The sequence below is a fragment of the Microcaecilia unicolor genome, chromosome 1 (genome assembly GCF_901765095.1).
Source record: "Microcaecilia unicolor chromosome 1, aMicUni1.1, whole genome shotgun sequence".
NCBI classification, from domain to species: domain Eukaryota; kingdom Metazoa; phylum Chordata; class Amphibia; order Gymnophiona; family Siphonopidae; genus Microcaecilia; species Microcaecilia unicolor.
Window position 1 is genome coordinate 656,286,386 of NC_044031.1, and position 144,179 is coordinate 656,430,564.

Below are 144,179 nucleotides of genomic sequence, written 5' to 3' on the forward strand. Positions count from 1 at the left end.
GAGAATACCTTCTACAGGTATGTAGCATTCGCTTTCATTCATGATCAGATTGTCCATTTTAGAGGATTGACACTTAGAAGCTTGGTATTCTTCATGCTCCCTCTGATGTTTTGTAGTTTAGATGTAGCTGGTGTGTTATGACCTCATTTCCTGCCTAGGGAGCATTAAAAAAAACAGTGGCTTTAGTGAGCCGTTCATAATTGTTAAAATTGTGGCGCTTCTTTTGCATTTTGGCTTTTCGAACATTTCAAGATCCTGATGAAGACGCCTCAAAACTCTGCAGTGTTGAACTCATTATGGAAACAGCCACAGAAAAGACATAGTTGGCGATTTATTGAAAGACTCTGAGAGACGCTAAAAAAACGGTGAGATAATCTCATGCCTACGGGGTGCGGTGCACACACCCAGCAGCATTGACATAAGTGTGCCTTTATTATTTTCATTTTTGAGCATGTGTTTCCAAAGTGTAAGAGACTACTAAGTACAGTTAGAGAGCTTTATTCACAGGTTAGGAATGTATACCGTTTGATTGCATTATTGTATTATTGTATCATCATACATTTACAAGACAAATTTCTGAGATATACTGTATATCTTTAAGGGAAATTGTTGTTTTAGTGAAAATATGATATGCTGTTCATAAGGAGATGAGAAAATAAAAATTGTTTGCTTATAGAGAGATAAGATAAAATCCTAGTAACATTGGAGAAGAGAATTAATTTCTAAAATACACACATAGGATACATTCTTAGCATCAGTGTATTAAGTGATTACATGAGAGGGACTTTTATCCCCTTAAGTATTGTGAACATTGGAACATATTAGGTTTATTTGAGTATATGAGTAGATAACTTTGGAGTTTAAATTGTTTATTATTTTGGTGTTTATTCTTTATTGGTGGGAGCACTAGCTTGATTGCTCCCAATTCACAAAAAAATTTGGAGAAGCTCAACGATCGAGAAACTTGTCCACCCTTAGGAGCAGATATTACCTTTGTGTGCTGCTCCGTTTGGGTGAGTTAACACTGTGAGAACCTCTCCTTCAGTTAAAAATTTTTCTTTTAGGTCTTCAAATATTTTTTATTTTTTCTTCTTTTTTTGAATTTATTTAGTGGATATTTGATCCATAAGTCTCCAAAGTTAGTCTTCTCATATTTCTCTTTCAATTTGTACCCTGGTTCGCATTTGTACATTGTAACCCCTACTAGAGAGATAATTGGGAATTATATTGAGCAGTCATGTAACTTAAGGTCAGATTCCAATTACAAAAAATTTTATTTTATTGAAAAAGCCTACTGTGACTCCTGATAATGTGGAATGGGCTGTGATTGCCCTATCTGGGCTCTGATGTGCAGGATGGGGACTTAAAGCACTGGGCTACTCCTTTTTCTATTCCTTTCACCTTGCCTCTCTCTCTTAACTATGGGGCCCTTTTACTAAACCGCTTAAGCATCTGTGCATGTCCAACACTCGCCAAAATGGAGTTACCACCTGGCTCTTGTGGTAATTTCATTTTTGGCGCACGTCCGATACTCGCCAGTGAAAACTCATTTTTATTTTCAGATGCACGTATTGGATGCACGCCAAGTGGCATTTGACGCACGTACGTCATTATGGCCCAGTTACAGTAAGGTCACAGACCCAAAATGGACACACGGCAATTTTGATTTTGCCACCTGTCCATTTTTGGCAAAAATGTTTTTAAAAGGCCTTTTTTACAGGCGCACTGAAAAATGGATTGGCATGTGCCCAAAATCCATGCCTACACTACCGCAAGCCATTTTTCAGCGCACCTTAATAAAAGGACCCCTATATCTACTATATTTTGGTAATTGTATCTCTGATTCTTTCTACTCAACAATTGTAATTTGGTTTCTTCTAAGTTGTTATAAACCATTCTGTCATTTTATCATAAATAAATAAAATTACAAATTGCTCTGTTGGCATGGCCAAAAGGAAACTCAAATTTCTGCTTTTGAATATCAACCACAAAGCTTTTACTTTATGAAATTCATTAAGCAGTTCCATGTGATGCTCTTAAATCTTTGGGTATAGCTATATTAGGAAGAAAAAGATACAGTTTTTTCTCAGCTCTGATTGGTGCTGGCTTGCTGATTGGTTCACTCACACACATGGAATGAACCAATCAGATTACACTTCATTCAAGGTAGTGTATGACATGGTCAAAGCATGTTTTCTATCAGGGATGCATCAGAGCTGCAATGTAATTCAGAACTATAATGTTTGATTTATAAAGGATGAGTATTTCTTTCCAGATGTATCAATAGAAATCAAACAAAATAAAACATGGAAAAGAAAATAAGATGATACCTTTTTTATTGGACATAACTTAATACATTTCTTGATTAGCTTTCGAAGGTTGCCCTTCTTCGTCAGATCGGAAATAAGCAAATGTGCTAGCTGACAGTGTATATAAGTGAAAACATTCAAGCATTACTATGACAGTCTGACAGGGTGGGAGGATGGGGGTGGGTAGGAGGTATGCATGGGGACATCAAAGCATATCATTGATATTCTAACAGGATGGGTGTGGATAGGTGAGGAGTGGGGTGATCAACAGAGACATACAGCTTTATGGTTTATAATGGGCTAGGAACCCCAGATCCTTGTTAAGTCCTTTCTATTGGGTGTTAAAATATTCAATCATTCTGACTTCAAAGGTCTTACGTTCTTGTATGGTTTTAAAGTTACCTTTCAGTATTCTCACTGTGAAATCACTGGTACAGTGTCCTGGTTCTGTGAAGTGCTGTCCCACCGGGGTGGGGGCCCTACTGGCTGTATTGTTCATGTGATGTCTATGTAAATTGAATCTTGTCTTAAGCATCTGGCCTGTTTCTCCAATATAGCATCCTTCGTTACATTTTTTACACTGAATGATATATACCACATTGGAAGATGAGCAAGTGAAAGATCCCTTTATGTTGAATATCTTTCCTTTGTGGATGACTGTGGGGTCCTGTGAAATATTTTGTCATAGTTTGCAACTGGATAAATTACAGGGATGTGTGCCCTTCTGTTCCTTTTCAGTCTGTGACGGAAGTTTACTTCTGATTAGCTTATGTTTTAAGTTGGGTGGCTGTCGGAAGGCCAGTACTGGTGGGGATGGGAATATCTCTTTCAGTAATTCATCCTCCTGGAGTATAGGTTGTAGATCTCTTATGATTTTCCTCAGTTTTTCCAGCTCTGGATTGTATGTCACTACAAGGGGGATTCTGTCTGTGGATTTTTTCTCCTTGTACTGTAGCAGATTCTCCCTGGGTGTTTTGAGGGAGGAGGCAATATTCTTGGAGATTATTTTGGGGTTGTAGCCTTTCTGTTTGAAGGATGCAGTCAGGCTTTTAAGGTGTCTGTCTCTGTCCCCTGGGTCAGAGCAGATACGGTGGTATCTTTCCAGATGTATAACTTGCCTTTCTACAACAATGGTCGAGGTGGGGTAAAACAACCAAAACACATAAAGTTGAAACCAGATGCAATTTTATGATTGTAGTCATACTTAAGTACACTGTATGCAGAGCATACAGCTTTTATTAGATAGTGCCTGACATTCTTTTTCCTTGTGGCCTGTGTAGTCAGTGTCAATTTAGAAGACAAGTTGAATGCCTATTGGGATTTTTTTTTTAACTATAATTAGCTTTGATGGCCCTCAGAAGCACTTATGAGTGTATCACAGTAGTGGTGCCTGGAAATGCAGTTTAATTGAATGCAGTCGGAGGATGTGCTCTGGAGCAGTTCAGGCCTGTTGACCATAGCTGCTTGCATGAGGGCAGGAAATCACATTACTTAATAAGTGCAGTGTCAAGGAGCCAAGTCACAGCTGGAACACATGTATATAAATTAACCATGTGCACTGAAAGGAAGGAACTTCATCATAAACACAGCAAATAATTTTATCTGACACCCTTGCTGAACCTTTTTTAACAAACTTTTAATGAAAGATGATTAATAGTGGCTGCTATTTTATCTATCAATCTAACATCCTGTGTCCATTAGTGGCTATTTCAATTTACCAAGAATAGATCCATTCCTTGTTGCTCCCTGCCAGGGATAAGCCATAGTAAGATTACCTGGATATTAATTGAACTCCCATAAGAACATAAGCATAGTCAGATCGATGGGATGACTTCCCTATGAGGAAAGGTTAAAGAAGCTAAGGCTCTTCAGCTTCGAGAAAAGACAGCTGAGGGGAGATATGATAGAGGTCTATAAAATAATGAATAGAGTGGAATGTGTAGACATGACTCGCTTGTTTACTCTTTCCAAAAATATTAGGACTAGGGGGCATGCAATAAAGCTACAAAGTAGTAAATTTAAAATGAATCTGAGAAAATATTTCTTCACTTGATGTATAATTAAACTCTGGAATTCATTGCCAGAAAATGTAGTAAAAGCAGTTAGCTTAGCGGGGTTTTAAAAAGGTTTGGATAGCTTCCTAAAAGAAATGTCCATAAGCCATTATTAAAATGGGGAAAATCTGCTGCTTATTTCTAGGATAAGCAGCATAAAATGTATTGTACTATTTTGGGATCTTGCCCAGGTACTTGTAATCTGGATTGGCCACTGTTGGAACCAGAATTCTGGGCTTGATGGACCTTTGGTCTGCCCCAGTATGGCAATACTTATGTACTTATGAAGGTCCATTTAGCCCAGTATCTTGTTTCCAACAGTGGCCAATCCAGGTCACAAGTACCTGACAGAATCCCAAATAGCAGCAAGATTCCATGCTACCGATCCCAGGGACAACACACAATGGCTTTCCCCATATCTATCTAATTAGAAGATTATGAACATGTCACCCAGGAACTAGTTTAAACCTTTTTTAAACCCAGTTATGCTAACAGCCTTGACCACATCCTCCAGCAAAAAAAATTCCAAAGCTTAACTATGCATTGATTGAAAAAAACACTTTCTTCCATTTGTTTTAAATGTGCTACCTGTTATTCTCACTCCACATAGCAGACTGAAAACAAATTTGAACCACCTCATCTTTATTTCAAATCCTGAGCCAGTCTCAGCCTGCCATGTAACAATCAAAAGTGCCATGAATCTGGGACACCAAAATCCAAAAGAGCGCAGTCCATGATGGAGGGTGAGATACTATTGTGTGCTATGTAGGACAGAGACTGTGAATTAATCATATCTGGAGATCTCAGGGTAGTAAATATAGTCTGAAAAGGTGGTAGCCAGATCCAGAGGAATTTCTTGTATAAGAGACTAGTAAAAAAAGGTCCGTTTCTGTGAGAAATGAAACGGGCACTAGCAAGGTTTTCTTCGGAGTGTGTATGTTTGAGAGAGTGTGTGTGAGAGTGAGTGTGTGTGAGAGAGAGAGTGAATGTGTGAGAGTTTGTGGGTGACAGAGAGAGAGTGACTCTGGGTGCGAGTGTGTGTGTGAGAGAGAGTGTCCTGTGGTCTCAGGATCCCCTCCCCCCTCTGTGGTCTGAGGAGCGCCTCCTCCTCTCTGTAGCAGAAGGTGGATTTTGAGTGTGGCTTAGTTATTGTTTTGTTGGGGAGTGTGTGAGTTGTATGAGCAATCAGTGCTGCCATTTTGGTGTTGGGGGTTTGTCTGGAGGAGGGTACCGTTATTGCACATAATTGTATGTGTTTGTGTTGTTTGTGGAGGGGTTGGGGGGTCAGAGGGTGTGTGTGGGTGATTGAGGTATATAGGTGTGTGTGTGTGAGAGAGAGAGATGCTGTCTGTGTATGTGTGAATGAGATAGATGCTTTGGGCGGGAGGGAGGGAGTGGAGCTGGGTAACTTGTATTGTCTTCCACAATACCTACATGAATTAGGGGTGTTAAGGCAACTCTGCAATGCCACATAACCTTCTAAAGTTTAAGCTGAGTAAAAATGCAGCCACCTTTCATTTTAACCCAGCAAGCTTTACATCCCGACACCTGCAGTGTTAAGAAAGCACAAAGCCAGAGGCATTTTGAAATGACGGATGTTATGCTAGCACTGTTGAGCATCCTCCCCAAACCCGTTTACAGCATGATAGGTGCGCGCGTGGGGATTGTGCCATGAACTGTGAATCGGGTTGGAAGCGCACTGCGCCCCGTTGCCAGGGCAAGAGAACCGTCGGGCAAAGTGAACAGCGTGGTGCGTGCTCGCCTTCAAATGCAAACTGCCTTCCTTAAAGGGCGCGGGGTTGAGAAAGTAAGGGGGTAGAGGCAAAGGAAAGGGAGTTCAAGCTGGCGTCATTCTCCTGGTGTATGGGGAGAGGTAGAAGCAGGTGAGTTCATCTTGTTTTTTTAATGTGCTGTGCCATATTGGCTATAGGTTCCAATTAGCTCATTGTTGGTTTCTACTTTTACTGCTTACGCCAGGGTTTGGCGTACCTTTGCAGCGTGGCGAAGCAGGCTCATTTTCTTCATTCACTGCTCCAATTTCTTCAGTGTTGGCATTCCTGCAAGAAGGTCTGGAGAAAGGCCTGTCGCTCAGTTCCCTTTAAGTCCAGGTAGCGGCCCTGGCTTGCTTCAGGGACCGCCTGAAGGGTGCTTCCCTGGCTTCGTAGCCAGATGTGGTGCGTTTTCTCAAGGGAGTTAAGCACCTGCGCCCTCCTCTGCACTCAATGGTGCCTGCGTGGAATTTTAACCTGGTGCTCAGAGCATTACAGAAGCCGCCTTTTGAACCCTTGTTGAGGGCATCTCTGAAAGACCTGACGTTGAAAGCAGTCTTTTTGGTGGCTATCCTTCAGCCAGAAGAGTTTCCGAGCTCCAGGCACTCTCATGTCGAGAGTCTTTTCTGCAGTTCACTGAGGCAGGAGTGACTATTCGCACAGTGCCTTCCTTCCTGCCCAAGATTGTTTCTCGCTTCCATGTGAATCAGCAGCTCTGTCTCCCTTCCTTTCGTAGGGAGGACTACCCAGAGGAGTACTCTGCTCTTAAATATCTGGATGTGAGACGAGTCATCATCAGATACTTGGAAGTGACCAATGATTTCCGGAAATCTGATCATCTGTTTGTCCTGTTGGCAGGTCCTCGTAAGGGTCTGCAGGCTGCTAAGCCTCCAGTGGCAAGATGGGTCAAGGAAGTCATTGCCGCGACTTATGTGGCCGCGGGGAAGGTGCCGCCTATCCAGCTGAAGGCTCACTCCACTAGAGCTCAGGCGGCCTCGATGGCAGAGGCCGGGTCCGTCTCCTTGGAAGAGATATGCAAGGCGGCAACTTGGGCATCGGCCCATACATTCTCCAAGCATTACCGCTTGACTGTGGCGGCACGGGCGGAGGCCCGGTGTGGAGCTTCAGTGTTGAGTTCAGGGATTTCTATGTCCCGCCCTGGGTGAGTACTGCTTCGGTACATCCCACCAGTCTATGGATTGATCCAGAAAAACAACCCAATGATCTTGGTAGTTGGAAATAATGGCAAACTCATCTATGACCACTCTAAGTAAGTTGCACATGGAAGGACATGTGAGCTTCCCTCCACAGCACATGGGTACATTTGGCCCACGCACAAATGACACCCTCTGAACTGGTTTGTTTTTTGCAGATTTATTTTTTGCCCTGGTGTATTTTACTTCTTGCTCCTTTTGGCTTCCAGGTGAGTTGAAACTGGCCTCTTATGGGTTAAGGCACCAGGAGCATTCTTTTATACATCAGCAGTTTGCCCCCTTTTGTTAAATCCACTCCCAACTCAATCCATCTTAGTGACGTCCTTTGGCACCTACAAACCATGGCTCTTTTAGGAGTCTGGCTAATATGAACCCTCACTTTGACCCTACATGTTGCCACTGAGCAATGGATGACTCCTTTCCACCTGTCCCAAAGGGCTGTGAACTTTACTCTCCTGTCCCAAAGGGGTGAACTTTACATCCTCACCATCCCCAACCCTGCTCAGCCTGAGAACTGAACTCAGGTTCTCTATACTGCAAGGCAGAGCACTTGTTTCAGAGTCATCCATCAGCCCCATCCACCGCACTTTTGTCCATAAGATGCATACATTTACTGAACATGAGTGTTCATCATTTTTTGAGTTTATATCCATGGTACACTGGAGATAAAAAAAAAAAAAGTTTGCTTTATATTAGGATTGGGAACCTCATCCTCAAATAGAATACAAACCGTAAACCTCAGTGTCCAGGAGGCCATGGATCTTCCTGATTGGCTGTAGCAGTGAGCAATATTGGCCTGGAATGTTCTTGCCAATAATCTAGAACTATACTGTATTTATTTATAATAACATATTTTGCAATAGCATCGTCGTTTCATATTAACCATCGACTAGCATTTTTGAGCCTCTCTGCTCACAGACCAGGCCATGTCCACTTTATTAGTTAACACCGAAAGGAGAAGACGGAAGCTGATATTAAGAGCATCTCGAGGCTCAATCACATGCTTTGAAACACTCCCCATACATTTACTGTTCTTCAGGTAAGCAAGAGAGATATGGATAAGAACATAAGCGTTGCCATACTGGGACAACTGAAGGTCCATTAAGCCTAGTACCCTGTTTCCAACAGTTGACAATCCAGGTCACAAGTACCTGGCAAGATCCCAGAACAGTAAAACAGATTTTATGCTGCTTATTCTAGAAATAAGCAGTGGTTATTCACAAGTCCATCTTAATAATGGTTTATGGACTTTTCTTTTAGGAAATTATCCAAAACCTTTTTTAAACCTTGCTAAGCGAACTGCTTTTACCACATTCTCTGGCAACGAATTCCCAGAGTTTAATTACATGCGGAGTGAAGAAATATTTTCTCCGGTTTGTTTTAAATTTACTACTTACTAGCTTCATTGCGTGCCTCCTAGTCCTAGTATTTTTGAAAAGAGTTACACTTCACTCAGTATTTTATAAACCTCTATCATATCTCCCCTCAATCATCTCTTGTCCAATCTGAAGAGCCCTATCTGCTTTAGCCCTTCCTCATAGGGGTCATCCCATCCCCTTTATCATTTTCATCACCCTTTTCTGTACCTTTTCTAATTCCATTATACCTTTTTTGAGATGCAGTGACCAGAATTGCACACAGTATTCAAGGTGCAGACACACCATGAAGCGATACAAAGGCATTATAACATTTTAATTTTTGTTTTCCATTCCTTTCCTAATAATTCCTTCCTTAATCGCAGAGGGTTCCAATGTATCATTAATGATGCCACCTAGATCCTTTTACTGGGCGGTGACTCCTAATGTGGAACTTTGCATTACAAAGCTATAGTTCGGGTTCCTCTTTCCCACATGCATCACTTCGCACTTGCTCACATTAAAAATCATCTGCCATTTGGATGACCAGTCTCCCAGTCTTGTAAACCTGGGAAGCAATTTTTCTTCCCTCTCCTCCCTTGTGCCCTGAATGTCTGCACAGCCTTCAGCATGGCCCTGACTGATATGCAGGATGCCTACTTCTGTAGAATGGCAATTCTTCTCAGATCCATAAACATATGATTAAATCTGAATTCAAATCTGATTGCTGATTCTCCAGCTAAAAAGCCAGAACTATCATACAAGGGATTTCTTAACTGCCTCCAGTGCAACCACTCTTGAAGCAGGCTGCCTCTCCCTTTCCAATAAGCAAGACTGAGAGCGAAGCCACTGCTGCAGGCTGGTATCAGAAAGGAAATAGGAAATCATTGACCAAACCTAGTCCTGGATGATGTTTGTGAACCAGGTTAACAGCTGCTTAAGTGATACTATCCTTGTTACCTGCCCCGCTCATTGTTTTTTCAGATGTACCTCTTGGTAGATATTGCCCACACTGGTACAGTTTCCAAGTGTTTTTTTATAAATCAGTCGGAACAGGACAATATTCAATATATGCCTTACTTCGTCCAGCCCCCATGATGACAGCTGAATCGCTGCCTGATATCTTAAAAGTGTATCTGACTGCTTCCAGCATCCGACTGTGTGATCAGTTCCAACTGAGTTGGCAGATTGCTTCCCCAGCTGTACATCTCTCCGCTAAACATCCTGCCTCATTACTAGTGCCAGTTGAACTTCCTGCCCTGCACTGGTGACTCTTCCCACTCATTGGCTGAAAATTGGGAGCTCCAGATTGGTGGCTGTTCTCATTAAGGAGTGAAAATCTAACACACATAGATCATCCGTTAGTATAGACCACACTGCAATAAGTACATTTATTTGTTTCCATATTCATTTTTTTTCACATCTAGCTGAATCACTAGAGTTGAGAGTATGGGATGGGGAGAAATATATTCCTGACACTACTCTGAAAACAGCACCTACTAAATCATTCATTTTTGCTTTTTTGTACATGAAAACAAAGGACCTTTCTCATCTGCCCAGACCATACTTGATCTGACTTCACCTTCACTTCCTCATGAGTGGTTATTTTTTTTGGGGGGGGGGGGGGGGAGGAGTGGTACACCCTAGTATTTACCAAGTTCTTTCATTGTGCTCTGCCCCAGCTCTTTGTTACTCTGTTGTTGAGTATTGTATGCCAGTCTGGACTTCATCTTGCCATGCCAACTCAATGTAAAACTGCATAACTTAATGTGACACATCGTTACTTTTCGTCAGACCCCCGTTACGATAGCTTCCTGTTCTATGCAGCATTGAACTTCCTATTCTGTGTCAAAGAACTGTGATGGAGAGACTTATTCAGAAGATATATAATCATCTTGACTGGGCTTGTTCCATGACATCTTATAGCCACTGGCATGCCATCTTACATCATGGCATCCACTATGGAGAAACACGGAATGCTTTGATATGGCAGTTGAGTGGAGAAAGGAATGGAAGTTGGCACCTCTGGCCAACTCAACCCTTGTGGATGACCCTATTATTCATCAGGTAGAATTTAATATCCACAATCATCAATGGACCCTCCTGAACCACTTTCACACTGAAAAGGGTCATTGCAGAGCCTGCCTTTAGAGACGGGGAATGGTGACCCGGCCAGAGGTGTTTTGACAATACTTTGTAGAGCCAATGAGCTTTCCATTGGCTGGCTGAATACAGACAGCACTGTTTGCACATGATAATAATAGCTGTGTCCAAGAAGGGTTAGTTTATGATGCGTTTTGCACTCCCAATCATTTTGAAAAGTTGGTTCCTATGGATAGGGAAGAGGTGTAGACTGAGCAATGTAAGGGAGGAGTGTTATTTTTTACAGGAGGAATCTTTATAGTTGTGTGAGGAAAGGCAGAGCTATAATAACTCCAGTGTCTTCAGGGGTTAGGGCCATGATTTTTGCACAACCACAGTCAGGTTGCTACTTCACTCCAGCTCAGAGAAATGGGCTGATACAGGCCTGATCTAGACCTGTTATGCTAATTCTCCCATTTATTTGCACAGGAAAACCAGAACTGCAGATCCATAGATAATACCCAGTGTACCTGAATGTAACCTACCTTGAGCTACTCCTGAAAAAGATATGAGCAAAATCTAAATAAAATAGAAGCAATCTGGTGGCAATCCTTATTTATCTGCATGAGAGATTTATTGATCTTATTTTGTCTATATTTATTGTTATGGATTTGCATGCATTTTAAATTAAACAAGTCATTTGGATCAGTGGAATATAAGTATTTTAAATAAAATAACTAAGGCACACATCTAAGGGGTTTTCAGTAGTAGTCTCATTGCAGATAAAGCAATTTCTAGAGCATAGATTGGCAAATGCTTTGGGCTAAATGTCCCAAAAAGGACCACATCAAGGCAAGGGAGTCATTACCATTAATCAGTCACCCAGAGGGGGTCTCCCAATGAGAACTGTGTGTACCCACACTCAAACTCACTCCTTCCCAACATGCAAGATTAGTACAGCTGGTTTTACAAGTGTTCATATTACCAGTATTTGAGAAGGAGTAGCCAAGAGGGCTTCACATTTTGCACCGCCAGTTTTAAAAACAACTTCTTCCCTCTTCATTGACCACTTTCAGCTCCTCCTTGGCTTACCTGTGATGGCAATCATGCATTTGCTCAGTTGCCAATTCTGAGGAATTCAGACATCATGGGTAAGGTAAGGGAGAAGGTCTATGTGGGGTGAGAAAAACAAACTTCCAAACTAGGTCCTCTCAATAAACTAATACACAGCACAAATTTCAATACAAAAGGAGGAAAAGACCTCAGGGTACAGTCACTGAACTAATACCCTGAGTATCTGAATGTAACTCACCTGGAGCTACTACTGAAAAAAGTGTGAGGAAAATCCAAATAATTATTGTAAGTTTGTATTTCTTAAAATATCCATTTTGTAGAAATATTTTTATAAATATTAACTTAAGATTTGTTTCTGTGCTGGTTAATGTGCCATTGTGTACTCTATTGGGGGAGGGGGGAGAATTCTGTATAGGTCATTCAAAGTTAGATGCTCAGTTTTGCAAAGTACTTGGTTGTTTCCTCACAGTCCTGTAACCTTGTCCCTGACAGGTTCCACACTTCAGTATACATGCTTTCCTTCTTGACTCAGGCTTCCTGCACCTTGTCCCTGACACAGGTTCCACAGGATGAATATACAGTCACATATACAATCACTTCTCACTCTAATGTTCAAGGACACTTCTACCTCCTTGAAGCTTGACCAACTGACAATTGCATGATTCTGGGAATCCTCTGCACTCAGGTTCCCGCTCACTCACTCACTAGCTCTCTCAGAAACCTCTGTATCGGGGGCCTCCCTCAACTGTTCTGCCTCAGGGCTTTTAGCTCCTGCCTGATCTGGGCCCCACCTCTCTGACTCAGCATTTTCCTCAGCTTCTGACTCGGCAGATTAGCACCACCTGCTGCAAGGTGGCTGAACTGTATCAGCCTCGGCAGACTAACGCCACACTGCAAAGGGGCTGAACTACACCTGTGAGGGAGTGTTTCCTGCCCCTACGTCACTCACTCCCTCACATGTCCTTCATAGAATTCACAAAATATTTAGAGATACATTTTGGGTGCATAAAGTGGACTAATTATTAGCGATTGTTTTTTGCTTAATATAGAATTTGTCCTGAAGCAGCCCTGGTGGGTGAAACAGTAGCCATTGTTGGCATATAGGACTAGATTCTATAAACGTTGCCTAAAAAAATCGGCGCCAAAAATTTACGCTTAACGCTAATCTATAAACCACGTTACTGTTAGGCATGGTTAATAGAATAGCACTTAGCGCTGGGAATTATGACTACATTTAGGCATGACGATTTACACCAATGAAAACCTGGTATAAATCCCCACATGTAAATTAGGTGCGGATCCCCCTAATTCTTAACAAAGCATATACATTTTAGGAATGTACCAAACCACCCTTGCTCCACCCATAGCCTTACCTCCTTTTTGACCCACACACTAGAATTTACATGCACCTCTTTATAGAATATGCATAAAAAGAAGCGTGTGTAAATTCTAATTATTGCCAACTAGTGCTGATAATTGCTTGTTAATTGCCCAATTATCAGAGCTGATTGACTCACTATTCATTTAAGTTTTGTGTGCAACTTGGACACATGTACAAATTTGCGCACGCAACTCAAAGCACCATATATAGAATCCGGAAGCTAGACTGCACAAAGGTACAGTAACCAGCACAGAAACATATCTAAGTTAAGTTAATATTTATAGAACTATTTTTGCAAAAATGGATTAAATGGAGGTTTTTATGACAGTCTTAAGAAATCCAAACTTACAATATTTCAATGACTGTACACTGAGGTCTTTTCCTCCTTTAATATTTGAATTTGTGCTGTGTATTAGTTTACAGTTTGGAAGTTTGTGTTGTGAAATTGGTGGTTCCCACTTTCTCTGTTGAATTGCTGTATAGGGTGAGAGAAAGTCCACAGATAGCGAGGGTTTGGTTTTTGTTTGTGCTATTGGAAAGTAGTACACATCAAACAAAAACAAAACATGCTTTTATGTTTCAACATTTTTTATTGATGACATCTCAAAAACATAAATACTTTACATCTTTTGATATACAAACTCAGTATTAAAACAAGGAACAGTGAAAACTATTTGCTTCATTTAGTCATCAAACAAAACATGCTTTTAAATGAAATGAAACCCCTATGCCATCAAAATGAAATGGGAAAAAAACATATCAATCAGGACAGGAATAGCGGGCGAGGGGGAAGACAGGAGAAGGTAAAGAGATAATAGAAAGAAGAGAGGTCAACAGACAAGAAAAGGAAAATGAGGAAGGAACAAAAATTCAAGGTGAGAAGGAGAAGGTTATTCAGCATTTCCTGGTATCTGTGAAAGTGATGGAAAATGCTGTGACGTTGTTGCTTATTCGCTATCATAAGAGCCATCATTTCAAAATGATGATGCCAAACATAAATTACCCCTCCCTGATCAAAACGAAGGAGTTTGCTCAATACTGGCAGTGGTCATCACCCAATGACATGACATCCACAGCTTCTATGATAGTTAAGAACAAGGTCAACTGAAGAAATCAGGGCTAAGTGAAACAGATCTGCAGTGCTTTGAAACAACTTACCCCATTGGTGGCATCTATCTGCAACAAAAAGCACTGACACGTGTCTGGCAGTTTCTGAACACTACTATGTATGTCCTATAAATGTTACACGAACTCCCCTCCCACAACCTTGCTCTTCTCAGAGTCAGTTAACTCCATGGCCTGCAGGGTGTGCTGAGGAGCTGGGGAAAGCGTTGGTGCTACCACTGGTGAGTGCTGGACATGCCAACTTTAATTAGATGCCAAAGGGATCCTTGGAAGAAAATAATGTATTACTTGTACTACTACTACTACTTATCATTTCTATAGCGCTACTAGACGTACACAGCGCTGTACACTTGAACATGAAGAGACAGTCCCTGTTTGACAGAGCTTACAATTTAATCAGGACAGACAAATAAGAGATAAGGGAATTTGAGAATCACTGTTTCATAGATACCAAGGCTGAGTAAGAACAGGATGATGGGAAGAAGGGAATGCTGCTGAGAGTACAAGCCTTCTGTGCTTTCTACCACTGGGTGTCTCTCATGGTCTGTAATGGAGAAGCAGCAGTGCCCTTAAAGCTCAGAATTACTTCCTGAAATGATAACATAGAGAAAAGTGGCAGAATCAGCACAGCTGGCTTTCTGTGTGTGCTAACATGCATCTGCTCCACAAATGTATAGACAAATAAGCCTCACTATTTAATTTTTAAATTCATAATAGAATACAAATTGCAACGGATATGGACTACGTTTTTTAAAGTTCTGCTTCTGAGATTTAACGCTTCCCAGATTAGCACAACCCATTTTTCTGTGTGTACGTTATTCTCAAACGTCGCTTCTGCTTGGAGAAACGGACTGAGCTAAATCCCTGAAACACAACTTCTGAAATATGGCCCAAGTCCACATGAGTATGTTGTCCATTTCAGATTAAGAAATGGCACAGTGAGAGCTATTAAAATCTTCCATGTCAAGGCATTGTGGATCAGTAGCATTAATCTTGCTACACTTTGGCATTCTGTCAGAAGCAGGATAGTGGACTAGATGGACCATTGGTCTGACACGGTATGACTATTATTATGTTCTTATATTCTAAAGTCCTACCTAAACTGCTATTCAAACAGGCCCAGAGAGCCTTGAAAAACAAGCAAAATAGGTATTGGAAGCACTCCCCTTATTACAAATGGAACTGATCATTAAGGGGACTCAGCGCTTGGTAATGTGGGATTTTTCTTTAACATAGCACGTTTTATGGCATGTTTATTTTTTTTCAGGTCATGTGCTAATGTTCCCATTAATGCACAGAACCTGCAAAAAGTTAATGCAGGATCACTTACCACCTACTATTTGGGTTGCGCTAAGGAGGGATTCTATAATGGGTGCCGGAAAAGTTTGGGTGCCAGATTTACACTTACTGGCACCTGGTGTGAATTCCGGCACCCAACCATGAAGACCCATTATTCTATAACACTGCACGTAACTTTTTCAAAATCCCCTTGCCCTGCCCATGCCCCTCCCATGGCCATACCCCCTTTTGGGTTGCACACAACACGGGATTTATAGTGTTATAGATTAGCGCACAGCCAGATGCATGCACAAATTATAATTGATGCCAATTAATGTTATTTATTGGTTAGCATCCAAGTATTGATGGTTAACAACTTGCTAGCTAATTAATTTGTACATGCATCTTGGCAGGACATCTAAATCTTGTTCCCATTTATAGATCTGCATTTGGCCCCTCAGCTATATGGTAATCTGTACTGTAGAAAAGCATTAGTGTCCTAGCTGCTGTTGTGAAGGGGTTTTAGGCCTTATTAAGCAATAATGGAGATTTCAAAATGAAATCCTTAGAGTCCTTGAATGTTCCTAGATTGACGGGACCAGAACGAAACACTGGCTGCTCAGACAGAGAGTCATGAGACTGAAGGCAGAGGAAGAGAGACAGGTGACATGCAATAGAGTTTAATAGGACTGGTGGGAGAGAGAGATGAGTGGCCTAGAGTAGGCAGTTGTGGGACCAGAGGAAGCCAGAAAGATCAGTGGCCTGGAGCAGGGAGTTATGGATCTAGAGCAGAGCTGCCAAATTATCCAGTTCCATGACAATCATTTATTAACATTTAGGGCCCTGTTTACTAAGCTGCACTACGGCATTCTGTAGCCCAGAGTTCTTCGTTTTTTTTCATTTTACGGAAGCCATATAGCTATATCTCTCTGGTTAAGCCACCAGCCACAACATAAGAGACTCATTTGACCCCTGATGCAGGCCTTGGTGCCGAAACGCGGCCATGTCGGGTCGATTTAAGACATTCATATTAAAGACTTCCTGATATCTTTTTTGAGCTGTCCTCACTTTTTTGTCCATTGCTTTTGTTGTACGTGAGGATTCTTCTTCCTTTTTGATTTCCTTCTGAAGTTCATCACATGCCAGCTAGTCATTTACTAATGTAATGTTAAAAACTATATACTTATTTTTTTTAAATAACTCTAATTAGCATGTGATTACTTTTAATTGGACAATTTGTTAATATTTCCTACTACCAACTGCTTATTTTTTCTGTAGGATCTGTATTGTGCAGCTGAGATGCCAGTCTGTGTTCTGTAGTCTGTGGCATTGTGCCCAGGATATACATTACTCTCTCCACTCTGGCTAATGTAATACTTATATATCAGAAACCTCAAAACGTTTTTGTCAGGTTTCCACAATAATAAATTTAAAAGACCTCAGCAGTGTCATGTGCTCATAGCTGGTGAGATTTATGCTCCACCCTCGTCATTGGTCAATTCCTTTGCTTCTTTAACTTAAGTTTAAGCTTTAATATAAATTCAAATCTATATTTTTTTTTAGCATAACAGTCATCATAATTTTAGTTTGTCGGCTCGGGGACCACTTCCATGTTTCGCCCACTGGCTGTTTCAAGGAATGCCCCCTTCAAAAAACTAGATATCAATGAAATATCAAAGAAACAGATATTAAAACCAAATTATTTTCTTTGTATATACTGGGCCCAATATTCAGCGCTATTTAATTGGCCAGGAACGGCTTCTGGCTGGTGAAATGGCACTTAGCTAGCTATCCGTGAATATTCAAGCGTTGGCCGGCTAAATTTAGCGGGCAAATCAGATCACATAAATAGCAATCCTATCTTTGCCCACTATTAACAGGCCAGCGCTAAATATTCACGTAGCCAGTTAAGTAATATAAGTAATATTCAAGCTCCTTTAGTTCAACACTGGTTAGAAAAGAATCATTCCATTTCTGACTTAAAATGGAGAATTAATGCTCAGGTTATAGTAGGGTGGGAGGGAAGCCGTTATGAAATAATTCTAAATTATAAAGCACAGAATTGGATTTTTAATTTGAATTCAGTACACCCATGTGGGTTAAAAGCTGAGATAGAATGGATGATGTTGGTTTACATCAGGGGATGCTGTGCTATGATTGGTGAGATAGGTCATGTGATCTGGGTCACTTGACATATAAAAAGAGTGAAGGAAAATGCTGCAGCCGCCATCTTTGATGAATAAGTTATTGAGTCAGAGAGAAGGGACCAGCTTTTATAAGGCTGGTAGAAAAACAGGATATACATAGAGGAAATAATTTGGTTTTAATACCTGTTTCTTTGATATTTCATCGATAATATCTATTTTATGTAGGGGACAATCCTTGAAACAGCCAGTGGGCGAAACATGAGTCATGTCGGAAGTGGTCCCCGAGCAGACTTAAATTAAAATTAAGATGAGTATTATGCTAAAAACATTTAGTAGCTTAGTGGTAGTTCCAGATTGGTGCACGGGAAGCTCGCGGTGGGCTTACTGCAGCTTAGCAAAAGGGCCCCTAAGAGTGCATTAACAATTTTTAAAAAATATTTTTAGAGGGGGCGTGTCATGGGCAGAGATTAATGCGCACAAACCAGACAACACAGTGTTGAAGCCGGAGTACTTAGTGCCTCCTAAACAGGAAGTGGTATGTGCTCGAGCGTTATTTTTGCAGGTCTTGAGCACTCAAAACATTTGTGGATGACCTGCAAATTAAAAAATAATAATAATAAAAAGCTTTAAAAAGTGTCATGTTAAATCTGGGCTTATCACATGAGAAAGTCCCAAATTAGAACACATTAAGCCCAGATTTCAGCTCACTTTAATAAAAGGACCCCTATGGGTTAGATTCTATATATGGTACCAAAACAATTGGCGCCAAAAAACACAATTCTATAAGTTGTACTTAAAGCTTATGTCCGGGAATCGCACCTACATTAGGCATACATCCCCCTTAATCTATAGCAACGTGTGTTAATTTCAGGAAAGCCCCATCACACATATGACCCTCCCATTTCTACATCCTCTTTTTCAGATCATGTGATAATGCCAATTAAATTTAATTAGTGCCAATAATTGCTTGTTAAAAAACCAATTATTGGTGCTAATTAGCTCATTATTCAATTAAATTGCAAGCAGAAAGTGGGCGCACACCAAAATTTCTGTGAGCAATTTTTGGCAACTTTTATAGAGTTAGGGAGTAAGTTTTTACTTGAGGAAATACAGGGTCAAGTGACTTGCCCAAGGCCACGTGGAGTGTCAGTGGGTTCAAACCCTGGTCTCTCTGGTTCACAGCCTGCTTCTGTATGACAGTTCTACACTACAGCATGTTAAACCTGCTCACAAGTTTAGACTAAGTTTAAATGTGCTAAATGATACAGGATGACTGTCCTTGGCTGGGAGTTGTTTTTCACTTGGCAGCTCTGATGCCCAATTAATTGTGTTTTTGTTTGTGTAGAAAAGAGAGGTGAGTAGGAGTCAGATGGTGGTACATGATAGGGGATATGACTGCAAAGTGGGTCAGAGCGTTTGGGAAGACCAGGCTCATTGTGTTCCTATGTAGAGATTTCATACATTGCCACATGGCAGATCTGGCAGCCAGCCACCCACACATATATGCCCACTTAGGAAAGCCTGGATTCAGAAACTCTTCCTGCAGGCTCAGGGAGTTTTTGAAACATTGGCTTCTGCAACTTAAAATCCTGGAGCTCTGACCTGCATTTGAAATGTGTACAGGCCAGGGGCATAGCCAGACCTCGCGGTGGGAGGGGGCCAGAGCCCAAGGTAGGGGGGCACATTTTGCTCTGCCACCCCCCCCCCTGCCCTGGCGCTCCCCACCCACTGCTGCAGGAAATACCTTGGCTGGCGGGGGTCCACCAGCTGAAGTCTTCTCCAGCACTGGTCTCCGACGCTGCCGCATTGCCTGCCCTGCCATCTCTTCCCTCTCACGTCCTGCATGCTCCTTTTAGTGAAACTGAGCATGATCAATTTCACTAAAAGGAGCGTGCAGGACGTGAGGGGGAAGAGAGAGCAGGGCAGGCAACATGGCGGCACCAGAGACCAGCGCTGGACAAGGCTTCAGCTGGAGGGGGTTGGGGACCCCTGCCAGCAAAACCAGGGGCCCAGAGGAAATTTGGGGGCGCCCAGGCCACCGTGGTCCCCATGTAGCTACACCACTGGTACAGGCACTGTATTTTCCTTTGCTATCGGGGGTGCATTGGGCCTGGACTTCATTCTTTGTATGCACCCAACCTTGAGAACTCCATCTCTGCTCCAGGTTGCTCCAGCTCCTAATGACTTGCTTTGAAGGTTGAGTCTTAGTCACTGATCCCTCTAAGATGACGAGAGTCCTCCAACTGCATTGCCGCCAGTAGGGGGTGATGCTTCAATATTGTGTTTTCAATCGCTGGAGACAGGTAGGTTCCCTAGAGTCCTGCAGAGTTTGTCTGTCCCTCACTATTGAAAATGTGGTAGTGAAACAGCACCCTCTGCTGGCAGAACTGTAGGTGGAGCACTCCCACTTAGCTTTGCTTCTGCATTATTTGAGGGATTACCATGGTTTTCTGTATTTGACTTTTCAACGGGTCAATCCAATTTAGGCCAGGTAATTGAGACTTTACTGTACCAGGATATGGTCCCACCTCCTTCCCTTCCCTGTCTAAGCCGCTTCCCCGCCTCTACAGAGGCTCTAATAGAAATGTGTACATCAGCCAGCAGTATCATATCTTATTTGTATTCTCTTTCTAGGTGGTCGTTACATAGACTTCCACACTATTTAAAGAGGAGGTTACTTTTCAAAGGCTGATGTAAAGCACAACAGAAATGGACCTGGAGAAGGACCGCGATGGACTGCAAAAAGTACAAATGAGATTGAAGTGGATAGAGCACCGTTCACGGAAGAGAGTGTGTATGAACAACTTGAAAAGCTAAAGGTGGACAAAGCCATGGGACCGGATGGGATCCACCCTAGGATATTGAGGGAGCTCCGAGAGGTTCTGGCGGGTCCTCTTAAAGATTTGTTTAATAAATCCTTGGAGACGGGAGAGGTTCCGAGGGATTGGAGATCGGCGGATGTGGTCCCTCTTCACAAAAGTGGTGATAGGGAAGAAGCTGGAAACTACAGGCCGGTAAGCCTCACTTCGGTTATTGGAAAAGTAATGGAAGCGATGCTGAAGGAAAGGATAGTGAATTTCCTGGAAGCCAATAAGTTGCAAGATCCGAGACAACATGGATTTACCAAAGGGAAATCGTGCCAAACGAACCTCATTGAGTTCTTTGATTGGGTGACAGGAGAATTGAATCAGGGACGAGCTATGGACGTAATCTACTTAGATTTCAGCAAAGCTTTTGACACGGTTCCCCACAGGAGGCTCTTAAATAAACTGGATGGGCTGAAGATAGGACCCGAAGTGGTGAACTGGATTAGGAACTGGTTGACGGACAGACACCAGAGGGTGGTGGTGAATGGAATTCGCTCGGAGGAGCGAAAGGTAAGTAGTGGAGTGCCTCAAGAATCGGTGCTGGGGCCGATTCTGTTCAATATATTTGTGAGTGACATAGCTGAAGGGTTAGAAGGTAAAGTTTGCCTATTTGCGGATGATACTAAGATCTGTAACAGAGTGGACACCCCGGAGGGAGTGGAAAACATGAAAAAGGACCTACGGAAGCTAGAAGAATGGTCTAAGGTTTGGCAATTAAAATTCAATGCAAAGAAATGCAAAGTGATGCACTTAGGAAGTAGAAATCCACGGGAGACGTATGTGTTAGGCGGGGAAAGTCTGATAGGTACGGGCGGAGAGAGGGATCTTGGGGTGATAGTATCTGAGGATATGAAGGCGACGAAACAGTGTGACAAGGCGGTGGCCGTAGCTAGAAGGTTGTTAGGCTGTATAGAGAGAGGTGTGACCAGCAGAAGAAAGGGGGTGTTGATGCCCCTGTATAAGTCGTTGGTGAGGCCCCACCTGGAGTATTGTGTTCAGTTTTGGAGGCCGTATCTTGTTAAGGATGTAAAAAGAATTGAAGCGGTGCAAAGAAAAGCTACGAGAATGGTATGGGATTTGCATTACAAGACGTATGAGGAGAGACTTGCTGAACTAAACATGTATACTCTGGAGGAAAGGAGAAACAGGGGTGATATGATACAGACGTTCAAATATTTGAAAGGTATTAATCCGCAAACGAACCTTTTCCGGAGATGGGAAGGTGGTAGAACGAGAGGACATGAAATGAGATTGAAGGGGGGCAGACTCAAGAAAAATGTCAGGAAGTATTTTTTCATGGAGAGAGTAGTGGATGCTTGGAATGCCCTCCCGCGGGAGGTGGTGGAAATGAAAACGGTAACGGAATTCAAACATGCGTGGGATAAGCATAAAGGAATCCTGTGCCGAAGGAATGGATCCTCAGGAGCTTAGTCAAGATCGGGAGGCGGGGCTGGTGGTTGGGAGGCGGGGATAGTGCTGGGCAGACTTATACGGTCTGTGCCAGAGCCGGTGGTTGGGAGGTGGGGCTGGTGGTTGGGAGGCGGGGATAGTGCGGGGCAGACTTATACGGTCTGTGCCCTGAAGAGCACAGGTACAAATCAAAGTAGGGTATACACAAAAAGCAGCAAATATGAGTTATCTTGTTGGGCAGACTGGATGGACCGTGCAGGTCTTTTTCTGCTGTCATCTACTATGTTACTATGTAGAGGGAACAGCGGTCTTAGCTACATACACACTCATATTGAGCAGAGATGTGCACTTCTACACACGTGCACACTTATTAGGGACATGTTATGTGCATATGTTAGAGAGACAAATAGGGGCCCTTTTACTAAACTGCGTAGGTGCCTATGCGCGTCCTACGCGCATCAATTTTGAACTACCATGTGGCCCGGGTGGTAATGTCAATTTTTACGCGCGTCCACTAAGCGCGCCGGAAAATTTCCAGCCCGCGGCACTAACAGGGCTGTAATTGGCATTGTATGCGCGTAGACCGTTACCACCCGGTTAACCCGTGAGACCTTACCACTAGGTCAATGGGTGGCGGTAAGGTCTCAGGCCCAAAATGGACGCATGCCAATTTTTATTTTGCTGCACGTCTATTTTCAGCCAAAAAAAGGCCTTTTTTGGAGGTGCACTGAAAAATGGACCTGTGCGAGTCCAATACATGCGTTTACACCAGCACAGGTCATTTCTTGGTGCACCTTAGTAAAAGGACCCCACAAACACATTAAGTAACTAAATGACAGCCTGCTGCTATTTAACTTATTATTCCTCTTGTCTCCTGCAGCGATGGAGCTTCTCAAACATTGGGATCCTGCATCCGCAATTTCCGGAACACCCCCCACCCCTTCAGAGCCAGGATCACTTATTATAAAAGAACCCTCAAAGTAAGAAGATTTCGAATGGTTTAGAATGAAAAATCTGACTGGGTGAAAGCACTGAGATTCCATTACACTTGGAAGCTGATGTTTTGATCAGCCTGCCTGTCTTTCATGTGCAGAGAGAGGGAGGTTAAAAGAAATTCTAGTCTTCCTACAGGTACAAGTGTAGCAGAAGCTCTTAGCACTGTTCCAGGGCTAGGCCAATCATTAGGCAAGACTATTAAGTTGCCTAGGGCACAGTGGCGTTCCTTGGTCAGCTGCCACCTGGGGCAGTTCGCTGCTGTGCACCCCCAGGTACAGCATCGTCCATCCCCCCCCTGGGTGCAGCACGGCACCCCCCCCCCCCCCCGGAAGCAGCATCCCCCCTGGTGCATCACTGTCCCCGCCCCCATGTTGCATCACCTCCACCCCCTTAGGTGCATTCTTCTTACCTGTTGGGGTGCTGGGAGCAGCTGCATGGCTGTCGGCTCCGCCAGTTCCCTGCTCCCTCTGCCCTGGAACAGGAAGTAACAGCAGAGGGAGCAGGGAATTTGTGGAGCCAACAGCCACACAGCTGCTCCATGCACCCCTCCTGCAGCGTGCATCCGGGTGGACCGCCCCACGCTCGGTACGCCACTGCTAGGGCAGCAGCTTCAGGGGGAGGGAGTGCAACAAAGAACAGTTGCATTCAAAGCAAAATAATAGAGTGTAACAGTCACACAAACTCAACCTAAATATGTCTTCACTCAATGTGTAATTAAACTCTTGAATTCTTTGCCAGAGAATATAGTAAAAGCAGTTAGTGTAGCAGGGTTTAAAAAAGGTTTGGCTATCTTCCTAAAAGAAAAGTCTATAAGCTGTTATTGAGATGGACTTGGGGAAAATCCACTGCTTATTTCTAGGATAAATTTTCATGAAGGCTGGGCACTTTTCAAATAGCCGTTTTTTCCATTTATTTAAAAGCATGATGTTATATTAGGGGCCTGAGGGGGAGTAGGGCTGAAGGATTGCCTAGGGTGCCCAATATTTTGCATTTACCCTGCACCCTTCATAAAGCAAAGATTGTGAACTACAAACAAACCTATAAACTAGGGATGTGCACAGGCCAAAGAATATTGTTCATTTTCAGAATTTTTGGAAATTTGCTCTATTTTCAGCTGTGTTTTGGTTCATTTCACACATTTGGTTGAACCATCATTTTTTAATGCACATTAGAACTGCAGATCTACCAAGTATCCCACATTCAAGGCTCCCGCTTTCGTGGGTTATCTCCCACATTCCCGCTGAGGAGTAAAGATCTCTCGCTTATCAGCCTCCCAACTCTATGCTGGAGAGGCTGAGTACAGACTCACAATCAGCTGCCCTCTGATTCTCCTCACTGCACACTGCACACCCCACCAGCAGCAAGAGATAATGGCTAGGCCAGCGTCCTTCTTTTTCTCTTTTCCTTTCCCCACACTCTTCTCCTGAGTCCAGCACTTCTCTCCCTTGACCCTCCCCGGCAAGTCCTGTCTATCGATCATTCCCCCAGGTCCTCCCTCCTGGCTTGACCACTTGCAATGGCTGTGATTATAGCAGATTACCTCTGCCAGTGTCAGAGCTTTCCTTATGCGGTGCCCTGCCTTCTATGACGCAACTTCCTGTTTCAATGCAGGCGGAAAACCTTACAGGGAAAACCACGATGTTGGCAAAAGGCAGTCTATCGTAATCTCAGCCGCTGCCAGTGATCAAACCAGGTGGGAGGACCCAGAGGAGTGACAGATAGATTGGACTCGCGGAGGAGGTTTGGAGGAGACAAGCACTGGACTTGGGGGGGGGGGGGGGAGAGGTGCTGGATTCATTTGTGTGGTTAGGGAGAGGGAGAGATGCTGGTATTGTGGAGGGGTAAGTGAGTGGGAGGGAGAGATATGCTGGATATGGGGTAAGGGGGTAGGGAGATGGAGATGGGGGGGGGGGGCTAGAGAGATGGGTATGTGCTGGCCCTAGAGGGGGGCTAGGCAGATGGAGATGTGCTGGAAATGGAGGGGATGAGGGAGATGGAGATATGCTAGACCTGCTAGGAAGGCGGGGACAAGAGGAGAGAGAGAGATTGGAGGAGGGAAAGAGATGTTAGATCTTGGGAGGAGGGACAGGAGGGAAGAGACAGAGACCTGATTTGATTGGGGGGGGGGGGGGGAGAAATAGAGGAGAAGAGACACAGGACCCATGGAGGGAAAGAGAGAGATATGCTGGACTGTGGGTGGAGGGGGGACAGGAGACAGAGAAGGGGAGAAATGCCAGTCCCAGGATGGTTGATGCAGGAGGAAGGGAAAAAGAAAAGGCACAGACAGGGCACGGAGAAGAGAGGCTGGGCATGGGACAGAATACAGCTGCTAGATTAATATTTGGAGCAGGTAGGTTTGATAGTGTAACACTTATTCTTAATGAACTACATTGGCTACCAATGTGTGAACACATCAGATTTAAGATGTTATATTTAGTTTTTATATCGCTTTTTAGATTAAATGCAGAAGGATTGGTGGATTTATTGGTTATCCCCTCTTCTAAGAAAAATCTCTGCTTTCACCGTACTCTTACAATAGGTTTTCCTACAATTAAAAATGTCAGGTTAAAATCAATTCTTGAGAATTCTGTCCCTGTTCAGGGGGCATGTGATTAGAATGTTTTGTCTGTCAATTTGAAATTTCTACCTTCATATTTAGCTTTTAGGAAGACACTAAAGACTTATTTATATGAATTTTAGTTTATGAGTTTATTTTAGTAAGCTATACTGTTTTATGATTTTTGTCATTCTAACATAGAGATTTCTTGATTTGTGAACTGCTATGAATCCTTTTATTTTGGAATAACACAGTCAATGCTCAAGACTCAGATAAAATAGAACAATGATGGAAATGGGGTTACATTTCTTTGAAGGGGTGAACAAACATGTGGTTAAAAGTGAGCTGGTCGATATTGTGTATCTGGATTTTCAAAAGGCATTTGACAAAGTACCTCATGAAACACTTCAGAGTCATGGGATAGGAGGTAACATAGTAACATAGTAGATGACGGCAGAAAAAGACCTGCACGGTCCATCCAGTCTGCCCAAGAAGATAAATTCATATGTGCTACTTTTTTTATTTGTACTGTCCTCTTCAGTGCACAGACCATATAAGTCTGGCCAGCCCTATCCCCGCCTCCCAACCACCAGCTCTGGCACAGACCGTATAAGTCTGCCCAGCACTATCCCTGCCACCCACCACCGGCTCTGGCACAGACCGTATAAGTCTGCCCAGCACTATCCCCGCCTCCCAACCACCAGCTCTGGCACAGACCGTATAAGTCTGCCCAGCACTATCCCTGCCACCCACCACTGGCTCTGGCACAGACCGTATAAGTCTGCCCAGCACTAGTCCCCCCTCCCAACCACCAGCCCCAGCACAGACCGTATATGTCTGCCCACACTAGCTCCGCCTCCCAACCACCAGCTCTGCCACCCATTCTAGGCTAAGCTCCTGAGGATCCCTTTCTTCTGCAAAGGATTCCTTTATGTTTATCCCACGCATGTTTGAATTCCGTTACCATTTTCATCTCCACCACCTCCCGCGGGAGGGCATTCCAAGCATCCACCACCCTCTCCGTGAAAAAATTCTTCCTGACATCTTTCCTGAGTCTGCCCCCCTTCAATCTCATTTCATGTCCTCTCGTTCTACCACCTTCCCATCTCCGGAAAAGATTCGTTTGCGGATTAATACCTTTCAAATATTTGAACGTCTGTATCATATCACCCCTGTTCCTCCTTTCCTCCAGGGTGTACATGTTCAGGTCAGCAAGCCTCTCTTCATACGTCTTGGAACGTAAATCCCATACCATCCTTGTAGCTTTTCTTTGCACCGCTTCCATTTTTTTAACATCCTTCACAAGATACAGCCTCCAAAACTGAACACAATACTCCAGGTGGGGCCTCACCAACGTCTTATACAGGGGCATTAAAACCTCCTTTCTTCTGCTGGTCACTCCTCTCTCTATACAGCCTAGCAATCTTCTAGCTACTGCCACTGCCTTGTCGCAGTGTTTCGTCGCCTTCAGGTCCTCAGATACTATCACCCCAAGATCCCTCTCCCCGTCCGTGCCTATCAGACTCTCCCCGCCTAACACATACGTCTCCCCTGGATTTCTACTCCCTAAGTGCATCACTTTGCATTTCTTCGCATTGAATTTTAATTGCCAAACGTTAGACCATTCTTCTAGCTTCTTCAGATCTTTTTCATGTTTTCCACACCCTCCGGGGTGTCCACTCTGTTGGAAATCTTGGTGTCATCCACACTACCTCATTCTCAATGAGGTAGTGTTTTATTGTGGATTAAAAACTGGTTAAAAGATAGAAAACAGAGAATAAGGTTAAATGGTCAGTATTCTCAATGAGGAAGGGTAGATAGTGGGATTTCTCAGGGTTCTGTGCTGGGACCGCTGCTGTTTAACATATTTATAAATGATCTAGAGATGGGAGTAACTAGTGAGGTAATTAAATTTGCTGATTCAAAGTTGTTAAATCGTGAGAGGATTGTGAAAAATTACAAGAGGACCTTATGAGACTGGGAAACTGGGCATCCAAATGACAGATGACATTTAATGTGAGCAAGTGCAAAGTGAAGCATGTGGGAAAGAGGAACCTGAACTATAGTTACATGATGCGAGGTTCTACATTAGGAGTCTCCGACCAGGAAAGGGATCTAGGTGTCATCATCGATCATACATTGAAACCCTCTGCTCGGTGTGTGGCGGCAGCTAAGAAAGCAAATAGAATGTTAGGTATTATTAGGAAAGGAATGGAAAACAAAAATGGGGACATTATAATGCCTTTGTATCGCTCTATAGTGCGACCACACCTCGAATATTGTGTTCAATTCTGGTCACCACATCTCAAAAAAGATATAGTGGAATTAGAAAAGGTACAGAGAAGGGTGACGAAAATGATAAAGGGGATGAGACAACTTCCCTTTGAGGAAAGGCTGAAGCAGCTAGGGCTCTTCAGCTTGGAGAAAAGATGGCTGAGGGGAGATATGATAGAGGTCTATAAAATAAAGAGTAGAGTGGAATTGGTAGACATGAATTGCTTGTTTACTCTTTCCAAAAATATTAGGACTAGGGGGCACCCAATGAAGCTACAAAGTAGTACATCTAAAACAGATAGGAAAAAATATGTCTTCACTCAATGTGTAATTAAACTCTTGAATTCTTTGCCAGAGAATGTAGTAAAAGCAGTTAGCGTAGCAGGGTTTAAAAAAGGTTTGGCTATCTTCCTAAAAGAAAAGTCCATAAGCTGTTATTGAGATGGACTTTGGGAAAATCCACTGCTTATTTCTAGGATAAATATCATATATATTTTGTCCCAAACAACAATATATTCTACCAATCAATTAATTTCAATTCCTTTAACCATTATTAATCTCTCACATTGGCAATGATCTCGCACTTTGTAGTAATCTCACATTTTATAATAGTCACTTTGATGTACTATTTGCATTAAACTGTACTGTACTGTTTAGATACTTGTAACCTGGATTGGGCACTGTTGGAAACAGGATGCTGGGCTTGATGGACCTTTGGTCTGTCCTAGTATGGCAATACTTATGTACTTATGGGATGGGGGAGAGAAAGGGGTGATGCTGAATATAAATTGAGGAAAAGGACACTAAGAGGTCAGATGCTGAACATGTGGGGAGGATAAGAACAGGGACAGAAATCCTAGATAGGACAGGTAGGGACACAGAGTAAAAATAGAGAGTGAACCTGGAGAAAGAAGAAATGTCAAATGTACAGGAGATTTGGAAAGACAAGAAGAAGAGAAAAGCAAAATATATACTTGGACCAAATCGAATGGAAAAATAAAATGCTTGGACTAGCAAAGGTAGAAAATAGTATTTTATTTTGAATGTATTAATTCCAATATCAATACCAACATTCTCTTATATTCTGCAAAAGCCGTTCAGGTTCAGTACAGATTACAAAATAAGAAAACCAGACAATCTCTGGAGAAAACCAAACATTTCATCAAATAAAATCTAAGTTAAAAATTTGTTCAAAAGAAAGCTCTTAAGTGTTTTCTAACTAGGTCATATTTTGTAATTGTTTTTATTTGAACGACAAGGGCATTCCATAATGTGTGCAGCAAGATAAGCAAAGCTAGCTGAAAACTGGAATATGTCAGCTTTGGGAAATGAGTCTCTCTGATATCCATAGGAGCCAACCTTGCAAAATGATTGGGGGTGCTGAACACAACCCAATATTCTCCCTTTTCCTGCCACCATGAATATGCATGAGATGGATTTACATACAATGGATTTACATACATACGTTTATCTCCTGCATATTCATTGTGGATAACCTGAAAACCTGACTGGATTGAGAACTGCTGATTTAAAAAGTCATGTATTTATTAACCAGAGATAGGCCCATTTGTGCTGAGGGGCACTATCACTGCAGACAGGCTAGCATCCTGCTTTGTGCAGCTCTCACTGGCCTTTACTCTTTCTTTGTGCTTTAATTGCAGGTTTATGTGAATAGTGGATTCTCCCCTGAAGATGATTTTTATGAGTTGTGCACTGAAGTGAAAGATATGATTATTCCTCCTCTGGGCTTTTTCGGAGTCTCCGCAGCAACAGGCGGTCTGGCAGGTAAGAACTTGTATTGTGCTAGATTTACACCAGTTTGGTTTTAGAAGGAATCATGATACTGAGACTCTTTTGATTTCCTTGTTAGATTCAGTGAAGACAGGATTTGATAGAGGTAGTCGATGTCTACTTTTTACTTTAGATGTATCTGCTGTGTTCGACTCAGTTAATCATCAGACCGTAATTAACCGACTGAGATCTGTTGGATTGAGTGGTCAGGTTTTGGGTTGATTTCAGTCCTTGGGTAAAGTGGTAGGGTAGCCGTGCTAGTCCACTTTTAAGGGTAATAAATAGAAATAAAACAAGACAAAGAAAAGAAAATAAGATGATACCTTTTTTATAGGACTAACAATACATACTTCTCTCTATATGCTACTATATATTCGTCCCAGAGTTGTATTCTCTTTTCCGGAACCTTATCAGCTTCCTTGCACCTACTGTTACTCTATTTTCCACTCTGTATATATTCCCGGAGTTGGTACTCTCCTCTCCGGAACCTGTAAGCCACATTGAGCCTACTGCTATGCGGGAAAATGTGGGATACGAATGTAATAAATAAAAATAAAATAAATACATATTTTTGATGAGCTTTTGAAGGCAACCCTTCTTCTTTGGATCAGAAATTCAGATAAATCCTTAGAAAATAGAACAGTTTGTGTAACGAAGGTTGATGTAAAATCCAGTGATCTATATTGTACCACTGGGATTCCTCAAGGAAGTGCTCTATCTACTGTTTTGTTTAATATATTTTTATTACCCCTGTCGACTGTTGAATTGTTTAGACTTACAATATAAATTATATGTTGATATTCAGTTTCTTATTCAGATTGAACAGGGAGTAGATTCTGCTTTTAATAAGCTTTCTTTGTGTCCGAATGCTATTCAATAGTGGGATAATCAACTACAATTAAATATGAATAAAACACCAATTTTCTTATTGTCAAGTTATCCATCTGAATGCTTTAAGATGGGTGATCCCTCAATTCCAATTGTGAATAAAATTTGTAACCTCTGAGTTAGACTCCTCATTAAGCAGAAGGAATGGATCCTCAGAAGCTTAGCTGAAATTGGGTGGCGGAGCAGGTGGGGGAAAGAGGGGGTGGTGGTTGGGAAGCGAGGATAGGGGAGGGCAGACTTATACGGTCTGTACCAGAGCCGGTGCTGGGAGGCGGGACTGGTGGTTGGGAGGCGGGAAATACTGCTGGGCAGACTTATATGGTCTGTGCCCTGAAAAGGACAGGTACAAATTCAATTCAAGGTAAGGTATACACATATGAGTTTGTCTTGGGCAGACTGGATGGACCATGCAGGTCTTTTTCTGCCGTCATCTACTATGTTACTATGTTACTATGTAGCATGGATTTTCAAGTTTTGAAAATTATCCAAGTGGCTTCTTGTAAATTGAGAAGAGTTCATAAAATGAAAGAGCTACTTATTGCTTCTAATTTTCACACTGTGATTCAAAGCTTGATCATTCCTTATTTTGACTACTGCAATAGATTATACCAAAATGTACTTTGAGGGCCTTAAAAGTTAAACAGAATTCAGTGGCTAGAGTACTTTCAGGCTGTCCATGATACAATCACATTTCACCGATTTTACATTTGGTTACCCATTGAACAACAGGTTAAGTATAAAGTTTAACTGTTGATGTTTAAAGCTGTTACTGATTCTGTCTCACCATTGATTGCTACCATGCTGAAAATATCTAAACCATCTAGGATGTTGAGATCATCTTCTCAGATTTTGTTAAAAATTTCCTCTTTTCGAGATATGAGACTGGAAGAATATTGTAAAACGACCTTCAGGGTGATGGGTCCATTTCTGTGGAATTGTTTACCAGTGTGTTTAAGAGCGGCTCAGAGTATCAGTGGTGTACCAAGGGCCAGGCAGTGACTGCGGTCTGCCCTGGGTACAGACAGCAAGGGGGTGCATTGAGCAGTTGTGCAACTTGTCTGCTGTGCTGGTCTCCTGCCCCGGAACAGGAAGTTGATGTCAGAGGGGGCAGGAGACGGCAGAGCCAACCATCACGCAATTGCTAAGTGCACCCTCTTGCTTGGAGGAGGGAGGATGGGGGGTAATGAGCCTGGTGCAGAGGGGGGGGGGGGGTGCTCCTCCCCGGGTTGCAACCAAGCTAGATATGCCAATGCAGAGTATATTTACTTTTAGGAAAGAACTCAAGACCTTCTTGTTTCAACAAGCATAAGGTACAGAATGAGAAATGTTTATCTGCCAACCTATGTCTTTAAGGGTAGCTCAGAGTACGTTTATTTTTAAGGAAGGGTTTAAAATTTTCTTGTTATAACATGTAGCATGAGAGAACTTTGATAGGGAGGCTTTGGTTATGTACCAGTTTTTATGTTTGTATTGTTTTTTCATTTTATGTTTGAGTTAATTGTATATATTACTTTTGTAAACCGCCAAGAATATTTGGCATTGAGCAGGTTATTAAGTGCTGTAAATAAATAAATAAATAAAATTTGTAAAAAAACTAAAGGATTATGGGTAGAAACGGAACCCCAAAGTGCAGCATTATTTTAGAGGGTGACACTTCTGGGATCTTATTGACTATGAAAGGAAAGGAAATTGACCTGGCTGAACAATAGGTATTAGACCCAAATGGGCTATGAGCTAACCTACCTTCAGAAGGACTTTCTGCTGCTGCTGATAGTATCTATTTTATGACCACAGCAGCAGACTTAGCAGTAATTTTACCATTCCCCCACCCCTCGCTTTCCACAATAAGTTGGCTTATAGACATCACAGGTCTACTGCTGCAACACACAGAGAGCACACCCAGTATCTGCTGTTAAGTCCTTTTAAGATAAATTAACCCTAGACTAATCCACTTGGCTCAGAAAGCAAGAATAAGGAGTTCTCCTTGGTCTTTCAAATTGTTTAAAGTTATTTTTTTTTTTTTGCATTAAAGAAACTCCCAGAATACTGCACACAAGGCCGGCTCAAGGGGTTGGGGCACTCTGAACCAATATTTGCACCCCATATTGAGGACAGTTTTGCAGTATGAACTGTGCAAATCTAGGTGTTCATACCACCAGAACGGCCCCAATCCAGAAGGTAGTTGTGTTTTTTAATCATTTTGTTTGTCCAATTGAATTTGTTCCAGTTTCTCCAGGATCTCACTTCCATTTTCTGTTTCTTCCTGCTCGCTGCCTTCTCCCCTTCCACTCCTACAGCTGTCTCTGACATTGATCCTTTTGTTTCATCTCTTTTTCTGCATTTCTCACTTCTGTTTTTTTATTACCCTGTAACTAGATTTCATTCCTCCTTGTCCCTCTTCCACTCTCCCTCGTTTCCCCTGCACCTACCTACCAGCTTTCCATTTCCTACTCTTACTTCCCTAGTCTTTCTATTCCCCACTTCTTATTCCTTCTTCAGTTCCCTATTTCTCCTCCCCCCCAAACTTCACGCACTGTACTCATCCCCAGCCTTATCTATCTTCCTTGTCTGTCATCCCTTTACCAGCCCCAGCTCTTTCCTTGCCACTCATCCCCTCTCTGCCTTCCCCATTGTACATTTTCTCACCTCCTTCAAAGAGCTGTTCCCTTCCTTTTTCTCTCACCCTCTCTGCAGATCTCTAGCCCTTGCAACTCCTCCCAACTCCTCCGCAAACTCTCCAGGTCCTTCAAACTGTCTTTCCTCCTCATTTTTCAACACTCAGTCTCCCAGTCCTACTTATACTCTTCACTCAATCATCTAGTCCCCATTATCCTCCCTAATTCCTGCTCAGTATCTTAGTCCCCACTATACCCTACCTAATTTTCAAGTGCCCACTGTTCCATCCTATCCAGTCCCTGAGTCCTTAATTACATTCCCACTCAATCTCTGAGTCTCCACCTACAATACCCAATCAGTCTTAGAGTCTTCTGATCTTCCTCTAGGTCTGAGTCCCTGATGTCCCCCCCCCCTCCACCCCTTGTCCTCAATATCCATCCCTTACCCCTGCCTTTTCCCCATACCTATTTCTCTCCTTCCCCAGCATCTTTCCTTGTATATATCCTTGCTTCCTCACTCTCACAGTATCTATCCTCCTCTCAGTTCTCCTGGGCAGGGCCGCAAAGAATGGGGGGCGGGGGGAAAAATGCCCTGGGTCTGGCCTCTAAGGAGAGGCCTGGGCCCAGCACCAGCAAGCTTCTTTATGCCTGCCTGCTTCTGGATCCGTCTCTCCTGCTGCGTCCTGCCCAGAACCCAGATGAATGCATTAACATGATATTGCATTAATGCAATTATCCAGGTCCTGACTCCCAGCACACAGGAGCAGGAGAGGACAGCATCAGTCACAGGAAGGGAAGGGGGTGGGGGGCAATGGCGGCAGTATGAGTGGGGGGGCGGCGTAGAAGTGGCCTGAGTGGGGGGCGACAGCGCTCCAGGTGGGGGCGGGCTCGATGGTCCAGTCCTGCCCCAGGCCCAGCTGGTTCTCTCAGCGGTCCTGCTCCTAGGATCAGCCTCCATTTCCAGCCCCATCATCAGCCTCTAGTCCCCTTCTCCCAGCCTCCAACCCCCATCATCAGCTCTCAGTCCCCTTTTCCCAGCCTCTAGCCCTCAACTTCGGCCCCCTGGCTCGCCCTTTAAGCCATCCCTAGCTTTGTAAAATGTAACAGAGAAGCAGGAATGACTTGCTTATTCTTGATACCCTGAGTCCAGGAGTACAACTGGCCAACCCAGGGCCCACTTGGTCTGAACCCTTTTGTGCAGCCGCTGGATACTTTCATTTATGACCCTCTGAAATTCTGAGCATGAGAGGTACCAACTTATAAATCCGGAGCCTAAGAGCAGTGTTACTCTGCTAGAGATTGAATGAAAGCTGTATTTCTGCAGGACTAAGAAGAAACTACCTGTGTTTAAAAAAAAATAAATTACTATTATTTATTTTTATGATCCTTTTCCAGATGACCACGATGTCTTGTCTTTCCTGACCTTTAGTCTGAGTGAAGCAATAAAAGAGGTAATTGGTGACACTTAACACAGAGATGGCTAGTGGAGCTGCCATTCCCACTTTGTAGCTCTCTTGGTCTATTACACTCTAATATAAATAACTGAAGGGCTAAGAAGCACAACAGCAGGAGCCTTCTTGAGAAAATCCCTCAGGGTCTGGATCAGGATAAAATTCTGGAATCATAGGATGAAGAGGGTACAAAGGATGTATAGAGTTGATATGTCTCCTGCCTCCCATGAGAGAAAGGAGTTAATAATTGATCGGTAAACATCATGGGTAGTGAACTTTGTGCCATGAAGTCTCTATTAGTCCTGCATCTCACGATGTGGTTCTGTGTAGGAAGAGAGGTTCTATTGGATCTTGTTGAAAGAATCTGGTTCTAATGAGCTTCTGTTGGTCTGCATGAAAGGACTGACCTATTAACTTTTTATATGTTTGTGTCAGATGACCAGTCCCGTTTGGTCTCTGATAGCTCTCAGTATGACAGACTATAATCTTGAGTCTCTCTTTGTCCTGTTTAGGAATTACTGCTTTCATTGGTCTTTTAAAATTCTTTTTATTTTCCACACATTTTGTTGGGAGAATCACAGGTTGTACCTTGCCTTGGGGAAAGGGGAAGTGGAAGGTGTCTATTTTATTTGCATAAGAAGGACTGGATATAGTGTGCCTGCCTCATATGTGTAGTAGCATGCCTCCCTCCCCCTCCCCCCCCAAAAAAAGAAATCTAGCATGACCTTGAGAAAGTCATTTAAACTTGTTAAACGGGGATAACCTGGTCATACAGGTGGTTAAGTGTTGTTCACTGCTAAGCAGAAGTTCTTCAGTTTTTTTCCTCAGATTGGATCTTTTGCTGTCTGGTCAGCTGGCGGTTGAGGTGGGGCTGCTGCAGAGGCTGTATTGACAGCCCTCAAAAGGGAGGAAATCATGATTATTGCTTAGGGTGACATCTGGTGGCAGAGCCCAAGATTGCAGATGGAGCCCAGGTATATGGCCACTAGCTCAGGACTGTCCAGTGGTGTGCTGGAGCAGGCTCTCACGCCATTTGTTAAGTTTTTAAGAATTTTGGGAGCCGGTTGTTAAAGTAGCCCCCCCCCCCCCCATACACACACACCATGGCTACTTTAACAACAGGCTCCCTCCTGAATTTTTTACTTTGCTGGTGGGGATGCTGAGCCCCACCAGCCAAGTAAATAGACTGCTGCTGCTCCCCACTCCTTGTTTCCAGCTCTGAGCAGCAGGCTGGGACTTCTCTTGTATGCCAGAAACAAGAAGCAGGGAGTGGTGGGAGTCCATTTATTGGCTGGTAAGGCTCATCATCCCTGCCAGCAAAGGTATGCCTAGCATGCCCGCATTAAGGAGAGAGAGAGAGAGAGAGAGAGAGAAAGAGGCATACGTTCCCCCTTCCCAGTCCACCCCTGTCCCCCCCCCCCCTCCCAAATTGCAGGGCTGGCTATGCGAGAGAGCCCATTGTTAAAAATTTACCAGCACATCCCTGGGACTACACTGGCTTGGCTAAGTGTACATTGGAAGGAGGTTTAAAATAGGAGGAAAAATTCCTCAGGTAGTTTCCAGTTCTAATTAGTCTTATATTTAATTACCCACCTTTCATCATAAATGAAATAGCATCAGGTCCCAGCCCTGGTTCTGATTGAGCTGGAGGTAGAGAGGAATAGGAGGAAACTGCCAAAAACAACCCCATCTTGAACTCTTTGAGTAAGGGAAGGTCATGGCCCATAGTGACCATCTGCTTAATTTCTCTTTAGGATCCTGATGGGCAGATTTCTGATTCTGAGAAGGGCAAGTTTGAGAAGGAGTTTGAACATTTTCAGAAGGAATTTGAGAAGCAGAAAGAAGAATTTCAGAAGGAGCACCCGTCTGTCCCAACCACAGGTGGATCTGAAATTCAGAACCAGATGTGTCTCTACCACCTTGGCACTGGCTTGGTTATAACATTCCCTTTATTCATGTACTGTGTATTATAGCAGATGTGAAAATGAATGGTGCTAGGGCACTGCTGGTACAAAGGTACATGCTACGAGAGAAATATGATGACCTCACAAGATGCCATTGCAGTGCTGCCCTGAGCTGCTGCCTCTCTACAGAGCAGCAAAACAAGTTCATCTCTGCTTATACATTGAGGCCTGGATTTTATATTTGGTGACTAAAGTTGTGTGTGAAAATTTGGCAGTGTGGCCAAATTGCGTGCACCCCTTAATTGATTGACAAGCCAATTGGCCAATAATAAGCAATTATCAACACTAATTGGCTCTAATTATAATTTACGTGTGCGACTTTCTAAGCATATGCTGTAAAGTAGTGTGTGTAAATTCTAATTTGTGGCTCTCAAAAGGGGGCGTGGCCATGGGAGGGGAATGGGCGGGTCATGGGCATTCCTTGAAACTACATGCACTGTTATAGAATATGACCGTTAGGCGTGGGCATTTATACTAGGTTTTAGTTGGCGTAAGTGGTCGTGCCTAAATTTTAGTTGCAGGGATGGGCACTACACATCTAATATAATAAAACGCACCCTCAACGTTCTGAGGACAACGTTCTGTGAAGCCATGAAGCCACCTGACGTCACTCCCAGGCTGAAGGGTTCGTGGATTCGTGGTGTGAAGCCTTCAAGCCAGCCAGCCGTCTCTGCCCCGCCCTCACGTCAAACCAAACAAATCCGGAAGCGAAGCGTCAGGGAAGGAGGCGGTGCTCCCGACGTCTAGCCTTCCCTTCGCTGTGTTACGCCTTCCAAAGAAGGCGGAACACAGCGAAGGGAAAGCTAGACGTCGGGAGCGCCGCCTCCTTCCCTGACGCTTCGCTGCACGAACCGCCACGGAGGTAAAGTTAAAAAGAAGAAGAAAAAAAAAAGGGATGCATGGATGCGAAGGGGGGGGGGGGGGGAGAAGATGGCGGGCCAGGCTGGGACATGGGAGAGAGAGGAGCATGGATGCGAGGGGGGGTCATGGAAGGGAGAGAGGGGACTTGCTGGAAAAGGATGAATGGAGGCGGCAGGGGACAGAGGAGCATGGATTGTGAGGGCAGGGCTCAGGGAGAGAGGGGAATTACTGGAAATGGATGAATGGAGGGGGCAGGGGACAGAGAAACATGGATGGCCATGGATTGGGAGGGCAGGGCTCAGGTAGAGAGGGGAATTGCTGGAAAAGGATGAATGGAAGGGGCAGGGGACAGATGGCCATGGATTGGGAGGGCACGGCTCACACTCTCTCTCTCATATACAATGTCTTTCTGACTCTCACTCTCACACACTCTGTCTCACACTGTATCACATTCACTCTCTATGTGCCACACAGTCACTCACACACTCGCTTGGTCTCATACACTCACTCTCACAGAGAATCTGTGTCTCACACACACTCTCTCTCTTGCCCACACACACACACTCTCTCTCACACTGTGTCTCACATACACACTTGCACACACTCTCATTCTCACACACACACTCTCTCACAAACACACTCACACCCAGACTCACTCTCTCTCTCACACACTCACACTTTAACTCTGACTCTCAAACAGTCACTCTCACATACACTCTCCCAAACATACACACTCCGAGGAAAACCTTGCTAGCGCCCGTTTCATTTGAGTCAGAAACGGGCCTTTTTTACTAGTATTTTATAATCCACGCCTAACTTTAGGAGAGGTTTATAGAACAGCACTAAGTGTATTTTTATTCTGCACCAATTTATATAGAATATATAGAGAGAATCTGGTCCTGAAGGGGTAATTCTCAAAAGGTCAACTGAAGTTAGGTGCTGGGACGGTGTATGCTAAGTACAAATTCTATATTGGCAATTACACAGTTACGCGCCTAACTTTATGTGCAAGCAGTTAACGGCAGCTGAATGGCTGGTGTAAATGCTCGTGCCTTACCGCTTTCAGGTGCATAACTGATAATATTGTATAACCTGGTAGCAGGGCCATGCCTAGGGTCTCTGGCGCCCCCCTGCAGACTATCAGTTGACGCCCCCCCCCCCCCCCCCCGTGAAAATGATCACCCCCCCCCATGAAAATGATCGCTCACCACTTGCCACACTGAAAGGAATTGTCAGCAATATTCTTAGAAACAAATTGCTATACATTGCAAAATAAGATAGCAGATGTAAATTCTCAAAGTGGACATATTCCAAACACTAAAATGAAAATAAAATGATTTTTTTCTACCTTTGTTGTCTGGTGACTTTCTTTTTCTGATCATGCTGGCCCAGTATCTGATTCTGCTGCTATCTGTCCTCTTAACTCCGTTTCCAGGGCTTCCTTTCCATTTATTTCTTTACTTTTCTCCTTTCTTCTTCATTTCTTGCTCTATATCCATTTCCAGCAATTTCTCCTCTCTCCCTGGGTCCTGCCCTCCCATCCATGTCCATTCTTGTCCCTCTCTGCCCTTCCCTCCTCCATCCATAGCCAGCAATCCTCCTCTCTCCCCTCCCCTCCATTTCCAGCAATTTGTCCTCTCCCTGGGCCCCCATGTCCATCCTTGTCCCTCTCTGCCCTTCCCTCCTCCATCCATAGCCAGCAATCCTCTCTCCCCTCCCCTTCCAGCAATTTGTCCTCTCCCTGGGCCCTGCCCTCCCATCCATACCTCTCTGCCCTCCCATCCATTCAGGGTCTGCCCTCCCTCTCACTCCCCATTCCATCCAGGATCTATCCCCCCTCTCTCACTGCCCCCTCTTTTCGGCTCCCAGTTCCCACCTGCGGCTGCCCCTAGTTCCAGATCCATCTGTCTCCCACCCAGTCCCTTCTGCCCATCCGAGTCCCCCTCACCCCATCTGTCTCCCACCCAGTCCCTTCTGCCCATCCGAGTCCCCCTCACCCCATCTGGCTCCCACCCAGTCCCTTCTGCCCATCCGAGTCCCCCTCACCCCATCTGTCTCCCACCCAGTCCCTTCTGCTATCCGAGTCCCCCCCCCCACCTTCACGGTCACCCCATCTGTCCCCCACCCTCACCCTGCCTCGTCTTCTCCCTGCCACCCGTCTTTAAAAAGAAATTGCCGACGCGATAGCGAGCGCAGCACCTCGTGTGCAAGTAAAAGAAGCGAATCCGATCATCTCATTGGGCCTTCCTTCACTGTCCCGCCCTAGAGGAAATAGGAAGTTGCGTCAGAGGAGGGTGGGACAGTGAGGGAAGGCCCAATGAGATGATCGGATCCACTTCTTTTACTTGCACATGAGGTGCTGCGCTCGCTCGGCAAATAAATTTAAAGGGCTGGTGCGGGAGGGGGGGTGCCAGGATGAAGAGCAGCGGGAGCGGCGGCACCCCCCTCTCTGGTGCCAAAAGATTTAAAGTCCTCGGCGGGGCGAGGGTAAGCACCGCGGCGGTGCCCTCCAGAGGTGGGCGCCCCCCTGCGGCGCTTACCTCGCTTACCGCATCGGCACGGCCCTGCCTGGTAGATGTGAATCGCTTGTTTACAGTTTCCAAAAATACTAGGACTAGAGGGCATGCAATGAAGCTACAAAGTAGTAAATTTACAATGAATCAGAGAAAATATTCCTTCACTTAACATGTAATTAAACTCTGGAATTCGTTGCCAGATAATATAGTAAAAGCAGTTAGCTTTGTGGAGTTTAAAAAAAGTTTGGATGGAATCCTAATGAAAAGTCCATAGACCATTATTAAAATGGACTTGGGGGAAAATACACTTTTTATTTCTAGGATAAGCACCATAAAATGTATTGTACTGTTCTGGGATCTTGCCAGGTACTTGTGACCTGGATTGGCCACTGTTGGAAACAGGATACTAGGCTTGATGGACCTTCGGTCTGTCCCAGTATGGCAATAGTTATGTACTTATGTACTGCATATGTAAGTGCCAAGCACGCCCCTGACCCCTCCATGCCCCTCCCGTGTACACATCCCTCTAGCAGTTGTGCGCCAACAGAATTACACACTAAGATTAAAGAATACATACTAAGAGCATTTATGCATGTAACTGCAAATTAGGGGCAGTTAGCTCCAATTATGACCAATAATTGATTATTACTGCCCATTAGCAACTAATTAAACAATTAACTTACACATGTACCTGACACTAATCTATGATTCTTGCACACAAATTTGCAAGCTAAGGGGTGAATTCTAAATACAGTGCCAAAAAAAGTGCAATTCTATAAGCTGCGATTAAAGTTAGGCGTGATTTATAGAATAGTACTTATGCCTGGGACTCGTGCCTAATTTTAGACATGACCATTTGCACCAACTGAAACGTGGTACAAGTGAACGCACCTAAATTGGGCACATATCCCTGTTATTCTATTACAATGGGCAAACCAAGAAGTAGGGGTGAACCAATAAATCTTCACAGCCAAGGATCAATAAGAACACCTTTTATTCAGCACAACACTAGTGTGTAACCCGACATGGGGCCATGTTTCGACAGAACATCTGTCTGCATCAGGGTTCTGACACATGCTGTAGAAAATCACAAATTGTGGGTGCAGAATGGTACAGTCGATAATCAATAATCAATCTCACAGCTTCTCTTTTCCAGAGGGGAGTGGACGGGGCACCAGAGAAGAGAAGCTATGAGATTGTTGGTGGGTGACCCCCCGGGTTATTGATCATCGATTGTACCATTCTGCACCCGCAATTTCTGATTTTCTACAGCAAGTGTCAGACCCCTGATGCAGAAAGTTGTTCTGTTGAAACACAGCCCCATGTCGGGTCACGCACTAGTGTTGTGCTGAATAAAAGGTGTTTTTATTGATCCCTGGCTGTGAAGATTTTTTGGTCCACCCCTACTTCTTGGTTTGCTGTTTGGACTACATATAGGGTTTGGTATTCTATTACAATGCACATAAATGCTGGGAATGCCCCCATTCTGCCCATGACCCTTCCATTTTTTAAACCCCCTTTTTTTTTTACTCGCGCATAAAATTTAGGTGTGGATCCAATACCTAAATTCATGCGTGTGAATTCCAATTAAATCTAATTAGTGCCAACAATTGCTTGTTAAGAAGCAAATTACTGGCACTAATTAACTCATTCAATTAAATTGGATGCAGGACCAAATTTGTGTGCACAATTTTTGGCAACTTTTATAAAATTAGGGGGTAAGCGTGAAGTTGTGTGCACAAGGTTATAGAATCAGGTGGTGAATGTTTGTGGCAGCTCAAAGAGTAACACACCACAACTGTAATGCCGTTGACTAAAATGGTGTTATTGTCAATTTCTTGATTTACCCCAACATCTCTGTGTAATAGCAGATTAACTTTATCACATCACATCACATCAGTACATTGTGCACATCTCTGTGTAGGTAGGAGGCCCCAGCAGCCACTAATAATCTTTGTCTGAGCAGCCACCAGAGACCTATCTATTAAGCATGTCAATGTGCAGTGGCGTACCGAGGGCGGGGCGGTAGGTGCGGTCCACCCCGGGTGCACACTGTTGGAGGGGTGCAGGGAGCAGCCATGCGGCTGTCAGCTCCGCTGGTTCCCTGCTCCCTCTGCTGTTACTTCCTGTTCTGGGGCAGAGGGAGCAGGAAACCAGCAGAGCCGACAGCTGCACAGCTGCTCCCTGCACCACCCCAGCAGGTAAGAATGCACCCTGGGGGGGGCTTGGAGGTGATATGCCTGGGGGGGGATGCTGATACGTGGGGGAGTGACGCTGATGCGCCGGGGGGGGGGGGGGGTCGTGCTGCACCCTGGGGCAGCTGACCAAGGAACGCCACTGTCAATGTGCCATTTTAATGTGAGTCATTAACTGGAAGATTGCCAAAGGTCAGTGCACCGTTTAGTAAATCCCATAGTAACTCCAGGTAAGTATGTGAATTCCCAGCTGCAGCAACACACATTCCCTTAATCTTTTCCAGCTCTGCTATACCTTTTTAAGATGGCTGTAGCAGAAATGCACACAAGATACAGTCACACCCTGGATCTATATGGTGTCCGGGGAAAAAAAAAAGGACCGCCAAGATTTTTCCAAGTAACTCAAAACAAATGTTCTATTATTAAAAAATTATTATTACTATTGGAAGGTGTTACTGCAAGAGGGCGTTTAGTGAAGAAGGTAAAAAAGTTGCAATTAAATTTTTCCAACAAAATAAGACATATGAATCATTGAAAAACACAAAACGACTAACAGATCTAGGAGTCTGCCCATAAAGGGATCTGAAAACCAAAGAACAAACCTTAAAATAAATACATGTTTGCATTGGGAGCCAGTGCAACTTCTTTAATAAAGGAGTGGCACTATCAAATCTTTTGGAATGAGAGATCTATCTAGTTGTACTATTCTGCAGTCTATAGCCGCCGAGCTAATTTCATAGAAGAACCAGCAAAACGTGAGATTACAGTTTGCGCCTGTTGATATTGCTATACTGGGGAACCAGACATCCCAATAGCAGAGCAAATGGAAAGTGATGCATACAGAGAACAGTAATCCGGTTTATAAGGAATGGTTCCGTGGAATCTTGGCGGAGATCAGGTGGCGACGCCGGTAATTGGGGAAACAAAACGGGAGCTGGGCAGACTTCTACGGTCTGTGCCCTGATCGTGACTGAATAGATAGGGGTGGGCTGGAGTGTAAATTTTAAGGGGCTTGACGTTAGCTTCAGAACTTAATACAAGAACACTGCTGGGCAGACTTCTACGGTCTGAGGCAAGGACAAATCAAACTCGGGTATACATATAAAGTAGCACATACCATGTAAAATGAGTTTATCTTGTTGAGCAGACTGGATGGACCGTACATGTCTTTATCTGCCGTCATTTACTATGTTACTATGTGTACCCAGTGCTGGCTTCACCAGAGATACTACTCAGGAAAAAGATCCTGGACTCATTGTAGGTGATACCTTGACATCCTCAGTTCGGTGTGTTCCAACAAACAACAAGCAAATAGAATATTAGGAGTTTATTCAGAAAGGAATAGAAAATCAAATGGGGAGTATCACAGTGCCTCTGTATTGAACCATGGTGTGACTGTACAGTGTGCAGTTCTGGTCTCCACTAGGGATGGGCAGTTGTTTACAATGACAGAAGAAATGTCAATGAATGGCAAATGAAACTGGGCATGGTTTAATTTGCCAACAGGTTTGCAATCAATAGTCCCCCCCCCCCCCCATCCCCGCAATCCAAAGCCCCTCTGTGCCCCCTGCAATCCAAGGGCTCCTCCTCCCCTAGCCTCAGGCCTACCTCCCTGATGGTCTATCAGGGTTCATTGGAGCAGGAGCCATGTTGCTTTGCTCCTGCCCATGGCCTAGTCTGTGTATTGGCAGGGCCAGCCCTGTTGCAGAAGGTGGATTTTCACTCACAAACTGCTGATTCTTGCTCTTTAACTAGAGCAGGCTCTTCTAGTAGCTGTTAGTTTCAGTTTTTGCTCTCAGAAGTGGTTAGCATAGCTTCCTTTGTCTTCTATAGTAGCCTGTATGTACACATGAAATTTTGCCCTGTGTTGTAGATGTAGTACATAATCTCATTGCACACATTATCAGCTGGACAGACATGGGGATCACCGTCTCTTAATTCTGGGGCAACAGGGAATGGATTTTCCAAAGAAGATATGCCAGTTATTTCCAAGTGACACAGACTGTTCACTGTTTAGGATGTTGGGCTTGATGGACTCTTGGTCTGACGCAGCCTGGCACTTCTGATACATATGTTCATTAATATGAGTTGAATGTGATTTTTGGCTTCTGGCATAGTGCTCTTTTTCTGGTGTGGAGGAGTGGCCTAATGGTTAGTACAGCAGGTTGTGGACCTGGGGAACCGGGCATGATTCCCACTGCTGCCTAACAGTCAGCAGTGGGTTGAAATCCTGGAGAACCAGAGGCCATGGGGGCCTGGGCCTCCCCAAATTTGCTCTGGGCCCCTGGTTTGGCTGGCAGAGGTCCTTAATCCCTGCCAGCTGAATCCTTCATCCAGTACTGGTCCCCAGCGCCACTTCATTGCCTGCCCTGCTCTTTCTTTCCCTCACATCCGCCAGCCAAGATGTACAGCGGCGGCAGTGGGTGGGGAGCAGTGGGGTGTTGGAGGGGGGCTGGCGGAGGGGACGGACCAAAATGTGCCCCTCACCTTGGGCTCTGGCCCCATCCCACCTCGAATTGAACTGGGTTCAATTCCCTCTACAGCTCTCTGTGACCCTGGGCAGGTCACTTAGCCCTCCATTGCCCAAGGTACAATATACTACTTAGATTGTGAGCCCATTAGGGACAGTGCAAGTACAATTGTATGCAAACAGCCTTGACTCGTGCTCAAAAGAGGCAGTTTATCAAATTAATAAATGATATCTGAATAAATTACGAAAATGCTCATCCTGAAGATTTGGCTTCTCATGTTCTCAAAGATAAATTGATGTAAATTCTTTGCTTCTTCTCAGGGGAAGAGCTATTTGAGTCAGAAAGCCAAAGGGAGCTGGACATGGTCTTGCAAGGGCAGAGGCGCGTCCTGGAAGCTCTGAACCTCTTTTTGAAGAGACTAATGATGGTGTCTGAGGAGCAGAAGAGGAACTCGGATCTGATGAATCACACAGGCAGGAATGAGAGCAAGACCACTGTGAGAGGTGAGAAGGTGAGTTTCCAGGACAGAGCAGGGAAATCTGTACTGCAGTGAGGCAAATCTGAGGGAGTTGGTTCTCGAGATGGGGAACAGGGAAGTCTGCTGGGCAACCTCACCATGGACTCAGTTCCACCATTTCAAGCAGTTTGTATGAGGCTAACAAGGCCATAGCTAGCTATGTATGACCAATGCAGCTGTGCAGGGCGCAAGAGAAACTGGGATGCCAAAATTGGGATGCCCCATCCATTGGCTTCCCTTGCTGATATCATGCAAGTGGGCGAGGCAGGAACATGACAGGAATGCACAGGATGTTTTTGTGACTTGCAACACTCCTGGAGGCTAATATAGCCAGATCATTAAACCAGTCCTTATTACAGCATACTGCACATCTTTAGCAATCTCACCGTACAAGACTGACGTATTGAGGAGCTCATTTTCAAAATAGAAAAACGTCCAAAAAGTGGCATAAATCTACATTTGAACGTTTTTCTTATAAAAATATCCACATTGGTATTTTCAAAACCAATTGAAGTCCGTCACAAGAAGGTATGTCAGGGGCGTGTTAAGAGTGGAATCTGGGATTTCTAACACTTGGATATTTTTCAGCCATAATGGAACAAAACAAAACTGTCCAGGACTAAAACTAAGACGGGCTAGACCTGTTTTTATGATGAATAAGGCACAAAAAGGTACCCTAAATGACCAGATGACTCCTGGAGGGAATCAGGGATGACCTGTTCTTACTCCCCCAGTGGTCACTAACCCCCTCCCACCCCCCCAACCCCAAAACATTACTTTCCAGGTTCTATGCCAGCCTCAGATGTTATACTCGGGTCCATTAGATCAGCATGCAGGTCCCTACAGTAGTCTTGTGGTGGGTGGGTGCAGTGCACTGCAGACAGGTGGGAGCAATAGTGAGATGTGTACCTGGGAGAATTTTATGAAGTCCACTGCAGTGCCCCCTAGGGTGCCCTATTGCTTTTCTGGGATGTCTGTGTGGCCAGTCTACTAAGAATGCTGGCTCCTCCTACATCCTAATGGCTTGATTTTGTGCGTTTTGCAGTTGGATGGTTTTTTTTTTTCTGAAAATGGACCAAAAACCAAAATGTACAAATCACAAAACCTTGTTCAAAACAGTATTTTCAGAAAAAAAAAAGATAGGCATTTTTATTTTTTGAAAATGACCTTCTTTCCTATTCAGATTTTGAATGTTTTTTGCAAAACTGCCCCTCCACATCAACCTGTTGGATTATTATGGTAAATACTTATCAGAGCATTTTTCAGATTTACACACACACAGCTTCAGCGTTAGCAAAAATAAGTATAAGTTCCCTTTTATGGTAACAGCAATTAATATTAACTTCTTATCTTCATCTCTCTCTCTCTCTTACACACCCCAGAATAACCACAGCTCAGTCTCTTTTAAAAATGAAGTAAAAACATCTCTTTACTCACAGTTTGTGGTTAGAAAGAGAAAATACATCTTACCTGTATATGCAGGTAGGCTTAGAAAAACATATAACAGTATATTTAGTTTATCAACTTTTTACATGTGCTCAGATGACAATGGATTCTATCAAGCATGTCCTCTCAGGTTAAGGAAAAAGAAAAACAAGAAGAGCTCATGTGTGCAGGGTTGCCAAATAAAAAAAAAAATTCCCACACAAAACAGCCCAAAACCCGCCCAAAAACCGCACACACCCCACCCCCGCCGTCATCAACCCCGCCCCTTCCATCATCACCCCACCCCCGCTGTCATCAACCCCGCCCCTTCCGTCATTACCCCCGCCCCCGCCGTCATCAGCCCCACCCCTTCCGTCATCACCCCCGCCCCCGCCGTCATCAGCCCCACCCCTTCCGTCATCACCCCCGCCCCCACCGTCATCAGCCCCGCCCCCACCGTCACCGCTCCGCCCAATACATCAGCAAACCCCGCCCAAAATGTCACAAACCCCACCTCTATTGCCATTAGCCCCACCCCCGCCGGCCGAAAAACTGCCCCAAAACCCGCACAAAAAAAACAAAACGAACCCAAAAAACCGCAACCCACCGCGAGCAAAAGTTTCCCGCGGCGGGTTACGGAAAACCGCCCATCTGGCAACCGTGCATGTGTGGCCAAAAGGCATTATACAATCCTTAACCACACCCTCAGGAAACACCCAGCCAGTCAAGTTTTGAGGACATTCACAACCAATATGCATGAGATAAATTTGCATGCACTTCCTCCATTCTATGCAAAAGCGAATGCTACATACCTGTAGAAGGTATTCTCCGAGGACAGCAGGCTGATTGTTCTCACTGATGGGTTGACGTCCTCGGCAGCCCCTTCCATCGGAAAGTTTACTAGCAAAGGCCTTTGCTAGTCCTCGCGCGCCCATGCGCACCGCGCATGCGCGGCCGTCTTCCCGCCCGAAACCGGCTCGAGCCGGCCAGTCCAGTATGTAGCAAGACAATACACTTCAAGGGAAGACACAACTCCAAAGGGGAGGCGGGCGGGTTTGTGAGAACAATCAGCCTGCTGTCCTCGGAGAATACCTTCTACAGGTATGTAGCATTCGCTTTCTCCGAGGACAAGCAGGCTGCTTGTTCTCACTGATGGGGTATCCCTAGCCCCCAGGCTCACTCAAAACAACAACCATGGTCAATTGGGCCTCGCAACGGCGAGGACATAACTGAGATTGACCTAAAAAATTTACCAACTAACTGAGAGTGCAGCCTGGAACAGAACAAACAGGGCCCTCGGGGGGTGGAGTTGGATCCTAAAGCCCAAACAGGTTCTGAAGAACTGACTGCCCGAACCGACTGTCGCGTCGGGTATCCTGCTGCAGGCAGTAATGAGATGTGAATGTGTGGACAGATGACCACGTCGCAGCTTTGCAAATTTCTTCAATAGAGGCTGACTTCAAGTGGGCTACCGACGCAGCCATGGCTCTAACATTATGAGCCGTGACATGACCCTCAAGAGCCAGCCCCGCCTGGGCGTAAGTGAAGGAAATGCAATCTGCTAGCCAATTGGATATGGTGCGTTTCCCTACAGCCACTCCCCTCCTATTGGGATCAAAAGAAACAAACAATTGGGCGGACTGTCTGTGGGGCTGTGTCCGCTCCAGGTAGAAGGCCAATGCTCTCTTGCAGTCCAATGTGTGCAGCTGACGTTCAGCAGGGCAGGAATGAGGACGGGGAAAGAATGTTGGCAAGACAATTGACTGGTTCAGATGGAACTCCGACACGACCTTTGGCAAGAACTTAGGGTGAGTGCGGAGGACTACTCTGTTATGATGAAATTTGGTGTAAGGGGCCTGGGCTACCAGGGCCTGAAGCTCACTGACTCTACGAGCTGAAGTAACTGCCACCAAGAAAATGACCTTCCAAGTCAAGTACTTCAGATGGCAGGAATTCAGTGGCTCGAAAGGAGGTTTCATCAGCTGGGTGAGAACGACATTGAGATCCCATGACACTGTAGGAGGCTTGACAGGGGGCTTTGACAAAAGCAAACCTCTCATGAAGCGAACAACTAAAGGCTGTCCTGAGATCGGCTTACCTTCCACATGGTAATGGTATGCACTGATTGCACTAAGGTGAACCCTTACAGAGTTGGTCTTGAGACCAGACTCAGACAAGTGCAAAAGGTATTCAAGCAGGGTCTGTGTAGGACAAGAGCGAGGATCTAGGGCCTTGCTGTCACACCAGACGGCAAACCTCCTCCATTGGAAGAAGTAACTCCTCTTAGTGGAATCTTTCCTGGAAGCAAGCAAGATGCGGGAGACACCCTCTGACAGACCCAAAGAGGCAAAGTCTACGCCCTCAACATCCAGGCCGCAAGAGCCAGCGACTGGAGGCTGGGATGCAGAAGCGCCCCTTCGTCCTGTGTGATGAGGGTCGGAAAACACTCCAATCTCCACGGTTCTTCGGAGGACAACTCCAGAAGAAGAGGGAACCAGATCTGACGCGGCCAAAAAGGAGCAATCAGAATCATGGTGCCTCGGTCTTGTTTGAGTTTCAACAAAGTCTTCCCCACCAGAGGTATGGGAGGATAAGCATACAGCAGACCCTCCCCCCAGTCCAGGAGGAAGGCATCCGATGCCAGTCTGCCGTGGGCCTGAAGCCTGGAACAGAACTGAGGGACTTTGTGGTTCACTCGAGATGCGAAGAGATCTACCAAGGGGGTGCCCCACACCTGGAAGATCTGTCGTACCACACGGGAATTGAGCGACCACTCGTGAGGTTGCATAATCCTGCTCAACCTGTCGGCCAGACTGTTGTTTACGCCTGCCAGATATGTGGCTTGGAGCACCATGCCGTGACGGCGAGCCCAGAGCCACATGCTGACGGCTTCCTGACACAGGGGGCGAGATCCGGTGCCCCCCTGCTTGTTGACATAGTACATGGCAACCTGGTTGTCTGTCTGAATTTGGATAATTTGGTGGGACAGCCGATCTCTGAAAGCCTTCAGAGCGTTCCAGATCGCTCGTAACTCCAGAAGATTGATCTGCAGATCGCGTTCCTGGAGGGACCAGCTTCCTTGGGTGTGAAGCCCATCGACATGAGCTCCCCATCCCAGGAGGGACGCATCCGTGGTCAGCACCTTTTGTGGCTGAGGAATTTGGAAGGGACGTCCCAGAGTCAAATTGGAGCAAATCGTCCACCAATATAGGGATTTGAGAAATCTCGTGGACAGGTGGATCACGTCCTCTAGACCCCCAGCGGCCTGATACCACTGGGAGGCTAGGGTCCATTGAGCAGATCTCATGTGAAGGCGGGCCATGGGAGTCACATGAACTGTGGAGGCCATGTGGCCCAGCAATCTCAACATCTGCCGAGCTGTGATCTGCTGGGACGCTCGCACCCGCGAGACGAGGGACAACAAGTTGTTGGCCCTCGTCTCTGGGAGATAGGCGCGAGCCGTCCGAGAATCCAGCAGAGCTCCTATGAATTCGAGTCTCTGCATTGGGAGAAGATGGGACTTTGGATAATTTATCACAAACCCCAGTAGCTCCAGTAGGCGAATAGTCATCTGCATGGACTGCAGGGCTCCTGCCTCGGATGTGTTCTTCACCAGCCAATCGTCGAGATATGGGAACACATGCACCCCCAGCCTGCGAAGTGCCGCTGCTACCACAGCTAGGCACTTTGTGAACACCCTGGGCGCAGAGGCGAGCCCAAAGGGTAGCACACAGTACTGGAAGTGGCGTGTGCCCAGCTGAAATCGCAGATACTGTCTGTGAGCTGGCAGTATCGGGATGTGAGTGTAGGCATCCTTCAAGTCCAGACAGCATAGCCAATCGTTTTGCTGAATCATGGGGAGGAGGGTGCCCAGGGAAAGCATCCTGAACTTTTCTTTTACGAGATATTTGTTCAGGGCCCTTAGGTCTAGGATGGGACGCATCCCCCCTGTTTTCTTTTCCACAAGGAAGTACCTGGAATAGAATCCCAGCCCTTCCTGCCCGGATGGCACGGGCTCGACCGCATTGGCGCTGAGAAGGGCGGAGAGTTCCTCTGCAAGTACCTGCTTGTGCTGGAAGCTGTAAGACTGAGCTCCCGGTGGACAATTTGGAGGTTTTGAGGCCAAATTGAGGGTGTATCCTTGCCGGACTATTTGCAGAACCCACTGATCGGAGGTTATGAGAGGCCACCTTTGGTGAAAAGCTATCAACCTCCCCCCGACCGGCAGGTCGCCCGGCACTGACACTGGGATGTCGGCTATGCTCTGCTGGAGCCAGTCAAAAGCTCGCCCCTTGCTTTTGCTGGGGAGCCGCGGGGCCTTGCTGAGGCGCACGCTGCTGACGAGAGCGAGCGCGCTGGGGCTTAGCCTGGGCCGCAGGCTGTCGGGAAGGAGGATTGTACCTACGCTTACCAGAAGCATAGGGACCAGTCTTCCTTCCCCCGAAAAATCTTCTACCTGTAGAGGTAGATGCTGAAGGCTGCCGGCGGGAGAACTTGTCGAATGCGGTGTCCCGCTGGTGGAGAGACTCTACCACCTGCTCGACTTTTTCCCCAAAAATGTTGTCCGCACGGCAAGGCGAGTCCGCAATCCGCTGCTGGAGTCTATTCTCCAGGTCGGCGGCACGCAGCCATGAGAGCCTGCGCATCACCACACCTTGAGCAGCGGCCCTGGACGCAACATCAAAAGTGTCATAAACTCCTCTGGCCAGGAATTTTCTGCACGCCTTCAGCTGCCTGACCACCTCCTGAAAAGGCTTGGCTTGCTCAGGGGGAAGAGCATCAACCAAGCCCGCCAACTGCCGCACATTGTTCCGCATGTGTATGCTCGTGTAGAGCTGGTAAGACTGGATCTTGGCCACGAGCATAGAAGAATGGTAGGCCTTCCTCCCAAAGGAGTCTAAGGTTCTAGGGTCTTTGCCCGGGTGCGCCGAAGCATGCTCCCTAGAACTCTTAGCCTTCTTTAGGGCCAAATCCACAACTCCAGAGTCATGAGGCAACTGCGTGCGCATCAGCTCTGGGTCCCCATGGATCCGGTACTGGGACTCGATCTTCTTGGGAATGTGGGGATTACTTAATGGCTTGGTCCAGTTCGCAAGCAATGTCTTTTCAGGACATGGTGCAAGGGAACAGTGGACGCTTCCTTAGGTGGAGAAGGATAGTCCAGGAGCTCAAACATTTCAGCCCTGGGCTCGTCCTCCACAACCACCGGGAAGGGGATGGCCGTAGACATCTCCCGGACAAAGGAAGCGAAAGACAGACTCTCAGGAGGAGAAAGCTGCCTTTCAGGAGAGGGAGTGGGATCAGAAGGAAGACCCTCAGACTCCTCATCAGAGAAATATCTGGGGTCTTCTTCGTCCTCCCACGAGGCCTCACCCTCGGTGTCAGACACAAGTTCACGGACCTGTGTCTGCAACCTCGCCCGGCTCGACTCTGTGGAGCCACGTCCACGATGGGGGCGTCGAGAGGTAGACTCCCTCGCCCGCATCGGCGAAGCTCCCTCCGCCGATGTAGTCGGGGAGCCTTCCTGGGAGGTGGCCGCGGTCGGCACCGCACGCGGTACCGACGTCGGGGACCTCAACCTGGGCGATGGACCAGCCGGCGCCACGCTCGACGGTACCGGAGGCGCAGGCACCGCCGGTACCGGAGGGGTAGGGCGCAACAGCTCTCCCAGAATCTCTGGGAGAACGGCCCGGAGGCTCTCGTTCAGAGTGGCTGCAGAAAAAGGCTGAGAGGTTGATGCAGGCGTCGACGTCAGAACCTGTTCCGGGCGAGGAGGCTGTTCCGGGCTGTCCAGAGTGGAGCGCATCGACACCTCCTGAACAGAGGGTGAGCGGTCCTCTCGGTGCCGATGCCTGCTGGGTGCCGAATCCCTCGGCGACCCAGAGCTCTCGGTGCCGACACGGGGAGGAGACCGGTGTCGATGCTTCTTCGACTTCTTCCGAAGCATGTCACCGGAGCTCCCCGGCACCGACGAGGAGGACGTAGAATCCATCCGTCGCTTCCTCGGGGCCGAGACCGAAGAGGGTCGATCCCGGGGGGGCTGTACCGCAGGAGCCCTCAGGGTAGGAGGAGACCCACCCGAAGGCTCACCGCCACCAGCAGGGGAATGGACAGCCCTCACCTGCACTCCTGACGATGCACCTCCGTCCGACGACATCAGCAGACGAAGTCTCGGTACCACCGACGTCGATGCAGTCGCCCGATACCTCGGCGCCGATGCAGAGGTCCGATGCAGTCGATGGAGCGGCAGCCAAGGAAGATGGTCCGGACGCTGACGACGTCGATGCACTCGATGCCTCCGGTGCCGATGTCGACGAAGAGCCCGAGAACAAAACGTTCCACTGGGCTAATCTCGCTACCTGAGTCCGCCTTTGTAACAGGGAACACAGACTGAAGTTCTGAGGGCGGTGCTGGGCCCCTAGACACTGAAGACACGCAGAGTGCCTATCAGTGAGCGAGATTACCCGGGCGCACTGGGTGCACTTCTTGAAGCCGCTGGAAGGCTTCGATGTCATGGGCGGAAAAATCACGCCGGCGAAATCAAAGGCCGAAATGGCGAAAATTGAAGCACCAAAATTTAAAGGGAGAAAAATCTCGACCGAGGCCAAACTAGGCCTACCCCGACAACGAAAGAAAACTTACGGGGCAAAAGTTGAGAAAATTACGGGAAGGGCAGAAAACCCGAAAGGGTCTTCCGGAACACTTCCGGAGCGCTTCCCGAACTTTTTGAAAGAAAAACAAGGAAAAAACACGTCGAAAAGGACGCGCGAGGTCGACTCTCTGGGGCACGAACGGCGTAACACAACCGTACCGAGCGCGGACGAAAGAAGACTGGCCGGCTCGAGCCGGTTTCGGGCGGGAAGACGGCCGCGCATGCGCGGTGCGCATGGGCGCGCGAGGACTAGCAAAGGCCTTTGCTAGTAAACTTTCCGATGGAAGGGGCTGCCGAGGACGTCAACCCATCAGTGAGAACAAGCAGCCTGCTTGTCCTCGGAGAATCTATCTTATGCATATTCACTGTAGATATCCTGAAAACCTGACTGACTGGATGTGTCCCAAGGACTGGGGTGAGGACTTGTGATCCAGAGGTGCACTTAAGAGCCTGTTGGAAAGGCAGGTACACAAGCTGAGGACAACCCCCCTTCCAATCCATCCCCCCCCCCCCCCCCCCCCCCGTGCATCAAAAAAGCATCCATTCCCCTCCCCAACATAAACAACCCTTCTGATCCCCCCTCCAAAATACTTTCAATCCCCCCCAAACAAGGCTCTCCCACCACCCCCCTCTCAGTCACATTTCTCTCTCTTACTGGGAGTCCCTGATGTCTAGTGGGGAGAAGGAGTGAATCCCAGTCAAATTCCTGGGTTCAAAATAGTTCCTGTAACCCCTAATAATAGTTTTCTGGTACTATCACTAGGACATTAAGCTGCCTTCATATGCAGTTTTGATGTGTGGGGGGATCAGAAGGGAGAATAATTGATGTCTCTGGGTGGGCGTCAGGCTGAGGGCATGGGTCCAATAGGAGCAGCAATTTAAAAAATCTGCTCCCAAATATAAGTGGGATTTAAAAGTACTGTACATTTTCCCCTAAGCACAACTTTTTAACACCACTGCTCCCACGGGAGATAGAGAGACATGAATGTGCACTCCTGCATGTCCTTTAGAGACTGACCAAATTTTGATTTCAGCTTCAGCGCTGAAACTGGCTCAAAATCTGTGTTTGGCCTTGTTTTGGTTTCAGCCAAAAATGCCCGTGCATTTTCAAATAGAACCAAACCTATGCTTCTCAGCCCCCACTCCCTCCCACCTCCACCCTGACCAAAAAGAGCCTGCTCCTGGACCCACCCACTGGCAGCAGCTCCCTCTCCTGACCCCCCCCCCCCACCCCACGCAGCAGCCCCCTCCTAGGCCTACCATATTCAGACTCGTTGGTGGCTAGTGGGAACAGGAGCAATCCCTACTCGGTGCTGTCCATTTTTGGCTCTTGCCTCAAAATAGCGTCCAGGACTTCCAGTCGCTCCTGCCTCTGCCGGTTCCAATCTCAAAATGGCTGCTGCGAACTCCAGCAATAGTCTTAGAAGCCACTTTGAGGCAGGAGCAGGCATGGGCAGGAATGAGTGATCATCGCTAGCCACCAACTAGTCTTACATAGTAGGCCCAGGAAGAGGCTGCTGTCAGGGGTGGGTTTGGGAGGTGGCTGCAGCCAGTGGGTAGGTCCATGAGGAGGGCTCTTTTTTGTCAGATGGAGAAGTTTTATTTTTGGCTTTGGTTTCTGCCGAAACGGAGCAACCAATTTTGGTTGCAGATTCGGTTTCGGCAGAAACTGAAGATCCTGGTTTCTATCAAGCTCTAATATTCTTGCACATATTTTACAAGAGGCTTTGTATCTGTCAGAGCCTTTGTAAAATACTGTGGGAGTTTTCCCCATCCCAGTTTAGACATCTTAATTGCCCTCTCCACATCCTTTCTAAAATAGAGCTCATAATTGATCTGGATTATGGCTGAAAATCACTGTTATACAGATAATTTGAAAGCCTACCCTCATTCCACTCCAAACTAATCAGATGCTATTGGGCCATTTACACAGATTTTCAGCCTGACACCATCCATGTGAAGGGTAAATTCTACAACAGCGGCCTACTAAAGCACTAATTAAGGTACCTGTTTTATAATTTTCTTTATAAAATAGTAGTATTAGAATTGGCCAAAAACATGCCTCAATTTAAATGTATGTGCCTAGAAATTGTCAAGAACACACATAAGTTATACTATTTTATAATGTATATAAGTATTTGTAGGATCCAGCCATACACGTGCAGACGCCCACTGTCAAAGTGCGTGCCATGCGAATATTGAATGGTCAGAATTTTATGGGTAATTTCTGTGTTTAAATAACTAAAATGCCGACCCCTTACAGAATTACCCCCAAAGAAGCTGAGACTCTACACAGGGGCAAGTTAGACATTCACTGGCTCACAATCAGAGTGGGTACGTGCGGGAGATCAAGGTGACATGCGCAAGGTCATAAAGAATGCTAGAAGCAGGATTTGAACTTGCCTTTCCTTGTTCTCAGCCTATCACTCTAACCACTAGGCTACTTCCACTCCAGTACATGAAGGCTCTTGTTTCTCTGGCTGACATATGACATCATTAGAAGCATTCAAGACAGCACCTCAGATATCAGTACAGTGAAAAAGAATAACATGCATTAGCAATTGCTCTAAGCTAACTCCCTTCTTCCCTCCACCCCCTTCTGCCTTTAGTGGTGGCAGCCCCAGCACAACACCCTCCTTTGATAACAATGTCACCATGGATGATAACACCACACTGAGTATTTGAGGCCTGCTGGTTGGAAGAGCCTTCCTTTGTCAGACCCAAAAGCTCAGCCTGGCTTTCCTGCAGAAATCAGATGCAGAAATAAAGCTTACCCAGGTCACAACCACTAAAAAAGGGGAACAAGCTCTGAGACAAATGTGCACTGCTCTGAAAGGAAGAAGAGGGTACCCTGCACACTGACATATTTAGTTTTCCATTCCCTACCCTTATTCTCTCCATTCTCACTTTCACCCAACCAGACCATCATTCTCCCCATCTTTGCTCTCCATAACTCTGATACCATGCTCTTTTCTGGTTTGTCCATTTCCCCTCTCATTCTTCCTTCTGTCCACCCTCATCACTGTTGTTATGTCGTTATTCCCCTTGCCAACTTCTCCATCTTCTAATAAACAGGAAACTGTCCTCTCCATCTGTCCCTTCAGATCTTTCCATCCTCCCCCATATCCAATTCATTCAACACAGAGACTGTGGTAGACATAAACTGCTTTATAGTAATTTACAAACCACAGAATAGAAGTGAGGCATTTAAATGTTTAAAATACAAAATATTCACTTCCACTCTTGCTACGGACATAAAATAAAATCAGTTCAGCAGTTTTATCTTCATTGGTTTCACAGTCACTCCTGATCTTTCTCTCTGTAATCATTTCTTCTTTGATTTTCTCTACTACATTTTTAGGTTTTCTCTCTTTCTGTCTCTCAATTTGTCATCATAGATCTTAGTTTTACCCTCTTTATCTACACTGACAACTCTACACTCCTATATATAAATATTTCAATCTTCAATTTTCAGTATCTTGCCACAACTTGTCTTCACATCTTCCTGAAATGTAATAGATATAAGTAGTATCTATCTCTAGTAATATGACCCAGCTCTTTTTAGTCAACTGTTCAGATCTTCAGGCTGAAAGGAGGAACTACTCCTGATGTAATGGTATATTTAAAGACCTAGATAGAAAAAATAGGAATGAGATGAACATTGAATGGAGCTTATCAGGACGTGACAATTTATCTTTTTTTCCCCTTTCTTTCTGTGTACAAACTATACCTACTATTCTTGATGAAGAAACTGAGTGATTGCTCTTGGGTGTTTAATGAACTACTAAAGAGTTTTGAAATTCATCCGATGCGACTGCTTGATTTGGTTAAAGCATTGAACTTCAGAGAGCAGGGTGGGGATACCCTCCAGCCTAGCAGGGTTATCCCGGCCCCAGCCTATGTCCTAACCAACCAGATTTGATTGTTTTGTGAATCCTGGTCCAGGTACCTATCCCAAAGAGCTTAGCTAGTTTCCTCCCATCTTCTTTACAAATAAGGGATCTTTTTATAAGGGACTTGAACACGTAGAACAGTATTTACACACTAAAATAGTGCTTTGAAAATTGCCTCATGTATACATGCTTAAAAATAGATGATAGGAAAACATAGGGGGCAACATTCAGACCATGAGAGGCAGCCCAGCTAACTCCCGTGGTCGGTAGCAATGCCGGATATTCAATGCCTGGCCATTTCTGGTGACCGTCACAGAATATCCAGTTTATTTTTGGCCAATATGAACATAGCTGGCCAAGTCAACATTCAGCACTGGCAGACTAAGTTCATAGCAGTCAAAGTTAGGCCTGTTATTCACATGGTCCAATATGGCCACCAAACTTAGCCAGCCAACTGCTGAATATTGGTGCTGACCAGCTATGTCACGTGACTGCATACAGATCTATTCATAAATATTCATTGTGGATATCTTGAAAACCTGATGGGACTAGGTGTACACTGAGGAATAAGTTGGGAATGGCTGTTCTAGAACATCTTTGTCTTTTATTAGTCTTGATATACTATCTTTCAAGACTCACCATCAAAGCAGTTTACAATATTAAACCTTAATTAAAAAAAAGAAATGCCAATATAATTGATAGGAAAGAAAAAAGAAGGGAAAAATGAGGGTGGAAAATGCAGATGACACTGTGCCCTCAGGTAGGGTGAACTAGCCACAGCAAAAGTGCTGCCTGAAATTTAGGCCAGGCTCCTTCAGCGTGCAAGTTAAATGGAAGAACATACCAGAGTGAGGGAGCAGTATGAGAAAAGACAATATGACCTGGAGTCTAGACTCAGCCTAACAGCTGAAGTGATGGTAAGACAAAAATCATTGATACTGCGTAAAGGGTGAGGAGTGTGTAAAGTTTTGAGTGGCATAAGATAGAAAGGCATGATCTAAAACAGAATATTGAATGCAAGCATTAATATTTTAAATGTATTCAAAATAAAATAGGAAGCCAAGAATGTCCCATCAGAAGTGGGGTAGCTTGGCCCCAACTGTAGCTTACTGTATGTCTGGAGCTGCTGCCTTCTGATCTCTTGTTGTTTGCCCTGCAGGCTGCCAGGCCTCTAAATGATTTGCATAATGGACAGCCAGAGGTGCTGCAGAAATTGCAGGAAATGAGGTAGGGGCAACCTCTCTTATCTCTTGTCCCCATCTTTCATTCTTATTTTTTTTTTGTTACATTTGTATCCCATGCTTTCCCACTCATAACAGGCTCAATGTGGCTTACATGGGGCAATGGAGGGTTAAGTGACTTGCCCAGAGTCACAAGGAGCTGCCTGTGCCTGAAGTGGGAATTGAACTCAGTTCCTCAGGACCAAAGTCCACCACTCTAACCACTAGGCCACTCCTCCACTTGTTCCCACATGTATATAAGTAATTACAGTAAAATTGCACAGCTGGCTTCTGCTTAGAAGCCCATATCAGAGGAAAGGGAGGAGGGGGGGTGATGACAGCATGAGAGGTAGGGGTGTAGAAATGCTGAAAAAGAGGGATGTGAAAAGCCATTTTTCTAGAGGTGCATCAGTACAAACTTTTGATGTACATATGCCCACCTAGACCCCACCTTCCTTTCTCTGTGAGGTACTCGGTTATTCTCATTACACCGCAATTCCTGTTTAGAGCAATGACTCTCAACCTAATCCTTTTGGCTCTAATAGCCTCTTAGGAAAGGGATAGAAAATAAGATAAAGAATATTATAATGCCTCTGTACTGCTCCATGGTGTGACCTCACCTTGAGTATTGTGTGCAATTCTTGTCACCATATCTCAAAACAGGTATAGCGGAATTAGAGAAAGTATAGAGAAGGGCAACCATACTGACTAAAGGAACAGAACTCCTCTCATACAAGGAAAGGCTTAAGAAGTTAGGGTTCTTCAGCTTAGAAAAGAGACGGCTGAGAGAGGATAGTGAATCAATTGTTTATTCTTTCAAAAAGTACAAAGACTAGAGGAGACTCTATGAAGTTACATGATAATACTTTTAAAACTAGTGGAAGAAAATATTTTTTCACTCAACAAATAGTTAAGCTCTGGAACACGATATCAGAGGATGTGGTAACAACAGTTACCATATCTGGATTTTAAAAAGATTTGGACAAGTTCCTGGCTTGAGGAAAGCCACTACATAGCCCTGAGTAGCATGGAATCTTGCTTCTGTTTGGGATCCTGCCATGTACTTGTGACCTGGATTGGCCACTGTTGGAAGCAGGATACTAGGCTGGATGAACCCAGTGTGGCTATAGTGGAAGAGTAGCCTAGTGGTTAGTGCAGTGGACTTTGATCGTGGGGAACTGAGTGCAATTCCCACTGCAGCTCCTTGTGACTCTGGGCAAGTCACTAAACCCTCCATTGCCCCTGGTACAAAATAAGTATCTGAATATATGTAAACCACTTTGAATGTAGTTGCAAAAACCTCAGAAAGGCGGTATATCAAGTCCCATTTCCCTTTCCCTATTTGAGATTCTACATGGAATGTTGCTACTATTGGAGTTTCTAGATAGAATGTTGCTACTATTGAGATTCTGTTGCTACAATTTGAGATTCTACATGGAATGTTGTTACTATTTGAGATTCTACATGGAATGTTGCTATTCCACTAGCAACATTCCATATAGAAGCCTGCCCTTGCAGATCAGCAACACGGCCGCACAGGCTTCTGTTTCTGTGAGTCTGACGTCCTGCACGTACCCGCATTGCTGATCTGCAAGGGCAGGCTTCTACATGGAATGTTGCTAGTGGAAGAGTAGCCTAGTGATTAGTGCAGTGGACTTTGATCCTGGGGAACTGAGTTCAGTTCCCACTGCAGCTCCTTGTGACCCTGGGCAAGTCACTTAACCCTCCATTGCCCCTGGTACAAAATAAGTACCTGAATATATGTAAACCGCTTTGAGTGTAGTTGCAAAAACCTCAGAAAGGCAGTATATCAAGTCCCATTTCCCTTTCCCTATTTGAGATTCTAAATGGAATGTTGCTACTATTTAAGATTCTACATGGAATGTTGCTGCTATTAGAGATTCTGTTGCTACTATTTGAGATTCTACATGGAATGTTGCTATTCCACTAGCAACATTCCATGTAGAAGCCTGCCCTTGCAGATCACTAACACGACCGCGCAGGCTTCTGTTTCTGTGAGTCTGACGTCCTGCATGTACTTGCAGGAAGTCAGACTCACAGAAACAGAAGCCTGCGCAGCCGCATTGCTGATCTGCAAGGGCAGGCATCTACATGGAATGTTGCTAGTGGAGGAGTAGCCTAGTGGTTACTGCAGTGGACTTTGATCCTGGGGAACTGAGGTCAATTCCCACTGCAGCTCCTTGTGACTCTGGGCAAGTCACTTAATCCTCCATTGCCCCTGGTACAAAATAAGTACCTGAATATATGTAAACCGCTTTGAATGTAGTTGCAAAAACCTCAGAAAGGTGGTATATCAAGTCCCATTTCCCTTTCCCTATTCTTATGTACCTGCTGAAACACAATGCATCTAGCCACATAATAGCCTTGCACACACGAACCCACACAGAGCCCAGCTACACACTTGTGGACAAGCTCCACTACCCACACCCACTCAAACACACTTTATCTAGTCACACCAGCCAATCCACTTAGACACATACACATATCCTTGTACTCACTCAGACAGAGACTTGCACATACACATCACCTCACTCACTCAAACACAACACACTGTCACTCAATATCGGTACAGTCACACATATCCACCCACATGCATACTAGGGATATATAGCAGCCCTGCTTGTTTGGCTTTCTCAATAGGAGGTATATTGGTGTTCTAGGACCAATCTGTAATATTTGTAGTTCCATCTTTCTATAGGAAGGAGTGGTGCTTTTTGAGTTCCATTAATTCTGTTAGAGTACTGCAGGTTTGCTATACTCTGCATGTGCCATTTTTACCGGGTTTTCTGTGTCTTCATAATGTGCCTGGAAGTGGAGAGATATAATGCTGCTATTACTGATGTGACACCAAAACTACTATTAATTTAACATTTTTAATATTTAAGAGTACAATGTTCAATTATATGGGATTTTAAAAATTGGACTTTATTGTATTTGTTTAACATCAAAATACAATTCATGCATTTCTTGGCAAACCACATCTTATTTTTTACTTTTTTTTTACTTGTCGTAGTAGAAGGGATCTCACATAACCATCTTTTTGTTTCTAATTATTGTTGATAACCATCTTATTTTAACAAGGATAACAGAGGAACCCAGTCCCATCCCTTCTCTAGGTCAACCTCCCTTCTCAGCAGAGTTGCCTACACCATCTTTCAGATAGTTCCTATAGTTTTACAAGTAGACCCGTATTCTGATGTTGAATATTATACATTTCCCAGTTATTACAGGGATCCATTGTGTAAGTTGGATCGGTAGGGTATGCCTTTTTAAACAGGTGAGTTTTTAGTGATTTCCTGAAGTTTAGGTGGTCATAAGTCATTTTCACGGTTTTTGGTAATGCGTTCCACAGTTTGGTGCATATGTAGGAAAAACTGGATGCTTAAGTTGATTTGTATTTAAGTCATTTGCAGGTTGGACAGTGTAGGTTTAGGTATCTGAGGTATCTGAGGAAGGCAAGAGGTGGTTTAGGGAAAGGCAATCAAAATGGTGATGGGTCTGCACAAAAATAAATTAGATAAGACTGAAGGGTTTCAGAATATACACCCTATAGCAGTGTTTCTCTAACCACTCCTGGCATATCCTCTAGCCAGTCTAGTTTTTAGGATATCCACATGCATTACCTTCATTGTATGCAAATTTATTTCAAGTATATTCACTGTCGATATCCTGAAAACAAACTTCGTAGGAGATCAGCTGGAGAAACTCTGCCCTAGAGGAAAGGAGGGACAAGGGCAATATGATAAATCATTTAAATACCTGAAAGATATTAATACACAAGACCTTCTTCAGTAGAAAGAAAGTTGTAGAATTAGACGTCAGGATAAGAAGCTCCAAGGAGGAAGACTCGGAAACAATGTCGGGAAATGTTTTTTGACAGAAAGGGCAGTGGATGTTTGGAATGCACCTTATGGAGGTAGATGGTGAAGAAAACAACAGTAATATAATTCAAAAAAAGGTGTGATAAACAGATACAACCTGTTATCTCTGGGATACTTTGTACCCTACATTGTAAGCCGCACTGAACCTGCTATCGAGCGGGAAAGAGCGGGGTATAAATGCTACAAATAAATAAATAAATAAGAGCCATTGTGGTGAGAATATGAAAATGAAGTCCATTGAGGGGTACAGTCCTAAACAGCAATGTTACAATTGCATCAGGGTTCCAAAAAGTGCAAGGGTATCTGCACAAAGCAGAAGTTACAACCTGTAATGGCAATGGTGCAATTGACTCAAGAAAATATGGGGGTTAGCTATACTGTACATTCTGATAGCCTGCTATCCTTCAAAATACTCACTACCCAGGTTCTATAATAAATCATTCAATCAACCAAAAAAAACAAAAAATAACAAAAATTTGTAAATTATGTTCAGAAATCAAATGTGACCAAAACCCAAAATGTAACTGGTCACTATTAATCTATCATCGCACAATATTCCTGTTATAATATAACAGTCTATACACAGTCCATAGAAATAAGATACCATATGATTTAATCAACAGAAGCAAGCTGGTACTTATCTCAAAGTTTTAATTTCTTGAATTTCTCAATCATCACAAAATCTTCATCTGTGGCATTTATTATATCATCATGGTATCTCCAACTGCAGCAATAGATCCAGCACCAGAATCAGCTCAATGTTCAAAATCAAAAAAATCCTCATTCCCTGACTAGGATCCAAGTTTTGACCCACTGGGCTTCTTCAGGGTGGATCTAAAAACCAAAAAAGCAAAGTCAATATCACAAAAATATATAGAAATTTCAAACTCAAGCTATACAGTCAATGGCTCACTAGCTGAATCAAACACTCCTGCTTCCAAGATGGACACCAACACTATTTTAAATCAACGTTGACCAATCAACTTCTTTATTAAGACCATGTGACTGAACAGTGACCCATTTAAAGATCAATTGCTGTGCTTTCTGCAGCAGCAGTTACGAGACCTCTCTCCCAACTGTAAAACTACAAATTTAAAATCCTTTATTTGATGACCAATTTCTGCCCAGTGCTGCACTAACAGAGCTTCTTGGTGATGTAAATGCAAATTATTTAGATATTCAGTGATTCAAATTTTAATTTTCCTCTTAGTCTGTCTGATATAATATTTGAAGCATGAGCATCATATACAATAAATTACTTGTGCAGAATTGCAATCATTATATCTTTGTCTTAAATAATAGTCTGTTTGTTTATTAGGAATCAGGACTTGAGCTGTCACCCACACGTACTGACAATATATACAACCTAAACAACAGATATATGATTGCATCAAGACTAAAAAAAAAAAGCCATTCAGAGGCCAACACTGGGACAGAGTTTGGTCATATTTAGGACAGATATGAGAAAGGACTGAGAGGTTGGGCAAGAGGGGAGTGGGTGTTGGATTTCATCTGGAGATTTTATATGTACATCTACCAAGAGTATGAACCTAAACTGGCCAGATTAGATTGATCATTTCAGTCTTTATCTGCCATCATATCCTATGTAGGATATGATGCAAGTAACTAAGAAACAAAACGATGATGATCCAACTGGTGATTGCTTGAGGTCAGGCTTATTCCGGCATGTCTTCACTCACTTAAGACAGCTACTATAATTAAGTTAATTTATTCACATTGAAAAGGGTAAGATTTGTCAACATGGGTTGGTGATCATGCTCTTAGCTACAATTGGCATTACCATGGCATCTGCTTGATAAATGACCTTTACAGACAGTGTCATTGTATTCCTTAGTTCACTGTCTTGAATTTTCTGTTTTCGAAAAAGACATTCTGCCTGACTGCATTCTTTGTGATGCTCTGTCACTGCAGCACAATTCATTCTCTCTCTCTCTCTCTTTCTCTCTCTCTCTCTCTCTCTCTCTCTCTCGCTCTCTCTCTGACTAATTCTAATTTGTTACTCCTTGGCATAGCTCTGAAGGCTTCACCAAGGGTCATCTACAATGACCTAAAAAGAAACACTAAAATGATCATCTCTGTCCAAAGTCTATCTTAAAGTGTCTGCCTCTGTTTTCTGTCCTATAGTATCTGCCTAAAGAAGCAGTGATAGGGGAGAAGGAGAACACATTGGATGATAAGAAAAGAGAGGGTGTGCATCACTGAACAGAAGAGGTACCAGCAGGCTGGCACTCATCTATGGACTTCCTCAGTGGATTATGAATTGTGCAGCTTTGAGATGAGAATTAGAGATGGGGAGGGAATAAGTGTTGGCATGTACTGCAGTAAATATTGCCAAATCTCCCATTTCTGGGCTTTCTGTAACCTTAGCTTGGGCATTAAGTTACCAGGTCAATCAAAGATTGAGGGTAAATATCTCTCCCGTCCCTTGTGTTAATACGTCAGCCTAAGGTAGGTGAACTCTGTCACAATGGCTGAACTATAAGAGAGAAACCCCTCTTAAGCTAGCCCAGCAGCAGCCTGACAGACTGACTCACTGCCTGAGTGTCTTTATTTGCCATCTGCTGTTTTCTAAAGCAAAACTGCTGTGCAGACTTATTCTGAGAACAGGTTTCTCTTGCTCTCTCCTCTCCCCACTTTTCGGAAAAATCAATCCCCTCTCTCTTTTTTACTGAAGCCTGTGCTTTTAATTATTTCTCTTCCACTGTAAATCTTCTCATCTTTCTCTCATTATATAGAAGAGGTTTAGGAAAACATGATAGGCACAGGGAGGTATAAAGTTGATAGGCTTTGACTTGCAGTTTTGCCGTCAACTATTTGATTCTGATGTCAATATATGTATTTTATTACTAACATTGCTAGGTATTGATTCATTTACTTTTCTACCCTGTCATCCATCATTGATCTTTTGATCTAGAAATCTCCTTGTTTGTACTATATACTCACACACCCTATATACACTCTATCCTCGAAGCAATGGACTATATATATATATTTTTTTTAATTACATTTGTACCCCACGCTTTCCCACTTATGGCAGGCTCAATGCTTATTTCCGATCTGACGAAGAAGGGCAACCTTCGAAAGCTAATCAAGAAATGTATTAAGTTATGTCCAATAAAAAAGGTATCATCTTATTTTCTATGTTTTATTTTGTTTGGTTTCTATTGATAACCTTTAAGAGTGGACTAATACACCTCTCTATATTATATACAGGTACTTATTTGTTCCTGGGGCAATGGAGAGTTAAGTGACTTGCCCAGAGTTACAAGGAGCTGCCTGTGCCTGCAGTGGGAATCAAACCCAGTTCCCCAGGACCAAAGTCCACCATTCTAATCACTAGGCCACTCCTCCACTGGGAAAAGACAGAGTCTGTTGCTCTGAAAATTTATTGTTCCTGAATTTTCTTTCATTTTTTGGCCACTGTCCACTGTTCCTGATATCTGTTGTTCTGCTGTCCATTGCTCCAAGGATGGGCTTGTATTACCTATCTCTCATCCTGAAACTACAGTTACATCTTCACTGGAATTAAAGCCACTTTCTTATGACTTGACATTTCATTGACCTGTAGGTCAGGAATGCAAGAAACACCATTCTGCTTCTAGACCTGAAAATGCCCAAAGTTAGTAGATGTGACTTCTTACCTTTTTTTGTCCCCTTGCCATTTACAGGGCATATATGTTGAAAGTTGCATCCAAAGCAAAAGAGTTCTATCCATCCACTGGAACTGTCACTGATTCCCAAAGCAGCATTAAGGAGATCAAGGAAAATATTGACAAGATGAAGAGGGGTCTCCAGAGCTTGGTCAAGAATATGGTGAGCCAGAAATAGAATCTGTATTGGGTTTATCTTTCTGTTCTGTTGATGGATAAATCAGCTCCAGTAAAATAAGTTAGTCTCTGAATTAATCAAATGTATAGCAATTCTATAAATTAGACAGTAACACATACGAATGCATTATCCCTGGATTCTATATAGTGTAATTTGAGTTGCGCGGGCAAATCCGGTCATATTCTGGATTTGTGCATGCAACAATTAGCTTAACAAGCCAATCAGCACCAATAATTGAATGTAACAAACAATTATTTTTTTGTTACATTTGTACCCCACGCTTTCCCACTCATGGTAGGCTCAATGTGGCAAGGGAGGGTTAAGTGACTTGCCCAGAGTCATAAGGAGTGGTCTGTGCCTGAAGTGGGAATTGAACTCAGTTCCTTAGGACCAAAGTCCACCACCCTAACCACTAGACCACTCCTGTCTAAGTTTAGTTTACAAAGTGATGCATGTAAATTCTAAGATGCGGATGTGAAAAGGGGGCATGTCCAAGGGAGGGGCATGGGCCTTCCTAGAATTTAAGTGCAGTGTTACAGAATATGCCCATTCCACGTGTAATTTAGACGTCGGCATTTACACCAGGTTTTCATTGGTGTAAATGTCCATGGCTAAATATAGTCATAGAAAACGGGTGTAGGGCATATTCTATAAACCACGCCTAGATGTAGGCATAATCTATAAACCACACCTAAATTTAAGCATGGTTTATAGACTACGCCTAGGCATACTTTTTTTCAGTACTGATTTTTTAGGTGTGATATATAGAATCAAGCCCTATATGTGTAATTATTTAGAAAGTGAGCATATATGCATGTATGTGTACATGTTTGCACACATGTATGCTAATATTATAGCCCAAACCAGGGAGAGAGTAATAAATAAATCTACAATATTATACAAATTACTCTATTCAATTCTTGTGCTTCTTAAAGAGAGGATAACGGGAAGGAAAAAGCCTCAGAGACCTTTATGGAAACAATACCAAAGTTCAATTTCAGTCACTGGCATTAAAAAAATCTTCCAGTACAGTGTACTGCTTTTGTACTGCATTGAGCAAAAAACACATACTTCAATCAATAAACTAGAAAAAAGAAAAAAAAGAAGAAAAACAACTTCTAATTTAATGGGTCTTGCCCCAGTGGTGGTCAGCATTTCACTGTATCCAATTTAAAAAACGCTACTTCAGGGAATAAGCTAAACCCTAACTAACAAATATTTATTTAGGAAAGATCAGAAACAAATATACAAAATGTGCAAATACAGAGTATTTTACTCACTCACTCACTAATTCATGACCCACAAGAAAACCAAAATGACGTTTGCTTGTAAAAAGATGTTCTCGGTCAATCACTGTTGGAGCAAGACCCATAAAATTAGAAGTAAAGTTTTTCTTCTTTTTTCTAGTTTATTAACATTGTACAGTAAGGTTATTTTTTATTCCAGTGACTGAAATTTGACTTTGGAATTGTTTCCATAAAGGTCTCTGAGGCTTTTCCCTTCCTGTTATCTTCTCTTTAAGATGCACAAGAATTAAATAGAGTAATTTGTATAACATTGTAGGAATATATACCAAAATGCCACCTCAGTGCTATTCTGCAAATAACCTGCTTAACTTACATGTCACATATTTGCAAAGGGGGCATCCACGGCGGCATAACATGAACAGTACATATGCGGGCTCTCACGCACCCTCTGGATGCCTAATTGTAGTGAAGATATGATAACATGATGAAAGCTATGAATTCTATATTATGGTTTCTTGATACAAATAAAAAGTGAACTTCCAGGTAAAGTGACCTTCTCTTACAGGATGTAGTGAGAAAAGATAAGATTCTCATATTAGATCAGTTAGAAGAGATGCTTCTTTAGCTCAGGGGCAGAGACCCTGATTTGAAACCACACATCTGTAAGCACAAATCCCAAGTTCCCCAACTTAATAGATTCACCCATATGAACTGCTCTCTAATTTCATTGATGTTCAATACTTACAAAACATTAAGAATTCCTGAAGGCTGTAAATAATCTGAGTCTCCTTGAAGCATTTGTTGAACTTAATATTTTTTTTCATATATTTTTATAGGACCGTGGTCAAAAAGTCATATGTCCACTAGACCCTATGACTGCTTCCTGTGTTTCTAGTTCCAGTGTCTTGTTTGTTCTCTTAATTGAAGTAATGTGTGCTGTAGGTTACATTGTATACAGGTAAGTGACAAGTTCTGTGACAACTTATCACAAACTAAAAACAAATCTCCTAGATTTGTAGAATTTGGAGACACTTGCAGGTATAAGAAAGACAATTGGTCAGCAGATTTCAAAATGCCATAGTTTATTAATACTATAACATTGTCTGGGTACCTAAAGAATTATGACAATACGGAGACATTTTGGAACATATAGCATAGTATATGATGTTAGATAAAGACCCATAAGGCACCCAGAGACGCACAGCAATGCACAATCATGGAATTTACAGTGATTTTATAAATTCGATGCAATTTTGGGAATGGCTATTTCCTCTAAGTCAAAGTGGGGAAACTACAGCCCATGGGCTAATCTGACCTGGGTAGGCTTTTCTTCTGGTGACTGCATATGTTTTAGCTCTCCCATCTCCCCTATATCTTGCCTTGGTGCCTCCTACCTCTTACTACAATCAGTTCTTCATGTAAACAGCTGACCTTACTTTTTTTTTTAATCTCTGCAAACTAAGAACCCAATAGTTGAACCCAGGATGATTAGGGGGGGAAATAAGATCAGTTGTTTGCAAGAAACAGCTGATCACAGCTAGGAGGGAGAAGGCACATGAGGACAGCTAGACATGTCATCATACAGCCTTTATCTGCCTCCCTCCCACTCCCCCCCCCCCCCCCCACCAATGGGAGCAGTGAACTCCAGGGACCAAAACAGCTGATCCGGTTGTGGTCTTAAAATATACATTGGGCTAAGCGAAATGCTGGACTGTCGTCCCCCCCCCCCCCAACTCCTTTTTAGGCAACCCAAAAAAACAGCTGCTGGCATTTGCAGACCAAGAGGTTGCCAATGAATATCAGCCATCAATGTAAGTTTAAAAGAAATATATACAGCTATGGATAGTGTGGGGACAGCTATCCAGAAAGGAGGCTAGGGAGTGGGCTGGGGAATGTGGAAGGAGCTTTCAGAAGGTTCCAGGTTGAGGGAATGTGTAGAAGGCCATTGGGGAAATTTGGTGAAAGCTTTCAGTGCTCTTAGGGAGATCCTCTGCTTCTGAACTAGTGTTCTGAGTGGGCAGTCCCCTTGCTTCTCAGTTGGAGATTTGAGGAAGATCCCCTGGTCCCTAGGGCAGGCAAGAGCCATTAATGTAGTCCACTGTAAAATAGGTTTTGCCTAGTCCTGCTCTAAGTCATCAGCATATTGGTCCAGTGCCTAAGATGGGGGTGGTAAACCTTTTATACATGACAGGCTGCATCAGGAAGAACTTCTCGTTGTGAGACCAAATATCAACCTAGGCAAGGAGTATCCTTGGATTGTTGTAGCCTACCAGAAGGATCTCCTCCAGCACCGTGGCCTGCTAGGAGGGGAAGCCCCCACTTATGATGGAATGAGGTGAGTGGGCCACAAACCCTGAAGCAGTAGCAGGAAGGAGCATAGCAGGAGCTCCTGTTGTGAAGGAGAGCGAGGAGGTCTTGCTGTGGACCAGATAAGATTGAACCATGGGCTAGATGCTCCCTACCCCTGGTCTAAGGGAATGCTTGCTAGAGCACATGCATACCCCCCCTCTTGTACCACCCTTGTCTACTTCGGATGGCCAAAGAGATACTCACTATAGCAGAGCTAACCTTTTGTCAGCTTTGAGTTGTGTACTGCATTACCACACTTTCATATATGGCCTATGGTTATAATCTCTGGAGATTTTCTACAAAATAAGTACCACCAGATTTACCTCAAACCAAATGTTGCTGTTATGAGTACATTGATTTTTGCCGAGATAGGGGAATATTTCAAGGAAGAGTTAGTTGGATGGATACAGCTGAAGGAAGTAGAACAGCAGTGGGCAAAACTGAAAGGAGCTCTTTTAAAGGCAACAAACCTTCATGTTAGAAAAGTATGTAAAAGAGGAAAAAACAGCTGCTTTGGTTCTCAAATGTAGTAGCTGAAAAGGTAAGAGAAAAAAGGTTAGCTTTCCTAAGTTACAAGACAATGCAGGAAGAGGAAGACAGGCAAAAATATCTGGAAAAACTAAGAGAAGGTTGAAAAGCTGTCAGGAAATCAAAGATTCAAATGGAAGAAAATATAGCCAGTATGGTAAAGCTGGGGGAAAAGACATTTATAAAATATGTAAGTGATAGGAGGAAGTGCTAGAATGGCATAGTGAGGCTCAAGGGTGAAGGGGAGGAATATGTAGAAGCTGATAAGGATAATGCTTAACAATTATTTCTGTTCTATATTCATGGATGAAAAGCTGGGAGTAGGACCCAGATGCGTGGCCTGACTCGGTATTTTGAATGGGCCCAGGGGTAAATTGGATGGGCCCTTCCATGTGCATATGCTGCTGCTCCCACCACACCACACAGCACATACCTTCCTAGAGATATTTTCTAAGAACATAGATTTTTTTTTTCTTCACCTACCTCACATCTCCTCCCTCTCCTCTGTGGCATCCCGGCATCTGCGTTCCTGACTCTGAACCCCATCCCTTCCCGGTGTACTGTACAGGCGTCCTCGGTGCCTGCAGCGATTCATTCTTACTGCTTGCACTGGCCCTGCATTGCACTGGCAGTGTCCCGCCCTCACTGACATCATTTGCCTGCTTCCTGTCTGATGGAATGTGGCAGATGGAAGCCTGAAAGGCCGGCACAAGCAGCAAGAATAAATCGCTGCAGGCGCTGAGGATGCCTGTACTGACACCGGAGAAGATATTTGCTGTGTGGTGTTGGGGGTGATTGTGTCTGATGATCTCAAGGCGGCCAAACAGGTAGAAAAGGAGATGGTCAAAGCACTGGTGAGGCCCCATTTAGAATTCTGGAGACCGCACCTACAAAAAGATATAAACAGCAAAGAGTCAGTCCAGGGGGCAGCTACAAAACTGGTCAGTGGTCTCTTTCACAAAGTATATGGGGACAGACTTAAGACTGTCAATATGTATACTTTGGAAGAAAGGTGGGAGAGAGGGGATATGATAGAGACACTTAAATATCTCTGTGGCATTAATGTACAGGAGGTGAGCCTCTTTCAAATGAAGGAAAACTGTGGAATGAGAGGGCATAGGATAAAGTTAAGAGATTATAGGCTCAGGAGTAATCTGAGGAAATTCTTTTTCATAGAAAGGGTGGTGGATGTGTGGAATCGCCTCCCAGTGGAGGTGGCGGAGACGAGGACTGCGCCTGAATTTAAGAAAGCGTGGGACAGGCATGTGGGATCTTGTAGGGAAAGGAGGGATAGTGGTTGCTGTGAATGGGCCACTTGGCTCTTATTTGCCATCATGTTTCTATGATTTTAGTTTTGAAAGAAAGATCTGTATGCTTGTCCACATGATTTTTACTGACAATAGTTATACATTGACCATGTTTCCCCATTATCCTATTACCATCCCATATCCATTCCTTTCCATCTTTCTACGCCTACCTCCCAACGCTTATTTCCTTCCTAACTCAATTCCTTCTACGTTACCCCATCAGTTCTGCTTGTACCACAAACTGTATATTCTTTTCACGACTTTGTAATTCTTTATATTGTTACCTTATATTGTTACTATGTATGCCGCATTGAGCCTGCCATGCATGGGAAAGCGCGGGGTACAAATGTAATAAATAAATAAACAAATATGCTGGAAGCAGGTGCATTTAATCAGCATTAGAAATAAACTGTCCCCAGCATCTGGGATACAACAGCACTGAAATCAACAGAACTTTGGATGGAGCAGGATATAAATGTGTTAAATAAATAAATAGAACTAAGTATATTCATGAGAATATCTGCTCTCATGGCATCGTCCCTCCTTTTACTGATAGTATTTGTCATTCTGTCTATTTCTACACTATTGTCTGGTGAGAAAGGAAAATATACATCTATATAATATGTGCTGGTGCTCCTGTTTATTAAAAAAAACAACAATTTCCTTTCTCCCCCAGTGGTGTTGCTTCAGTTAGAAGTGTTAGAGGGATAGTCCCCTCAAGCATACACATTTACTTAAATGTGCAAAAGTGGACCTGGCTGAGTAGGGGGACCTTTCATACAGTAGGTTTCTTTTTAAAGATATTTCACTTAAGTCTTCAGTGATATATTGCTGTGAATATCTGCTGTCTCTTGAGCAAGGCTTCAATAAGTCAAAAACACTTATGTTTTTCTTTCAGATCATGGTCAAGGAGATAAGGTTTCTGAATTTCTAGTAGCCCATCCTGAGGAGGGGAAGGTGTGTGATGGGGAGAGGGCTCCAATAGGAAGCAGCTTTTTAAACCTCATAAAATATTGGGGGTTGTTGTTGATCGGCACTTAACCTTTGAATCTCAGGTGTCCTCCGTAGTCACTAAGAGACCCTTTTACAGATTGGCGGTAAGCCCAATGCGGTCATACTGTTCACTCTTCCGGGACTACCAGCGGCCCAGTGTGGCTGCCGGCGGTAGTCCCGCCCCAAGAGCAAGACATTTCTGGGGGGAAAAGAAAACCCCCGGAAATGGCTTGCACGGTGATAACCCAGCCGTAATCGGGCATCATCGTGCGTTGCTCAGTTACCACCTGGCAGTGGCGTACCAAGGGCAGGGCGGTGGGGGCGGTCCACCCCAGGTGCAGGCTGCTGGAGGGTGCAGCGAGCAGCCGCGTGCCTCTCAGCTCCGCTGGTTCCCTGCTCCCTCTGCCCTGGAGCCGACAGGCACGCGGCTGCTCTCTGCACTCTCCAGCAGCCAAGAATGCACCCGGGGGGGGCGCCATTGCGCCGGGGGGTGTCATTGTGCCGGGGGTGCTTGATGCGCCGGGGAGAGGGGTGTCATTGCGTGGGGGGGGGGGTGTCGTGCTGCACCCTTGGGGGACGGACACCGCTGCACCTGTGGGGGGGGGGGTGCAGCGGCGATCTGCCCCGGGTAGCAGCTGACCTAGGACCGCCACTGCCACCAGGTTAGTGCAGGAGCACTTATCGCCACCTCAATGGGTGGTGGTAAGGGCTCCCTACCGCATGGCCATGCGGTAAGAGTTATCTCACTATGTGGCTATTTTTTTTGGGGGGGGGGGGTTTACCAGCTTCAGAAAACAATGGCCCTGGCACATGGGAAAAATGGCCCCTGCTGCTAGTGCAGAGCCCTTTTCCCACAGCTTAGTAAAAGGACCTCTTTAACTTTTAAGGTCCTCTGGAAGCTGAAGTGAATTAGGCCCTATTTTTTCAATAGATATTTTCAGGCTACTTAATCAGTCTCTAGTCTTGACCAAATTTGATTATTGTAATTCTATTTACACTGGTCACAAAGAATGTGTTTTAAGGAAGCGTCAAACTGCGTCGAATACTGTGGCCAGTTTAGTCCTGCACATGTCACACTTTGGAAGGTCTAATCCACTGCTGATACAATTGCTCCGACTTCCTATTAAAGCCAGTGTTGTTTTCAATCTCTGTGCTCTCATATTTCAGACTTTATATGATACTGCCCCTGATTATATGTTGCCCCTTGTTACTTTGTCTTTTTGCAATGCAACCTTCGGTGCAAGAGACCACCTGCATCTTCATCTTTCTACCTGTAAGAAAGTAGTCTACAGGTCAGCTACGTCTTCTTACCAAGGTACTAAGTGGTGGAACTCCTTGCCGAAATACGTCAGGTCCCAGCATGATTACTTAGCTTTTTTTGCAAGTTTTTGAAAGTCTTCTTTTTTAAAATATTTCTGTTAATGGATGCATCCAGCTTTTCCTACATAAGCACACAACTATGGAACGCATTACCAAAAGCCATGAAAACAACTTATGATCACCTAAACTTCCGGAAATCATTAAAAACTAACCTGTTCAAAAAGGCATAACCTTCCGACCCAACTTTAATGCCTGTACCCTGCAACACAACGAAACCAAAGCTTGTAATGGACATATAATAACTCTTCCTCTCTACGATTCTCTTCCTTTCTATGATTCCCTAATGTGTCTGTTCACACGAACCTTATTCTACCACAACATTACTTATTTGTCCATGCCGGAATTGGCGAACGCCTTTATGGTACTATGTAAGCCACATTGAGCCTGCAAATAGGTGGGAAAATGTGGGATACAAATGTAACAAATAAAATATATAAATAAATGCCTAATCCCCCCCACCACCTTCCCTTATATCTGTATTTATGATTCTTTCCTTTACTGATATGTGTGGGATTATGGATTTTGTATAATATTTTGTAATGTCTCTTTGTAGCTTATTAGCCACATTGAACTCGAAATTGTGTGGGAAAATGTGTGATATAAATGTCATAAATAGCTAAATAAATAAATAAACAGCACTGTTAACTATAGTGAGAGGCTCCTGCCTAGTGAAATCCCGCTGAGCTAGCCGGATTTCAGCGGCACTTAACTGGGTAGCTAAATTCTACGACCACGTTTCACCACTTTTGAAACAGTATCACTGGCTTCCAGTTGACTTTAGAATACAATTTAGAATGCATACCTCAATACATAAGATTTTTCACAGTCACATTCCGTCATATCTTTCTTCACATGTCATCCTTTATACGCCTGCTCATGCTCTCCGTTCTTTGGACAAATGCCCTTCTGTCTTCAGCTCATCTTAACGTCACATGAAAGTCTGCATTTTTCTATCTAGCACCATCCCTCTGGAACCCTCTACCAAAACATCTTTGTCTTGAGTTATCCTTCCCTAGGTTTAAGGCTGGCCTGAAAACACAGCTTTTCTCAAGTGCATTTCGGCTTTGATTTTCATTTCCACCCCTTCCCAGTTAATTGCCAATGGGATCAGCAGTCTGTCTACTTTTGCCTCTCTCTATTTTCTTTCACTTTCATTATACCTTTCCTATCATGATTTTGTAGTTCCTTTCCTATTTCTGATTTGATTTTGTAAACTGCCTTGACGTTATTTTTCGAAGGGCGGTATATTAAACCCAATAAACCATAATCCATGGTTTTGCTGAATATCACCACTAACCAGTCATCCCATAACAAGTTAGGATAGAGGTGGGCTGGGGTACAGTCAGGTCAGAGCAGCAACTTAGGTGGTTAGCGGTGATATTCAGTCCACTAACCGTCTAAAAATGTACATAAAGGTGCCCTTTTACTAAGATAGACTAAGAAATGAGCTTAAAGTGTACTAACATGCGTGGGATAAACATAAAGGAATCCTGTGCAGAAGGAAGGGATCCTCAGGAGCTTAGCCTGGAATGGGTGGCAGAGCTGGTGGTTGGGAGGCGGGGCTAGTGCTGGGCAGACTTATATGGTCTGTGCCGGGGTTGGTAGTTGGGAGGCGGAACTACTGCTGGGCAGACTTATACGGTCTATGCCAGAGCCGGTGGTGGGAGGCAGGGATAGTGCTGGGCAGACTTATACGGTCTGTGCCAGAGCTGGTGTTGGGAGGTGGAGTTGGTGGTTGGGAGGCGGGGATAGGGCTGGCCAGACTTATACGGTCTGTGCCCTGAAGAGGACAGTACAAATAAAAAAGTAGCACATATGAATTTATCTTCTTGGGCAGACTGGATGGACCGTGCAGATCTTTTTCTGCCGTCATCTACTATGTTTACTATGTATGTAACACAGGACTTTCCCATGCAATAAGCCCATTTCTAGTGCATCCCTGAAAAAGCCTTTTTTTATTTTTTATTTTTGCAGGTCCTGTGCTAATCTTTCCATTAGCATATGGAAGTTGAAAATAAATTTGACGCTGGAGCACATACTGCCTCCTAGTTTGGAGATGCTAAGGGCTTCTGTGCTAACTCAGCATTAGCTAGCCAGTATACGCTAAAGTGAACGTGCTAGCTGATTAACACTTCCATGCCCATTCCCCACCCCACCTCCTGAAAAACAATTTCTAAAAATGAATAGTGTGTGATTAGCATGCCCTGACAGGCAGATTACCACAAAATGCTTTAGTGTGTTCCATGGTAAGTCTTTTTTCCTGTATCAATCAAGCATTAGTGCTTAACAGGGTTTAGTAAAAGTGCCCCAAAGTTAGGACACAAAAAAGGCTGTCCTGACCTTATGTGCCAAGCTAACCAAGCACCAGTCTGAATATCAGCAGGTGTCTGGTCCACTTCTGGGTCAGTGGACCTACTCGGATGTACAATGCCAGGAGCCGCAAATGCCCCAGCATTGAAAATCTGGGGTTAGGTCAACCCACGGCTAAAAGCGGCTTATAATATAGAAAACAGGCAATAAGGAAAATGTTAATACGAGCATGCTATATTAGAGGAGAAATTGTTCACTGATGGGTCAGTCACTGCGGAAATGTGATGTACCGGTGAATTTTATAATCTTTGGCAATGTGAAGGCATGTATTGTATTGATGTTAATAAAAATAAATTAAAAAAAAAATAAGCCAATTACCATTACGAGCTAAATATTAACCTCAATGAGGCCAATTTTCAGACTGTGCGACTTAGACCAACTAACTCCTGTGATCGGCACTGAGAAAGGATATTCAATGCCGGGTTGTTTCCGGTGACTGGAATTGAATATATGGTTCATTTTTGGCTGGTCTAACTTTGATCAGCCAAGCCAATGTTCAGAGCTAGCCTGTTAAAGTCAGACTGACCAAAGATATACCAGGGTTGCACGCAGCCAAATGTGACTGGTCAGACTTGTAATTAACCTCTGGAATTCATTGCCAGAGAATGTACTAAAAGTGGTTAGCTTAGCGGGGTTTTAAAAAAAGTTTGGATGGCTTCCTAAAGGAAAAGTCCATAGACCATGGACTTAGGGAAAATCCTCTGCTTATTTCTAGTATAAGCAACATAAAATGTATTGTACTGTTTTGGGATCTTGCCAGGTACTTGTAACCCGGATTGGCCACTGTTGGAAACAGGATACTGGGCTTGATGGACCTTCGGTCTGTCCCAATATGACAATACATATGTACTTATGACTTTAAAAATCAGCAGCTAGCCAGTTATATCGCCCAATATAACTGGCTAGCCATTAGCTGCTGACCAGAAAAATACCGATGAATATTGGCAGATAGTCGGTTAGCGGGCATTTAACTGGCCAAGTGCCAATCCTGGCCAGTTAGATGCCTCTGATTATCAGGGGAAATGTGTTTAAGAAGTCGGGACTAGTCATTGTAGGGCTCGTCAGGGTTGATTTGTATCACTTCTGACTACTGTAGGTTAACCATAACTCTTGTATTTCTGTTCTTTCACTACAGGAATAAAAAGAGAGAAGGCACAAAGAAATTTTTCTGAAGAAGAAACTTAGCTAGAAGACCCTAAAGCTAATAAACTGAGATCATATTGGACATGAGTCAATATTCATGTTATCTTCAGAATAAACTATTGCCTAACGGTTTTACTGCATCATTTTCAGTAGAACTATATTTGAAAAAAGACTGTTATGTTTTATATTGTTTTGACAGTGGTCAAGGAGCATTTTTAGCTGTGACAAAAATAATATGTTTATTATTCTGTGTTTATTTGTAATGTAACTTTTTACTTATGTAAGTAAGCCACATTGAACTGACATTACTTTTTAGCAAAGGTGAGATATAAACAGGGGCAGCCCAAGGCAATCTGCCACCCAAGGCAGGGATGAGATTATGCGTCCATGCCTGGTCTGGCATCTCTCCCTTCACTCCTCAACCCTCTTCCCCATGTTTACCTTATTTTTTCTTTTCTAAAAGGCAGCAGTGGCATCGGCTCCCAAAGGCTCCCCTGCTGAGGTACTGCCAGCACCGGCCTCTTCCCTCTACTGCATTCCACCTCTGAGGAAACAGGAAGTTATGTCAAGAGGCGGGCCACAGTAGGGAGAAGAGGCCGGTGGCAGCGGCAGGGCAGCCTATGGGAGTCACTGCCACTTCCACTGCCACCTTTTAGAAATGAAAAGAATGAGGTAAACGTGTGGAAGGTGGTTGAGGAGGGAAGGGGAAAATGCTGCTCCGGAGCATGCCACCTGAGACCCCCACCCCAGTTGGCCTAATGGTAGGGCCACTGGCCATAAATATCAATAAATAAATAAATAATAATAAAAATCACACCACCTGATATTCAGCAGTCAATGGTCAGCACTTTTTTAAACACTGACTGTCGCTGGCCAGTTTAGCCCCCAGTATGCAGTGCTAGGCCATGTTTGGGTACCAACGCTGAGTATCCAGGGCTAGCAGATAGGACTCTGGCCACCGGAGCTTATGTGGGTCCTGGCCAATATTCAGCTGGTGTCCACATAAGAAAGTTACGTGGGCCCTGGCTGAATATCATAACTTTTTTTTTTCATTTTAGTGACATAACACCCTTCTGACACCTCAGAAAGCCCCTTTCCTCCCTCCCAGCCCCCACCCATACCCTTTATAGCCCCCCCCCCCCCCCACCAGCAATTCAGGTAGGCCTCCCTAGGCCTACCTCTGCTTCCTGGCAATCCAGTGGGATTTTAGGGGTGGGAGATCAGCCTCTTCACTCCTGCCCATTTCTGCTGACTTGAGGAAATGGGAGGCTGCTGCCAGAGCTCACAGCAGCCATTTCCTCAGGCCAGCAAGGAGAGGGATCCTGGAACTAAAACAACAATACCAAAAAAGGTTATGTGGGTGCCGGTCAGTATTCAAAGCTTTTGAGCTGTCCTAAATTCAGTGCTGGCACTAAATATTGCTGGCACTCACATAACCCTGGGCTCCTCACTACCGCTGCCCCCTGTAACACCCCTGACCTGCCCTTCTTCTTCTGGCGTCAGTCAGAAGAGATACTCAGCAACCCTGCCCACTTTAGTGATGCTGACTCTCAGGGGTTAGGTGGCAACAGGCAATTTAAGTGAGGCCTCTCCTGCCCGCTTGAATCACTTTGAATATTAGCCAGACAGTCTTTTGGACAAATAGCACCATAATGACCATGAATCTACCCAAAATCAGTGGAAACAAATTGTCTGTGAGCAGATTTTGGAAGTGTATCATTGGATTATAATTGTCCATGAGGAAGGAATAGCCAAAACAAGGTACTCTGTTGGACAATTCCAAGGTTTGTGAGCAAAAGATACATTTTTATGTTCAGATTTGGAAAAACTCTAAATATGAACTTGTCTGGCTCTGTTGAAATCAGTGGTTAACATATCAGATGGTGAAAAGGAGACCCACCATGATGGTTATTTGCAGATAGCACTCGATAACACAAGATTCACTGTCATTAGGAGGGAACAAATGATGTTTGTTATGAGGAGCCATAATTAACAGTTGGTTCATAAATTAAGCTCTCAAGTCTTTGGGGAAAGATTAACTGAAAATCCCCTCATTCGCTAATTCAGTCTCCCTTTTCTCTAATTTAGATATTGAGTGAAGATCGGTTTTTTACAATATATATGAAATTCAAGAGGACATATTGTTGACATCATCGGGTGAATTCTATAAATGATGCCTAAAGTTTGGCATTAATACCACACCCAGTGTTTGGCATGGAAACACATTCTAATGGATGCCAGGCACCGAAACAGGGCTTAAACAGCAGATCAATATGGAAATATACCTACACATCCAGTTATAGGATACCACCTAAGTGTATCTGTACACAACTGCAAAGGGGGTGTTCCCATGGGAGGGGCTTGGGTGGGTCAGGCCCATTCCAGAAAATTGCACGCTGTATTATGGCATACCGTGGATGTGCATCGAACTTGCATGCCAGGATTTACCCCTGGCTTCAGTTGGTGTAAGTCCATGCAGCCAAAGTTGGCCACGGAATTTGGCATCCAATGCTATTCTATAATGAGCACTCATCCTGGAGTGTCCTTTATAGAATAGTACTGGACACTGATTTTTTCTTGGCACTCATATTTGGGTGCCTTTTCCTGAATCCAGCCCCATATTGGAATTAATGAGATGGAACCCACACTTCTGTAAGTCAAAAGATAAGTGAGGAAGCTACTCTTGCCAATCTTCTGGATGAATGTGCAACAGGTCAGCTAATCTGTACATGACCAATGCAGGAATTGTACCTGGTGGTCTATAATCCTCAGGCTGAGCATAGTACTCTGGTAAACCTTACATCCTATGATCTTGGGAAGGTTTGCTCTTTTCTAGGTGGAAGGTTGACTTGAATCCTAGAAGTTTTAGATTTGTTTAGAGCTACTTCTGCTATAGGTGAGGGAATTGTAAGTGTATATGATCGTCTCCAGCAGAAACTGAACAATGGCAGGCTACAGGGCATGAGCCAGTCCATATTCAAATTGTCATTGAGAGGTTTCTGCTTGTGTGGATGCTGACACTGTGTTTGGTCAGCAGAGGTGGTTGACCTCTTTGTTGATTTATGTTGTTCTTTATGGGGGTGTACTGTCCTTTTAAGAAAATCAGGCTTGTGCTTTCTTGTGTTCGGGTGCAGTATCGCTTTAAGGAAGTGGTCCTCAACCCAGTCCTCTGGACAGACCTAGCCAGTTAGGTTTTCAGGATTCCCACAATGAATATTCATGAGAGAGATTTGCACACAATGGAGGAAGTGCATGCAAATTTATCTCATGCATATTCATTGTAGATATCCTGAAAACCTGTCTGGCTAGGTGTGTCCCAAGAACTGAGTTGAGAACCTCTGCTTTAAGGGCAGCTTCCCCATTTTTGAACTGTTGGTGGTCCTGTGCTCTGCCAAAGTCTGGGCAGCTTTGGAAGCAGGAGTGATATGAGAAGCAGCAATGCAGGGGAATTTGTCACCTGTGTTTCTTTGCATTGTTTCTGGCACAGGGGCACAGTAGCAGCTGGCACCAAGAGAGAGAGGTGTTGCTCAGAGTGGTGTCAGCACTGAAGAGTTGCTGTGGCCAAGTGGACTTGAGCTGCTTTTCAGTTCTCTAGCACCAAAAGCTAGTATGGATTTAGCATCTGATATACCTTGCTTACGGGATAGCTGGCAGAGGAATTCACTCCTACAGGTGCCAGTATCAGGTCTGTTGGAAGGGGAGAGGATCTGGAAACATATGGCTGGGAGCCTACCTGATTGGGCCCTGGCACAGTTTAGGGGTCACATATCCTGGCTGGAGCACCACTGCTTTCCTTGTCCTGATTTAGCATCTTTTTTTTTTGTTAGGTAAGAGGAAGGATGGGAGAGCTAACTGTCATACATTAAGAGCAGAAAAATTGGATTGAAGAGCTGGGATTATCAAACAAATGCCCATGTATGCTCAGGGTCGCCTTTTCAAAGGCTTTTGTAGGCTATGGAAGAGCACTGCCACAAGGAGTGGCCAGAATGAAATCACCCATCAATCCCCACATTGATTTCAAAAATAGGCCAGATCAGACTAGGAGTTCTAGAGAAATAAGCCTCCATTACAGAATTTAAAAAAGAAGAAAAAAAGACCCAATGCACCTGTGAGAGGAGTTCCTGCTTCTCTAACATAGAAACATATCAGTCAGGGAATTCCTCCTCTCCTTATGCTCTACTCTCCCAGCCCCAAACTGTTCCCACTCCCCCAAAAAACTACTTCAGCTGGACAATGAACCTCCAAACTGCCCCAACCCAAATCTACCACCCTGTAACTACCCCGTCACTCCACAAACTGCCTCACCTCCAAAAATTACCTCTGCATCTGCCCCACCAACCCTCACCCTGTTCACCACTCCAGAAACTGCCCTGGTCCCCAAAAATAATCCCCACAAATGCCCCACCACCTCACACACACATGCCCCACCGCTTGAGAAACTCACACACACCACCTCACAAACACACACATGCCCCACCACCTCAGAAACACACCACCTCAGAAACACACACACACACACACACACACACACACACATGCCCCACCACCTCAGACACTCACACACCACCTCACAAACACACACACACATGCCCCACCACCTCAGAAACTCACACACCACCTCACAAACACACACACACATGCCCCACCACCTCAGAAACTCACACACCACCTCACAAACATACACATGCCCCACCACCTCAGAAACTCACACACACATGCCCCACCACCTCACAAACACACACAAACATGCCCCACCACCTCACAAACTGACACACCACCTCACAAACACACACACACACACACACACAACTGTGAGCTATGATCTCTATGGTTTTTTTCCCCACTTATTTGATATACTCTAATATGGCATTTTATTCAATTGATGAAGCTTTCCCAAGGAACAGTATTATTAATTGTCAGGTCTGTTGCTGCTGGTATGTTCAACAGTTAACCACCAAGAATGAAGGCAGGCCTCTGAATAGGTTTCCAACACATTAAACACAAACACCCAGGGAGCTGGCAAATAATTGTAATCTTTGCAGTTTGTAAGTTTGCAGCTCTTCTGCTGTTTAACTTAAAAGACATTTTGCAAAGAGGATCCGACACTTACAAGTGAATTCATTAGTTGTTTAGCTGAGTTCTTCAGGCTTCACTGTAAAGATGCTAAATTGAGAATGAGCAGTTAGTCGGATTTAACAGACTAAAGTAATAATTTGGTGTGGAGAGATTTACCACATCATGTGCCTAAAATAGCAGTTACACTCTGGACAGCATAAACGACATGCCGCTATTTGATGCTGTACTATTAGTCTTTCCTGCTGTTGACACATTTCAGAGCTTCTTTTCAGGTTCATGTAATGTTTGTTATTTTAACCTTAAACAAAAATGAGGTCGAGATCTTGAAACCCTAAGAGGATTTCACTTTCGGGCAATGCTTTATTTTCACCACGAAACTCTAGCTAAGCTGTATGTTAACACTTCCACACGTTGGCATGTCTTTCCGCCATCACCCTACACCGGCTGTGAAAATAACCCTATTAAAATGTTTAATCTCTTTGCAAGCCATCTGTGTTCCAGTTAACAGAGAATCCTAAGTGGTGTCGATACTTGTAAATTGAGATTCAGTGAGAATATGTGGCCTTGTTGCGTCATACCCAGTAAATAAATTAAGCTATATATATAAATATACAGAGAGAGAGAGAGAGAGAGAGAGAGCTTAGTTTATTTACTGGTATGGTATATGGCAAAGAAAAGAGGATAAGAAAGGACAAGTTTAAAGTCTTCACAAGTGAGTTGGTCAGTACTACAGGGTGTTTCCTAAAATTTCTCAAGGTCGAACCTGAGGTTAGTTTATGTTTTTTCTTCAGTCTGCTACTCGGTCGCTGTAAGAGCCACGGGTGGGATAGCAGGGACATATGATGAGAGAAAGGAGAGCCTAGAACTTCGGTAACTCCCACCAGAAGGAGGCGGAGCTGTCCATAGGCAGTGGTGCTGAACTCCAGACGCATACTTGAATGCAAGGAGCTGCACATTAGGCTCAAACACTAGAGTGCTCTAGGAGTTGTCTCTTCTACTCTGCCATACTTATACCAGAGAAAAGGCAAAGAACGGTTCATTGAATGTGGTGCTGAGCGTCTGAGAAACTCGAAGGGGCTTCGGTTGCTGTCCTGCCGCGTTGGTTCTCTGAAACTCCATATATTACCCGAGACTGCATTTTGGATTTGTCCAGCAGTTCCACGCCTTGAACTGAGATACACGGGAGAAAAAGCTTTGCCCTTGTGCCAGAAACTCCCTACTTAGCCAAGCTTGGGAGTTAACTGGGACACTCTAGGGTTATTGACGAAGGTAGTGCTGAACTGATCCAAATACAAGGAGCAGAATCGGAGGGCTCCTGGAACAGTCGAGAAAGGGAGCTGAAATCCCATCGGGAGCTACAGGAGAATTCATTACTTGGCTTTTAGACTATAGCCACAGGGGTCCTGAATTGAGCCAAGAAGTACCCCAACTCCGCGCCCAACAGCTCTGCATTTATTTACTGAAAAGCCTGGTTGCTCTGTTATTACTTTGATAGAGAAGTTACCCCTTCGCTTCTAGAGGAAGTCATGGCATTTATGGTGAAAACTATGGTCGGTGGCCAACTGAAAAATCTGACTGGGGGTCTGGGAGGAGAAGAAAAAAGAGAAGGGGAGAAATCCCCAGCGGAAGCGCAAGGGATGACCAAAGAAGAGTATGAGGAATACCAGAAGCAGCTTGTGGAAGAAAAGTAAGTGCTATACTCTCGGACCGCCCTTACCATCTCCTCTTTTGTTAGTCTGTTTCACTGTGCTGTAATTCTTGTCCTATTTATTTTCGTATAAGCGTTTATACCCAGGGCAAAAAAAAAATCTGTAAGCTAATAATCCCCATGCAATCAGGTGCAAACAGAAACAAAATGTTGACAGCCTGACTTGTTTTATCCCCTTTGTTTGAGATAACAGTGACAGAAACTAAATCTTGTTGCCGAACGGCTGTGATATTTTGTAAGGTTTAAAAATATCAAAATAAGAAAATAAGATACTCAAAGTTTTTAATCTATACTATCTCTCTAATTGCTAGAATTCTCTATTCTCTCCTTTTTCTATTATTTTACGTTTTAAAATACGGCAATTCTACTAGAGGCTTAATATCAAGGGGTCTAAAGGCCTCATTTGAAAGGCTAAAAGATTTCGGTATAATTAGACAACGGTATAGGCTGATTTGATATCGCATATAGTTTAGGATAAAGAATGACATATATAATAATAACAGCTTTTTGGAGTTGAGTCACAAGCCTGTAAATCTAGCTTAAGATGTAACATGCAACACAGGAGAGTCTAAACTTTGCCATGTTGGACCGAGGTGCCTACCGTGAGACTGTTTCAAGCAGTTTCTCATCGGGTGCCCTTTCATGCAGTTTGACCTTTTCTGTTTGCTTTGAAACGTGAGTTGAATGACAGTTTAATTCTGGTAGACAAAAAAGCAAAAACAACAAGAATAAAAAACAGAGTTTGCCCTCCAAACAGATTAGAAACAAATTATGAAAAGGAAGTTAACGCTTAAGAATAATGTAAAGCTGGTTCTGTGGCCCCAGCATTATTATTTTAATTGATTCCTAAGGAACTATTTTGGTTTTTTGTAAGTAGATAGTCACATGGCGCCTGTGAGCTCTTTAACTTCAGGGAATCTACCTGGGAAATTGTGATTAGGGTATAATAAGCTTTTTATTTTTCTCCAGTTTAAATGTATTTTTATTTATTTTTATTTTTTTATGTGAGGACCTGTTAGATACCAGGGATCATCTTTTCCCTTCTGTCCATAAAGTTGGTTTCCCATAAGTGGGCAATTGGATTAATCTACAAGATGAGGAGAATGGAAAAGCTCTCCCAATTGTTCCCCTCACCTGTCAGCAAGGTGCAGAAGCATCAACTCACACCACTAGTCTAAGGTAGAAAAGGATCTTTTCTCAACTTTCTCTTTTTTTCAAAATTGCAGACATCCAGTAGTGCAGTGGATTCAGGTTCTGAAACAGTTCAAATTAGTTTGTGGAAATGTGGTAGGTGATGGGTATCTTGGTGGCTGTAGAGCAGTTATAGGGGATAGTTTTGGGGCTTGGGCACTTTGGGGTGTTGTGGGACAGTTATAGGGGACAGTTTTTAGGGTGGGGTAATTTGGAGGGTTGGGAACATGGAAAATGGGAAGAGGCAGTTTAAAGGTAAATCCCGTAACTGCTTTGTTTCACAATATGCAAGTTTCTATGCTCCAAAAGGTGGAACTCCATCTTCCATAGAAATGCGTCGGGATATTTTCAGAAGTTGTGCTGCATGGTGGGTGGATGAAAGGGAGGAGAGAGAGAGAAACAAGGTAAGACAGGATGGGAGAGGCAGTGGGTCCAGGGAAGGTTGCGGTTGGGGCTGAGGAGTTTTAGCCTACCAAAACCTCTTATATGGGGCACCTATCGGGAAGGTCTTATTTCTCTGGAAAACTTAGTCTTATCTGGCCCCTTTTTAAGCTCAATGTGCTTTTCACTAGTTTTCCCCTTATACCAAGTTTTCATCCAATTCCGTTAAAACTTCAATGCATTATTTTGCCTTCAAACAGACAGATATTTCTCAACTACTTTTGTATAATTCTTTCCTACTTCCTTTGGGGTGGAAAGAATAAGAAGGATTGTAAGGAATCATATTACAATCCCTTTGATGGAAGAGGTTAGCTGGATTGCTCCTGGCACTACAAGACTGAAATAGTTCTTCAGGTAAACTCTACACACCCTACCGAACTGCAAATGATTTGTTTATGGTGAATCACTCGCTAACAAAAATACACTATGGTGACAAATCCAGTAATTGGGAAGTAATGTTAGAGTCCTGCAAACTACTATGTCCCTGTTATAACTAGATAGATGTGGTTGGGCTAGGGCAGGCTTCGGCAACTCCAGTAGTTGAAAATTAAGCCAATGATGGGCACACTTCTACTCTCTATGTCCTGAAAATGGCAGGGACAGCTCAAGATTAAGTATGCATATTTTGGGCAGACTGGATGGACCATGCAGGTCTTTATCTGCCATCATCTACTGTGTTACACACTCCTCAACCACTGTCAATGAATTGCTGCTTGCTAAACGTAAGGGCAGTGATTGATATAACTTTGTGTTACCTAGCCAGTATGCTATGACATGCAAGAATGCTTCAGAATTATTTTTTTTGGGGGGGGAAGGCACGAGGACAGTTTTTCTCCTGCTCCTTTGACTTTCAAGCTTAGTAGTAGCAACACTGGAGCACCATGGGGTTAATTATATAAAGAGGGTGTACAATAAATGACCAGAATACTGGTATATAGGTACACATGTGTGTGCATAGACACATAAATACCAACATTCTGGCTAGACATTATTCTATAATATAATGCCTGCATGCGATGGCACATAGTTTGAAGGTGGGAATACACAAAGGAGGAGTCTGGGCAGAGTATGGGCATGGTGAACATTTGCAAACATAAATTATAAAATACTATCATTTACATGTTCTTTTTTTTAAAGCAATCTAAGTATGAGCATTTACACCAATTCTATGGCTGGTATAAGTGGTCATACTCTATTTGCCCTGCTATACAATAGGCTCCAACTACTTGTGCCTCTTTATAGTATTGCCTTGCTTTCATTTGCAACTACTTTTGGATTGTCCCTCTTTTATGCTCCCCGATATTTGTGCCAGAGCCCTCAGTCAGGGGCCGTGAACCAAGGCTCATTCTGAAACACACTGCAATCATAGACTCTAAAACTGATTTCTAGGTGTCATGTTTGTGCAGTGACTGGGCTAGAAATGTTCCCTCCACAGTGTCCCCAACTCCAACCAGCCCTGGGGCATGGAAGGCCTGAGCTGAAAAATCCAGATCTCCACATGGCAGTGTGTACTGAGCTACCGGGCCAGCCCTACCTCAGAATTTTTGAAAAGTTGTAACTGTGGTAAAACTTTCAGAGGATTCTTTGCTAATTTGTCGGCTCTCTATCATTCACTTTAATTCCCTCACTGTCTCTCTCTCCATCTCAATTATCTCATTTCTATGATCCTCTGATCTTCTCTCATCCCTTCTAGTCGCCTTCAATCTCATCATCCTACATTCTAACTTGTAACCCTCACATTTGTCCTCTTATATTCTCTCATCACCATCTCTCTGATTCTCTGTCATCCTCACTCATCTCCCCTTCTTCCCAATACCCTGTCTAGTTTTATGTCAAACAACACAAAAACCTGCCCAAATGGTTCTATCTCATACACATACACACACCTTCACCCCCCCCCCCTCTCTTTCTTTCTCTCTCTCTCTCTCTCTCTCTCTCACTATTCCTGGCACACTCTCACACAATCATTTTTCCCACTTCCATAATTACCTCTGTTCCAGCCCTGACACTCTCATTGGCTCTTTTGTCCACCTTCATCACTACATTTGGCTTTCTTTGATTAATTCTCCCATTCCATTCCTTTTACACCTGTTTCCCCTGACTCTCTTACACCTCCTCTAAGTTCTTTGCTTCAGGTTTCTTACTCTTTTCCTACCCCTTTCCACTTCTCTTACATTTTCAGACTGCCTCCAACCAGCTTGATTTGATTTGTTTGATTTATTAACTTAATATACTGTTTAGCATAGCCAAGGTTTTAAAGTGGTTTACGATAAAAAAAAAAATCAATACAACATACAATAAAACAAACAAGTAATGTAAATAAAACAGAATCAATACAACACAACAAACTGGTCTGAACAAACCATCAGCAATGAATCTAATTTTTCATTCAACTTGCAGGTTTTCTTGAACAACCAAGTCTTTCCAAAAGGACAAATAACCAGAGGTTAGGGTGATTTTCAAGCTCTGTGCCCTAACTTTCCAAATAATTTATGGTGTAGCACTAGATTATATGCAGCCTTTGATAAGGCTTCCTCTGCATAATGTTCGCTTTGGCACTAGAAATTTTCTCAGACTTCATCTCCCCAATTACAGGAAAATCACCTATAAATTAATTCTTTCTGCTGATTTCTCTTTTCAAGGTACCAAATGTTGGAACTTTCTACCAAATACCATCAAATATCAAGATAATTACTTACTAGTCCACAAATTATTGATTTCTCTTTTGGAAATTTCTTTCCACAGGGGAACTTCACCAGGCTTAGTTGAGGATTACAGTTTTACACAAGTTTGTGTTATCTTGGCTGTGCTTATCTTTGGAATGGTCTTGTACTTTTGTTGTTAAGTGTAATGCATTATACAATGTTTTCCTTAAATGCTTGTTTTCACTGTGCTTTGTAAGCCATATTGAATCTGAGGTTGCTTGGGATAATATGGGGTATAAATGTCATAAATAAATAAATACTCAGCTGGTAGGTAGCGAGTTCCACAATGAAGATGTGGCATAAACAAAATTCTCTATTCCTTGTAGTGGTTAGCCTGACAAGATTTAAAAATGGCACTTTTGGGAAGAACGTGATGCACGTTGAGACATGTATTTCTGTAGCTTACTAGAAAGATACTCTGGAACCCCTTTGAGAAAAGCCATGTAAACAAGGCAAAGCAGTTTAGTTGAAATCCATGCCTCAATGGGCAACCAATGCAACTCTACCAGAATTGGTGTTACAGAATTAAATTTCTTTTTCTCTGTATTTTGTATGAATTGTAGCTCTTATGAATCCCCTACCTCCCACCTGGGTTGTCTCGTGCTCTCTGTTCTCCCCTACCCTTGGTTCTCTCATTCCTGCTGTGGAATAAACATGGATTGTGGGGATTAAACTAATACAGAGACCCAAGTTTACTTTGCTGACAAGACAGAGGGCATTCACCTCCTTCATACCTTGTCATAGCCACTTCCTCACTTCCTCTACCATTTACCCCTCCCTCATCTTCCCCACTGTTATTTACCCCTTCCTCACCTCACTCTCCAACAGCAAGCAATCCCTCCTTGCATGAGCCCCTCTCCAGCATTCAGTCTTTCAATGCTTCAGCCTAAGACAGGTTTTCTCATGCTAGTCCTGAGGCAGCCCATAGCCAGCCTGGATTTTAGGATATCTCCTATGTACATGCATGAAATAGTTTTTGTATGCAATGGGGGCACTTCATGCAAATCTACTTCATGCATCATCTTTGCATTTAGATATTTAGGAATGATCATTGACTCAGCTCTTTCCTTCGGACCACACGTTTCCAAAATCACGAAGACAGGCTTCTTTTTCCTGCTTCATTTGAGATTAATCAGAAATCTGATTGACCAAGACTCTCTATCCATGCTTTTTTATGCGTATGTTAATACCAAGTATGATTATTGTAATACAACCTATGCAGGAATGACCAAGGTACACCTGAAAAGGCTACAGACACTACAGAACACAGCGGCTCACGTCATTTCTAGGGCAAGTAGATACGATAGGTCTACTTCACTTCTTAAATGCTTTCATTGGTTACCAGCTGAATACAGGATTGTTTAAAATTCTTACTTTAACACATAGAACTCTTCATACGACCATTCCTTCATACTTAACTTCTCTAACTGTACCCTATACTCCAGCTCATCCTTTTCGATCTTTCGTTGACAACAGGTTAGTTCTGCCATCTCCATCAAGAGCGATGTAGGAACCTACACTAAACTCTGCATTCTATTTTCTGTCTCCTTCATTATGGAATTTGCTTCCTCGACACATGAGGTTGGAAATCTCTTTTAGTCGATCTTTACTTGACAACAGGTTAGTTCTGCCATCTCTATCAAGAGCGATGTGGGAACCTACACTAAACTCTGCATTCTATTTTCTTCTCCTTCATTATGGAATTTGCTTCCTCGACACATGCGGTTGGAAAGCTCTTTTAGTCTGCTCCGCAAGGCTTTGAAAACACACTTCTTTCAGCTAGATTTCAGACTCTAACTTTTCTAGGCAATTTTAGTAAGGTCTGCAGTGTAAAATACTAGAGCTCATCCTCATTTGGATGAACTTTATGTGAGACTGGTTGCTGCACTATGTCCCATCTTGTATCCCTCCTGCAGCAGAATATTTGAGTCTTTTTACCCTACAGGGTTATGAATGCTATGTAAGTATGTGTATGATTTTGTTTTATACAGGTCCTGTGCTTACTTTTCGTAATTTGATTCTCTCGTCTTATGTGCTGGTCTTTTGTCCTTTCCTTTATTTTAATGGAGTTCTTTTATGTTGCTTGTTTTCTGTTTTTAATTAATTTTTATATTGTACATTGCAAACCGATTAGACTCGCCATGTAATATTGTCTATACAGGAAAATTACTAAATGATAACAATATCCTGAAAACCAGACTGGCTAAGGGGTACCCCAGGATGGGCTTCAGAAACACTGCTCTAGCATTCTCCCTTTTCTGACCTCCCTTATTTTCAGAATTAAAATGCTTTCCTACATCATTTATGCTCGCCTGCTGGCTTCCTCCTCCTCCACTGCTGGCAGCCAGCATGGCATTCAAAGTCTCAGGATTGGAGCAGAACAGCTGCTCTCCCCAATCCAGTTCCTCCTCTTCCTGGCCCTGTAACAACAGGAAGAGAGAAACATTTTTCTAAAAATAGTTTCCTTCATTGATTGTATTTTTTGATGTGCTAACAGTGGTGAAATTCAGCTGTGTTTAAAGGAAATGTAAGTTAGCTCCCACTCTCAAGAGTTTTAGGGGGTTTTTGACTAAAGCTTAGCTCAAGTTATCTGCAGCAGGGCCCATTTTATTCCTATGGGCCCTGCTACAGATAACTCGAGCTAAGCTTTAGTAAAAGACCCCCTTAGTGTAGCTTTGGCGGCTGCTGTATCAATACAGCACGAGAGACACATATTTACTTACCTCAGAGTATATTGTGAGGCACTAAGCTGAAGGTCCTGTCACTTCAGCCCCCTGAGAATTATAATTATAGAACAGTAACCCTGGACTCTCTGCTTCTTTTCTACTTTACTGATCAATCTCTACAGTGTAGGTGTGTTTCGTATCTCAGCCTCTCTCTAAACTTTTCCAGAAAAATAGAGGGCTATTTTCTAAAGGGTAGGGGATTTGATATACCACTTTTCTGTGGTACAATCAATGTGGTTGACATGTACTTTACCACAGAAAAAAAGGCAAAGCAACCTTACAGATGAACGTGTAACACAAGAGAGTGGGTATGGACAAATAGCCCTCCAGAAAAGGACCCGTACTGGTTCACACTGGCAGTTCAGAGTGCAGACGTACGGCGAGGTTCTGAGGATATAGTTGCTGACATTCTCCATTGCTGCGACTGGAGCTACTTAATCCATGTTTTTTACAATACACAGTGACACAGTAGGATTTTTATAAGATCAAATGACTCCTGATGCAGGTGCCGAAACACAGGTCCATTTGCATGCAGTATTCTGACACAATTGTTGATATCAATAAAGTTGATCCTATATCTGCTTCCAAGGTTGTCCTCTTCTGGAGGGCTATTTGTCCATCCCTACTCTCTTGGGTGACATTAATTATATATATAGATGTATATATATATTTGTACCTGGGGCAATCGAGGGTTAAGTGACTTATCAGCCTGTAGTTTCCCACTTCTCTGTCACCACTTATTTGAACAGGGACCACATCTACTCTTCTCCAGTCCTGCAGAATCTCTCTTGTCACCATGGATTTATTAAACAAATCTTTAAGAGGACCCGCCAGAAATTCTATAAAGTCCCTCAATATCCTGGGATGGATCCCTTCCAGTCCCATGGCTTTGTCCACCTTCAATTTTCCAAGTTATTCATAAACACTTTCTTCCGTGAATGGTGTAATATCCATTCCATTCTCATATGCACCTTTACCAGCCGATCATGGTCCTTCTCCAGTATTTTCTTCTGTGAACACAGAACAGAAGTATTTGTTTAGCATGTTTGCTTTTTCCCAGGGGCGTATCTGCATGGGGCCACAGGGGTCTGGGCCCCCGCAGATTTCGCCCTGGACCCCCCTACCGCCATCAATCCTCCCCCGCCTAACGCCATCACCTACCCCCACCGAGGTCCGCTTCCTCCGGTCCGGTGCCTTTAAAAATGTTACTTCAGCTGGCGGGGGACCCCCAACCCCCACCAGCCCAGCCGAGGTCTTGTTTTAAGTTCTTCTTCCATCCTCGTGCTATTGAAAACTGCCTGCCTGCATCCCTTCCAGTTTCGGACTGAGTCTGACGTCACAGCACGTTGACGTCCTGCACGTACAATGTGCTGCGACGTCAGACTCAGTCCGAAACTGGAAGGGATGCAGGCAAGCAGTTTTCAATAGCACGAGGATGGAAGAAGAACTTAAAACAAGACCTCGGCTGGGCTGGCGGGGGTTGGGGGTCCCCCGCCAGCTGAAGTAACATTTTTAAAGGCACCGGACCGGAGGAAGCGGACCTCGGCGGGGGTAGGTGACGGCGGTAGGCGGGGGAGAGTTGACGGCGGTAGGTGGGGCGGTGGCCGGGGGGCCTATAATGTGCCCCCTCTCTCTAGCCCCTGCCCCCCTACTGCCGAACCTCAGATACGCCCCTGCTTTTTCCTCATCGCTCTCCACATATCTGTCCATAGCATCTTTCAGTTTCACAATTCCATTTTTAGCCTTCCCCCTTTCACTAATATACCTGAAAAAATTCTTGTCTCTCCTCCTTACATTTGTTGCCATTTGTTCTTCCACCTCTGCTTTCGCCAGACATATCTTCCTCTTGACTTCTTTAAGTTTTATCCGGTATTCTTTTTTGTGTTCCTCTTCTTGAATGTTCCTGTATTTCATGAATACCACCTCTTTCGCCTTTATTTTCTCAGGCACTTGTTTGGAGAACCATTTCGGTTTCCTTTTTTTCTTGCTTTTATTTACTTAAGTACATAAGTACATAAGTACATAAGTAGTGCCATACTGGGAAAGACCAAAGGTCCATCTAGCCCAGCATCCTGTCACCGACAGTGGCCAATCCAGGTCAAGGGCACCTGGCACGCTCCCCAAACGTAAAAACATTCCAGACAAGTTATACCTAAAAATGCGGAATTTTTCCAAGTCCATTTAATAGCGGTCTATGGACTTGTCCTTTAGGAATCTATCTAACCCATTTTTAAACTCCGTCAAGCTAACCGCCCGTACCACGTTCTCCGGCAACGAATTCCAGAGTCTAATTACACGTTGGGTGAAGAAAAATTTTCTCCGATTCGTTTTAAATTTACCACACTGTAGCTTCAACTCATGCCCTCTAGTCCTAGTATTTTTGGATAGCGTGAACAGTCGCTTCACATCCACCCGATCCATTCCACTCATTATTTTATACACTTCTATCATATCTCCCCTCAGCCGTCTCTTCTCCAAGCTGAAAAGCCCTAGCCTTCTCAGCCTCTCTTCATAGGAAAGTCGTCCCATCCCCACTATCATTTTCGTCGCCCTTCGCTGTACCTTTTCCAATTCTACTATATCTTTTTTGAGATACGGAGACCAGTACTGAACACAATACTCCAGGTGCGGTCGCACCATGGAGCGATACAACGGCATTATAACATCCGCACACCTGGACTCCATACCCTTCCTAATAACACCCAACATTCTATTCGCTTTCCTAGCCGCAGCAGCACACTGAGCAGAAGGTTTCAGCGTATCATCGACGACGACACCCAGATCCCTTTCTTGATCCGTAACTCCTAACGCGGAACCTTGCAAGACGTAGCTATAATTCGGGTTCCTCTTACCCACATGCATCACTTTGCACTTGTCAACATTGAACTTCATCTGCCACTTGCACGCCCATTCTCCCAGTCTCGCAAGGTCCTCCTGTAATCGTTCACATTCCTCCTGCGACTTGACGACCCTGAATAATTTTGTGTCATCGGCGAATTTAATTACCTCACTAGTTATTCCCATCTCTAGGTCATTTATAAATACATTAAAAAGCAACGGACCCAGCACAGACCCCTGCGGGACCCCACTAACTACCCTCCTCCACTGAGAATACTGGCCACGCAATCCTACTCTCTGCTTCCTATCTTTCAACCAGTTCTTAATCCATAATAATACCCTACCTTCGATTCCATGACTCTGCAATTTCTTCAGGAGTCTTTCGTGCGGCACTTTGTCAAACGCCTTCTGAAAATCCAGATATACAATATCAACCGGCTCCCCATTGTCCACATGTTTGCTTACCCCCTCAAAAAAATGCATTAGATTGGTGAGGCAAGACTTCCCTTCACTAAATCCGTGCTGACTTTGTCTCATCAGTCCATGTTTTTGTATATGCTCTGCAATTTTATTCTTAATAATAGCCTCCACCATCTTGCCCGGCACCGACGTCAGACTCACCGGTCTATAATTTCCCGGATCTCCTCTGGAACCCTTCTTAAAAATCGGAGTAACATTGGCTACCCTCCAGTCTTCCGGTACTACACTCGATTTTAGGGACAGATTGCATATTTCTAACAGTAGCTCCGCAAGTTCATTTTTTAGTTCTATTAATACTCTGGGATGAATACCATCAGGTCCCGGTGATTTACTACTCTTCAGCTTGCTGAACTGACCCATTACATCCTCCAAGGTTACAGAGAATTTGTTTAGTTTCTCCGACTCCCCCGCTTCAAATATTCTTTCCGGCACCGGTGTCCCCCCCAAATCCTCCTCGGTGAAGACCGAAGCAAAGAATTCATTTAATTTCTCCGCTACGGCTTTGTCCTCCTTGATCGCCCCTTTAACACCATTTTCGTCCAGCGGCCCAACCGACTCTTTGGCCGGTTTCCTGCTTTTAATGTATCTAAAAAAATTTTTACTATGTATTTTTGCTTCCAACGCTAATTTCTTCTCAAAGTCCTTTTTTGCCCTCCTTATCTCCGCTTTGCATTTGGCTTGGCATTCCTTATGATCTATCCTGTTACTTTCAGTTGGTTCTCTTCTCCACTTTCTGAAGGATTGTTTTTTGGCTCTAATGATTTCCTTTATCTTACTGTTTAGCCACGCCGGCTGACGTTTAGTCTTTTTTCCCTTTTTTCTAATACGTGGAATATATTTGTCCTGAACCTCCAGGATGGTGTTTTTAAACAGCATCCACGCCTGATGCAAGTTTTTTACTCTGCGAGCTGCTCCTTTCAGTCTTTTTTTCACCATTTTTCTCATTTTGTCGTAATCACCTTTTCTATAGTTAAACACTAGCGTACTTGATTTCCTAGTTTCACTTCCTTCAATGCCAATATCAAAACCGATCATATTATGATCACTGTTATCAAGCGGCCCTCGTATCGTTACCCCCTGCACTAGATCATGAGCACCACTAAGGATTAAGTCTAGTATTTTTCCTTCTCTTGTCGGCTCCTGAACTAGCTGTTCCATGAAGCTGTCCTTGATTTCATCAAGAAATCTTATGTCCCTTGCGTGTACAGATGTTACATTAACCCAGTCTATATGCGGGTAATTGAAATCCCCCATTATTATTGTGTTGCCCAGTTTGTTTGCGTCCCTGATTTCCTTTAACATTTCCGCATCCGTCTGTTCGTCCTGGCCAGGCGGACGGTAGTACACTCCTATCACTATCCTTTTCCCCTTTGCACATGGAATTTCAATCCACAGTGATTCCAAGGAGTGTTTTGTTTCCTGCAGAATTTTCAATCTATTTGATTCAAGGCTCTCGTTAATATACAATGCTACCCCTCCACCAATCCGATTCACCCTATCACTACGATATAATTTGTACCCCGGTATGACAGTGTCCCACTGGTTATCCTCCTTCCACCAGGTCTCAGAGATGCCTATTATATCTAATTTTTCATTTAGTGCAATATATTCCAACTCCCCCATCTTATTTCTTAGGCTCCTGGCATTCGCATATAGACATTTCAAACTATGTTTGTTGTTCCTAAGTACATCATGCTTAGTACTTGACAGTATTAATTGGCAATCTTTTGTCTGATTTTTATTGTTATTTAAAGATACCCGATCTACTACAATCTCTTTTGCAACCTCACTATCAGGATACTCTATCTTCCCTGTTATGGTGATATCTTTGAAAGATACCTTATCCCGAACCATGCTCTTTTGAGCGACTGTCGGCCTTCCCCCCATTTCTCCTCAAATAAAGGTCAGTAGCCATTTTAATAGCTTCTTTTAGCCTGGACCACTGTCTTTCCACTTCTCGTATATCTTCCCATCCCATCAGCTCTTTCTTCAGGTATGCCCCCATTTTACTAAAGTCAGCTTGTTTGAAATCCAGGACTTTGAGTTTTGAGTGACTGCCCTCCGCTCTAGCTGTTATATCAAACCAAACTGTATATTTTGCCATGTTGGGTCTGTTGATATTCTAGGCATTGATACTTGTAAAATGGGTGCCTGCCACTGCACATAGCTGAAACACTTCACGTGGTCAAACAAAGTCACAGGATCTCAAAAAAAAAGCCAATATAACAAATATAGAAGAGATCTCTATATTAAAAAACATTTTTCAAAATATTTTTGTAGACCATCAGAAGGTGGTCTACTCCAATTTTCTCCTATGAATGCAAACAAACGCACACATAGATTTATCCTCATCGGTCCTTTTTTTCATCCATGCTCTATATAAAACAAATTTTCTCTTACAAATACTTTTTAATAACAGTATCCATCATTTGTGCAAAATTTCAATAAGTACTTATCTTAGGCAGATGAAATCTTCAATTTCAACTTCAGCTACTTATAGATTCAATAGTTTTTATTCATTGGGTAGCCATGCTGCACAGAAATTATTCCACTGACATAGCGCCACGTTTTGTCATCCCGGTTGCATCAGGGAATAATGAATTTTTCTTTTATCAGTTGATTGGCACTTCTGATATTCTCAAGCCGCCCCTCAAGGACTGCACATAGCTGACATATACAAGACCATGTATTTTAGGGAAAGGCTCTACATTGGCAGGTTCTTTTCTAAGTGGAGGAGTGGCCTAGTGGCTAGAGCACCAGTCTTGTAATCCAGAGGTGGCCAGTTCAAATCCCACTGCTGCTCCTTGTTATCTTGGGCAAGTCACTTAACCCTCCATTACCTCAGGTACAAACCAAGATTGTGAGCTCTCCTGGGACAGAGAAATATCCAATGTACCTGAATATAACTCACCTTGAGCTACTACTGAAAAAGGTGTAAGCAAAATGGAAATTAAAAAAAATACTACTAGAATTTGACACATCTCAATTCTGATTTGTACATTCTTTCTAAAATCTGCCTTTGTAGCTCACACAACTTCTGCCAAAGTAACTTTCCCAGGCTCTAATTGAGCTCCCCAGGGTCTTCTGATTACAGGACTGACCCTTACAGCCAAGTTCTCTATAACTTGGGAAACATTCACCTGTCAGCGATCTCAGTTAAAACCCCAACTGTAGAGGCAGAAGGAGCCATTGCCACTGAAGAAAACCTACTGTGGATTCCATGCTTGGAACGTGTTTGGCATCCATCTTAGTATCAAAGGCTTCAATGACCACTACACATCTGGATTTTGGATAATCTTGTGACACTCTGGCCTGAAGGAGAATTCAAAATTCTCACAAGAAGTAGCCTGTCCAGCACCTAGCTCTTTCTCTGGAGCACCTCTTTCAAGCACAAGCAACACAAAAGAGTCCAGGGATTTCAAACATGCAGACAAGAAAGTCCTGATCTCAGTGGGGAGGAAAAGATTCTTCCCCTGTGCTTTCTCTCAGTAGGTTGCAAACACACCCAGAACTCAGAAATCAAAACTTTGCATCATTCCCTTATGTCATCTTGGTTTCTCCCTACTCCTTTATGTATTTTCTTTTGATGTGATTGCCTGATTATTTTATGTTTTTTTTTAGTATTACCTGTACTTTGCTGCTTCTCATGAATGGCCATTGAACAATTCAATAACCATTAAACCTTATCCTACTACTGGTAAATTCATCAGGTACAAATAGATTATATGCCTTTCACGGATAGAAAAATACCCATGGAACCTGAATGTGCATGACTTTAAGAACATAAGAATAGCTATACTGGGTCAGACCAATGGTCCATCTAGTCCAGTATCCTGTCCCCAGCAGTCACCAATCCAGGTCACAAGTACCTGGCAGAAACCCAAATAGCAGCAACATTCCATGGTACCAATTCCAGAACAAACAGTGGCTTCCCAAGGTCTGTCTGAATAGCAAACTAACAGACTATGGATTTTTTTCTCCAGGAACTTGTCCAAACTTTTTTTAAGCCCAGATACATTAATCCTGTTACCACATCCTCCGGCAGCAAATTCAAGAGCTTAACTATTCAGTGAATGAAAAAATATTTCCTCCTATTTGTTTTAAAAGTATTTCCGTGTAACTTCCTTGAGTGTCCCCTAGTCTTTGTACTTTTTGAAAGAGTGAAAAATCGATTCATTTTTACCCGTTCTACACCACTCAGGATTTTGTAGACCTCAATCTTATCCCCCCTCAGCCATCACTTTGATAGCTTTGGGGCTTGCAGATGGCTAAGAAGAAAATAAATAAATGCCCAATAACATACTGGAATGCAATGTGTTAACAGCTATGATGCAATGGGCAAATGAAAGCAAGACAGTCCGCTGCTGAGCAGTGCGGTATCAATATTCAAAAAGGACATGTATACATATATGAGTAATTCCTCTACCCATGAATTTTTATTGGCATTATACAGATAGTTAACAAATCAAGTGTAGCGATCTCTACTGTAGAAACTTCAATGCGGTATAACAATTAGTTTTTAGGAGGAAAAGCCTCAAACACAGGCGGATACTCCTTTGTTGAATCCAACTTAAGGGAGCACCACCCAATCATCACTGGCTAAAAAACCTCCTCTGATGTTTTTGTGACCCTCAACTGATTTGATTTCATATACTGATGTATTAATAAAGAGAGGATCACTTATCTTGTTATGTATATGTATATCAGTCTTCCTAATCCTGTCCACGTCCCGACTTTGGCCCAAGTTTCGCCTCCTGCATCAGGGTCCGTGGGATACTTTTGGCTGATGTATATTCAAAGCTTTGCTGTCCATCTTCTGATGGCAGTCCATATACTGCCACTGAAAATTCCCTCTAAATCCTCTGTTATTATCTGGATAGTACTGGGGCGGAGCAAGGGCATTTTGTCCAGTTACACATATAGCAGCAATATTCACTCATTCTGTACGTAGCTAAGTAGTTTAATTTAGGACAGAAAAAGCTGTACCAAGTTAAACTGTTCAGCTATATGGATGGTATAGTGGCTGAATATCAATGTTACAGTTGCTGCTGGTGATGAGCACTTTCCATGTATATGCAAAGCTGTTGCCTATCTGGATAGCAGCATTAAATATATGTATCTTTTTAAATGCCTTGGCATAAAAAACATGATCACACTATGGCTAGATATTGGGCCATATATGTTTAATCCAAAGTTTCAGTCTGTATCAGCTCAACCATTTTCAGGTTCCCATTTTACCACATCTGACACTGAGAAGAGCCTTCAGTTCCAGCAACCATGTCAGAATCTCACCTGTGGTGTTTAATAAGTTTTTCTTGTCAGGTGCATTGCTGTGTGTATTTGTGAAATCACATTTCTGCTCTATAAGAGAATAAATATCAGACACCAAGAGAGAAATTTAGTCATTCACACATTCTGAAACCTGAACTGTGAATAATCTTTCAAAATGCTGTTTGCAGGATGGAGAGAGACGCTCACTTTGCTCAACGCAAGGCCGAGAGAGCCACCATGAGAAGCCACTTTCGAGAGAAGTATCGCCTGCCAAAGGTAGGAGACTTTCAGCTTCTTTCCATGCTTATGCTCTGTGACTTCATCATCACATTCTCAAGTTATAGCAAAAGTGAAACCTACAGAAAGGATAGTATCCTGACCAACGTGGCTGGGTTGAGTCGCTACGGGATGGCACTTCCACCACACGCCCACTGGTTCCCAGAAGAAGATGGGTTGTCGGGGGCAGGGATGGTTCTGAAAGGTCTGTGGCAGTGGATAACCTCCCTATATTCACTCAGCATCCTTCTCTTGGTGCTTATGTCATCAGTGACCCTGTGCAGGTGTGGGAGAAGCAGAGGAGCACTGATTTGATTTGATTTGTTTTTTATTTTATTATTTGTATCCCATCCTTATCCAGGGCAGCAAACAAAGTAACATACATAAAATCACATAAATAGAAACAGTCAATAGACAAAATTCTTCAATAATAACAAACAAAACAATGATAATCATATACCACTAAGGTCCAAACTTCTCAGGCAGTCAAGAAGATCCAGTAGGAACATGGTAGGCCAGATATAATAAATGAGCTTTCAGATGAGCTTCCAGTGCCATGGGTGTCCCACTCTCTCAGAGCAGAGCGAGGTCATGGTGCCAGAAATACGGAGGCAGCAGAAGTCCAAAGGATTCCATAGGTGCAGAATGTGGCACTAGTTGAGGGCAGGACGATGGTAGCATGCAGGGATGAAATGATATTGTTCTGGGCCCTCAGGCAATAAGGGCCATGGGCACCTAATCACCTATTACAAGTGATTGAAGTAGATGAAAACTAGGGGAGCATGGGTCCCCTACTGCTGTTGGCCCTCAGGCACTGCCCTATTGTTCCATTGGTCAGTCTGCCCCTGGTGGCACGTGGAGCGGAGAAAGGGGAAGAAGAATGATAGATATCTGCAGGGAGTGAGGGGAGCACAGTGATGGCGAGCTGCATGGGAGGGAGGGTGGAACAGAGTGACAGACAAATGCAGGTGGAGAAGAATGACAGATAAAAGGGGAAAGAGAATGGGTGGGGAGGAGAGAAGTAGAATGAGAGTGGAAGGGCATGCTGGAGGAAAAGAGGGTAAACAGAGTGGTGGAGAGCTGGAGGGATTGAGGATTTAAGTAAAAAAGTGGAAGAACATGGGACTGGATGGGACAGTGAGTGGGTAATGGGGACTGGGTAGGGAGGAGAATGGGAACTGAGAGAGATTCAAGTGAGTATCCTGGCATTTAGCATTTAGGTGAAGGGTATCATCAAGAGTGGGTTAAATGTGTTGGATGGTGTGAGACTGGGAGGAGAAGGATGGGGACGGGTAGAGAGATGGTGTTAAGGTCCTGGACGGTTTGATAGGCAATGGAAAGAGGCAGGTGAATATGACCGGGGGGGGGGGGGGTGAAAGAGAGTGGAAATGGGAAAATTGGAGACAAGATGAAAGAAGGGGAATAGGAATGTAGTTAGAAAAGGGATCTGAGGTCAGAATGGAGCTGGGGTTGGTAAGAGAATTATGGGAATGAAGAGCAGAGGAAGGTAAATGAGGCTAAAAGAGAAAGGGAGAATGGTGAGGCTGGGGAACAGGTGAGAGTAGGAGATGGAAAGGTGGGTGAGAGGTGAATAGGGGGAGACTGGGAACTGGAGGGTGAGTGGGGTAGGAGGAGGGATGGAATCTGATGGAAAGGCAAAGGAGAAAATGGAGAAAAGGAGATGAGGGAAAGATCTACACAAGAAACAGAGGTAAGGAATGAAAAGAACAAAGCAGAGAAAAAATAGGGTGGAGACCCTAGAAAAGAGCTTAAAAGATCAACAAAAGGAAAGTGAAAACGAGAGATTGGGACCAACTCAAGAAGAAAAAATTGCCCAGACAACAAATGTAGAAACCGATGTTTCATTTTCAGTTTTTTAGTGATTGGAATATGCCAACTGTGTGGAAGTGCACTTCATATATCTTTGTATTTTGCACTGATTGGGCAGAAAAGTATTTCTGATACTACTTTTCCAGTGTTGGATTGCATGCAGAGCCTGGCTTCTCACTGTTTCTGTTTCAGTTTGTCAGCATGAGTTTTAATTTCTATTCTGTTATTCTGTATTAGGTGAGGGCTGGTTTGTGTGCTGCATGTGTGGCTCATACAGGATATTTCACTGGTCCTCTGGGCAGTAAGGGTGATCTGGGCCCCTGCTGCCAGCTTCTGCCCCCCCCCACCACCACTGCACTGCCGCCACCCCACTCTCATTCACTACCACCCTACCACCACCACAGCTGTTGCCCCCTCCCCCTCCCACACACTACAGTCGTCCGAGCCTTAGTGGCACTTCCCAGTCCTATCTTGAAGGGGCCTGGTGGTCTAGAGGGTTCTTCGAGGGCAGGAAAGAGTCCCACTCTTTCCTGCCCACTACTGCTATTCTGCCTGGTGCCGCCATCTGTTTTCAAAATGGGTGCCAAGACTTCCCACGGTAGTCTTGTCAGTCTGGACAGTCTCACGAGACTGGTGAAGGGAGTCTCAGCAGTCATTTTTAAAACACGGCGGCACCAGGTAGAGTAGCGGCACCGGACAGGAAGTTGTTCTTTCTTACTCCCACAGAGGCCACTAGACCACCAGGGCCCTTCAAGGTAGGACCGGGGAGGGCCCACTGAGACTTGGGGGCTGTAGTGTGTTGCCGTGGCGGGCAGCCAGGCAGCCTCTGAGCCCTCAAACACTGCCCAGTTGCCTGAATGATCAGTTTCCCCTTCCTGATGTTGATCTTTTTGGACATAGGTGTTTAATCCCCTTGTGGAGGAGTAGCCTAGTGGTTAGTGCAGTGGACCTTGATCCTGGGGACCTGAGTTCGATTCCCACTGCAGCTCCTTGTGACTCTGGGCAAGTCACTTAATCCTCCATTGCCCCTGGTGCAAAATAAGTACCTGAATAGATGTAAATCGCTTTGAATGTAGTTGCAAAAAACCTCAGAAAGGCGGTATATCAAGTCCCATTTCCCTTCCCCTATTTGAGATTCTAAATGGAATGTTGCTACTGTTGGAGATTCTAGATGGAATGTTGCTACTATTGAGATTCTGTTGCTACTATTTGAGATTCTACATGGAATGTTGCTACTGTTGGAGATGCTAGATGGAATGTTGCTACTATTGAGTTTCTGTTGCTATTATTTGAGATTCTACAAGGAATGTTGCTATTCCACTAGCAACATTCCATGTAGAAGCCTGCCCTTGCAGATCAGCAATGTGGCCGCGCAGGCTTCTGTTTCTGTGAGTCTGATGTCCTGCACGTACATGCAGGACGTCAGACTCACAGAAACAGAAGCCTGCGCGCCCGCACTGCTGATCTGCAAGGGCAGGCTTCTACATGGAATGCCACTAGTGGAGGAGTAGCCTAGTGGTTAGTGCAGTGGACCTTGATCCTGGGGACCTGAGTTCGATTCCCACTGCAGCTCCTTGTGACTCTGGGCAAGTCACTTAATCCTCCATTGCCCCTGGTGCAAAATAAGTACCTGAATAGATGTAAATCGCTTTGAATGTAGTTGCAAAAAACCTCAGAAAGGCGGTATATCAAGTCCCATTTCCCTTCCCCTATTTGAGATTCTAAATGGAATGTTGCTACTGTTGGAGATTCTAGATGGAATGTTGCTACTATTGAGATTCTGTTGCTACTATTTGAGATTCTACATGGAATGTTGCTACTGTTGGAGATGCTAGATGGAATGTTGCTACTATTGAGTTTCTGTTGCTATTATTTGAGATTCTACAAGGAATGTTGCTATTCCACTAGCAACATTCCATGTAGAAGCCTGCCCTTGCAGATCAGCAATGTGGCCGCGCAGGCTTCTGTTTCTGTGAGTCTGATGTCCTGCACGTACATGCAGGACGTCAGACTCACAGAAACAGAAGCCTGCGCGCCCGCACTGCTGATCTGCAAGGGCAGGCTTCTACATGGAATGCCACTAGTGGAGGAGTAGCCTAGTGGTTAGTGCAGTGGACCTTGATCCTGGGGAATTGAGTTCAATTCCCACTGCAGTTCCTTGTGACTGGGCAAGTCACTTAACCCTCCATTGCCCCTGGTACAAAATAAGTACCTGAACATATGTAAACCGCTTTGAATGTAGTTGCAAAAAACCTCAGAAAGGCAGTATATCAAGTCCCCTTTCCCTTTCCCCTTTCTGAAATGGGAAATAAATATCTATCAACTTTGCAATGCACATGCCCAGACCACACCCCTTGCCATCTGCATACATTTGGGTTTGATATGTGCATATCCCAGGCTTTGTAAAATGAGGACTTACACGTTTATACAAGACAACATTTAAGTGCCAGTTTATGCACATCTCAAAAGCAAATAAGGCTGGTAAAATGAGGGCCAAAATCTTCCTGACATTAAGGCCTGATTCGCTAAATGTTTGTTCTTTCCATGTACACAGAATTAGAGAACAGTATTAATGAGTCAAGCAGTAATACATAAGTACATAAGTAATGCCACACTGGGAAAAGACCAAGGGTCCATCGAGCCCAGCATCCTATCTACAACAGCGGCCAATCCAGGCCAAGGGCACCTGGCAAGCTTCCCAAATGTACAAACATTCTATACATGTTATTCCCGGAATTGTGGATTTTTCCCAAGTCCATTTAGTAGCGGTTTATGGACTTGTCCTTTAGGAAACCATCTAACCCCTTTTTAAACTCTGCCAAGCTAACTGCCGTCACCACATTCTCCGGCAACAAATTCCAGAGTTTAATTACACGTTGGGTGAAGAAAAATTTTCTCCGATTTGTTTTAAATTTACTACACTGTAGTTTCATCGCATGCCCCCTAATCCTAGTATTTTTGGAAAGCGTGAACAGACGCTTGGCATCCCCCTGTTCCACTCCACTCATTATTTTGTATACCTCTATCATGTCTCCCCTCAGCCGTCTCTTCTCCAAGCTGAAAAGCCCTAGCCTCCTTAGTCTTTCTTCATAGGGAAGTCGTCCCATCCCCGCTATCATTTTAGTCGCCCTTCGCTGCACCTTTTCCAGTTCCACTATATCTTTCTTGAGATGCGGCGACCAAAATTGAACACAATACTCAAGGTGCGGTCGCACCATGGAGCGATATAACGGCATTATAACATCCTCACACCTGTTTTCCATACCTTTCCTAATAATACCCAACATTCTATTCGCTTTCTGAGCCGCAGCAGCACACTGAGCAGAAGATTTCAGTGTATTATCGACGACGACACCCAGATCTCTTTCTTGGTCCGTAACTCCTAACATGGAACCTTGCATGACATATCTATAATTTGGGTTCTTTTTTCCCAAATGCATCACCTTGCACTTGCTCACATTAAACGTCATCTGCCATCTAGCTGCCCAGTCTCCTAGTCTCGTAAGGTCCTTCTGTAATTTTTCACAATTCTGTCGCGAGTATCTGATTCAGTCTCAGGGATGGTGCTAAGGCAGGAAACATTCTGACTGGGATGCAGGAGATTTTCACTCATATAAACATAGGAACATGAAAATATTAATTTATTTATTTATTAGGATTTATTGACCACCTTTATGAAGAGATTCACACAAGGTGGTGTACAACAGGTACAGTTTAACATAGAACTTACAATTTTGTTAACAGCATAACAATAGTAAAATAAACAAGAATAGACATAAATACAAAAAATGAGGTAAACTTGAAAACAGTAAATTGAAACCTAATAACAGAACTACCGTGAAACAGTATTCAAAAATATACACATTTAACAGCACTGAAATTCAAATACCAGAGATATAATACCTAATAAGCGTGCATTAGAACATTCAACTAACATAGATATGATGCTAAACATTTTCTACAATACGGTTTACCATATAGCTGAGGAACCAATAGCAGATATATGATGGGAACAATATGCATGGTACAGTCAGTTGAGATAATTTGGTGGTTAGCTAAACTCTGGTAAGCAAGACGTCATTCAGGAGCGTAGATAGACAACAGATTTTGGGTGAGACTAAGCCGCTGCCAGTTAAGTAATTCAATCCAAGTCATAATTTTGGAATGTATAAGTCACAATTTTTGAAGTAGCTACACTGGATCACCTTTAAATATTGCATGCTCTTAAGAAACTAAAACAAAAATACTGGATCGATGACGATTTGCACCTTACTGCCTGAAAATTGTTAATTAAGCAGTGCGGTTGCAATACATTCTGAAAATCCTAAACAAAATAATAAGTTTTATTATTGAAGTGAGTTTGTGCTTGGGAGGATCTGGGGCACCTAAAGTTAGGCACGGTTTATGCCTTAAGCGCTATTCTATAAAGAACATGTACTTTTTATAGAATAGCGCTCAGTGCGTAAAATTTTTGGCTCTGATTTTTAGGCTCCACTTATAGAATTTACCCATTTGTGTGTATACATGAACTCATAATGACAGCAATTTCCAAAAGATATTTACACGAGTAAATGGGCAGATTTGAAGATCATTCCACACCCCCATACATGGGTAAAAGTATATGGTGATGATATTGTCTGTGTTATTGTCAGGATTTATCATTTTGCTTTGATGGCAGCTACCCTTTGCCCTACTCTAAGCCCTCCAGGTATATGGGAATGTCTAGTGTACCTGAATGTAACTTGCCTTGAGCTACTACTGAAAAAACCTGAATTAAATACAAATAACTAAATATATTCATCTAATACTTCTTTGACCCCAGTTATGCTATTTACCTCCAAAACGTCCTGTTACAATGAGTTTTACAGGTTAATTCTGTATTATGTAGAGAAGCATAGCCGCCGAGAGGGGGGTCGGGGGGGGGGGGGGGAATTCCCCAGGCCCAGGCCTCAAGGGGGGGCCGGCGCAGGGGTCTATCTCTCTCTCTCTCCTGTTCCTGACGGGACCCGGGTGATTGCATCCCAACAGGAGCAGAAAAGAGAAACTCCGGCGCCGGGCCCCCCTTGCATTGCCTGCCTAACAGCTGCTGGGTCCTCAGGCTGAGACTAAGCATATGCGACCTGAGGAAAGCAGCCGCAGGGGCAGGCAATGCTGGGTGGAGGAAGGAACTGCGCTGCCTGCAGCTGGTGGGGCCATCCAAGGTACTTCAGGCGGGCGGGCAGGCGGCAGCCGTAGCGATGATGATTTATGGGGGAACGGCAGCGGCAAGGATGATTCTGCCCCGGGCCTGGCTCAGTCTCTCGGTGGCCCTGTGAAGAAGTATCTCCTTTTGTTTGTCTCTCTTTGACTTTCTCTTGCTGTGAATTTATTCTTCTCGTTCTCCATCTCCTTCACTTCCCCCATGCTTTCTTCATTTCTTATATTATCTTCTCTCCTTCCTTCTTTCTTGATCTCTCTCCCTCTTTTCATCCTTTATCTTCTCTTTTTTTCTTCATTGTCCTTGGTTTTCTCTTTTCCCCTATCTCATTCTCTCCTCTATTCTCTTCTTCTTATTCTCATTCATTATCTCTCCTATTTATCAGGGACTTCTCTTCTGTTGCTGCTATCCTCCACTTCAGAACAGTACTGACTTAAGAATCTTTGTATTACTGTCATCCCATAGAGTGAAGTGGATGAGACACAGATTCAGCAGGCTGGAGGGGATGTGGAACTCCCAAAAGAACTGGCTAAAATGATTGAGGAAGACAACGAGGATGAGCAGGAGAAGAATTCTGTCATTGGACAGCTGACCAACATCCAGAACCTGGACCTGGATTCCCTGAAAGGCAAAGCCCACTCCACTTTGGAAGATCTGAAACAGTCAGCTGAAAAGTGTGATGTCATGTGACCTAGCAAATAGCTGATAATATATTACCGTGTCACCCAACTATCCTCCGACATGCAGGTTGCTATGTGACAGCCATGAGCTGACACATTGGTTATCACTTGACCCAGTCAAGTCTTGAGTCTTGTGACCCACTTAGTAGCTGAATTGAGTGATGGGCTGTGATTCAACTCTTTTCCCTAATCCCAATACCCTGATCTTATTCTAGTGGGGCACAGAATGAAAGACTTAGTGGGTTCGTAGTTTAAAAACTCTATCTCATGATAAAAGTACAAAGTCTGGCATCCTCCTGGCCAGCATTGCCAAGTTACTTGCTCTGAACCACGGCCAGTCCCCGTCAACTCCAAACCTCTCATATTATCAAAACTCTTAGAAAGAGTAACATACCAGAGAACATGAAGGAAAAGCCCAATATAGGTTTCATACTATTGTAAAGCTGTCTAGAATTTGTAGTGCCCTATTTCCTTGATAAGACAGCAGGGCTATAAATCCCCAATTATTTCTAATAGCACTTACAAAAGAACAGGACCAGATATTTCATGCAATCTCAGAAATTTGATTTCCAAAGTATTCTGCAGTTTGTGATCAGACGGGGTTAATGTTATAATCCACATAAAGCAATGTCCTACATGCAAAAATATGTTATATGCATAGGTGTTCTTGAGCGTGGCGGTTGGACAGAGTTTCAAGATACACACATATGTCATATGTCATATGTTATAAAATACCTCCATATCCACACAAACGTTGATGGGTCATTTGCCCCTACAATACGCATTTACATCTGCTCTACCTTAACTTTCCCTGAGGTAACTTTATAAAGGCAGACAGGCACATATGTAGCCTTTATAAACTAGAAGCAAAATATGTGCCTATCTTTCTTTCCTGCAAAAACGTCTTATTATAAAACTACCCTCACTATGATCATGTGCTCACTACACAAGATTTCAAAATTTAAAGAAGGAAGCGAACCCAAAATGTCTCAGGGCCCCTGCTTTCATTTGGTCACTAAGCTCTCCTTGTAGTGATGGTGTACTTTAAAGCACCAGTTCGCATGTTAAGTTCCACCAGTACTTGAGGTACCAGGTGCTATGGCCTGCCTCTGGACCTTTCCACCCTCTCTCCAACCACCAAGAGCACTTCACTGCCCTATAGGCCAAAAGTAGAAAACAAACGACATCAAGCCATGTCCAGATCTGTTTCAACAGGGTCCAAGTTTAGGAGGAGCTGTGCCATACGGTTGGAAAACAAAAGTCAGGAGATGAGTTGGCATTACTGCTCTCCCAGAGTCTCTTTTGTGGCCTTCAGCAAGACATTTTCTCTTTATGTACATCAGTTTAGACAATCGTGATTTTCTATGTTTCTATAGCATTGAATATTATGGTAGAATACAAAATATTTGCTTTAACCATATCTTTGGATTCTTTGTGCATGAATTTGTTTTCACTAGTGCACAGTGTTTTATTCTGCTTTATAGGGGCTTCATCTCCTGGAAACCACTATTCTGTTGCAGTGGCCACTGCCCCAAAACGGACTTCTGCCGGCGCTGGCGCCTATTTTTTATGTGATCCGTTGCATTTAAAACATGCGCTGTCGCCGTCGGAAGTCCGCTTTCTGCTCCCCCAGTGCCTTCAACCTGGCTATGCTTCTGCTCTGTTATGCTGATACAGACAAGTGCACCAAACATGTGTTACACTAACATATGACAGAGTAATGCATGCAACAGAAATGTGCTGCCAGGCTACTCACCCCTGAGGGGCTGTATATATGTTTCTGAAGCAGTATAATTCAGTGGCATAGCCACAGGTGGGCCTGGGTGGGCCAGGGCCCACCCACTTAGGGTTCAGGCCCACCCAACAGTAGCACACGTTCAGTGGTAGCTGGTGGAGATCCCAAGCTTATCTGCTGAAGACTTCCCCCTCATGGTAAGCCAAGGTGGAAAGATATTTTTGTGTGTGTGGGGGTGGGGGGGGGTGGGGAGAACACTTGGTGCCCACCCACTTCTTGCCTAGGCCCACCCAAAATCTGTTGGCTGGCTACACCCCTGATATAATTATAAAGCATAGTCCAAAAATAGGGTTTCAGTGGTTTCCAGCTTGTAAGACGTGACATCATACTTCTTCATAGAAAGGGTGGTGAATTTGTAGAATGGCCTCCTGGTGGAGGTGGTGGAGATGAAGACTGTATCTGAATTCAAGAAAGTTTGAGCATGTACATAAGATCTCTAGGAGAGAGGAAAGAATAGTAGATGGTATGGATGGGCAGACTGGATAGGCCACGTGGTCTTTATCTGCCTTCATTTTTCTCTTATGTCTCCGTGTTTCATATAGAGGGAAGATTCTATCAGGTCACAATATTGCATCAAGAAAGTGCACACAAAAGTTATACCATTTATCTACCTCACTGCAGTTTGCAGGAGGCTGCTTTGTGTGCACCTGCTTAACTTAAGTGAATTTTTATGATGCCTTGGTGCAGGTTCTGCTGAAACACTGACTGGTGATTGGGGATTCTTTTCACACCAGAGAAAATCTACCCCTGTCTTTTGACGTAAGAATATTCCCTCTGTGATAGAGCATCCATTTTAGCCGTTCATTCATACAAAATACTTCTAAGCTTGTTTACACCATGTGAATCACCATTGTTGGATTTCCAGACTCTTTCCTTTATGTAGCCAGCATGCTGTCATTAAAAGGGCCAATGAAAAAAGAAGAGGATGACTGAACAATGAAAACCAATTGGAGGAGACCAATGTAATTCCAACCAAGGGAAATAATTTATTGATAATACTAAAAATATGTAAGATACAAAGACTGATAAGTCCAAAATATCAAGAAGACTGAGTAGACTCTAAAAAAGGGCACCTTGAAAATAGATAGTGCTTATTTTCTAAAGACAAGCTATGCGTGTCGGGGTCTTTATACAATAGGCTCTCATGACTCATCAGTGTAGATTGTCTGCTTTCTTTGCAGGAGGGCAAGGGGGTAAGGAAGTCATATTAGCATGGAGGAAGGGGGACAATTCTGTAATATCACCTCTACAACATTTGGGGGGGACAGTGCTCGCCAATGGCTTCCCCAAACAACACTTATACCATTACTGCCACTTAATACTTTAATTCAAACCCGTTAATTTGCATGTGCATACATCACTGCTTTGCCCAAGCTGCATCTCTGGGAAGGTACACAAGTACATACATTAGCTAAGTAGATCTCAAAATGATAGTGCTCGTCTCTGGGAGGGAAATGCAAGAATCTGCAGAGTACCAGGGTCTTCCAGAGGGAAGGTGGCAGGGCCTCACACAGATAAAGGGCTTCTATTTGGAAAAAAAAAAGTTTATTTAATGTTTTTTAAACTGAACACAAAAGGGTAATTCTCTACAGGCTGCCTAAAGTTAGGTGCTTTTTCTTCTCTCGATGCCCTGCTCGGTTCTCAGTCACACTGTGCACACTTGTTTTAATGAAACTGAGCATGTGCAGCACTTTGCACATGCTCAGTTTCACTAAAATGGAGTGCACGGCATGGCTGAGAAGAGCAGGATAGGCCATGCAGCGAGACCAGTGTAGGACAAACACTTCAGCTGGCGGGGGTTGGTGACCCCTGCCAACCAAACTAGGGGCCCCAGAGCCAATTTTGGGGGGGCCCAAGCCCCCGTGGCCCCCTGTAGCTACACCACTGATAAAGAAAGCTCAGCATAGACATTTTTATGGCATTTCAGCAAATCAATATCTGCCTGCTTCCGTAGTTCCCTTGATTGTCCTTCAGATCGGCATACATCTAAAACTAAAAACAAACTTTAAGGTCAAGAAAATGTTTGTAGAAAAACTGTTTTCACTATCAAATTCTTCACAAACTTACACATAACCCAACACGGGTCTATTCCTCCTGAAGATTCATAGCAAGCAAAGCACCAACAAGGGGACCAAAATGGCGTCTATATATAAATGATGCCCAAGGATGTCATACATCTAAATATATCACATCACCACACACATTTGAGTTAAACCAGGAAGTTCAATACCCATACCAATGTCTATGCCGAGCTTTCCATATGTGAATGTCAAGAGAAGAAAGACCATTGACTTGGCAGCTGCTGTATGATATCAGCTAAGCACTTGTGATCACTTTTTGTGGTGGTAGATAGGTGTGGTAGCCACTTTTTGTGGTGGTAGATGAATGTATTGGTCTGCAAAGATTGTTAAAAATGATAAATTATAAAATTCAGAAGAGTAAATGATTGAGTGGTCTGAGACTTAAGGTTGGGTCTTGGAATGGGACGCCCATAAGAAGCCTGATAACCTTGATAAAGTCCACAGAGTTCTGATACTTTTCTTGAAATAATAATTTAGTCTTTTTGACATTCAAAAGATAGCAATGATAAATGAATCGGGGTTTTAGCCTTACTGCTCTTCTGGTTTAATTTCTTTTATTGGTTTTCAATACAAAACAAATAGAAGCAAGAGCTCGTAACAAAACACCAAACAACACTTTACAAATTATGACAATACTGGAGCTCACACTCAAAAGGCAACTATCCATATCCAGAATCGAATGAAAAGAAAAAAGAAAGAAAAGGAAAAGGGGGAGGACTGGAGTATACAAAGCAAAGCATAAAGCATGCACATGCTCTTTATTGTTTTTGTGCTTTTTAAAAATCCTACATTAAGAAAATGTGCATTGATTTTCAGTGCATTTTCTTAATGTGCAGCTTATTATATCAGCCTCTCATTTGCAACTTAAATGCAGAGCCTGCTCAACCAGGGTGGCAGTTTCTGGGGAAGGCAAAGAGCAACTGAAGTTAAAGCAAAATAATAGGTTCTGACACTCATAAAACCTTCAGTGCATACTTTTATCTGAATGGAGGGAGGGTAATTTTCAAATAGTTCATATGTCCCTCTTATCCTTCCTATATAATAATTCTCACCTCCAACGTTCTGACTTGCCTGGGACCGTGGCTCATTCCAAGTTGGTCTGCTAGGCTCCGTAGATCAGGCTGACATCACCATAGCCATTATGATGTCAACTTCAGAACCCCGGGGAAAAAAAAAACATGCCTCACAGCTGATCCATGTCCAGAGGAGGGTCGCTGGACATGGGTGGCTGGAGGGGGGGCAGGGGAGGAGGAGGGTCATGGACATAAGTGGCTGAAGGGGGGGGCAGGGGAGAGAGGAGGGTCACTGGACATGGTTGGCAGGAGGGGGGGCAGGGGAGAGAGGAGGGTCGCTGGACATGGGTGGCTGCAGGGGAGCCGAGGAAAACCTTGCTAGCGCCCGTTTCATTTGTGTCAGAAACGGTCCTTTTTTTACTAGTTGCATATAATGTCACACTAAATAGTTTCTGGTGTTTAAACAAAATGTAATCTTATACAAAAGGAACCTGAGTAAACATATAACACAGTTTTTTAATTTTATTTTTATTGCAATTTATAACATAATCCAAGGTATAAACACTTAGAAGGAAATATAGAAATATTTGTAAGGAAAGTAGGCCAAAGTCAACTAATTAGGAAATAATTAACTTAAATACAGTCCACAATACTATGAGGAGGAAAACAACTGTAGTCTAAGAAGAAATAAAGATAACTATGTCAAAAAACATGAAATTGATATCATATTATGCAAAAGCAGAGGCAAAGTAGCAAATTCCAGAAATTATTAAATTAATGCGAATTAATAGGAATTGGCCATAACTGGAGAACTAGACAGAGGTCTGTTGTCACTGAGAAGGGCCGAGAGCTGTCAAGTTTAAAAAAACACCAAACATATTGCACTGATTTCCACTTATTAAAGACATTTACAGGGTTATAACACAGTTTTTAATTATGACTTCATTTATTTAACCCTTCATAGCCGTGTTACCATGGCAACTGAAATGCTATAGGCTTATACATACAGAAGACCAAAAAAAGTACACTATGTGCTATTCTATAAATGGTGCTCCAAGTTGGGTATCGTTTATAGAAAAGCGCTTAGTGCTGGGATATATGCCGAAGATTTACACCAGCTGAACCCTGGTGTAAATTCTCGTGCCTAAATTAGGCTCGGATCCCCTGAATTCTATAACAATGAATTCAATTCCTAGAAATGCCCCTGATCCGTCCATGCCCCTCCCATGGTCATGCCCATGCCCCCTTTATGGATCCATGTGGAAAATCCAATTATTGCCAATTAGCGCCAATAATTGATAGCACCCAATTGTCAGTGCTAATTAGCTCATTAAGCAATTAAATTGCACACACAATTTTGAGTACTATATATAGAATTAGGGTTATACCCCCCAGATTCTATAGAGCATGATTTAAGTTGCACGCACAAATCCAGTCGTATTCTGGATTTGGGCGTGCAACTTAATTATTTAAACCAATCAGTGCTGATAATTGCAACTTAACAATTATTGACATGAATTGGCATTGATTAGAATTTACACGCAGAACTGTCTAAGCGTATTCTGTAACATGATGCATGTAAATTCTAAGTCACATAGAGGCATATTTTCAAAGCACTTAGCCTCCCAAAGTTCCATAGAAACCTATGGAACTTAGCCTCCCAAAGTGCTTTGAAAATATGCCTCTTAGTTGAAAAGGGGGCATGACCATGAGCGTGGAATGGGCGAATCATGGGCATTTCTGAAATCTATACTTGTTGTTATGGAATATACCCAGTCCACGCCTAATTTAAGCATCAGGATTTAAACCAAGTTTTACTTGGTGTAACTGAGTGGAGGAGTGGCCTAGTGGTTAGAGCACCAATCTTGCAATCCAGAGGTGGCCTGTTCAAATCCCACTGCTGGTTCTCCTTGTGATCTTGGGCAAGTCACTTAACCCTCCATTGCCTCAGGTACAAACTTAGATTGTGAGCTCTCCTGGGACAGAGAAATATCCAGAGCACCTGAATGTAACTCACCTTGAGCTTCTACTGAAAAAGGTGTGAGAAAAATCTAAATAAATAAATAAACTAAATTTAGTCATGCAGACAGGCACTTGGCATATTCTATAAACCACAAGGAAATTCTATAAAGTACACCTAAATTGAGGCATACTTTATAGACTATGCCTAGGTGTATTTATTTTCCATGCAGATTATTCAGGTGCCATATATAGAATCTAGCCCATATGGGCACATAAGGGTTAAGAAATAAAGTTATCCAACACTCATATCACCCATGTGAAAAAGTAACTGTCCCCTTAGTTACTCAATCAACCAATTGGCCAATTTTAATTGATAATTTGATTCAGCTGACTGTACACAGCCAAGCTTGATTGCAGCCAGCCCTGTTGAATCTAAACCTCACTAGATATTGAACCTTACCATGAGAGTGAAACAAGTCACCACAAATTTTCTATGATCAAAGGAAATTTCAGAAGAGACAAGAAAAAAGTTGTTGAAATACATCAGCCCTGAAAGGGTTGCAAAGCCATTTCTAAAACACAGTGAGAGCCATTATCTCCAGATAGAACAGCGGTGAATCATCCCAGCAATGGCTGGCCTGCCAAAATTACTCCAAGGGTGCAGCGGGAAGTCACAAAACTTCCCAGAAGAACATCCAAAGAACTGCAGTTCTTCTCTAGCCTTAGTTAAGGTTAATGTTTATAAATTCTACAATGTATTAATTTATGATATTTATACCCACATTTTCTCGTATAATTTCGAGTTCAATGCGGCTACCAAGTTAAAAAGAAGTCATTACAAAATATGAAACAAAATACATAAACCCACACATATCAATAAGAAAACAATCGTAAATATATAAAGAATTCAATAATAAAGCATAATGGGGAGAATGGAAGGGAGAGATTAGGAATCAGGATCAACTGACAGAAATGTTTTGAAAAGGACAGATTTCAAAAACGTACAAAAACCCCAAATAATCATGTTGGGATCTTATATTTTTTGGAAAGAAATTCCACCATTTAGTACTTTGGTATGAAAAGGCTGAATATATAGATTCAGTAAGAAAAAGTCTGGGCAAAAATGGGATTCATGGGAGAGTAGCAAGACAGAAACCACTGCTATCCAAGAGTAATGCTATGCTATGCTATGGGTGATTTATATTCCACAATATCTCCATTTGGATTCACTGCGGATTACATTTGCGAAAACACAGCTGGATGATCCCCATTCCCCAGGTCTTTTAGGATAATGTTCTATGGACAACACAGGTGCTATTATGTCTGGCAAAAAGCAAATACAGTATTCCATAGTAAGAACATCATATCAACAGTCTAACACGGGTGTTATACTGTGATAGTGTGGAGATCCTTTGCTTCCTCAGGACCTGGAAAACTTACAATCATTGAAGGAACCATGAAATTCTTATGTAGAATGTCCAGTCATCTGTCTGTGAGCTAAAACTGGGGATTGGAGAATTTGGGGGGACTAGAGGGTAAGTCTGGAGAATGAGATGCTGTAAGCTAGGCATATCAGTGTGTGTGTGTGTGTGTGTGTGTGTGTGTGTGTGTGTGTGTGTGTGTGTGTGTGTGTGTGTGTGTGTGTGTGTGTGTGTGTGTGTGTGTGTGTGTGTGTGTGTGTGTGTGTGTTGCGGGAGGGGTAGGTAATGATATAGTATAAAAATGAGGGTAAGTAAAACAGGTATGAAAGATCTGGAGGACTGGGGAAGAACTGAGCTACAATGGAAAGAGACAGTATGGGCTATGCTCTCTCTCTTTCTCCTCTTTCTCTCTCTCTCTCTAGCCAATCCATGAAAGCTCTTCCTTCCCTATCTCTTTTCCTTGCCACTTTGTCACATCTCTTATTTTGCATCATCCCTCTCTCCTTCCCATCCTACCTCTATTTCTTACTCCCATTGTCCTCCAAGTCCTCACAATCATCTGCCTACCTAAGATCCTTATATATCCTCTCACATTCCATCCCAGCCCATCTTCCCCTTTCTCTCACCTCCTTCCCAGTTTTCCCAACCCCCATTTTTACTCATTCCCTACCTACTGTTTCCTCCATCTTTCACTTGCTTTCTAGTCTCTCATTTCATTCCTATGTACTCCTCCCTAGTCCTCATCTACTTCCTTCTGCCTTTCATCCAAGCTCCTTCTCTGTCATTCATCCTTATATGGCTGCAGTCCTTCTCCTTTCTCCCATATCCTCTGCCAAGTTTCCCATTCCTTCCTATTGAATATAGTGGGGAATGCGTACATTGTGCTGTAGCCAGGGGTGAATGACAGAGAAGGAGCTTTTGGGGCTGACTGGAGATCAAGCCAAATCAGGAATAATGGTTGTGGGGGGGGGGGGGGGGGGGGGGGACTGAAACGTGAGACACGAGCCAAGTATCTGGTAAACAGGAGATGGAGAACCGAGAGGGGACAGTAGAGGGGTGAGTTGTGGAGATGTATAGCTGGGGCAAAGAAACCTAGAAGGGGAGAAAGAGGGGTAAAATGTAGTTTTAAGTGAAGAGGGAGGCAAAGTAATGAGATGATAGGAAAAATCAATGCCAGGCAAACCTAGGGGAGGTAATGAAGCAAACAGGAAGACAAAGAAGAAACAGAAAAATAAAATGAGTTTAGAAAAAATGGAAAAAAGGAATACACTGAAGGCGGGGGGGGGGGGGGGGGGCAGAAAAGCCTCAGGACCAACATGATTAGAAAAAAAGAACGCGCATCCAATAAAACGTAGAAAACATTTTATTTTGTATAAAAACATTCTCACATGGCAATTGTCTGTTTATTTTTATTTAAAGACTAGTAAAAGAGGCCCGTTTCTGGCTGAAATGAAGCGGGCACTAGCAAGGGGATTGCACAGAAATGTTTGCAGTCTCCGCACCCACTGCACCCCCCCCCCCTTTCCACCCCCACGCAGGTCATCAATACCACCGCTCCCCCCTCTTCGTCCGGCCACCCACCTAACATACCTGCGCAAACAGGATCAGCTGTTTTTTAGAAGCAAGACGGCACCGCAGGCAGCCAGCAGACATTGGCTTTTCACTCTGAAGCCGCTCCTCCTCTGGCCTCTGGTGTCGCGTTTTTTCGCGGTTTGGAATGCTCGTGTTCGGTGCCATTTTTGTTTCGTCAGCGCACTCAGGTGATTGAGAGGCAGGGGGAGAAGTAGGGAAGCACACTCCCCGTGTTTCCCTACTCCTCCGTTTGCGTTGCGTTCCTGTCATTCATTGTTCAGCGAAATTACTCCGCCCGCGACGTCATGATATTCGACGCGAGGGCATGACAGACAGACATGGTGAGTGGAGAGGCTTCACCACCATGAAGTAACGAACCCTTCACGGAAGTGGCTGGAGCTTGGGGCCTCAATAGAACGTTCAGGTAGCGAATTATGTCCGGAAGGGGCGTGGCTGGGGGCATGGCTGAGGGCGGGTGTATGAGTGAGAGTGAGAGTGAGTGGTGCTGACAGGCTACAACAGTACAGGGCTTCAGTGTTTCCCTGCCACACTGTGAGCTTCAGAATTGGAGGTGAGAATTATTTTATAGATTTCCTTTTATAACAAAGAGAAAAAAAGAAAACACTTTATTTTAAGTTTGTAATTGGAATATGTCTGCTTTGGTATCATCCATTTCTGATATATTTGTATTTTACACAGTGATGGAATGCATTTCTGTTTTTTGTAATTCACTGGTTCATTGCATATGGAGTCTGACTTCTCAGAGGTTCTAATTTGTTCCAAGTAAGGACTTGTGTGTTCTGTGTATATGTGAGAGGTGAGAGATTATGGGGCTCATTTTCAAAAAAGAAAAACGTCCACGTGGAGGGGCATTTTCGAAAGGTCATCCGTCTGAATTAGGATGTCCTCATGAAGTCATCCAAAATCAGGTAGGTATAATCGAAAAATAGTATGGACATCCTTAGACATTTGATTATCGCAGTGCGAAACGTCCAAACCAGGGACATCCAAAGTATAGTAAAAAAGGACACCCATCTTCCAGAACCGCCAAAGGACATCCCCAAGACATGTTTTCTACTTGACAACATTTGCCATATGAACGTCCTTCGGCCGTACTACGAGAAATAAGTCCTTATTACTATACTTTGGACTTCTCTGATGTACCTGGTTGTTCTGCAAGTACAGTGCATGTAGTTGCTAACATCCAGATACAGGAAATATAAGGAATATTCTTAAGTGCAAAGTACAGTAGCAAGGACATGTTTCTCACAGAACTGCTGAAGGACGTCCATCTTACAGGCCTACCGTCCTTTGGTGGGCCTGTACCAGCGGGCCTGTACGATGGATGGCCTTCGGCAGTTCTCCTGGTGTACAAACTTGTATCTTACAGACGTTTTGGCATTAGGAGGGACCTCGAGTCCCTAAGGTGAAGGTTCCACCGCGTATGGCGGGACCACCCCGATATCGTCAGGAGCATGCGACGGCGCCTCAGGGCTCAACTTAAGTATTATAAACAGGGCATCTGTAGTCCTTTGTAAATGTATTTATTTAATAATGCAAATTTCATGTTCAGTTTCCATTTGGCTAATAGGCAAATAGTAAGTCATAACACCTCTCTCCCAGATCAAGGCCTGAGGTTGCAGGTACCCTCCCATGAGTGTGGCTGTAACTTCCAATTAACCTCCTCTGAGATGAATGAGATGACATGCCTAACTTCTGTATCCCCCTTTCTGAGGTGGATACTGTTTCATGGTATTCTTGCCTGATGTCCTGCTCTTAGTGGATGTCATAGCATGATTTGAAAGTAATGTAAAGCAATAGTGCTTCCACCCCCCCCCCCCCCCCCAAAACCCCCCCCCCCCCCAAAATGTTCATCCAACCATAGTCACAACTCAAAACACTAACATGCTGCTGCGGAATGAGTGTGCCCTGCCAACACATCTTGTGAACTCCTTTTTCAGACCAGCTTCCAGGGTTCCCTGTCATGTCATCTCATGCATCTCACAACCCATGTGTATAGCCCAGGGCTCCAGGGCCGTGCCGATGCGGTAAGCGAGGTAAGCGCCGCAGGGGGGCGCCCACCTCTGGAGGGCGCCGCCGCGGTGCTTACCCTCGCCCTGCCGAGGACTTTAAATCTTTTGGCACCAGAGAGGGGGGGTGCCGCCGCTCCCGCTGCTCTTCATCCTGGCACCCCCCCTCCCGCACCAGCCCTTTAAATTTATTTGCCGAGCGAGCGCAGCACCTCGTTTGCAAGTAAAAGAAGCGGATCCGATCATCTCATTGGGCCTTCCCTCACTGTCCCGCCCTCCTCTGACGCAACTTCCTATTTCCTCTAGGGCGGGACAGTGAAGGAAGGCCCAATGAGATGATCGGATTCGCTTCTTTTACTTGCACACGAGGTGCTGCGCTCGCTATCTCGTCGGCAATTTCTTTTTAAAGACGGGTGGCAGGGAGAAGACGAAGCAGGGTGAGGGTGGGGGACAGATGGGGTGACCGTGAAGGTGGGGGAGGACTCGGATAGCAGAAGGGACTGGGTGGGAGCCAGATGGGGTGAGGGGGACTCGGATGGGCAGAAGGGACTGGGTGGGAGACAGATGGGGTGAGGGTGGGGGGCACTTGGATAGCAGAAGGGACTGGGTGGGAGACAGATGGGGTGAGGGGGACTCGGATGGGCAGAAGGGACTGGGTGGGAGACAGATGGGGTGAGGGTGGGGGGCACTTGGATAGCAGAAGGGACTGGGTGGGAGACAGATGGGGTGAGGGGGACTCGGATGGGCAGAAGGGACTGGGTGGGAGCCAGATGGGGTGAGGGGGACTCGGATGGGCAGAAGGGACTGGGTGGGAGACAGATGGGGTGAGGGTGGGGGGCACTTGGATAGCAGAAGGGACTGGGTGGGAGACAGATGGGGTGAGGGGGACTCGGATGGGCAGAAGGGACTGGGTGGGGGAGAAGGGGCATGGAGCTGGAACTGGGGTCTGAAAAGTGAGCAGGAGGGAGAATGGGGTCATGCCTGGGGCAGGGGTGGATGGGAGAATCAATGGATCTGGAACTAGGGGCAGCCGCAGGTGGGAACTGGGAGCCGAAAAGAGGGGGCAGTGAGAGAGGGGGGATAGATCCTGGATGGAATGGGGAGTGAGAGGGAGGGCAGACCCTGAATGGATGGGAGGGCAGAGAGGCATGGATGGGAGGGCAGGGCCCAGGGAGAGGACAAATTGCTGGAAGGGGAGGGGAGAGAGGATTGCTGGCTATGGATGGAGGAGGGAAGGGCAGAGAGGGACAAGGATGGACATGGGGGCCCAGGGAGAGGACAAATTGCTGGAAATGGAGGGGAGGGGAGAGAGGAGGATTGCTGGCTATGGATGGAGGAGGGAAGGGCAGAGAGGGACAAGAATGGACATGGATGGGAGGGCAGGACCCAGGGAGAGAGGAGAAATTGCTGGAAATGGATATAGAGCAAGAAATGAAGAAGAAAGGAGAAAAGTAAAGAAATAAATGGAAAGGAAGCCCTGGAAATGGAGTTAAGAGGACAGATAGCAGCAGAATCAGATACTGGACCAGCATGATTGAAAAAAGAAAGTCACCAGACAACAAAGGTAGAAAAAAATTATTTTATTTTCATTTTAGCGTTTGGAATATGTCCACTTTGAGAATTTACATCTGCTATCTTATTTTGCAATGTATAGCAATTTGTTTCTAAGAATATTGCTGACAATTCCTTTCAGTGTGGCAAGTGGTGAGCGATCATTTTCATGGGGGGGGGGTGATCATTTTCACGGGGGGGGGGGGCGCCAACTGATAGTCTGCAGGGGGGCGCCAGAGACCCTAGGCACGGCCCTGCAGGGCTCACTACTGGCCCCACCTTTCCCCATTCCTGCCTCATGCCAGCCAGCCAGCTCCTGCACTATGCAAGCCATGTTGAATGTGCTGATCTCAAGGACAATCCTTTTACATACACAGGGCGGCAGCAGCAGCAGGAGGAGGCAGGACTGCCCGCACCAGTGGTGGAGGAGTAGGAGGCGACAGCAGAAGGGCCAGACCCCTGGCACGATATGCCTCCCCTTGAGGGGGATGAGGAGGAGGACCAAACACACCAACCCCATCCCCATCACCAGCCCCATCTCCAGCCCAAGCACCAGCACCAGAACTGCACCTCCTGCAGCAACTGGTGCATACCCAAACCCAGTTGCTGCAGGAGGTGTCAGCGATGCGGCAGGCTAACGAGAAGCACTTCAGGGCACAGAGGCTGCTCCTGGTGCTGCTCGTTAGCCTGCTGCAAAAGGCCATGCAGGGAGGAGGACGTGGCCTCCCTTGAGAGACTTTGGAAAACAAATGTAAATAGTTCTATTTTTTTGTTTGGTTAAATACACATTTCATATTTTTGATATAACAAGGTGTGTGTCTCTACTCTGTGCACTACATATTATCAAATGCTGTGGTTGATGTGAGAGGAGGCAGCAATCTGGGTTGCATAGCAGGGGAACTGTGACAGAGAAACGTTGGTACATATGTGTCGTAAGTGTGGCCATACAGAGGGCCACCTGTTCCTTCCAAACTGCATGGCTGCATGGCTGTTGAGGAACAGAAATGCCCATCCAGCCTCCCTTCCCTTACCATAGAGCCCCACAGCACAGAGTTGTGTAAATAATAGGTATGTTGTCTAGCACTAGTGGTCTGCCAAGTACAAACTTGCAGATAACCATAGGTAGTGCATAGACTATGCTCTCTGATCAGCAGACACCCTTACCACAACCAAATCACATTGGTGAGGGCCAGGAAGGAGCTACAAACAGCTGGGTCATCTTTGTCACATTGAATGTATCAGCAATGGTATACAGTGCTGAGGAGAAAAGGGAAAACAACAGTAAAAGCATTAGATGGATGTTTACTTAATCACAATTGCAATATAATACATCAGGTACAGAAGGGCACAGGCTAGGAGAATTATATAGGCACCGGGCTGTAGCCACCTGTAACCAGAACCCCTCTTCCTCACCATGACTTGGCTCAAGGCCGTGGTAGGCACGTACCTGTGGCCACCTTGAAAATGGTTTGCAGGATAGAATTTAGAAATGTTGTTGTTCCATAACTATGGAGGATTGTAGGACTGTGTTCAATAATGGGTGGGCACTTCATAAAAGGGGACTGGGGTTCACCACATAAAGAAGAATGGAACCTACTGGGGAGACACATGAGGTGCAAAGCAGGATACCCGTGAACCTGGTGAAAATAAAGGTAAGATTTGAATGCAGAGAACATACAGAGAATGGGGAGCCCTTGACCATGAGGGATGCACACATCCATTCTCAGGGCCTCTTCCCTTCCCCCACCCCACAGGCAGCCACAACTGAGTGTGTCCAATAGAGAACAAGACATCTGTACAATGAATTGGGTAGAAACAATCATGGCTCTCAGAGTGCAGTGTATTACAGTCCACTGCTGTCTCTTGCAATCCTCTTAACCAGCTGTCCTGCAAGATGCAAGAAGTGTTTGTTTAGCACCTACATAGCAGAAAGGGAAGAGGTGGCTGAGAGGTATGAGCTTACCTTGAACTTGTGGTGCAAGGATCTGTTGGCTCCAAGGGACCAGAGGCTGCCTGCTTCAACAAAGGAGAGAGAGAATGGGGGGCAGTGAGGGAGCACATCACACACAGCAAGGAGCTCCTGGAGGGTAGAGAATGGAGAGTTGGTCAGATGTAGAAAATGCAGAGTATATGCTAAGCTACCAGCTAATACCCAGTCTGGAAAAGAAAAGGTGCAAAGCCCACACACCAGTTATCTTTCAAGAATTGGCAAAAAAGTCCCCCCCCCCCCCCCCCCGCCAAAAAAACCCAAAAAACAAACAGGTGTACAAAAACATACAGTGGCAAAAACAAGGTTTACTATAACTGAAGCTAAAACGCTTAGAAATACCACCCCATAATCTAAAGAAAAACCTCTAAAGTGCAAGCACAGAGAAAGCCATTTTAAAGAGGCGCCAATAAAGGGAATGCAAACTTCCAAACCGGAAGAGCAGCTGGGGACGTTTATCATTTTCACCCATTATTGAAATTAGGGCGTCCAAAACACAGAGCAGCTGGGGACTTCCATAGTTCCCCACCCATAATGGAAATGAGGACGCCCAAATCAGCAGAGCAGCTGGGGACATTTAGGGTTTTTGTCAATAATCGAAATTAGGACGTCCATCTGGGGGACGCCCATCCCGCTCTTACATGGACGTCTCTGGGACAGTATTTAAGCGTCCTTCTCAGTATTTTTGAATCTTTGCATCACATTGGTGCAATGGCACCAAAGCAAGCACCCACCCAAAAGGGTAATTTCAGTGACCCTGAAATTGAACTGCTGGTGCAGGAAATACAGAAAAGGCATACACATCTCTTTGCTCCCATGGGCCAGAGGCTGACTGCTACAACAAAGCAGAGAGAATGGGAGGCAGTAAGGGACCGGGTCAACGCGGTCTTCCACTATGGCAGGGATGTGGCGCCGGATGAGGCGTGATGTCAGGAAGAAAGCTGGTGCCAACCCCCCAACAGATGACACTGCTGACTTGACCCCCCCCCCCCCCCAAGCGCATCTTTCATGGGCTCTTGCCCCAGGAGGGGATCCATGGCATTGAGTCTCTGGACACATCAGCACAGCCTGAGGGCTCAGGTAGGTTGACCATTAGGAAGTTGGGGTATCTGTTGTGCTGCACTACACTCTGTTTTACACAAGTGGGGGACAGTGTGGTGCTCCTAAGTAGGGGAAGGGGTGAGAACACCACATGCAATACAAATCACTATTCATTACAGACCATGACACAGGGAGTAGCCAGGTGGAGGGGGAAGGGTTTCCAGCAATGTGTGTGTAGGTTACCACTGTTTATTTATTTATTTATTGTTCACTTATATCCCACATTTTCACACTCATGCAGGCACAATGTGGCTTACAAACATTAAATAAAATACAAAATAGGAAAACTTAGAAGAATATACAAGGAGTATGCAGGGGGAGAAGCATCTAACAGGGTGAACTAGCAGGGTAGGAGCCAGGGAGGGTGCATCAAGCAGCGGTATAAAGTGAGGAGTAGGTTTCACAGCTTTGGGGGCCTTCCCCACTCCCTCCTCTTTACCCCATCACCAAACTCTGCATATCTCCTTCCCACACCTCTGTGCTGTAGCCACTGTGTCCTCTGCACTCCTTCCACAGTTCTATGTCTACCCACCTGCCTGTGTGGCTCTCTTGCACGTCAGTCTCTGTAGTACACTGCGCTTCTCGTCTCCAGCTCTGTACCATGTACAATGACATCTGTGGTTTGCCTGCCAATCCCATTCCTCACCATCTCTTTGCATGGTCTTTGCATGTGGGGCTATGTATATGAATGCTGAAAAACAAAAGTGTGTTATCTTGACCAACACACTTCCTCTCCTTTTGCTATGCAGGTGATGACAGCCAGTCAGAGGAAGAAGCTGGCCCTAGTGGCCACCAGCCCCAGCACATAAAGCAGCAAACCAGTGGACCTGGAGGTGTGCCTGCACAAGAAAGCACGCAGGACCAGTCACCCTCCACCACCCGCAGCAGAGGCTCTCCCTCCACCACCCGCAGCCTTTGCCGATGGTGGCACAGAAAAAAAAGATGCAGAAGGGGGGGGGGGGCACATCCTCAGCAGAGTCCATCCAGCCAAAGGAGGCAGCTACTGCACCTTGCGACACAATTGCTGGGCCACAATGTGCACCTGGAAGATTACTGGCACCAGGAATTGCAGCTGCAACGGGAAGTGGTACAGGCCCAACGTGAAGTGATACAGCAGCTCCAATGGCTGGAGCACAGCATCGAGGGCCTACGCTGTGACCTGAAACCACCTAGTACAGCCCTGATGCAGCAACAAGTGGTGTCTACTTCCACCACTGCACAGCAACCACCCACAAAGAAAAGATGCTTGAGATCCTCAGCCTCCCCAGCCACTGGTCCAGCAGCCACCACACCAGCTCCCCTTCTGGGTCCTGTGCCCAGGTTGCAGGGCAAGCCACAGAGCGCAAGGTGGCCGGACTTCCACAGGGCAGCCAAGGCAACAGGCTGCCTTGTGGACACAGAGGAGGAGAGTGGGAGCTCATCAGAGGAGGACTCTCAACAGAGTTCCCCCGCATCACCAGCTACAAAGGAACACGGTAGGAGGGGTAAGAGGGGACGGGGATAGGGCCAGAGGAGGGGGCGGGGAAAGTGATGGGACATGGTGGGGGTGGGGGGTGAGGGTTGGAGGGAGGGAGGGAGGGGAATATGCACAGAGCGGGTGATGGTGGTGGGAGGGATGGTGGTGGTGGTGGTGGTGTGTAAGTAGTATGTGATAGAAATAAATGTCAACTTACTCACACACAAAACTTGTCTCAATCAGTCTTTGCCTGGCTCTGACCCCCAGCTGGTGTTAACTCTGCTCTGCTCTATGGACGGGAGTGGAGGGGGCTCTTCATCCTGTTCATCTGGGGCCTGCTGCTGTGGTTGTTGTGGCTCTTCTGGGAGGGCCTGTCCACTGCGCATTGCCAAATTATGTAGCATGCAGCAGGCCAGGAATATTTTTGCCACCTTTTGGGGGCTGTACAGGAGCTCCCCTCCAGAACGGTCCAGACATCGAAACCTGTTCTTAAGTTGTCCGAAGGTGCGCTCAATGATGCCACGTGTGGTCCGATGTCTACTGTTGTAGTTCTCCTCCGACCCTGTTTGTGGGTGCACTTGTGGGGGTTATGAGCCAACTCTGCTGTGGGTAGCCTCTGTCACCTTTGGGGAGAAGCAGGATGAGAAAGATGAGTTGTAGTGTTTGGAGTGGGTTCCTTGTGGAAGTGTGGGGGAGGGGAATAGTGGGTTGTGGAGTGAGCTGGAGGGAGATAGTGCTGAGGGTTGCCCGGTGGAGGAGGTATAGTTTGTGCAGATCCATGCTGCACTTACCTAGGAGCCATCCGCCGGTGATCTCCCCTCAGTCAAACCTGCAGAAGATTCCTGAGTGCTGCAATATATAGGCATCATGGGTGGAACCTGGGTATTGGGCACACACGTCTAGAATCTCCCCCTGGGCGTCACACACAATTTGCATATTGAGTGAGTGGAATGCTTTCCTGTTCCTATAAGTGGCCTCTCGTGCCCGGGGGGGGGGGGGGGGGGGGTCTGAGTGCGACATGTGTGCAGTCAATGGCACCTATGACCGAGGGGAAGCGAGCTATGGCGTAGAAGTCAGCCATGTTGTTCTGCAGGGCCTGGGGGGAAGGTGATGTACTCACAGGTGTGGGTAAGGAAGGCATCAAGGAACTGGGTGAGGCAGTTAGAAATGGAAGCCTGGGTGAGACCCGTGTTCACAGATAGGACAGACTGGAAACTCCCAGTGGCAGAAAAGATAGAGAAGCAGTGATCTTTAGGTGCACAGGGATGAGGTTGTTCCTACGGGTCCTGGGCTGCAGGAGGGGTTGGAGCTGGTCACAAAGGTGCGGAATGGCAGGCCTATCAAACCGGTACCTAGTGAGACACTGCAGGTCAGTGAGGTCTAGGAAACTGCTATGGGGCCTGAAAACTCTGGGGCGTGAGTACCTTCTGCGGTGCCTCCCCTCTTCCTCCAACATATAAGCCACCTGTGCATTTAGTGCCTCCATTTTCCCACACTACAGGTGCAATGCAGTGACACCAGTGCTCACCTCTCCCTACCAACTTGGTGAAACACAGCAGCAACAAACAGAAGCTGACACTCACTCTCCCACCATCGACAAACAATGCAGTCACACACAGCAGAGCCACACTGCAAGCACTCTCTGTCCCATTACAAACTCTCCTGCCACACCCTCTAGCCACTCACTCTCCAAGCAGCAAACCACAGTCTTCACAAACACGTTGCAGCAGCACACAGGACAAAGAGACAAATATAGACAACAAAAAGGTAAGGGAATGAAATATGAACTTGAGGACAGTGAATGGAGAGGGATAGGGGGAGGGGATGGGGGAGATAGAGGAAGGAGTAGTGGTGTCTGGGTTTGGGGGCTAGAAGGGGTAGGGAAAGCTGAAAAGGTAAAACACAAAAGAGGCAGGTGAGGGTGAAAACGTTCCGACTAGGGGACACAGACAAAGGTAACAGGTACTCAACAATCTCTCAGTTTTCTCTCCAAACAACGATTCAGCTTTCTCTCCCAACAACGATCTCGCCACTCTCTAACTCCACAAAATCGCTAAGGGGTCTAAAGACGACTTCCCCCTTACCCTGGTCGCTTTTATTTCAGGTCTAACTAATGACACCCATGTTCCCACCTATGCAAAACCATTTCGCTAGCCGTTATACGTTGAAGGCGCCTATCTCATAATGCCGCCCATAACATGCCCCTAACACGCCCCCTGTGGGGACGTCCTTAGATGGGCGTCCTCGCGCTGAGGACGTCCTTGCGGACCTGTTTTGATTATTGGATTTGGATGACCTTCTTTCAAAGGGACGCCCATGTGCCTTTTGTGTCACTTTTTGGACGCTCTTCTCTTTCAAAAATGAGCCTAAATCTGCATTTGGATGTTTTTCTCACAAAAATGTGCAAAATGGTATTTTTTAAACCAATTTTTAGACACTTTTCTATGAAGTCCATCAGAAGTGCGTTCCAATCACAAGGGGGGGTGTCAGGGGCATGTTAAGGGCGGGATCTGTGTGTTTCTAACACTTGAACGTTTTTCTGCCATAATGGAACAAAACAAAAACATCCAGGGGTATAAGTTGACTGTTTTGGTCTAGACCTGTTTTATTAACTAATAAACCACAAAAAAGTGCCCTAAAGGACCAGATGACCACTTCAGGAATAAAGTAATGACACCCCCTTACTCCTTCAGTGGTCACTGACCCCCTCCCACCCCACAAAGATGTAAATGAAACAGTACATATCATCATCCATAACAGCTTCAGACAGTGGTATGCTGGTAAATGTTTAACAACAGGCTCTCTCCCCGGTCCACCTCTGCGCCCCCCCCCCCCCCCCCTTATCCACCTCTGCATCCCCCCCCCAAATTGCAGAGCCTGGGGTGGGGCAATGCATTACTCCAGGAAAAAAAAATTTAAATGATCCCAGGTTCCAATCTAATTCATGTTTTAAGTGGGATAAAATGCCATAAATAAATAAATATAAACTTTTAATGTTGAACACCTGATTCTCAAAGTGGACATATTCCAAACACTATAATGAAAATAAAATGAGTTTTTCTCTACCTTTGTTGTCTGGTGACTTTGTTTTTCTGATCATGCTGGCCCAGTATCCAATTCTGCTGCTATCTGTCCTCTTAACTCCATTTCCAGGACTTCCTTTCTATTTATTTCTTTACTTTCCGCCTTTCTTCTTCATTTCTTGCCCTACATCCGTAAGTAAAAGCTGGGTCCTCCGCAGACTTGACTGTCCAGTGGATCCAGCTTCTGCCTATTTTCTTCATCTATGTGCAGTTTTTCTCCTCTCGTCCTTTTCCCTCATCTCATCTCCTTCCTCACTCTTCCCTCTCCTCCATCCATGTCCAGCAACTCTCCTCTCCCCTGCCCTACCCCTCCATCCACCAATTTCCAGCAACCCTCCTCTCCCCCCTGCCATCCCCTCCATCCACCCACCCATGTCTAGCAACCCTCCTCTTCTCCCTGCCCTCCCCTCCATCCACCCATGTCCAGCAACCCTCCTCTTCCCCCTGCCCTCCCCTCCATCCACCCATGTCCAGCAACCCTCCTCTCCCCTCCCTTCCATCTACCCATGTCCAGCAACCCTCCTCTCCCCCCGTCCTCTTCTCCATCCACCCATGTCCAGCAACCCTCCTCTCCCCTCCCTTCCATCTACCCATGTCAAGCAACCCTCCTCTCCCCCCGTCCTCTCCTCCATCCACCCATGTCCAGCAACCCTCCTCTCCCCCTGTCCTCCCCTCCATCCACCCATGTCCAGCAACCCTCCTCTCCCCCCTGCCATCCCCTCCATCTACCAATATCCAGCAACCCTCTCCTCCCTGCCCTCCCCTCCATCCACCCATGTTAGCCATCTCCTTCCAGCTTCCCCCCCAGCAGCCCATGTCAATCATCTCCCTTCTAGCCCAGTGGCGTAGCCAGACTGCCAATTTTGGGTGGGCCTGAACCCAAAGTGGGTGGGCACAAAATTTTCTCTCTACCCCCCTCCCCCAGCAAAATTTAGTCACACTTTTCAGTGAGCTTTCAGAGGCCAAAACCTCCTGCCTCAGGTCAGTATAATGCTGTTACGGTATCCTCTCCTGACCTAAGGAAGGAAGTATTGGTCTCTGAAACTTTATTAACACAGGTACCATATTACTTTATCCTAAATTTAAAATAAAATTATTTTCTTTACCTTTGTTGTATGGCCATTTACTTTTTCTCATTGTGTTGCTCCCAGTCTCTAGATTCTGCTTTCCTTCGTCTTTCTCTTGCCAGGGTTTCCTGTCCATTCATCACCTATGGCTTTTCATCTTTTCCTCACCCTTGTTCGCCACATGCCCCTTCCTCTTATTCTCCAGTCTTTCCCTACCCTGTCCTCTCCCTCTTTCCATCCAGTAGCTCCCCTCTTTCTCTCCCCATCCTTCCAGTGTCTCCCCTCTTTCTTTTGCATCCAGCATCTCCTTTTTCTCCCTACCCTTCCATCCAGTGTCTTCCCTCTTTCTCTCCTTATCCTTCCACTCATCTACCCTCTCTCCTGATCCTTCCATCTAGTGTCTCTATCTCCCCTCTCCTTCTATCCAGTGTCTATCTCTCTACCCTTTTCTGTTCAGTCTCCTCCCTCTCTCCACATCCTTCTAGTTTCTCCCCTTTCTCTCTGCATCCTTTCATCCATCTCCCCTCTTTCTCTCCCTATCCTCCCATGTCCAGCAGCTCTCTTCTCTCTAGTCCCTTCTTCCTCTTCCTTCTTTGTCCAGCAGCTCTCCAGCCCCTTCTTCCTCTCCCTCCCATGTCCAGCAGCTCTCTCCCTTCCCTCTAGTCCCTTCTTCCTCTTCCTCCCTTGTCCAGCAGCTCTCCAGCCCCTTCCTCCTCTCCCTCCCATGTCCAGTAGCTCTCTCCCTTCCCGCCAGTCCCTCCCATGTCCCAGCAGCTCTCCCTTCCCGTCAGTCCCTTCTTCCTCTCCCTCCCATGTCCAGTAGCTCTCTCCCTTCCCTCCAGTCCCTTCTTCCTCTCCCTCCCATGTCCCAGTAGCTCTCTCCCTTCCCTCCAGTCCCTTCTTCCTCTCCCTCCCATGTCCAGTAGCTCTCTCCCTTCCCTCAAGTCCCTTCCTCCTCTCCCTCCCATGTCCCAGTAGCTCTCTCCCATCCAATCCCCTCCTCCTCTCCATCCCATGTCCAGCAGCTCTCTCCCTTCCCTCTAGTCCCTTCTTCCTCTCCCTCCCAAGTCCCAGCAGCTCTCTCCCTTCCCTCCAGTCCCTTCTTCCTCTCCCTCCCATGTCCAGTAGCTCTCTCCCTTCCCTCAAGTCCCTTCCTCCTCTCCCTCCCATGTCCCAGTAGCTCTCTCCCTTCCCTCAAGTCCCTTCCTCCTCTCTCCCTCCCATGTCCCAGTAGCTCTCTCCCTTCCCTCAAGTCCCTTCCTCCTCTCTCCCTCCCATGTCCCAGCAGCTCTCTCCCTTCTCTCAAGTCCCTTCCTCCTCTCTCCCTCCCATGTCCCAGCAGCTCAGCCATTTTCCCTCCAGGCCCGCCCATCCACAACCTACGCGCGCTGTCGCTGCCCTTTTGTCCTGCGGAGGCAGCGTTCAGCGTTTCCTTCCTGCCCCTGTCTTTTCTCCAAGCTCCGCTGCATCGTCCCTGCAAGTGAAATCCTTCTCCTTTTCGGCCGTCGCGCTGCGCTGCCGTTCACACAGGCAGCTTCGCTCTCCCCCACCGCGTTCATCCGGCCCTAACAGGAAGTGCATCAGAGAGGGCCAGAATGGACGCGGCAGGGAGGAGCGAAGCTGCCTGTGTGAACGGCAGCTCAGCGCGACGGCCGAAAAGGAGAAGGATTCCACTTGCAGGGACGATGCAGCGGAGCTTGAGGAAAAGACGGGGCAGGAAGGAAACGCTGAATGCTGCCTCCGCGGGACAAAAGGGCAGCAACAGCGTGCGAAGGATGGGTGGGCCTGGAGGGAAAATGGGTGGGCCTGGGCCCGTCCAGGCCCACCCGTGGCTACGCCCCTGATTTGGGGGGCTCAGCACCCAAGGGAAGGGAGCTATGGACTTGTAAGATATTTAAATTTTTTTTTTAATTGTTACAAGTGCCCCCTAGGGTGCCCGGTTGGTGTCCTGGCATGTGAGGGGGACCAGTACACTACGAATCCTGGCCCTTCCCACGACCCAATGCCTTGGATTTGTTCGTTTTTGAGCTGGGTGTCTTCGGTTTCCATTATCGCTGAAAAACGAAACCGCCCAGCTCAAATCCGCACAAATCCAATGCATTTGCCGGGCACAAAGCGTATTATTGAAAAAAAAGATGGGCACCCATTTTGTTCGAAAATACGGTCTGTCCCGCCCCTTCACGTATTCATTCTCGAACATGGACGCCCATGGAGATGGGTGTTCGCGTTCGATTATGCCCCTCCATGATTCCTCAACAGTGATGTGAAAGACTGATATCAAATTATAGGAAGCAACTGGTTACAATTATTGCTGCTAAATGTGGTGCAACAAGCTATTAAGTTTAGGGGTAGTTACTTTTTCACATGGGTGATATGGATGTTGAAACTGTGTCATGTGTTTACTCAAGTTTCCTTTAATATTACATTTTGTTTAACGATCAGGAACCATTCAGTGTGACATGTATGTAATAACAGAGGACATGGGGGGGGGGGGGGGGGAACTTGTTCACATCACTGTGAAAGTTTAATATTTGAAAGTGTGGGGGTTGTTATTAAAAAGGGTGTTGTACAGGTACCACAGCCATATGTACCAGTTCACCAGTTGAGATCAGATAGTACATGGCAATTATTGAAGTTGAGGTTGACAAATATACATTATGTTGAAACTAGGAAGGCTGCTTTTTCAGTTGCAGGCCTATCAATATGGAATAAGTTACCTCTAAATTTATGTTTTATGCAGTGGAATCAGGGCTGCTGAGAGACAAAGCTGGGCCAGGGGCAAAAAATCCTCAGGGTTCCACTGCCACCACCGCTGCCCCCACCACCACTGCCATCATTGCCCCCTCCCCTTGTCGCTGTTACCCCCCTCCTGCCACTGATGCTTTTCTCCCTTCCCTTCCTCCTCCCTGTTGGACTCACTTACAGGTTCCTACAGCCAGCAGCGATTCACAGTCAGAGGCCGTCTCCAAGGCCTTCCTTCTGCTGCATTGTCCCACCCTCTCTACTGCAACTTCCTGTTTTCTTAGGCATTGGTGGAATGAGGCATTGTGACATCACAATATCAGCTCTGGTTACCAGAGACTGAAACTCTTCACACTAAGAGGGGAAGTTATCAACACGGACTACTATTGACAGGTTATTTTACCACTAACTCGTGCTATTTTAGCATAGGTCCCATCTTACGCAAAGAGACCTAGTTACTAATACTCGGGGTTAACAGTAAAATAACATGTCTTAATGGTAGCCCAAGTTGATAACTTCCTCCCTTAATATCTGTACATTGGCCCTACTCAAATGTCAGTTTTGATCTTCCAGTTGCACACTGGTGGCACCTAGATACCACAGTTGGATCGATTCCTAGTGCTTCTTTCCACTGTTTTTCTGTAAAGTTCGTGAATGTGCACCTATCACCTGTCAGTAATAAAAGAGTTTGAGTGCTTACAAAACTCAATCACATTTTCTGCTTTATATCTCAAATTAGGGATTGACTTGCTGGGAGGAAACATAGGGCCCCTTTTAATAAGTTGCATATGTGCCTATATGCGCCCAACATGCGCCAAATTGGAGTTCCGGCCCGGTTACCACGTGGCCCTTGCGGTAATTTCAATTTTGACGTGTGTCCGCTACGTGCATCTGAAAGCAATTTTTTTATTTTCAGTGTCATCTGACGTGCATAGGCCATTAACGCCCAAATTCTTTACTGCTAGGTCTATAGCTGGTGGTAAGGTCTCAGACCCAAAATGGACGCGCAGCAATTTTGATTTTGCCACACGTCCATTTTCGGCAAAAAAAAGAGGCATTTTTTGCAGGCGCGCTGAAAAATGGATCTGCGTGCGCCCAAAACCCGCACCTACATTACCACAAGCCATTTTTCAGCGTTCCTTTATAAAAGAACCCCTGAGTAATTTCAAAATGGAGCAGATGAATATCTTTCTGAGTCATGTTTGTGTTTACTGATTTTGTAAATTGTAGATGCTGGATTGTTTCTAATCTCAAGTAATGTTCTGCTTTTCAAAAGGTGTAAAATAATCACTGCCCTCCTCACGAACAGAGACTGCACACCATTCTCAGAAGGTGTGGCTCAGCCATGGTTTCTTAAGTCTTATCCCAAAGCACTATGGACTCTGTAGTCCCTGCTTTCCTTAATACTACATAAGTAATGCCATACTGGGAAAAGACCAAGGGTCCATCGAGCCCAGCATCTTGTCCACGACAGCAGCCAATCCAGGCCAAGGGCACCTGGCAAGCTTCCCAAACGTACAAACATTCTATACATGTTATTCCTGGGATTTTGGATTTTTCCAAGTCCGTTTAGTAGCGGTTTATGGACTTGTCCTTTAGGAAACCGTCCAACCCCTTTTTTAAACTCTGCTAAGCTAACCGCCTTCACCACATTTTCCGGCAATGAATTCCAGAGTTTAATTACACGTTGGGTGAAGAAAATTTTCTCCCATTTGTTTTAAATTTACTACACTGTAGTTTAATCGCATGCCCCCTAGTCCTAGTAGGGGGCATGCGATTAATACTGGCGCTACAAACCCCAGATCTCTTGACTTGGAAGCCAAATAATGAAGAGACCAACCAAAAAAGGGTCCAAATCTCCTGCAAAGTGCACAAGCAACCACAAGAAGAGCAGAAGACCCCAAAAGGGCCAGACTGAAGACCACAAAGAGTGAGAGCACCAAAATAGTTTTATTAGGACCCTACACGGTCCGTGTTTCTGCTAAATAGGCCTTCCTCAGAGGTCTAAAATTATATAATATAAAAACACATCAAAAAAAATTTTTCTACAAAATTCCGTACAAAACATATAATAGTGACATTGAAACACAATTAAAACAATAAAAATCTAAAAACATGTGATATCACAAATCGTTACAATTTGAAGGTATGTCATATTTGAATAACCTTTATATGTGTTTGTTTACCACAGTAGCGATGTTAAAGCACAAATAATGCAGATTTTTAAACAGATTTTTGAATTTATTCCGTTTAGTGCCTTTTTATCACATATAAATTCACACTATATATAAATATTTATGTATGTGGCTTTGGATGTTTGAAACAGCATTATAACATTTTTATGCCTATCAAATTATGCAGCTTTGGCTTTTATTGTTATTTTGGATTATTTCAAATCATCGCATCTTCATTTATCTTTTGTAACGATTTGTGATATCACATGTTTTTAGATTTTTATTGTTTTAATTGTGTTTCAATGTCACTATTATATGTTTTGTACGGAATTTTGTAGAAAAAAATTTTTTGATGTGTTTTTATATTATATAATTTTATCTTGTTTTGTTTTAGCCAAATAATGAAGCCAGTTCACTAAAATATAATATGACTTTGCAGTTACCAGTCAAAATTAGCACACGATAATTGCAAAGTCTTCTTATTAATAGTTGGGGGTGTTCCATAAGTACATAAGCACTGCCACGCTGGGAAAAGACCAAAGGTCCATCAAGCCCAGCACTCTATCTCCGACAGCGGCCAATCCAGGCCCCAAGAACCTGGTAAAACCCCACAATTTAATAACGATCAATGGACTTTTCCTTCAGGAATCTGTCCAGACCCCCTTTAAACTCAGCAAGGCCAGCTGCCGTCACTACCTTCCCAGCATTTTGTCATTCAGGGGCTCTTTTACAAAAGTGCGGGAGGGTCAATGCACGGGTAACACATGCCAAATTGGCACTATCATCGGGGTAGTGTATGCACCTGGCAGGAGTTCCAAGTTTGGCACACACCAAATATTTTCCTATTTTCTACCATGGGGGGGGAGGGGTGGCATTCCCAGCAGTAATCGGCAGTGCAGCCACATTGGTGCATGCTGCATGGTTACCGCATGGGCAGGGCCGCCGAGAGACTGGGCCAGGCCAGGGACAAGTCTGCCCCCGGGCCCCCCCCCCCACCCGAGGTCACCAGGCCCCCCTCCACCCACCACCGGGCCCTCTGCACTGACCTTAAGCACCTCACCTTCGAAAGCGCAGCAACAAGCAGCGGCAGACCACTCCTTCCTTCTGTGTCTCGCCCTTGCAGAAGTTACATCAGGCGCAGGCGGGACATGGAAGGAAGGGGTGGTCTGCCACTGCTTGCTGTGCTTTCGAAGGTGAGGGGGGGCAGGGGGGACAAAATTCCCCGGGCCCAGGCCTCCAAGGGGGGCCCGGTGCTGGGGTCAGGCCGCCGGCGCTGCAGTCCCCGGTCTCACCTGCCTGCCTCCTCGGCTCCGGGCCCCCTGCATTCGAAGCAGCAGTCACAGATCACCTCCCTCCGTGCCTTCCCTCCCTGTATCCCACCCTTGCGGAAACCGGAAGTTACATCAGATGAGAGCGGGACACAGGGAGGGAAGGCGAGGCCAGAACTGAAGAGAGGCGATCTGCGACTGCTGCTTTGAATGCAGGGTGCCCGGAGCCAAGGAGGGGTGGGGGGGGCAGAGGTGGGGCGGCCTTGCCCCAGGCCCTGCCTAGTCTCTCGGCAGCCCTGTGCATATTAATTGTAAGGCACAGTCTCTGTACATTCTCACATTCTCAACCCCATTCCGCACTAGCTGTTAACAAGAAAATTAACTGCTAAGATGCCATGTTTATCTTTAGCACACACTAATTGCCTCATTAACAGCTAACACAGCTTAGTATATATATAGGCCACTTTGTAATCACCCTGTGCAGTTACATTCAAGGTACAAAGGAATTAAATGCCACTCCTTTTTTAAAACAAACATCAGCTTAAAGAGTTATCATTCCAATAAAAACAACCATACAGTAAAATGTCCTTTGGCAATGCACAGTAACAGGAAAGCATGAAAACGAAAGGCAAATATTCTTAACTTGTGCTGAAGGTGAGCATCCTTTTCTCTTCTGACAAAAGCTAAAATCCTTTAAACTGAAGGCTACACAAGACATGAAGAGATCAAAGGCGTTATGCATTATACAAGACATGAACAGATCAAAGGTGTTATACGTTTCTATAGCACTGTGACAATGGAGATGTGCTTCTGAAGCTTGTGAAAGCTGAATATGCAGAAAAGTCAAAGGTCTCTTCTTTTGTGTGTCTTATGAATTCTTAAAAACACTAGATCATTCCTTGTGGCATTTTCAAAGATCATGCCTGAAACCTTCAAAAAATGGGAAAAGGATCCGAATGAAGAAAACAAGAAGCAGCATAAGAACTGGCAAATTAAATGCAAGACATTGATAAGGAAGGTTTAAAAAAAAAAAGGTTTTGGAAAGTAGCTATCCATGGAAGCAAAAACTCATAACAAAATGTTTTTTTCAGGTACATTTGAAGCAAGAAGCTAGTGAGGGAGTCAACTGGACCATTAGATCAGTTCTACACTGGTGTGCCTTATAATATGAAGCTCCTTGAGGTACTTTGGTGGTGACAGCCAGGGGCGTGGCCTAGCATGGGCTCATAAGACCCTTGCTCCTTTTCTATTGGACATTGCTCCAGAAAACAGCCTTCTACTACTTCCTGCTACAGCCCCAGCTCCTCCAAAGCAGCATGTAAAGAACAGCAGGGAGGGGGTGACCTTGGAGAAGACAGAGCAAAGAAAAGGCTCTCTTCTTCTTAATCCTCCCCTCTCCTTAGTATCAAAAAGGAGAACTGTGAACAAACAGCCTCTACTCTATCTGCTCCAGCAACTTTCTTTTCATTTCTAGAGGTAGAAAAATATATTTAATTTTCAGGTTATTGAATGGAATATGTGACTGCCTTGGATGAATCCCTTCATAAAGGCAGTAATAAATCCCAATAAATAAATAAATAAAATAAATAAGGTGTATGCCTCTGGAATAATCTACATGCCCTAGAACCCAGTTTAAAAGCTCTCTACCCCGGAGGTAACTCACACATAGAATTTACACACTGGATATAATTGGATTATGTTTGCTAATTTGATATTTTTGTGCTTTCCTGAGGCTTTTAAATTAGACCCCAAAATATTTTCTAGTAACACAGCATAAAGAATGTGATTTAGGTATGGTTTGAGACTAGATCACTGCAGTTTTCTATGAAGAAAGTCCACTGGACTCCCCCTATCCTTCCCTCCAAACTAAACTGATTGTTCACTGGCACCACTGTAAGGGAAAAATATCCCAGACTCACCCAAATTGACAAATTGAGGAGCTACAGATCACCTGGACCAGATGGTACACAACCCCAGAGTACTTGAAAGAACTTAGAAATAAAATTCTTGATCTACTATTAGTAATTTGTAACCTATCATTAAAATCAGCTAAAGTGCCTTAAGATTAGAGGGTGTCCAGTGTAATGCCAATTTTTTTAAAGGGTTCCAGGGGTGATCCAGGAAACTACACACTGATGAACCTGACATCAGTACCAGACAAAATGGATGAAACTGTTCTAAAGAACAAGCTTACTGAATATATAGGTAGGCATGGTTTAATGGGATAAGTTCGACATGGGTTTTGCCAAGGGAAGTCTTGATTAACCAATCTGCTACATTTTTGAAGGTGTATAAACATGTGGATAAAGGAGAACCAGTTGGTATGCCCGGCGAGGCATATTTTCAAAGCACTTAGCCTTCCAAAGTTCCATAGGTTTATGTATCTAGATTTAAGAAAATCCATCATAAGAGACTCCTGAGGAAATGAAAAAGCCATGCATGGTATAGGAAGCAATGTCCTATTGTGGACTGACAACTGGTTAAAAGATAACAGAGTAGGGCTAAACGGACAATTTTCTCAATGGAGCAAGGTAGACAGTGTATAGGATCTGGAATACTTTTTAAATGATCTGGAAATGGGAACAATGAGTGAGGTAATCGAATTTGTAGACAACACCAACCTATTTAAAGTTGTTAAATTATATGCAGATTGTGAGAAATTGCAGGAGGACCTTTGCAAGATTGGGAAAACGGCAGATAAAATTCAGGATGGACAAGTGCAAAGTGATGCACATAGGGAAGAACAACCAAAATTATAGATACACAAAGTTAGGGTTCACTGTAGGAGTCGCTACCTGGGAAAAAGATCTAGATGTCATCCTGGAGAATATATGTGACCTGCTGAACGAAAAGGTACTAAAGGTGAGTGTTACAAACAATAGAGATAAAGGTTATAAAAGTTTGGAGAGGCAACTTCATTTCTGGAAGTTTTGCATGCTATAGGGTCAGTAAAATGGGATTCTGCAATTGTTTTCACAACTTTGATGTTTTTCATGTTCTGCAATCTAAACTGAAGGTGCCTAAGTGGGAGATATAATTTCTGGAGTTAATTACTTTTTTAGTGATAAATGTTTCTCATTTTTTAAAAGAGTAATTAGTCCATACCCTAGACTGAAATTTTGCAGGATTATGCAGTTGATTTCCCTCTATCTTATAGTATAAATAAGTCACATACCCTACTTTTGGTACCTTTTCGTTCAGCGGGTCATATATTGAGATCTTGTGCTTAATGTCCACTGGCAGCCCAAAAAAGGCAAACAGAATGTTAAGAATTATTAAGAGAGGAACGGAGAATAAAGCAAATATCATATTGCTTCTGTATGACATTATGGTGTGATTGCACTTTGTTTATTGTGATCAATTCTGTTCACCACATCTCAGAAAGATAGCAGAATTAGGAAGGGTACAGAAAAGGGTGCTCAAAATGATGAAACAACTCTCAGTGGTTCACTTACCGCATGGCCATTTCTTGTTGAGAAATGTGGTAGCCGTGTTAGTCCACTCTTAAAGGTTATCAATAGAAATCAAACAAAATAAAACATGGAAAGAAAATAAGATACCTTTTTTATTGGACATAACTTAATACATTTCTTGATTAGCTTTCGAAGGTAACCCTTCTTTGTCAGATCGGAAATAAGCAAATGTGGTACCAGATAGTATATATAAGTGAAACTTCCAAGTAATGCTTGGATGTTTCACTTATATATACTATCTGCTACCACATTTGCTTATTTCCGATCTGACAAAGAAGGGTTACCTTCGAAAGCTAATCAAGAAATGTATTATGTCCAATAAAAATGGTATCTTATTTTCATTTCCATGTTTTATTTTGTTTGATTTCTATTGATAACCTTGTTGAGAAAAAAAGACAGCCTTTTAGCCGCTGCGGTAAAAAGGGGCCTTAGCGCGCATCAAAAACACGCATTGATGCTAATGCAGGCCACCTTTTACTAATGGTAGGAGACAGAGGGTGGTGGTAAATGGAGCTTGCTCTGAAGAAAAAGATGCCGTCAGTGGAGTACCGCAGGGATCGGTCCTAGGGCCGGCTCTTTTTAATGTCTTTGTGAGCGATATTGCTGAAGGGCTGTCTGGTAAGGTTTGTCTCTTTGCGGATGATTCTAAACTCTGCAACAGGATGGACACCCTGGAGGGTATGAATGACATGAGGAAGTTACCTAGCGAAGCTGGAGGAATGGACCGATATTTGGCAACTAAGGTTTAACCCCAAAAAATGCAGGGTCATGCACTTGGGTCGCAAAAATCCAAGGGAACGGTACAGTATAGGGGGTGTAGTGCTTCAGTATGCAAAGGAAGAGCGGGACTTGGGGGTGATTGTGTCTGATGACCTTAAAGCTTTCAAACAGGTAGAAAAAGTGACGGCCAAAGCCAGAAGGATGCTTGGGTGCATAAAGAGAGGCATGACCAGCAGGAAAAAGGAGGTGATAGTGCCATTGTATAAGTCTCTTGTGAGGCCTCATTTGGAGTACTGCATGCAGTTCTGGAGACCGCACCTATGGAAAGATATAAACAGGATGGAGTCAGTCCAAAGGGTGGCTACGAAATTAGTAAGCGGTCTTGAATGCAAAAATTATAAGGACAGGCTTATGAACCTCAACATGTATACGCTGGAAGAGAGCAGAGAGAGAGGAGACATGATAGAGACATTTAAATATCTCAAGGGCATTTATGTACAGGAAGAGAGCCTTTTTCAAATGAAGGACAGCTCTGGAATGAGGGGGCATATGACAAAGTTAAGAGGAATAGGCTTAGGATTAATCTAAGGAAGTATTATTTCACAGAAAGGGTGGTGGAGGTGTGGAATGGCCTCCCGGTGGAGGTGGTGGAGTCGAGGACTGTTCCAGAATTTAAAAAGGCATGGGATAAGCATGTGGGATCACTTAGGAACAGCAAGAAGTAGGGGTTACAGAGGATGGGCAGACTGGATGGATCATATGGCCTTTATCTGCTATCATGTTTCTATGTTTCTACAGCTTATTAAATCACCCCTTATACTATATAAAGGTGAAGGAGTCTAGAGGAAGTTTTGAATTAATCACTTTTTGGACATGTGATATTTTCTTGCATGGCAATAACTCAGTGGTAATTGGGCATCACCGTGTGCTGCCTGGTTACTGCTGGGTTACTGTGCGAGCCCTTATCATCACCTCAGTGGTTGGCGGTAAGGGTTCTCCGATGCATGGCCACACATTAAGAGTTCTCTTACCGCATGGCCATGTTTGGGGGCTTTTTACCCGCTGTGGTAAAAAGGGGCCTTGGCATGCAGGGAAAACAGCTACCACCGCACAGGGTCCTTTATCCTGCAGTTTGGTAAAAGGACCCCAGAGGTTGTTAATGGAAGGTTACCTATCCAGCAGTGGGGAAAAAGCCTACAAACAATTAAGCCAGAACCAAACCCAATTCAAGTACTTAAGTACTACTAATATTCAGTTTTGAAAAATCTCTGTTTCAGGCGAGGACTGTTCTGCCAATCTGTGTCAAAAAAACATGAAAAAATAACTAGACCAGATGGATAATGTATGGAATAAAGAACATACACATTTATTTATATCATTTCTATCATACTTTGTTTTGATGTAGCTCTGAAGAATGTTCTTTTCCATTTATAATTCAGATGAGATGAAAACTGAAGCTTCATTTCATTTATTAATGTTTCTATAACTGCAAATATCAGAAATCTAAGCAGTTTAACAATACAGATAAATGACTGTAAGCTACATAAAACAAAGATATATTAAAAGTGATAAAAGGTGAGAGGAAAAGGCACTGGGTCACCTGTCTGCCAGAGAGACTTGACTTCTGTGTTCCTGGTTCCCCTACAGCTGTGTGTGGAAACCCAGGGGCCCTTCTACCAAGATGCGTAGGCGCCTATGCGCGTACAACACGCATCAAATTAGAACGAACACCTGGCTACCGCGTGGCCATGGTGGTACTTCTAATTTCTACACATGTCTAATAATTTCTATTTTCTACCACGTGGAGCTAACCAGGCGGTAATAGGCAGTGTACGCACTCTGACGATTACCGCCCGGTTAACGCATGACATCTTACCACTAAGTCAATGGGTAGCGGTAAGGTCTCGGGCCCAAAATGGATGCGCGCTGATTTTTATTTTGCCACACGTCCATTTTTGGCAAAAAAAGAGGCCTTTTTCGCAGGTACGCTGAAAAATGGACCTGCGTGCTTCCAATAGATGCGTCTACACCAGTAAAGGCCATTTTTCAGCTCACCTTAGTAAAAGGACCCCCCAGTATTTTGGGAGGGCCGAGTTAGCCCTGCTGATGTCAGAATATTCAGACCAGGCTGCTCTGCTTAACATCTAGACCTGCAGCACCACAGTTGAGAGGAGAAGGCACTGGATCTGTCAGACAGACTTCTGTGATCCTGGATCCTCCATGGCTGTGAGTGGAAACTAGGCGTTTTGGAAGGCCAGAACCAGCCCCACTAATGCCAGCAGAGTGAGACCAGACAGCACTACGTAACTTCTAGACCTGTGGTGCCAGTTGCAGGCACATGGCCAAAGATGTAAAAAGGGTAAATCACCTCTTCGGAGTTTGAAGGATCCTGAAGGAGCTTCAGGACTCTGACCAGTTTTGCCTCCACTATCATTGGTTACGGGCAAGTGGAAAGCAATATCTGTCCTTGGAATGAGCTGTTTCAACTTCTGTTGGTCCGATGGATAGACATTCAGAGAGAGATTTTCCATATGACATCTAAATCCAATTTGGACTTTTTGCAGAAAACGTCCAAAAATCTAGTAGCAAACATGGCAAATTTCAAACTAGAAAAAATATCCAATTTTTTGTTTCAAAAATGGTCATTTGTTAGATGTTTTTCTGCTCAGTGCATCTATTATTTTGGACCTGTGAGGAGGTATATAGAACCTGCCCTTCACCCTCAGGTATTGCGAGCCACCTTAAAACCCTTAACCCCGCCCAGGGAGGAAACATGAGATGGGAGGAGTGGAGCCAAAACCAGTAACTATAAAAGGCAAGGCCAGAGTGGGACTAAGGAGGCCCAAGGAAGGAAGAAGTGAAGCCTCACCATATACCTTTACTGCATACCTCTAGCTACTGTGACCTGGCTGAGGTAAGCCAATCTTTTATTTGAAGACTTGTGAGTCTTGTTCTGAGGTCTGATTGGAGCCAGACCTGGAAATCCAGAGAGAGACAGAGACAGAGAGAGAGAGAAACTTACAAACTGGCCAGGCCATGGATTGTATTTTTAAGCCCTGTTAGCCCCAGGTCCATGCCAAGACTTTCCCCCCTCCAAGTAAAGAGTCTTTACCTTTGTTCCTAGGTCTGTGAAGTAACAGGCCTCAGATTTAAGTTAATAAAGCAGTTATTTCATATTTACAACCTTGCCCAGCTGTGTTATTGTGAAGGCCCACCCTCAACCTTCGCTCACAATATCACAGAATCATTTTTTGGGGAAAAAAAAAGTCCAAGGGGAAAAAAGCACAAAATCAAGCCATTGGGATCAATGGGGGGTGGGGGGCAGCATTCTTATTAGACTGGCCACACAGACATCCCAGCAGAGCAGTGGAACACCCTAGGGTAGGGTTACCATATGGCTCCAAAAAAGAGAGGACAGATTGAGCCAGTACGGATTTTACTTCCATTGAAAGCAATGAAAGTAAAATCCGGACTGGCTCAATCTGTCCTCCTTTTTCTGGAGCCATATGGTAACCCTACCCTAGGGGGCACTGTAGTGAACTTCATATAAAAGGTCCCAAGTGCACATCTGACTGTTACCCCCTTATATTGTATGATGAGCCTTCCAAAAAAAAAAAAAAGACCCTATTGTATCCTATTTTCTATAATCAAGCTGTCTAGTGAGGCATGCTATCAAGTACAGTAAAAATAAAACTTTAGTGAGTCTAGTCATCCAGTTTTCTTTAGTATAAGGAAGAGCTTGGAGTAGGTAGAAACCCTGCCCTCTTTGGTTTGTTGGTATGGGCTGGGCTCCACTGCTCTTTTGCATAAGAGGCTTTGGAGCACCTTGGCTAAGAGTTGGATAT

The 144,179-nt window shown here is 44.4% G+C and overlaps 2 protein-coding genes across 2 annotated transcripts; both read left to right on the plus strand.

The window, feature by feature from the left end:
• Window positions 1-7,346: 7,346 nt before the first annotated feature.
• Window positions 7,347-77,564, plus strand: LOC115457094 (protein ERGIC-53-like). The gene is made up of 10 exons (XM_030186521.1): window positions 7,347-7,402; window positions 22,946-23,045; window positions 29,554-29,677; window positions 34,582-34,637; window positions 36,392-36,518; window positions 44,965-45,155; window positions 58,291-58,358; window positions 65,943-66,087; window positions 68,186-68,307; window positions 77,412-77,564. The coding sequence occupies exons 1-10, from the start codon at window positions 7,353-7,355 to the stop codon at window positions 77,446-77,448; spliced, it is 1,020 nt and encodes a 339-aa protein (XP_030042381.1). The 5' UTR covers window positions 7,347-7,352; the 3' UTR covers window positions 77,449-77,564.
• A 6,457-nt stretch (window positions 77,565-84,021) lies between these two features.
• Window positions 84,022-107,848, plus strand: CPLX3 (complexin 3). The gene is made up of 3 exons (XM_030190351.1): window positions 84,022-84,182; window positions 100,044-100,131; window positions 107,624-107,848. Exons 1-3 carry the CDS (start codon window positions 84,022-84,024, stop codon window positions 107,846-107,848), a joined length of 474 nt encoding a protein of 157 aa, XP_030046211.1.
• Window positions 107,849-144,179: the final 36,331 nt, after the last annotated feature.

What these genes read in the sequence shown, in the direction of transcription:
- CPLX3 (XM_030190351.1), top strand. Translation starts at nt 84,022, where the DNA reads ATGGCATTTATGGTGAAAACTATGGTCGGTGGCCAACTGAAAAATCTG. An exon ending in AAGCAGCTTGTGGAAGAAAA is followed by an intron (nt 84,183 to 100,043) that starts GTAAGTGCTATA and finishes TGCTGTTTGCAG; the next exon opens with GATGGAGAGAGACGCTCACT. An exon ending in AGAAGTATCGCCTGCCAAAG is followed by an intron (nt 100,132 to 107,623) that starts GTAGGAGACTTT and finishes GTCATCCCATAG; the next exon opens with AGTGAAGTGGATGAGACACA.
- LOC115457094 (XM_030186521.1), top strand. Translation starts at nt 7,353, where the DNA reads ATGATCTTGGTAGTTGGAAATAATGGCAAACTCATCTATGACCACTCT. An exon ending in CAGAAATTGCAGGAAATGAG is followed by an intron (nt 58,359 to 65,942) that starts GTAGGGGCAACC and finishes TGCCATTTACAG; the next exon opens with GGCATATATGTTGAAAGTTG. An exon ending in GTAGGTTACATTGTATACAG is followed by an intron (nt 68,308 to 77,411) that starts GTAAGTGACAAG and finishes CTTTCACTACAG; the next exon opens with GAATAAAAAGAGAGAAGGCA.